The sequence below is a fragment of the Microcaecilia unicolor genome, chromosome 1 (assembly GCF_901765095.1).
Source record: "Microcaecilia unicolor chromosome 1, aMicUni1.1, whole genome shotgun sequence".
Classification (NCBI taxonomy): domain Eukaryota; kingdom Metazoa; phylum Chordata; class Amphibia; order Gymnophiona; family Siphonopidae; genus Microcaecilia; species Microcaecilia unicolor.
Window position 1 is genome coordinate 15,770,120 of NC_044031.1, and position 144,179 is coordinate 15,914,298.

The window sequence follows — 144,179 nt, forward strand, 5'->3', positions numbered from 1 at the left end:
GCAGATTGATCTTGGACCAACTTTAAAACACTCTCATCAGATGAAATCTCTTACTGGCTCGGAAAATACGCCAAATCGCAATGCAAACTAGACATTTGCCCTACTAGTCTGATAAGATTCGCACCCAAACAATTCAAAACAGACCTCACGAACCACATAAACCACAGGCTTCAAAATGGGCTCTTTCCCACGGATAAAGGAAACATCCTACTTACACCGCTGCCAAAAGATCCCAAGAAAAGCACATTGGACCTAACCAATTATTGCCCAGTAGCATCCATTCCACTCATAACCAAACTCATGGAAGGCATAATGACGAAACAACTTACTGAATAATTAAACAAATACTCAATTCTTCATGATTCTCAATCAGGATTTCGGTCAAATCACAGTACTGAAACCGTTCTAGTGTCCGCAATGAACTCATTCACACAAGCAATTGCAACAGGGGACAACATACTCCTCCTACAATTCGACATGTCCAGTGCCTTTGACATGGTGAATCATAGAATACTATTACATATACTAGAATACTTCAGAGTAGGAGGCACAGTTCTCAAATGGTTCAAAGGATTCATGACCACAAGATCATACCAAGTAACAACACATGCAGACAGATCACCCCCATGGACACCCGAATGTGGAGTACCCCAAGGATCCCCCCTCTCACCAACCTTATTCAACCTAATGATCATACCGGTAGCCAAATTTCTAGCCAATCAAAACCTCAATCCCTACATATATGCAGACAATGTCACAATCTACATCCCGTTCAAACATGATCTAAATGAAATCACCAACGAGATCAACCAAAGCCTCCAAATCATGCACACCTGGGCGGATGCATTCCAACTAAAACTTAACACAGAAAAAACACAATGTTTTGTACTCACCTCCCAACATAACACAAAAAACTCCTCTACCATAATCACACCATACTGTTCTCTTCCTGTCTCACAAAACCTGAAAATTCTCGGAGTTACTATTGATCGAAACCTCACTCTCGATACCCACGTGAAGAACACAACGAAAAAGATGTTCCACACCATGTGGAAACTCAAAAGAGTAAAACCATTCTTCCGCACCCTGGTACAGTCAATGGTAATAAGCCATTTGGATTACTGCAACGCACTATATGCGGGCTGCAAAGAACAGACTATCAAAAAACTCCAAACAGCCCAGAATACTGCCGCCAGACTCATATTTGGAAAAACTAAATATGAAAGTGCAAACCCCCTAAGAGAGCAACTGCACTGGCTCTCACTTAAGGAACGCATTGCGTTCAAGATATGCACGATTGTACACAAAATCATTCACGCAGACGCCCCTATCTACATGCTGAACCTAGTGGACCTACCTCCCAGAAACGCCACAAGAACATCCCGCAAATTTCTCAATTTGCACTTCCCCAGCTGTAAAGGACTAAAATACAAGCTGATGCATGCCACCACCTTCTCCTACACGAGCACGCAGATATGGAATGCTCTACCCACATACCTGAAATCAGTTGTCGAAACAAATAACTTTCGCAAATATCTGAAGACACACTTCTTCAACAAGGCCTACAATGAGAACCAACAGCTTCACTGATCCACTTTACCAACCCAACCAGTTATGAAAATCCACTTCTACAATTACCCGCCTAATCACGTCCTCTTTCTTCCCTTACTTAATCTCTGCACACTACTAACTGTATCTGATATTCTGGAATGACAATGTCATAACAAAACTATGTAAGCCACATGGAGCCTGCAAATAGGTGGGATAATGTGGGATACAAATGCAGTAATAAATAAGTAAAAATAAATAAATTGTAAGGTTAGAAATGCTTTGTAATGGTCAGACCAGGGTGTGGGAGACCAGTCAGTATCGGACATAATTAAATTTCGATCAGTAGAGAATTTATACGAAGTAACATCAAGCGAGTGACCCTTGATGTGAGTGGGTTGTGGGGGAGGTAGAATAAGGTCACACATGTCAAAAAGGTCCAAACAATCTTGGGTATGCACTGACTTGGAGTCCTCCAAATGTAGGTTTAAGTCACCTAGTAATATTAGGGTTATTAATGCACGAGTTGGATATGAAGTCCATGAAGGTGGATTGGCTATGGGTCCAGTAACAAGGGGGCCTGTAGAATAAAATACAGGTTATATGATCACAGAATGTTGGGTTGAGGAGTTTTATTGAGGCAATTTCAAGTTGCGGAGTAAGGCTTTCTGAGATGGGTTCAAGAATGAAGTTGGATCTGAAGATTAATGCTGTACCTCCTCCAGATTTTTCCTTTCTAGGCCAGTGTAATATCTTGTATTTAGGAGGGCAAAGGTCAAGTATGATGGGATCTTTAGAATCACGGATCCAAGTTTCTGTGATGAGTAGGTCTAAATTGGCCGACTTGATCCAGTCAGTGATAATTTCAGCTTTATTAACTGCTAACCTGGCATTGATGTATCTGTTGTATGAGAGGATGGCTGGATATTTATGATTTGTCTAGTATTTTGAAGTTTAATTTTGGTTACATTATGCGTTTTTGATGCTGTGGTGTTTGTAAAGTTGTCTTCTGCTTTAGATGAAACTGAAGTTGTTTTTTTTGATGATTGGTTGGGAATTGAAGGATTTTGCTGATTGTGGGCAATTCTTGAAGGAATGATTTATTTTATTTATTTTTATTTGTTGCATTTGTATCCCACATTTTCCCACCTATTTGCAGGCTCAATGTGGCTTACAATGTTCCGTCATAGCATTCGCCATTCCAGAGTAAAAGATACAATTGGTGTTCCATAGAGAGCATGTTGACATAATGGAATTAAGCAAGCAGATATAGTAAGAGAACAACAAACGTCCTCAACAAACGTCCAAGAATGCGATGAGTTCCTTCAATTATGGGATTTCCACAGGCCAGATACACGGCAAACCCCTATTAAAGGACATCCACTAGATATCATTACACACAAATTCGCTCCTGACTCAAATTTAGCACTAATGGATATAAAATGGTCACCCACACCATGGACAGACCACTACTATATAGCAAACTTCTCCCTCATATGGCGATTGAAAGAATCAACTCACAAACAAGAACGAACCACCTACACCACGAGAGGAAAAATAGATCCTATAATATTCTGGCAACAGTTCTATGATAACGGATGGTCAACAAAGACAGACACAAGCCAATTCCTTGAAAAATGGGACAATAGATGTAGAAGCATATTAGATAACATAGCACCAATTCAAACCAGAACCTCACGCAGAAAGAACTCAATACCATGGTTCAACGAAGAACTGAAAAAGTTAAAAACGCAAGTTAGAAGACTAGAACGAGCATGGAAGAAAATAAGAGACGATTCCACATTCACCACCTGGAAGCAATTACAAAGAAAATACAAATACACCATAAGACAAACTAAAAGACTATATTATAAAACTATAATTGGACCAGAATTCAAGGACGCACACAAACTCTTCCAGCTTGTGAACAAATTAGTAGACACCACGCCGGTAACTTCTAACAACACAGACAAACCAGCAGCAAACAATCTGGCAAAATACTTCAGTGAGAAAATCACAAAACTACGCCTCCAAATACCTGTCAATACCACTAACTACACAGAGCTTCTTGAATGCCTAGACCCAAACCCTGGTGAATACCCAGCGGACAGATACTGGACCAATTTTGAAACACTATCAGAGGACATCGTATCCCAAAAACTCAAAAGATTTGCCAAATCCTACTGCAAACTAGACATCTGCCCAAACAACCTGACAAAGTTAGCCCCCCAGCAATTCATAAAAGATCTCACAGAGCACCTAAACTACATGCTACAAAGCGGACTCTTTCCAAAAGACCAAGGAAATATTTTACTCACCCCTATACCCAAAGATGCAAAAAAAAAAAAAGCACAAGCGACTTAACCAACTACCGCCCAGTAGCATCTATCCCACTGACAACCAAATTAATGGAAGGATTGGTAACCAATCAACTCACTGACTACCTAAATAAATTCTCCATACTACACAAATCCCAATCAGGATTCCGAGCTAACCACAGCACAGAAACAGTGCTAGTCACTCTTATGGCTCAATTTAAACAATTGATCGCAACTTGTTATAACATTCTTCTACTACAATTCGATATGTCCAGCGCTTTCGATACGGTTGACCACGGAATATTACTACACATCCTTGAATACTTTGGAATTGGATATCACTTGGTAAGATCGTGTGGTTAAGAAGCCTTTGAACCACTTGAGGACGTTGCCTCCAACTCTACCACCTCAGACACATGAACACCTGAATGTGGAGTCCCACAAGGATCCCCCCTCTCGCCGACTCTCTTCAACCTAATGATGACACCCTTGGCCAAACTACTATCCAATCAAAACCTCAATCCATACATATATGCAGATGACGTAACGATCTACATACCGTTTAAACAAGACTTACTGGAAATTACAAACATCAACCAAGGTTTCCATATCATGCACTCATGGGCGGATGCATTTCAGCTGAAACTAAATGCAGATAAAACGCAATGCTTCATACTCACCTCACAACACAATAAGAACAAATTCACCACCATAAACACACCAAAACTATCCCTTCCTGTATTGGACACACTGAAAATTCTTGGAGTGACCCTCGATCAACATCTTACACTTGATAATCATGTGAAAAACACAACTAAAATGTTCTATTCCATGTGGAAACTAAAAAGGATAAGACCATTCTTCCTAAGGACCATTTTTCGCAACCTGGTACAATCACTAGTGCTCAGTCACTTAGACTACTGCAATGCACTCTATGCAGGATGTAAAGAGCAAATCATCAAGAAACTGCAAACCGCCCAGAATACCGCAGCCAGACTCATATACGGAAAAACAAAATACGAAAGTGCAAGGCCCCTAAGGGAGAAGCTACACTGGCTCCCACTTAAAGAACGCATCACGTTCAAGATATGCTCTCTAGTTCATAAAATCATTCACGGAAATGCCCCAACCTACATGACAGATCTTGTAGACCTGCCGCCCAGAAATGCTAAAAGGTCATCTCAAACATTCCTTAATCTGCACTTCCCCAGTTGTAAAGGCCTAAAATACAAACTAATGCATGCGTCAAATTTCTCCTACCTGAGTACACAGATGTGGAACACACTGCCGCGCAGCTTAAAAGCTACTTACGAACAAGCTAACTTTCGGAAATCCCTGAAGACTCACCTATTCAACAAGGCATACCAACAAGATCAACAACTAAAATGTAACACAAAGCAACCTTGCCTGTCACCAACAATGCCCCTGCTCATTCCTACTTGCTTGAATCGATCTAGACCTATTAACAATATGTTTTCTACTTATTCTCATTTGCTTAATCTTCAATGATACTACTTTCCATTTAACACTAACCGTTATCTCCTATTCTACTATCTACTAACAATAACACATTGTAAGCCACATTGAGCCTGCAAAGAGGTGGGAAAATGTGGGATACAAATGCAATAAATAATAATAAATAATAACATACAGAATATAAGATGGAGTGGTGATGTGTTACAGTTTCAGTTATTGGTCATTGTGGTATGCCTTGTTGAAGAGATAGGTCTTCAAGGATTTACGAAAGTTAGTCCATTCGTAAATTGTTTTTAAGTTGAGTGGCAGTGCATTCCACAACTGCGTGCTCATGTAGGAAAAGCTGGATGCATGTGTTAGTTTGTACTTTAGTCCTCTACAGTTGGGGAAGTGAAGATTAAGGAATGTGCGCGCTGATCTTTTAGCATTCCTGGGTGGCAGGTCGATAAGGTCTGACATATAGGCCAGGGCATCTCTGTGAATGATTTTATGAACTAGAGTGCAGACCTTGAATGTGGTGCATTCTTTGAGCGGCAGCCAGTGTAATTTTTCTCTTCGGGGTTTTGCACTCTCGTATTTTGTTTTTCCGAATATGAGTCTGGCTGCAGTGTTCTGGGCTGTTTGAAGTTTCTTGATGATTTGCTCTTTACAGCCAGTATAGATTGCATTGCAGTAGTCTAACTGACTCAGCACCATTGACTGTACCAGGTTGCGAAAAATGCTCCTTGGGAAGAAGGGTTTTACTCTTTTGAGTTTCCACATTGAATGGAACATCTTCTTAGTTGTATTTTTCACATGACTTTCAAGTGTAAGATTTCAATCGATGGTAACTCCAAGAATTTTCGCTCCTTGGGAAGAAGGGTTTTACTCTTTTGAGTTTCCACATTGAATGGAACATCTTCTTAGTTGTATTTTTCACATGACTTTCAAGTATAAGATTTCGATCGATGGTAACTCCAAGAATTTTCAGGGTGTCAGAAACGTGAAGGGAAAAGTTTGGTGTGGTTATAGTAGTGAATTTACTTGTGTTATATTGTGAAGTAAGTATAAGACACTGTGTTTTTTCTGCATTGAGTTTCAGTTGCAATGCATCCGCCCATGAATGCATGATTTGGAAGCTTTGGTTGATGTTGTCAGTGATTTCCTTTAGGTCATGCTTGAATGGGATGTAAATTGTGACGTCATCTGCGTATATGTATGGATTGAGGTCCTGATTGGCTAGTAACCTGGCTAAGGGTGTCATCATTAGGTTGAAGAGGGTTGGCGAGAGGGGGGATCCTTGAGGGACTCCACATTCAGGTGTCCATGGAGCTGACGTATTCGAGTTGGATATCACTTGTTAGGATCTTGTGGTCAGGAAGCCTCTGAACCAACTAAGAACGTTACCTCTGACTCCGAAGTATTCTAGGATATGTAGTAATATTCCATGGTTAACCATGTCGAAAGCACTGGACATGTCAAATTGTAAGAGAAGTATGTTGTTGCCATTTGCAATTGCTTGTTTATTTATTTATTTATTTATTGCATTTGTATCCCACATTTCCCCACCTATTTGCGGGTTCAGTGTGGCTTACAATACATTGTGAATGGTGGAAATGCAGTTTGTTACAAATTGGTTATGGATTACATTGTGAGGAGTTATGCGAAAACAAAGTCAACGTATCGTTAAGGCAATAGAACAATGGAGAAGAACAATGGAACAATGGAAAGAAATAACGGGAAACTGATAGGGCAGCTAAACAATAGTAGGAGAACATTCGGTATAACATTTTTCTGTGATTAGAGGTATAATTTCGGTGCTGTGGTTAGATCTAAATCCTGTTTGAGAGCCATGGAGAATTGAGAATTTATTTAAGTAGTTGGTAAGCTGTTTGGTCACCATGCCTTCCATTAGTTTGGTTATCAGAGGGATAGATGCTACTGGGTGATAGTTGGTTAAGTCACTTGTACTTTTCTTTGGGTCTTTAGGTATAGGGGTAAGTAGAATATTTCCTTTGTCCTTTGGGAAGAGTCCATTTTGTAGCATATAATTCAAATGCATCGTGAGGTCTGATATGAGTTGTTGAGGGGCGAATTTTATAAGGTTATTAGGGCATATGTCAAGTTTGCAGTTGGTCTTGGCGAATCTTTTGAGCGCTTGGGAGATGGTATCTTCTGAGAGTGTGTCGAATTTAGTCCAGGTTCGGTCAGCTGGATAGTCGCCTGGGATTGGGTATAGACAATCGAGGAGTTTTACGTATTCGTTGGTATTGACAGGTAACAAGTCGTAATTTTTCAATTTTCTCTTTGAAGTATTTCGCAAGATTGTCTGCTGATGGGGTGTTTGTGCTGTTAGAAGTGGCCGGTGTAGTATTTAGTAATGTGTTCACGAGTTGGAAAAGTTTATGTGTATCCTTGTAGTCTGGACCAATTTTAGTTTTGTAATATAATCTTTTGGTTTGTCTAGTGGTGTACTTGTATTTTCTTTGTAGTTGTTTCCAAGCGTTGAGTGTGGAGTCGTCTTTCTTTTTATTCCATGCTCGTTCTAACCTTCTAACTTGTGTTTTTAGTTTTTTCTGTTCTTCATTAAACCATGGTATTGAGTTCTTTCTGCGTGAGGTTCTCGCTTGAAGTGGTGCTATGTTGTCTAATATGCTTTTGCATCTGTTGTCCCATTCTTGAAGAAATTGGTCTGATTCAGTTAGTGCAGTCCATTCATTATTATAGAATTGTTGCCAGAATATTATCGGATCTATTTTGCCTCTCGTGGTATAGGTTACTCGTTCTTGTTTGTGGTGTAAATCTTTTATTCACCATTGGCTTGTTTGGTCTTCTATGGTAATGAAGAACTGGTGTTAATTTCCGATGGTAGGGCTTTAGAGGTAGCATGAATAAGAGCTAGGGAATGAATAAGTAGCTTAAGGAAAATCATTTTGATTGGTTAGTGAGGTAGGATTTTGTGGTTAACTGTAGAAGGGGTAACTGGAGAGTAGTTAATAAATAGAGTGAATCAGCAGTTTGCTGCAGAAGGAACAATTGTAGAGGAAGTTGTATATAATGAATAGTAGACAATAGATTTGAGTAATTTGAGTGTAAGAAGAGTCATAGTAACATAGTAGATGACGGCAGAAAAAGACCTGCACAGTCCATCCAGTCTGCCCAAGAAGATACATTCATATGTGCTACTTTTTAATTTGTACTGTCCTCTTCAGGGCACAGACCGTATAAGTCTGCCCAGCACTATCCCCGCCTCCCAACCACCAGTCCCGCCTCCCACCACCGGCTCTGGCACAGACCGTATAAGTCTGCCCAGCACTATCCCCGCCTCCCAACCACCAGTCCCGCCTCCCACCACCGGCTCTGGCACAGACCGTATAAGTCTGCCCAGCACTATCCCCGCCGCCCAACCACCAGGAAAATGGCTGAGGAGTGTATGGAAAAGAGATGGTGTCTAAGGAAGGGGAGGATAGTTTTAAATTGGAGGGTAAATCAGTTGTCACCAGAGCAGGCAATTCAGTTATCAGCACATCAGGCAAAGCAGTAATTAACAATATAGAGCAGATTAGTTGTCAGCAGTGCAGGCAAAACAGTCATCAGCTGTACAGGGCAAAACTTTAAGTTACGTATGCGATTATGTAATCTGCCGAGAACCTTGGAGCTGTTTTTTTAAATTAATAAAGACGTAAACGTCTTCCTTTTCTTCTCTGGCAGTAACAGAAGTGAGTGTGAGGTGCATCATCTTATTCCTGAGGAAATTCTGCACAGGGTGAAGCCGGTGCTGAAACCGTCAATGTCGATTCCCCCAGAACTCACAAACTGAATCCTTCTCGCTCCCCCCCACCACCACCAAGTAACACACCTGCCCTCCTGTGGCACTGTCCTTCTTGTTCCACTTAATTTCTTGCCCTCTACCTCCCTGACACTCACCACAAACAGAGGAGAAGGAAGAGAACATTTGCACGTTGGGTTATGTCGTGCTCCTCTGCTGCCCTGGCTCTGACGGCTGAATTTGAACCATGGGGGCCACCGTAGAGGCTCACGGTTCAAATTTAGCAGTCAAAGTCAGCTGACAAGCAGGATCTGGCATGCAGCACTTGTGTAGGGCATCGGGGAAGGAGGGAAATAAGAGGTAATGAATGGGTCAAGTCAAGCAGTACTACTGGAGGGTGAAGGGAGAGCTTGGGGAGTGAGAGAGGGGATGAAAAGGGCAAGCTGAGGAGGGGTGTAAACACTGAAAGTGTGGATAGGGAGAAGGAGGGCATGCCGGGGGGGTGCCATGGGTGAAACATGTGAGTTCAGTACCGTGGCTGAATTTTGGTGATTCCATAGGTAGGGGGGAGTAGATGGGTGTAGGCGGATGTATGTACCGAGGGAGGGAGACAGAGAGCAGAGATGTATTATCGGCATTCAGAAAGAGCTGCGGGGAGACTGTGTGATGCTGTGAGTGCTGGGGAGGTTGAGAGAATTGTGGAGGGCTGTGAGCAGGGGGCTTTGTGGAGTGGGGGGTATTCTGAGATAACTGTGGAACTATGTTTGCTGGGGACAAGAGGGATTTCAGAAGGAGAACTAGTGTATATATGCAATGGGGAAGATATGAGAGAGAGCTCTGGACATTTTTACTGGGGGGGGGGGGGGGGGGGACAGATTGACAGAGAGTCATGGGATGTGTGCGCACTGGGCGGAATGGCGAAAGACCTGGCAGAGGAGGTGGGGATGCTGGAATGAGGGAAAAGAGAAATAAAGCTGGGGGGCTTATCCTTCTTAGGGAGGGGTTCATACTAGTTGGAGACTGAGAATGCTGGGGGGGGGGGGGGGGGGCGGGATTCAAGCCTCAGCTGGGAGACAGCTTAGGTGGAATCAGTCCCAGAGCATAGAAGAGCTGAGTGTTTATGCCGGAAGAATTCTACACAAAACATATTATAGATAAAGCAATTCTTTTAAATATGTGCAGCTACAACCCCAAAACAAAGGCAAGAGGGAGGTAACATGTCAGGAGCTGAAATCTAATGCATTCTGAGCACCTCCCTGTGTCCCTGACTGTGTTTCTGGTTTGTGTTTCAGATGCAGGTGACGTTTGAGGACATCACTGTCTCTTTCTCCCAGGAGGAGTGGGAGTATTTAGATGAAGGGCAGAAGGAACTTTACAGGGAGGTGATGAAGGAGAATTATGAGACTCTGATGTCTCTAGGTAAGGATTTCCTCTTATTCCCCCTGTTAAAATCCCTTCTCAATGTCACGTCTCTCGCGGAACCTCGGGGTTAGTGAGCCCATGGGCTGCGGCAGGAGAATCACTCAAACACAGACAAGGCAAAACAGACGTACCAGCAATCCAGGACTGGAACTACCAGGGGGAGACTGCAGCTGAGGCAACTCAAGCTGGAGCAAGCAGGGCAGGAATTCAGCCCAAACTTCACCTGTGCTTAGTCACCGTTCCTCAGGAGTTGAGCCCCTGAGTGCAGGCGGCCGACAGGACTTACCAGACAGGGCTGAAAGGCAGAACTGCAGGAAACAGCAGCTGGCTGGCGAACAGTAGGAAACTTCCAGAAAACACACCGGGGTTCCAGGCAGGCAGCAAGCAGCAAAATAAATCAGAAAACAAGCCGGGTCAGGGCGGGCAGCAGACAGAAGAATAAACCAGGGGACATGCAGGGTCAAAGCCAGAATCATGAAATATCACAGCAGCACTGCAACAAACTCTCACCAAAGGAAACTCCTCTGAGGACCTCTGTTGCAAGGCAAACTAGAGACCTTCCCAGGTGGTTAATAAAGGCAGCATACAAGAGAGTTCCAAAAAACTCCCAAAACAATCTGGAAGGCTGAAAGATCCGGACCGGACCAGCATATCTTCTGGAACATGGGAAACGGTAAACCATCAGTTCACAGCAGCTACCAGGTCTGACCACCGGGAGCCAAGGTGACTAAGAGCCAGGAACCTGGGCACCACGGTAACACTCAATCACATTAAGGAGTGACTGGCAGTGGGTGAGTCTCAGTGCAAGATGCCTTGGGTGACATAGAGGGGCATAATCGAACGCGAACACCCATCTCCATGGGCGTCTATCTCTGAGAACGGGTATGTGAAGGGGCGGGACAGACCGTATTTTCGAAAAAGATGGGCGTCCATCTTTTTTTTTCGATAATACGGTTTGTGCCGGGCAAATGCACCGGATTTGTGTGGATTTGAGCTGGGCAGTATCATTTTTCAGCGATAATGGAAACCAAAGGCGCCCAGCTCAAAAACGACCAAATCCAAGGCATTGGGTTGTGGGAGGGGCCAGGATTCGTAGTGCACTGGTCCCCCCTGACATGCCAGGACACCAACCGGGCACCCTAGGGGGCACTTGTAACAATTAAAAAAACAAAGCAAACTACCTCAGACGTCCATAGCTCCCTTCCCTTGGGTGCTGAGCCCCCCAAATCCCCCCCAAAGCCCACTCCCCACAACTCTACACCATTACCATAGCACTTATAGCTGAAGGGGGGCACCTAGATGTGGGTACAGTGGGTTTGGGGGGCAGTTTGGAGGGCTCCCATTTACCACCACAAGTGTAACAGGTAGGGGGGGATGGGCCTGGGTCCATCTGCCTGAAGTGCACTGCACCCACTAACAACTGCTCCAGGGACCTGCATACTGCTGTGATGGAGCTGGGTATGACATTTGAGGCTGGCATACAGGCTGGGAAAAAAAAGTTGTTAAAGTTCTTTTTTTTTTTGTGGGAGGGGGTTAGTGACCACTGGGGGAGTCAGGGGTGGTCATCCCCGATTCCCTCTGGTGGTCATCTGGTCATTTAGGGCACTTTTTTGGGACTTGTTCGTGAAAAAAAAGGGTCCAAAAAAAGTGACCCAAATTCACGCTAAAAACGCCTTTCTTTTTTCGATTATCGGCCGAGGACGCCCATCTCTCCTCGGCCGATAAGCACGCCCCAGTCCCGCCTTCACCACGCCTCCGACACGCCCCTGCCAACTTTGGCCGTTTCCACGACAGATTGCAGTTGAAGACACCCAAAATCAGCTTTCGATTATACCGATTTGGACGCCCACGGGAGGAAAACGCCCATCTCCCGATTTGGGTCGAAATATGGGCGTCTTTCGAAAATAAGCTGGATAATGAGCGATGGCGAGGTGACCCACTCTATATACAATGCAAGCGAGCAAGAGGGAGTCAGCAACAGAAACCAAACAACACAACAGAAGTCAAATGGACCATGGATGGACCTGACAGGCAAAGCCTTAGGTAGAAGGAAGCAAAGTTTATTGAAGGACCTGGCACGGCCTGTGTTTCAGCAAAGTGTCTGTGTCTGGGGTCTATACATACAAATAAAGCATTAACATTATTAGTACAGCCACCCAACTTAAAACACAAGCTAATCAGAAGTAAACTTCCATCACAGACTGAAAAGGAACAGAAGGGCACACTTCCCTGTAATTTATCCAGTTGCAAACTATGCCAAAATATTTCACAGGACCCCAAAGTCATCCACAAAGGAAAGATATTCAACATAAAGGGATCTTTCACTTGCTCATCTTCCAATGTGGTATATATCATTCAGTGCAAAAAATGTAACGAAGGATGCTATATTGGAGAAACAGGCCAGATGCTTAAGACAAGATTCAATTTACATAGACATCACATGAACAATGCTGGTGCCAGTAGGGTTCCCACACCTGTTGGTCAACATTTTACAGGACCAGGACACTGTACCAGTGATTTCACAGTGAGAATCCTCAAAGGTAACTTTAAAACCATACAAGAACGTAAGACCTTTGAAGTCAGAATGATTGAATATTTTAACACCCAACAGAAAGGACTTAACAAGGATCTGGGGTTCCTAGCCCATTATAAACCATAAAGCTGTATGTCTCTGTTGATCACGCCATCCCTCACCTATCCACACCCATCCTGTTAGAATATCAATGATATGCTTTGATGTCCCCATGCATACCTCCGACCCACCCCCATCCTCCCACCCTGTCAGACTGTCATAGTAATGCTTGAATGTTTTCACTTATATACACTGTCAGCTAGCACATTTGCTTATTTCCGATCTGAGGAAGAAGGGCAACCTTCGAAAGCTAATCAAGAAATGTATTAAGTTATGTCCAATAAAAAAGGTATCATCTTATTTTCTTTTCCATGTTTTATTTTGTTTTATTTCTATTGATAAATGATGTAGTAAAAACTTACATATTAATTGTAAAAAATAAAAACATAAAAATAAAAAGCCACAGTACAATAAATGAAACGTCGATTACATTTATTCAAACACGGCAAGACCCGAACAACCACAACATGACGCCCGCCACGGAAGACTAAGAGAACGTAAAAAGGTTGTTTTACCTACAGCGCATAATTAAGCTTTGGACTGTACCAGAGGATGTGGTCAAAGGAACTGTGATAGAGGGGTTCAGAAGAGGAGGAGTGGCCTAGTGGTTAAGGTGGTGGACTCTTGGCCTGGGGAACTGAGGAACTGAGTTCAATTCCCCCTTCAGGTACAGCTCCTTGTGACACTGCGCAGGTCACTTAACCCTCCATTGCCCCAGGTACAAATAAGTACCTGCATATGTAAGCCACATTGAGCCTGCCATGATTGGAAAGCACGGGGTACAAACGTAACTAAAAAAAAAAAAACATTTTTAGTCAGGTAGACTTGGCAGAGCCATTGCTCGTCTGTGGAAAATGAACCATGAGAAATAGATCCACTTTTTGGGATCTGCCAGGCACTTGTGACCAGACTGGCCACCGTTGGAGACAGGATCAGGACTCGATGGCTATTCTTACGCCTATGTGGAAAGACCAAAAGGAGCTTTTAAATATCAACTTGAGTGAGATAATGTATTCTATCTGCATTTCTGGTGATATGTTGTATTTTCTGCATCGAGGGAATGTAAAGGGGTTTGTGTATTACTAAGGGGGCATTTTACAAATGTAAGTAGCGCTCGGTAGTGTGGGCGTGTAAATGTAGTAAAAACAGTTAGTTTAGCGGGGTTTAAGAAAGGTTTGCACAGCTTCCGAAAGAAAAGGTCCGTAGACCATTATTAAAATGGACTTGGGGAAAACCCGCGGCTTATTTCTAGGATAAGCAGCAAAAAATGTTTTCTTACAGGGTAGAGTTTTTTCCTTTATCTGGAGAAAGAGACCACCGAGGGTGAGGAGGGATACAATGTATCAACCCCGAGATAAAGGAGGGATGGGAGTTCCGTCATTTTATGAATACTACTGCGCGGCACACCTTAGACTACTAGCTAATTGGTACCAGAGTACAGAGAAATTATGGGTTAGCATAGAACAACATTGGTTGAGAGCATATCCACTTAAAGCGATTCTATGGTTGCCTAAAAGTACACTTAGGGAGGTGATTAAAAGAAGCCCCTCTCTCATACGGTGGCCTTTGACTGTCTGGAGCAAGATCAGGGAACAGTTCTTTCCAGAACGCATCTATTTTCAACACACTTACCTTAGATTTGCTCCTCAATTTGGTTGGGGCAGATATGATAGAATATATAAAGATTGGGAGGAATTGGGATTATGTGAATTGGGACAAATGTGTAATGAGGAGACGATCCCCACATATCAGGAGTTGTGTCAGGATTATGGGCTCTCCCCGCTACAGGCCTTTCATTACCATAGAGTGCAAACTTTTCTCAAACGAACCGCGGGGGAGGAACTGGAGTTAACAGAAACACAGCTGGAGAAGGGAATGACGGGTGGGGGTGGTCGAGGGAGTATTACTAGACTCCATGGAGCTCTGTTGGCAAAGGAGAATCCAGTGGAGCATTATACAAGAAAATGGGAATTAGAAATAGGAACAACATATGACCCCCCACAATGGACACAGATGTTTAAATCCTTACTTCGGGTATCGGTGTCCAGCAAGATGGTGGAAAATGGACATAAAATATTATATAGCTGGTACTATACACCCGCCCGTTTGGCTAAAATGTTTAGATTAAATTCGGCAAGTTGTTGGCGAGAATGTGGAGAGGATGGGGATATGTTTCATGTTTGGTGGTCATGTACATATGCACAAAGATACTGGGCAAGTATTATAGACTTTATCAGTTCAGTGACTGCCATACCATATCAACAGAAAATGGAGTACTGTCTGCTACATCTTCGACCGCCCAAGGTACCACGGCATATACATCAATTTGCTACCCAGACATTTGTGGCGGGCAAACTAGTACTAGCAGCAGCATGGAGGAAGTTGAGACTGCCGGATATATCTACTGTATTGGAAAAATTGGACTATATTCATTTAATGTCTAAACTCACAGCTATAAGGACAGGATGTATGGCGAAGTACCTAAAGACTTGGGATTCTTACACAGCCTGGAAAGAAAGATCTGTGAAATCCTAATGCCACATGCTTAGCAAGAGGGGGAGGGGGGAGGGTGGGGAGGGGGGGGGGATGGGGGGGCGAAAAGCTAGAGAACAGTTGATAGGTAACACAGTGGAAAAGGAGATTATATATGTGTATTAGAATGTTATATTTTGGAGAAAAGTGATGTTTTAAACTGGTTTTGTAAGATTTTGCAAAATATATAAATAAATTTATTGAAAAACCAAAAAAAAAAAAAAAAAAAAATGTTTTCTACTTTTTTGGGATCTTGCCAGGTATCTGTGACCTGGATTGGCCACTGTTGGAAACAGGATGCGGGGCTTGGTCTGTCCCAGTATGGCAATACTTATGTACTTATAATACCTTTCAAGTATGACGAGGCAGTAATTGTTTCTTAAAATCCTTTAAGAAATGCAAACAACCTTATAAGTAGTGGAAACTCTAAGTCCAAAGTACTTTTTCTATTAGTTCGTCAGCCCAACATGTTTTGACATTCAGGAGTAAAATTATAAATTGTAAAATGGACAAACAATCCCCTTAAAGATAAACACAAATAAAGGGATATAAGAATCTTCTTACAATACCCTATGCACATAACTAAAAACAAAAAACACATAACCTCTCCCCCACCACCACCACCCCCCCAAAAAATATATACAGTGCAATCCGCTTAAGTGCAAGGGTCTGGGACCAAAGAAATGCATGCAGTTAACCGGAGCGTGCACTTAACCATTGTTACCCAAAGAAGCTTGACATCTGATAAACATATGTACGGTACTGACGTTCTACAGTCTCCGTTAACTGACGTAAGGCTTACTTGAAGTAATCAGTTATAGTCCTCTGTACGCTATTGGGTCTGTAAGTTCCGTAGACTGCATCTGCCTGACGGTGAAAACTGTCATAGCACTGACATCCAGTGGCCTCCAGATAGGCCCGCACGGTGTTGAGACTCTTCAGCTCTCTTGCAAAAGTGACAGGAGGAGGTTGTTGAATTTCGTCAGCATGTGCCTCGCTGCTCATGTCATCTGTTTCTTCATCAGCCGTTGTTGCCTGCGTGTAGGCGCATATCTCGACACCAGTGCTGTCTTCAGCTGTTTGTAGATCGTAATCAACAGCTACGTAGTGATGAAACTCCTCTTCAGTAACACCGGCTGGGATGTCAATAACCTCTTCATCTGACGCATTTGCAACAGCTGCACCTCTCCACATCATTAACAAAGCTTGCCCGCTTGTAGCAGTTCACAATGGTTGCCTGTGTTACATGATTCCAGGCTTCTGTCTGCATATGTAGGGAATCCAACAGTGATAGATTACGAGCCAGTTCAACAGCACGTTTATCCTTGCCAGTCTGGTCATCCATAACACTCAGCAGACGACGTAATGTTGTTTGAAATTGGCTATTATGCCCTGATCCATAGGTTGGATCAGAGAGGTAGTGTTTGGTGGCAGGAAGACCACCTTGACATTAGACAGCCTGACATCATCCCTGTGTGCGGCACAATTATCACAAAGCAACAAAATCTGACGCTTTTGTGCCCGCATTCTAGTGTATAACTTCTTTGGCCACTGCTTCCAAATTTTCCCAGTCATCCATGAATATGCGTTAGCCTCGTATGACACAGGAAGTCGCTTAACTTTCTTGAAGCAACGGGGGTGTTTGCTCTTTCCAATGACGAGGGGTTCCAACTTCTCACTCCCATCCATATTGCAGCAAAGGAGGATTGTCAGTCAGTCATTCGACGTTTTTCCTCCAGTAGTTTTGGCATGTTTGAATGCAAGTGTTCCATCAGGAATCGCTCACCAGTAGAGACCGTTTTCGTCAGCATTGAAAATGTGACGAGGTGCAAACTCGTTCAAGATGGTAGGAAGAGAAACAACCCAATTTTCAGCACCAAAGTCATCAGTGTCTTGTTTCTCACCATGCTGTTTCTTGAATTTTATGTTGTTCCTCTCCTGCCATCTTTCCAACCATCCAACAGTGGCTTTGAATTCAGTTAGTCCAAGACTTTCAGCTAGCTGGTTAGCTTTCTCCATAAGCAGTGGACCACTGACAGGAAACTGTCTGCTCCTGACTCGAGAAAACCACCGAAGAAGAGCATCTTTTACCTACTCAGCTTTTCCCGCCCGTTTACGTTTCCTGTGTGGATTTGTATTGTTTTGCCAGTCTTCCAGAAGCTGATCTTTCTGCTTCAAGACACGTGAAATTTGACTGGGATTGACACCATATTCTTTAGCAATAGATGCTTGACTTTGTTTGTTTTCTAATTTTTTAAGAACTTCTATTCGTTCAGCCAGTGTTAAAGTCTTACAGTTCTGCCGCGGCGACGACGACGGCTCCAGTGTACACTCTAACAACATTCTTTTGCTTATTCTGCCTGTCGCAGTTGAAGAGGCGATAAATTTGAAATCTCGTTGGTTGTCAGGCACCAATCGGCCTCCATATTCCTTGCGCGCGCTTATGCGGAGTCTTTCCTGCAGAGGAGCGGTCTTGAACCATGCATATAAGTGAATCTTGCACTTATCAGTGGTGCGCTAAACCGAAGTTTGTCCCCATAGAAATTGATGGCGCCAAAAACGGGACCAAAGTACGGCATGCAGTTAAACAGAGCATGCGCTTATCCGACGTGCTCTTAAATAATGTGCACTGTATATATAAAATATGTACCTAGATGGCTTTAGGTGGATTGTTTGTCCATTTACTGACTCATTATTGCTGCTTTTATGCCTATGATACGTTTGGATTGTAGCTTTGTTTTTTATGTCTTTTAATGCTGTTTTTTTCTTTAGAAAAAGAGGAGCCTGAAAATAGTAATACAGAGAAGGTCAGTGAGAAGCCTGAAGGGGAAAAGATGTTATCAGAAAGAGAGAACGAGCAGACTTATTCCTGTTCTGACTGGGGAGAAAAGGGAAACAATCAAAATAAACAAAAACCTTCACCAGGAGGCTCAGCTCTGTGTGAAAACAGTACCAGTAATCTCAAACAGACAGGGGAAGAGGAGAGAAACCAGAAGAGAGATCAAAGCTGTACCTGTGATCTTTGTGAAATATTCCTCAGCAATCATGTCGATCTAAAATCACATCACAGATCTGATACTGAAGAGAGACCGTCTACATGTACAGACAGTGGGAAAAATGTCAGTCAAAAGAGAGAACTAAAGGGACAACAGAAAACAGTCATAAAAGAGAAACATTTTACAGGTTCTGAATGTGGGAAAGGTTTCAGTAGGAAGAAACAGCTAATGCAACCCAAGAAAACTAATAAAGAAACTAGAATGTGTACAAGTACAGAGCATGGGAAAAGCTTTACAAACAAAGCAGACATTTTAAAATATAAGAAAAACATCACTGATGAGAGAACATCTTCATGTCCTGGAAGTGAGAAAAACTCCAAGAAGGAAGAATATTTTACAAAAAATGCAAAATTCCACCAAGGACAGAGATCAGTTTCAAGTGCTGAATGTCAGAAACGCTTTAGTCAAGAGGAAGCAGCCACAGATCATCAAAAAACTCAAACGGGTGAGGAATCAGACACTTATACAGCTTGTTGGGAAGGAAACCTCACAAATTGCAAGAGACTTCGTTCAGCAGTGAAACCATTTACATCTACTGAGCTTGGTAAAAGCTTCACTACAGACAGTCTCAGAGACCACCCGAAAACTGACACTGAAATGAAACAATTTACCTGTACAGACTGTAATAAAAGCTTCAGTCAGAAAGAACACCTCACAACACACAAGAGAATCCACAGCATTGAGCTATTTCCATGTAGTGAGTGTGGTAAAAGCTTTAGTAAAAAGGTAAGACTGATCACACATCAGAAAATCCATACAGGAGAGAAGCCATTTAAATGTAGTGAGTGTGGTAAAATCTTTAGTAGAAAGGGATATTTGACCGTACACCACAGAATCCACACAGGAGAAAAGCCATTTAAATGTAGTGAGTGTGGTAAAATCTTTACTAGAAAGGAAAAATTGACCACACACCAGAGACGCCACACAGGAGAGAAACCATTTACATGTAGTGAGTGTGGTAAAAGCTTTATTGAGAAGGGAGCACTGACCATACACCAGAGACTCCACACAGGAGAGAAACCATTTACATGTAGTGAGTGTGGTAAAAGCTTTATTGTGAAGGGAGCATTGACCAAACACCAGAGATTCCACACAGGAGAGAAACTATTTACATGTAGTGACTGTGGTAAAAGCTTTATTAAGGAGGGAGCACTGACCATACACCAGAGACTCCACACAGGAGAGAAACCATTTAAATGTAGTGAGTGTGGTAAAAGCTTTATTGAGAAGGGAGCACTGACCAAACACCAGAGACTCCACACAGGAGAGAAACTATTTACATGTAGTGAGTGTGGTAAAAGCTTTATTGAGAAGGGAACACTGAACAGACACCAGAGACAACACACAGGAGAGAAACCATTTACATGTAGTGAGTGTGGTAAAAGCTTTATTGAGAAGGGAACACTGACCAAACACCAGAGATGCCACACAGGGGAGAAACCATTTACATGTAGTGAGTGTGGTAAAAGCTTTACTGAGAAGGGAACACTGACCAAACACCAGAGATGCCACACAGGGGAGAAACCATTTACATGTAGTGAGTGTGGTAAAAGTTTCATTCAGAAAGCAAAACTTAGAAGACACCAAAACAACCATTTAGGAGTGAAACCATTTTCATGCATTGAGTGTGGTAAAAGTTTTAATGAGAAGGGAGCACTGACCAAACACCAGAGAATCCACACAGGAGAGAAGTGATTTCTATGTTATTCATGGCAAAAGCTTTTAGTAGGAAGCAAACACTGACCACACACTTCAGAAAACCCACACAAGACTGAAACAACTTACAGGTACTGAGTGTTAGCAGTAAACTTACATATAGTTTCACTCATGGCAATTTCTCCAGATGAGTTAATTTTCCACATACTATGACAGGAATGAACCTCACTCTTAGGCCAGGGTACTGCGAATGTTAGCAGTAAACTTGAGATCCTACTCCACATACCCTGGCCTAGGAGTGAGGTTTATTCTTGTCATAGTATGTGGAAAACTAACTCATCTGGAGAAATTGCCATGAGTGAAACTATATGTATGTACTGAGTGTGGTAAAAACTTTAGCTAGAAGTGCACTAATTTAGAGCGTGTTAAATGCTCATGCACATTATATTCCTAGGGGCATTTTAGCATGCGCTTAAATCCAGTAGTGCACCTTAGTAAAGGAACCCCTATATGTATTAACCCCCCCCCTCATAAACAAAGCTGCCTGGCAATATAGATCCAGCCCATTCAAAGTGAATGGGCTGTGTCAGTATTACTACACCGAGAGTCAGTAGCTTGGCTTTGTAAACGGGGGTAAGTGTGGTAAAGGCTTCAGCTAGAAAGTATACTTCACAGTGCAGTGTAAACTGCCTAGAAGCATCACTGTGCAATGGACGATTAAATTCTTATAAATATATAAAAATAGAAGATAAGTGTACCAGAAAAGAATCGGAATCATGATCCTGAAAAAAATTGAGGAAAACAGAGGTTATGATAACCTGGAATATCCCCATCCTGACCAATAAAAAACATTAACATTGATTATAGAGGTGTCAGTCCTGAGCGATTACTTTATGAATTGCATGGAGAGAGAGATCCTCCAGTATCAAGAAAGGCAGAGAGAAACCATGAAAATGTGGCAATAAGCTATAGAAATATTTCCCATCGCTTGACTGAAAGAAATGTTCAAACACAGCTTGATAAGTTGCCCGTACATGCCCCCTTTTATCAAGCCATTCCAGAGACTGTGTGTAATCCTGTCCCTTACCCCTGAGGAGGGGAAAACACTTTAGCCCTAGAGGCTGGAATAAGAGAGATAATCAGACTTAGATATAGGCGCAACCAGTAAAAATCAATATTGGTATCTCACTAAGCCAATACAAAATAATTGTTCTCTCTGGAGCAGGTTGTCACCCAGTAGCCAGACGCACAGACTGAATAACAAAACTGCTCAGCAAAAACCTTCCTAGCCATCACATATATACTGTTGTAAGTTTCGTTTCTCCTAAATCATGTGATTTCTCCTAAACTAACTTGGGATCATATATGGATTTTCCTGTAATATTCTGTTATTTTTTATATATATTCATAAATGGCAATTTACTACATTGTATCATCCTCTCCTCTTGTGTTCATATGCACACTTTGTGGCAATTGGCTAATTCCTTATCAGGAAAGCGTGATCACAGCGTGGATAACCAGCTAACAAATAAGTAGTATGAAACACCTGGTGTCCTTCCTCTCTGAACACATATTTCCATTAGAACATCTTGGATTCTGCAGGGTCCTCAGTCTCTCATCACCACCAAGGTTATATCCATGTGTATCTGCCATATATGGGCCGCATAGCCTCAGTTCCTCCTAAGAGTCACCTTGACATGTAACATGTACTTTGCATTTACTGAGAAAGCACTGTAGCTTACATGGAGCTGCAGGAAGGAACTAAAAATATGCTGACGACAGCAAAGCAAGGAATACTGAGGGCCAGCAGACCCACATTACAGGCCTAGTATAGTAAGGAATATACAGCTGCCTCATAGTGAATGAGCTTTGTCGGCATTACCACGGCTTGATCAAAGGGGGCCTTAGTGAATCAGCTTTTAAAGGAAGGAACATGCTTGTTCCATTGGGTTATATTGTGTTAACCCCTTTATTGAAGGGACCAACATTAGATTCTAAACAATTCTTAAATTATAGACCTGAGGCAGTACTTGGGATACAATTACAGGATTATTTACACCAGCATCATCTATTAGACAGTTGGGTCTCCGCCTTGACTTTAGCACAGAAACAGTGCTATTAGCATTATTGACAGACCTAAGATGTAATTTAGACAAAGGCAGTTAGATCTGTCAGTGGCCTTTGACTTAGTAAATCATGACACTCTTTTGATTTGATTATCTTGTTTGGGAGTGTCAGATACTTTCTATAAGTGGTTTGCAGGGTTTTTGCAACACCGTAATCTACAGGTAGCTTGGAATGGATCTCTTTCTTACTCATGGAATATTGACCAGGGTGTCCCTCAGGTTCCCCATCGTCCCCTAGCCTAGTTAATGTCTACTTGAGTGAGTTCCATCAGTTATTGTCCTCGGCTGAGATAAATTACTTTTCTTATGCTGTTGATGTTGGTATTTCCTGTGATAATATACTTTTCAAGAGACTGTGTAATGGAAGTGAATTTTAAAGATTGTTTTTCAACTCTGTCTTTGACTGAAAGTAACTTTTCTTGTAAATACAAAAATAAGTTGGAATGCAGAAGATAAGACACAGCTCTAAATAATTTGGTATGTGAAGGGGAGGATGGCACTTATTTCCCAGGCCCAGCTTGGCCACCTGGACTTGGGAAAGGATGTGACCATGCTCCCACAGACCTAAGCAGAGAAGCATTCTGTAATTTTCCTTAGAAGCATTATGTAACTTTTCTTAGCTCTGGACATGAGCTAAGAGCCTAATAAAAAGGGAGGGCTTGTCACAGCAGAGTCAGGGTTCATCTGTGAGCAGATGTGCTGTGCAGAGGGTTTGTTCATGGTTGTAAGGAGACTTTGAGCCTTCGCTGTAACGGACCTCCCAGCTGATGAGATAAGAGCCTGAGCTTCCTGACCAGTGATGTTTTATGTATAGTGTATGTATTGTTTCTTTCCTGGTCTAAGAACTATTGGCATTGCTTAAATGTAGAGACCAGTGATGTAATGATTGTTTATACAGCTAATCATTTTATATGTCTTAACCATTGTATATATCCTAATCATTGTAGAATTTAGCTCCTCTAATAAAGGTTTTCATTTACTTATTACGAATCCAAAAGAATCCACGGTAATTATTGAGCAGTCTGTGTTAGTGAGACAGGCTGTAAATCCATAGCAGTTCAGACTGCCGCATTGATGACATCTTTCGTCATATCTCTCGATGGATGCTAGTGAACGATTTAAAGATTTATCCCGGTAAAATTAATATTTTGTGGGTTGGGGCAAAGATGTGGTGATACCAGGCATGACAGTAAAATTGTCAGATGCTGAGATTTCACTTCAGACCGTTATGAAAATCTTGGGGGTAACAGTGGACTCTACTTTGAGCATGAAAGCCCATATTAATGAAATTGTTCAGAAATCTTTTTTAAAACTCAAACATCTCCATAGAATTAAGCCTTTTCTGGAACAGTCACATTGAAGAACGGTATTGCAGGCTACAATAACCCATCGAGTAGACTACTGTAATATAGTCTTGCTTGGATTACCTGATTCTTCTATTCAGCGCTTAACAGCACGTGCAAAATGCAGCTGCCAAGTTGATTTGTGGAGGCAAATTCATTGACCACGTCATACTTTATTTGATTTAAATTGCACTGGCCTCCAGTTCAAGCTAGAATTCATTTTAAGCTGTTATTATATGTTCACAAATTTTTACATGAGTTGGACCCCGAGTCCCTTTCTAATGGGGTTTCATTCTGCTCCATTTCTAGTAATCTAAGTTCAGTGCAAGAAACGAGGTTGAAGATTCCACGTTTGTTTATTTGTCGTAAGATAATTATCAGATATAGAACAATAATTGGTAGAGGAGCAGAGTTACAGAACAAATTACCTAGAGATATTAGAAATATTACTTGCTGTACTACATTTAGAAAGGCTTTGAAAACGATTCTGTTTACTCAGTATCTGAAGGATTTTGTAGTCTGATGTAGGTCTGTTGACTAAATGGATTCATTGTTTATTCAATGGAATTTGTCCCATTGCTTACAATCTGTAATCTGTCTTGAGCCTTTTCAGGTAAAGCAGAAAGAAATGCCTACATTAGATTAGATGTGCAAAGTTGCCCCATAACTGAAACTATTTACATGTAGTAAATGTGGTATAGCTTTGATGAGAGGAGCAGCTTAATGGTTAGTTCAGCAGTCTTTGATCCTCCATTGTCCCTGGTACACAAACTTAGATTCCGAGCCCTTTAAGGACAAAGAAACTACCTGCATATGATATGTACAGCACTGCCTACATCCAGTTGCACTATAGAAATGACTAATTAGTAGTAAACCTCACATTGCATCAGAGAATCCTTTCAAAAGTAAAACCAAATGGTGAAACACATTTGGTAGACTAGTCCCTACATTTTTGGAAACAAGTCATCACAATCGAACTACAGATTACTAATACACCTATAATTACTTCTGCATTTGGAATGCTCTTGGGAGAAGATCCTGATTGGATTGTAAAATATGGGGCGTTGTGAATATGTAGCAAATGACATATGAACTCCGGGATCGTAGGCATGTTTTGGATGTGGACTGGTCCCCCTTTCTTCTGCTCTATGGGAAAACTAAATTTTAATAAGACTCATGTTAATGGTAGTGTTTCTCTCTTTGACCACCTGGGACACCACCACCCAAGTTGGAGGACCCACCGGTTCTTGTCTTCCATCCCCAGGAGAGGTCTAGAGAATAAAACACACACAAATTGAGTATTAATGCAAGCAAAGGCCAGTGCGGAGCAGCTCCTGTACCCACTTAGCAGTAGGATTTCTCAGGAATGGCTCAAATTAGGCTTCAGCCTTCTTCCTTTCATTGGTTGGTAATCAATTGACACATCATCATTACTCTTCAGAAATCATGACTCATTGGAAAATTAACTTGTTGATGAAAGTTACAGCACAGCCATGTAAGACATTTCAAGGTACGAGATATGTCAGCAGTTGACCATCTGTTCTATTCAGAAGCGTAGCCAGGTGGGGTGCAGGGGCCCAAACAGCTGTTTCGAAAAAATGGCGCCTATGCGCCCTGTGCCAATAATTTTTTTTCTGCTCCCTCCGTCTTGAGTCCTATCGCTGCTTTCTGCCCGTCTTCTCCCTCTTGCGCAGCACCGGTGTACTGCCTACTCTATTGCAACTTCCTGTTTTCCGCCGAGGCGGGACACGCCTGAGAAGAGGCGCCGACGCTGGCAGAAGGCTGCTGAATCGCCGGTGCTGCGCAGGAGGGAGAAGACGGGCAGAAGAGAAGGTAAAAGATGCAATGCTCGGGGGGGTGTGCTCAAGAAGGGAGAAAGCGGGCGGGGAAGGAACAACCCTCTGAGTCATCCCACTCCCTTACGCAGAGACACACAAAAACAAACAGCATAACCTCCATCAAAAAGGAATCCCTCCAGCCTAGAATCCCCCTCCCCTTAATCCGCCTTTAACATGAAAGAATATGCATTCTAAAAGTGCCTCCCCACCAAACTCCTCCCGATTCCCCTCCCCCATTCCCTACCCCTCAAACCATTCCTATCTACTCTTTGCTGTCCCATTCTGCTTTGTAGCGCTATAGAAATGCTAAATAGTAATAGTAGTAGTAGTAGAGTGGAAGTGAGTCTATCTAGTCCACTTTAACAAGGGATCCAAACTTCCTTTCCTTGTGCCATCACTATCCAGCAGGATAGGCAACGTCTTGAAATGTGGAGGAGAAAGGATTTTTTTATATATATATATTTATATCACACATCCCAAGCAAAGTTGGATCCAGTGTGGCTTACATTTTAAAATACAGTGAGACAGAATCATAGAATTTAGTTATATCATGGGAATAAATAGATGGATGTGTCTGAAACATTTAAAAAAAGTTGAGATTAGCATATATACCCAACTGGGCATTTAAAAGTTTGTATTTATTTATTTATTGCATTTGTATCCCACATTTTCCCACCTCTTTGCAGGCTCAATGTGGCTTATAATACATCATGGATAGTGGAAATATAATAGACAAATAGGCATTTAGTATTACAGAAAATTTTTGGTAACATGATAATGATAAGACTTGATAGTAGTATGACAAGCAGATATTATAAGACATTTCTAACTACGTGTGGAGATTTATGTATATTCACATTGGTTGATCTTTGTAGTAAGACTTGCTGAATAGATGGGTCTTCAGTAGTTTGCGGAAGTTCGTTAGTTCGTAAATCGTTTTTAAGTTGCGTGGCAGTGCATTCCATAACTGTGTGCTTAAGTAGGTGAAGTTTGACGCGTGCATTAATTTGTATTTTAGACCTTTGCAGTTAGGGAAGTGCAGATCAAGGAATGTGCGGGATGATCTTTTGGCATTCCTGGGTGGTATGCCTAACAGGTCTGACATGTAGGCTGGTGCATCTCCATGAATGATTTTGTGAATTAGGGAGCAAATTTTGAACGTGATACGTTCTTTGAGTGGGAGCCAGTGTAGTTTTTCTCGTAGGGGCTTGGCACTCATATTTTGTTTTGCCGAATATGAGTCTAGCTGCAGTGTTCTGGGCTGTCTGAAGTTTCTTGATTATTTGCTCTTTACAGCCGGCAAAGAGTGCGTTGCAGTAATCTAGATGACTGAGCAACATTGAATCGAACTCAGGTCCTCAGTTCCCCAGGACCAAAGTCCACCACCCTAACCACTAGGCCACTCCTCCTTGGGAAGAAAGGTCTTACTCTTTTTAATTTCCACATTGAGTGGAACATCTTTTTGGTTGTGTTTTTCGCATGGCTTTCGAGTGTTAGGTGTCGATCGATGGTAACTCCAAGAATTTTTAGGGTGTCCGAAATGGGAAGGTTCAGATTTGGTGTGTTTAAACGGTTGGTCAAAAAAAAACCCATAACGATGGGCTCAAAAGGTTGGGCATTCAAGGTAATTGGTGAAAAAAGGGTGCTCTTTCCAAGGGAGGAGAAGGGCAGAGGAAGAGACTGAAAGAAGGTTCGCCAACTCTAGCAGGGGGGGAACGAAGGCTGACGCCGGACAGACATCTACGGTCTGAATCTCACAAATGGCAAAAGACAGATGAAGCTTCGGCAACTTCAGGGTTGTAAATCACTTTACTGACACGGGCTGGGAATGAGGGTGCTGTGCAGCTAAGGGGGGAAAGGAAGACATCTTGACTGGTAAGTTGAATACTGTCAGCAATACTTGGGGATGATTTGTGGTTATAACCAAGACTCTTTTATAGGGCCACCGAGAGACGCTGCCAGGCCAGGCAAAAAATGTGCCACCCCACCGCTACCGCCGCTGACTCCCCTGCCGCCTGCCCACTGCACCTCCACATGGTTCAATATTTCTCTTCTTTCCCTCCTCCCCTCGGCAGTGTACCAGCTGAGGTAAGCATCAACAAAGAAGCAACTTACCTTTGGCTGGCCTCCGAAGTGTTTCTCTATTGTGTGTCCCCGCCTGTGTGGACACAGGAAGTTTGTGTCAGAGGAGGCGGGACAAAGCAGAGGGAATACGTCAGAGGTCAGCTGGAGGCAGGTTGCTTTCTTTTTTGATGCTGCCATTAGCTTGCAAGAACACTGCTGAGGGGAGGACGCTTATGGCCAGGCCCCCCCTCTTGGAGGTCAGGCACAGGGGAATTTTGCCCCCTCCCTCTCGGTGGCCCTGCTCCTTCGTGTTTGGCTGCCTATATGGTTGGCATGGTGGAGACTTGACAACCAGTGTTTAAGCATGGATGCTGGGACCCGCACAGAGTAGTGGGTGCAGCCAGAGGCGTAGCAAGGGCGGGGTGGTGGGGGCGGTCCGCCCCGGGTGCATGCCGCTGGGGGGGGGGGTGTCGGCTCCGTGGCGTGCACATGGCAGGCAAGAATGCACTCGGGGGGGGGGCGGCTTGGGTGATACGCCGAGGGGGGGTTGATGCCCCGGGGGGGGGCTTGGGTGATGCGCTGAGGGGGGTGTCATGCTGCACCCGGGGGGGGTGTCATGCTGCACCCGGGGGGGGGGGGGGTGCACAGCGGTGAACCGCCCCGGGTGGCAGCCGCCCTTGCTACGCCACTGGGTGCAGCTCTGGCCACCTTGTTAAGCAGACTGAATGGACCATGCAGGTCTTTATCTGCCGTCATTTACTGTTTTACAGTACTGCATGCTCTGAGCCAAGAACAAAACCCACAAGGCTAGAGGGCAAGGAAGAAAAGGATCCACTAGGAACCAATGCCTGAGACTAAGACGCAGTGCATGCCACTAAGAGTCTGCCAGGACTTCAGTGATTGGAGGGAGAGGGTCACATGGAGAGGCAGACCTATCAGAGTGCAGAATGCAAGGACAATCAGGCAGTGACACTGAGTACATGTTTGAACTACATTATGAAAAAGCAAATGCAGAGCATGTACCGTGTGGGGGCAGAACAGCGTTTCCTTCTGGAGTTCATATAATATACATACAGACAACATAGCAGGCTGTACTTAGAAGTTTTCTTTAATAAACTGAGACTACTTATATATTGTTTTTACATATTTTCTTGGTTTTGGTACTTGAATTTTTTTTTTTTGCTCACACCTTTTTCAGTAGTATTCTCAAGGTGAGTTACATTCAGATACACTGGATATTTCTCTGTCCCAGGAGGACTCACAATCTAAGTTTGTACCTGAGGCAATGGAGGGTTAAGTGACTCGCCCAAGATCACAAGGAGCAGCAGTGGGATTTGAACTGGCCACCTCTGGATTGCAAGACCAGTGCTCTAACCACTAGGCCACTCCTCCACTAGCAACATTCCATCTAGAATCTCAAATAGTAGCAACATTCCAGAATCTCAAAAAGTGGCAGCATTCCATCTAGAATTTTCAATAGTAGCAACATTCCATATATTTATTTATTTAGATTTTGCTCACACCTTTTTCAGTAGTAGCTCAAGGTGAGTTACATTCAAGTACACTGGATAATTCTCTGTCCCAGGAGGGCTCACAATCTAGGTTTGTACCTGAGGCAATGGAGGATTAAGTGACTTGGCCAAGATCACAAGGAGCAGCAGTGGGATTTGAACTGACCACCTCTGGATTGCAAGACTGGTGCTCTAACCACTAGGCCACTCCTCCACTAGCAACATTCTGTGTAGAATCTCAGATAGTAGCAACATTCCATGTTCCACTGGGCTACTCCGCGCAGGCGGACGTCAGACTCACAGAAGAAGAAGCCTGTGGCCATGTTGCTGATCTGCAAGGGCAGGCTTCTACATGGAATGTTGCTAGTGGAATAGCAACATTCCATGTAGAATCGAATCTCAAATAGTAGCAACATTCCATTTATTTATTTATTTTAGATTTTGCTCATACCTTTTTCAGTAGTAGCTCAGGGTGAGTTACATTCAGGTACACTGGATAGTTCTCTGTCCCAGGAGGACTCACAATCTCAGTTTGTACCTGAGGCAATGTAGGGTTAAGTGACTCGCCCAAGATCACAAGGAGCAGCAGCGGGATTTGAACCGGCCACCTCTAGATTGCAAGACTGGTGCTCTAACCATTAGGCCACTCCTCCACTCCACTGAGTATTGTCTGTGTCTCCATAGTACAGAATTCTGACATTTCTATTAACAAATCCAGTCCTATGTTTTTCTCCTTTACCAGTTGTCTAGCATCAAGCCTTTTATCACTTGGAATGGGAATGTCCCAGAAAATCACAATGCAGTGAGTATTTTTGGGAGGGGGGGGGGGGGGGTTTCTGAGGTTTGACATCTGAAAAAAAAAAAACCTTTTACTGCACCCAGTGCATGTAAACAGTTTGCCGCTTACTTGCATTTTTCTGGAGTTGTGACAGGTCCGCCTTCCTAATTGGCGTTTATCACATGTAGTACAAGAGAACGGTCTTCCTCCTGTGTGCATTTTCGGGTGAAATATTAGCAAATCCCAATGAATGACGCTTTTCTTGCATTCAGAACATGAGAAAGGTCTTTCATGAGCAATGTCTCCAAATACGTTCATTGTGCACATACCATGACAGTAATGAGCCCGATTCACGTGGGCTGTACCGGCATGGTCTGAATCTTTCCTTTTGCGTAGGCGTCAAGAAATTCAGATTGGAGACCATTTTTCAATGCCAGAAAGCCGATTGCCGGTTTTCCTCAGGGATCGAATCTTTCGGTAAGTTTGGTTTAATATCTGCTTGCTTCCTCTTTGCTACAACTTGAAGTCAATCAGGGCTAGATCCGGTAAGGACTTACACCTGTTGGGCATGCATTTGTGGTATTCTATAATACTGCACACAATTTTCCAAGATGCCCCCGACCTGCCCATGTCCCTTACATTGTGCTGTTCAGAGCCTAACCTGAAAGTTAACCTAACTGAAGATTCAGGGTCTACCCAAGGAGTTTACTAAAGGCCTCTGGGAGATACTGCAAGCAGCCCTGACCTCTCTCCTGGTCTGATCCCTGGTGATGTCGCTGTAGGTAGACAGGATGTCTCTCTACCTGATAGGATTAATTGTCCTGATGAGATTAGTGGGTCTGAAGGGATTAGTTGAGAACTGGGACTTCAAAGGAATACACACCTCCTTGGTAATCAGCAGGACGTCAGACTCACAGAAACAGAAGCCTGCGCGGCCACATTGGTGATCTGCAAGGGCAGGCTTCTACATGGAATGTTGCTAGTGGAGTAGCCTAGTGGTTAGGGCAGTGGAGTTTGATCCTGGGGAGCTGGGTTCAATTCCCACTGCAGCTCCTTGTGACTCTGGCCAAGTCACTTAACCCTCCATTGTCCCTGGTACAAAATAAGTACCTGAATATACTATGTCACTTCACTGGCTTCCTATCTGTTTCCGCATACAGTTCAAACTCCTCTTATTGACCTATAAGTGCATTCACTCTGCAGCTCCTCAGTACCTCTCCACCCTCATCTCTCCCTACATTCCTCCCCGGGAACTCTATTCACTGGGTAAATCTCTCTTATCTGCACCCTTCTCCTCCACTGCTAACTCCAGACTCCGTTCCTTTTATCTTGCTGCACCATATGCCTGGAATAGACTTCCTGAGCCGGTACGTCAAGCTCCATCTCTGACCGTCTTCAAATCTAAGCTAAAAGCCCACCTTTTTGATGCAGCTTTTAACTCCTAACCCTTATTCACTTGTTCAGAACTCTTATTTTGTCATCCTGACTTTAATATTCCCTTATTTCTTGTTTGTCTGTCCTAATTAGATTGTAAGCTCTGTCGAGCAGGGACTGTCTCTTCATGTTCAAGTGTACAGTGCTGCGTACGTCTAGTAGCGCTATAGAAATGATAAGTAGTAGTAGTTTGAATGTAGTTGCAGAAAACCACAGAAAGGTGGTATATCAGGTTCCATTTCCCTTCCCTTATATGAGAGAACTAATCATCTTACCAATGAGAAACTACCTAAACTTACACTACCCAAAAAGAACAGAAAATAAGATATAAGTCCATCTACTCAGAAGGGTTTTCCTACCAGTGCACAAGCATGTGGAATGTACTTCCCAAGAACGTAAGAAGCACAAACCAATACCTTAGTTTCCGTAAACATATTAAAGTCTTTTTCTTCAGAAAATTCTATGATGAGGACAACTGAAACCAAATTAACTTAGAATAATCACAGTCCAGTCATCATCTCTAATAGGACCAGCTCAAACTGTCTTTTTACTCCTTCATCTTTTTTCTGGCAACTTCTTTGTTAACCCAATTGTTTCATCCGGTAGAACTAGTCCATCCAGATGGTATGGCACTCCCTTTTCTCTCCTGCAGCTTCCTTGTAACGTACCGTTAACCTCCTTGTTTTGGTTGACCTGTAAGCCACATTGAATCCAATGTACGTTAGAAAAATGTGAGGTATAAATGCTATTATAAATAAATACACTTAGGTGCTATCCTATAACTGGACGTGAAAGTGTATTTCCGCACCGATCTGTCGTTTGAGTCCCGTTTCGGTCCCTCTAACTTTAGGCACCATTCATAGAATCCTCTTGTAAAGGTCCATTATCGGATATATGCTGATGACGTTCAGTTTTTCATTGCTTTTGATGACGTCGTTGATCAGGTGGTTTGTAAGTTGCAAAATATTTTTATTTCTGTTGCTAACTGGATGCAGATCATTTAAAAAAAAAATTTTTGTTACATTTGTATCCCACATTTTCCCACTTATTTGCAGGCTCAATGTGGCTTACATGGTACCGTAAAGGTGTTCGCCTAGTCCGGTAGATAACAAATACAAGGTGATGTTTTGGTCGAATGAAGTTCAAGAGTTTCGGCCGCAATGGGGATAGAAGAGAGGAAGGGTTATGAGGTGTCCATAACGAGCTATGGTGTTGCTGTGTTGCAGAGTTCAGGCACTTAGGTTGGGTCTGGTTCTCAACGTGGACAAAACAGAAATACGTTTCATAAGGCGTTTGCATGGGCTTTTCTTCCACCTAGAATGGATTGACGTGGCAGCTCTATTTTGATCTCTCAGCATGCTCGGAGTTTAGGGGTAACTGAATTTTAGGGAACACATACGACAGCTGATGGGAAACTCTTTCTTTAAATCGTGCATGTTGAGTAGGTTAAAATTTGATCTTAGTAACTTCAAGATAGTTGTGGCCTGGACTATTGCAGCTCTGCATTTAGGGTGATCTACCCCTGAAGTTCTGTCTTTACAGGTTGATCAGAATGCCGCAGAGCATCTTATTTCAGGTTGTTCCTGTTTTTTTGTCATATTTCCCTTGGTTATCAGTTAAGGAGCGAATTATCTTTGACGTGTTTATTTCTCATTGATAAAGCTTTGAAAAAGGAGTCTGCTTTTTACTTGACTTCAACGCTTCAGGTACAGTCTTCTGCTCAGCAACTAAGATCTGAAGGTGTGTGTCGTTTTCGTTATCCCGTGGTTGAACAAGATTTGTTATGAGGCAACACGTAAGGGATCATTTCGATTGCCGTTATGAAATCAGCTTCCTATTAACATTAAGACTACTTCTGACACCGGCATATTCAGAAAGTTGGTGAAAAGTGTCTTGTTTAATGAAACATTTGCAAGCGTTGCATGATGGTCTGTAATGATTTACAGTAATGTTCTGTGATGACTTTGATGGTTGCTGTACATGTATGTAGTCTTAAAATTGTTTTTGTTTTGTGTAATGTTTTTATATACTTGTATTGTGTTTTTTTATAACTGTGATCCTCTTAGGTTTTAGGCGGAATACAAATTCAATAAATCTGTAAACCTTAATCACATGCAAGGGTATGTGGAGTATGATCGCAGTCTCTCAAATTTACTGTTAATGCTCGTCTGCCCCCCTTTAATGATGGAACTGGATTCTAGATGCTTGGCCTCATACTTCAGCACTTTTCGCGCATTTGGATTCACTGATGCTGTTAAATAGATCTGGAGGCCTACGATGACAGCTCTATAAGTACAATCTATTTCTATAAGGCCCATTCCATTCCTCCTTCAGCTCTAGGAATATACAATCTCAGCATCAACCGAGTCTTATAGATTACCTCATGAGCATATTTGTACATTCAATTTTTCAAGGTATTTAAGAAGCCAGTCCAGAATTCAAAAGTGATATGATAGGACAGGAATCAGAAGCTGGTTGATGGCTTGAATTTCATTCTTTGATGTTAAAGCATCATGGCTTGTTCTGAGAAAATCAACCGTTTACAGATTCTTTGATGTTAAAGCTTAGCTGAGATTGGGTGGCAGAGCCGGTGGTGGGAGGCGGGGCTAGTGCTGAGCAGACTTCTACAGTCTGTGCCCTGAAAATGGCAGAAACAAATCAAGGTCAGGTATACACAAAAAGTAGCACATATGAGTTTATCTTGTTGGGCAGACTGGATGGACCGTGCAGGTCTTTTTCTGACATCATCTACTATGTTACTATGAACTTACTGTACTCTATCAATTTAGAGTTTATTTTGCACATTTCAGGGCAACTTATTAGCCAGGAATGTTGGATACTACCAAAGTCTTTCTTGTAATCCATCCATGCTACATACACTGAGATTTCTGATTTTCTTAGAATAAGCCATGATGGCTTTATTTAGCAAGGGCTGGTCTTTTGTTCCATTGGCTCACCGGTGTGTCTTTTTTGATGTCTTGTAAAGTTTATCTTCTTCATAAATGTTTTATTACATTTAGAACATGAGAATAGTCCCTCTCCTGTATGGATTTTCTGATGAAATATTAACATATCCTTAGTAATGAAGCATCTCTCACATTCAGAACATGAAAACGGTTTCTCACCCGTGTGTATTTTTTCATGTCTTGTAAGATGTGTCTTCTGAACGAATCGTTTACCACACTCAGAACAGGAAAAAGGTCTTTCACCAGTGTGTATTTTTTGGTGTTTTCTAAGATTTGTCTTCTCAAAGAAGCTTTTATTACATATACTACACGAAAAAGGTCTCTTTCCTGTATGGATATTCTGGTGGAATATTAACCTCTCCTTACTAATGAAGCATTTCCCACATTCAGAACATGAAAATGGTCTCTCTCCGGTGTGTATCTTTTGGTGTCTGGTGAGGTGCATCTTCTGAGTGAATCTTTTACCACACTCAGAACATGAAAACGGTCGCTCACCGGCATGTATTTTCTTGTGGTTTCTGAGATTTGTCTTCTCAAAAAAGTATTTACTGCATTCACTACCTTGAAAAGGCCTCTCTCCAGTGGGATTTTTCTGGCCAAATATTAGCATATGCTTATTGATGAGGCTTTTCTCAAATTCAGAACATGGAAGAGGAGTCTCATCCTGGGCCATTTCTCCAAATGGGTTGGTTTGGTACATATCGTAGCAGGAATGACTCTCATTCATAAGCCAGGGCATGTCAGATATGTGGATATTCTGATGGTGTGAGAGGTGTGGCTTCCTAGCGATGTATTTTTCAAATTGAGTACATGAGAATGGCTTCTCTCCTGTGTGCATTTTCTGGTGGATTATTAACCCATCCCTACGAATAAAGCTTTTCTTGCATTCCGTACATGAAAATGGTTTCTCACCAATATGCCTTTTTTGGTGCCTTGTTAGATGTATCTTCTGGATGAACCTTTTACCGCACTGAAAGCACGAAAATGGTCTCTCACCAGTGTGCAGTTTCTGGTGCCTTGTCAGGTGTATTTTCTGAACAAAATTTCGACCACAGTCAGAACATGAAAATGGTCTCTCACCCGTGTGTCTCTTTTCATGTTTTCTGAGAGTTGTCTTCTCAAAGAAGCTTTCGTGGCATTTGCTGCATGAGAACAGTCTCTCTCTTGTGTGGATTTTCTGATGTTTTCTTAGGTATTCTTTGTGACTGAAACTTTTGCTGCATTTGCCACATGGAAATGATTTTGCAACTGTGTGGGCATTCTGGCGCAATGTTAAACATGATTTTCTATCAAAGCTTCTATCATAAGGGTCACCGAGAAGTGATTTCTTTCCTCCCCCCTCTCTCTGATGAAGGTCAGATGTTAGTTGATCACTGTTATTATTTTGGAAGGGTCTGTCTGCTTTCAGGTGTCTCTGCGGTTCAGGGCTGTTTGTCAGCTCCCTGTCACTGGTCTCACACTCGGTGAATCCAAAGAGTGAGTCTCCTGCAAGGTCTATCTGCTCCTTCTCTGATCCTTGCTGAGGATTTGTTAGGTTTCTCCTCTCACTTCCTTGGAAAATATTCTCACACCCATGTTTTGATTCTATCGGAATCAGTACCAATTCCATAGTGCATTCTTCATTTTCCTCATTCTCCTTTTCCCACAGGACCTCATCACCTGCTGGATACAAAAGGCAAAAAAAAAAAAAATCTCTGTAATTTCAGGACAAAATCAAATATATACAACGCAACCTGAATATTTACATGCTACAAAATATTATTGTGAAAAAGGAAGAGACAATCATATATTGCTCTGTGTCACACACAGCCCAAAATAAAAGCCGTGTATGAAGCTTAAGCTGATGTATACATCCTAGAAACTCTCCTGGCCCTGATGGTCAAAAGTAAATGTGGGTGCTAGAGGTCATTAGTGCTGTACAAGCACCCACATTTACCAGCACAGAATAAGAACATAAGAACAGCCATACTGGGTCAGACCAATGGTCCATCTAGCTCAGTATCCTGTTTCCAACAATGGCCAATCCAGGTCACAAGTACCTGGCAGAAACCCAAATAGTAGCAGCATTCCATGTTACCAATCCCAGAGACAAGCAGTGGCTTCCCCCATGTCCATCTCAATAACCACCTTTCTCCATTGAGAAAACTGGCCTACTCTATTTCCTATATTTTTAACCAGTTCCAAACCCAAAATAAGGTATTGCCTCTTATCCTGTGACATTTTAATTTCCTGAAGAATCTCTAGTGAGGGACTTTGTTAGGATAAATGCTTTCTCAAAATCCAGTAATAATAATGAACCTGTCTGAGCCTTCCATGAACCAAAGTCCTGAATCTAAAAAGCTGTCAGCTAAAAATCCTTACCTCTGTGTGACCCAGAGAGAGCTTGTGACAAGCTGAGCTGACCGGCTTGCAGAAAAAGGACATTAGGCAAGTTTCCAAGGTGTACTAATGAATGTAGTTAGGGGCTGTCTGCAGCCTACACCCTGGTAGCATAAGATAAGGGGCTGCAGGCGATGGAAACATGAGATAGCAAGTTGCTGGTGAAATGAACTGTGAAGCAAGCTAATAAACATTCTAATCGGTATGATGTTTCTGTGGACCACCCTAACAAATCTTGATCAGCTTTAGAAGAAAACAGGAACAAGAAAAAGGCAGGCTTAGTGACGTGCCTCCCATAGACTCAATGTTAAGTTTTCCATATATAAGTGATTGTATTTCCTACTTCTGTGGAGATGTACTTTGCACTTTGCATCCTGGGTGCGCTCCCATGAGAAAAGCTTTGTAGACATTACCATTTCTGGCGGTCTGTTTTTCTGACTTGGTAAGTGAATAAAAATGGACATTTTCTCATATCCATGTGGCATGCACTTTGTTTCTCCCTAACTACTGGAGTGTGTGGAGTATTCCTCTGGGTTAGGAAGAGAGAGACAAATAAAACATCAAATACACTATAGTAACCTGATTACCACTATCCAATGTTAACACTTTCAAAATAATCTGTTTCATAAGGCAATCCTTTCTTTATTTTATTTTTATTTGTTACATTTGTATCCCACATTTTCCCACCTATTTGTAGGCTCAATGTGGCTTACATAGTACCGGAGAGGCCTTTGGTTAAATCCATGTTAGTTTGTCCAAATTAAACCATATTTATTCATATGGAAAGAACTTTTGTTTTTCAAAATAGCTTCTAACGTCCTGTGGGGTAACACCATCAGGCTTTCTGTAATTGTTCTACAGTTTTCCAGATCAGCCCTTGAGCCCTTTTTAAAAATTGGCATTATATTGGCATCTTCCAGTTCTCAGGTACGACGAGCGTGCCAGGCCTTAGCGCAGATAACATGCAGATATAGCAAAGCTCCCATTTTGTATTCCTCCTCAATGATCAGAAAAGAACACCCGAAACAAAAGTGCCTTACTGCTGTAAACAAATAGCACCAGGTCAAAGCAGGCATTAGGGCGTTAGAAGAGAGGATTTACTATGATTCTCATGCTTCTCTCATAAAGATGTAAAAAGACTGGAAGTGGTGTAAAGAAAAGCTACAAAAATGGTATGGGATTTGCGTTGCAAACCGTACGAGGAGAGACTCGCTGACCTGAACGTGTATACTTTGGAGGAAAGGGGAAACATGGGTGACATGATACAGACGTTCAAATATTTGAAATGTATTAATCCGCAGACAAACCTTTTCTGGAGACAGGAAGGTGGTAGAACTAGAGGACATGAATTGAGGTTGAATGGTGGTCAGATTCAGGAGTAATGTCAAGAAGTAATTTTTCACGGAGAAGGTGGTGGATACGTGGAATGCTCTCCTGCGGGAGGTGGTGGAGATGAAAACGGTAATGGAATTCAAACATGCATGGGATAAACACAAAGGAATCCTGTTTAGAAGGAATGGATCCACAGAATCTTAACGGAGATTGGGTGGCAACACCGGTAATTGGGAAGCAAAACCGGTACTGGGCAGACTTCTACGGTCTGTGCCCTGATCATGACTGAATAGATATGGATGGGCTGGAGTGTAAATTTTAAGGGGCTTCGACGTTAGCTTCAGAACTTTTAGTACAAGAAGAGTGCTGGGCAGACTTATATGGTCTGTGCCCTGAGAGAGGCAGGGACAAATCAAACTCAGGTATCTTGTTGGGCAGACTGGATGGACCATACAGGTCTTTATCTGCTGCCATTTTTATTATTATTATTATTATGATTTATTTACTGCCTTTTAGAAGGAATTCCCAAACACGTAGGATCCAACTAGTACAAAATACTACCATTAAACTTATTTGCAATCGAGAGAAATATGATCGTGTTACTTCTTTTTTCATAAGTCACTTTCAGAATTCCCTATGAATTTGTTACCTTATGTCATTGGATTCAGTCAACTGGATGCCATTACTCTTAGCCTTCCTTCTTACCCTTTACTCTTCAGCTATGACCCTCTGCTCGTCCCAATAATGCTTATCTGTCTCTTCTTTTGTCTAAGTATATTTAGACACTAATAGATCGTCATGCTTCAGAATCGTAGCCTCCACCCTTTGGAATAGTCTCTCTCTCTATCTTAGGCTTGAATCCTCTTTTGACCGATGTAAGTCCCAACTCTCGCTTTTGCAAATACTTCCAATTATCAAACAGTGTTACTTAAAACAAAGTTCCTGAGGTTACCTATTTAATTCTAAGTCTACCTTTCCCCAAGTTTAAAAACAATTTCCCAGCAATTCTCACCAGTGAAGATCTCTCCCCCTCTGGAAGTTCTCTCAAGCACCTTTTCTGGACTGAGGGGAACTTTGCCTTACCTTACTTATGTGCTTGTGCTTCCTTGATGATTCACACTGCAATCAGTGTGCCAGTAGGACCCTTTGAAAACTTTTTTCTTTAATCAGTCACTGTGGTTTGACTGACAGACAGTGCATTTTTTTCTAGTGAAAGAGGTGCAGGTACTGAAATGCTGGGCCACCCTTCAGGGGTGGGGTGATCACTGAGGGACCCACCCCAAAATAGCCAGGCCCCCTGCAACCAGTCACGGAATCTACGACAAGGCAGAATTGTTCTGTAGAACCTGAGCCCTTTCATTAAAATGCGGGCACCATGGGTCAATTTTAGCAGACAATGGAAAAGGTGCCGGTACTCAGTACCCCCAAGTACCCCCTCAAAAAAAAGCCCTGTTGATAGATATCTGACCAGAGTGTTTTAGCTTGCTGCCTAAAAGGAAAACTCTTGCAAAAGGTTCTCTGTAAAAGGTTAATTTCTCTAGCAAATAATTTTAACTATTCACAGGTATGATCCTACCTTTCTTTCTGTTTGTATCGATAGAGATGTCTTTGAACACATATCCCTAGGCTGTGTAAAAAGGGCCCTTTAGTTCGTGAACATGAGTATAAACTAGAGCTGTACCGGATAGCATATTTTATTATTCGGCCGAATACGAACAATGAAAAATATTATTTGGCTAATTACAAATATTTTAAAGGTATTAATCCGCAAACGAACCTTTTCCGGAGATTCGAAGGCGGTAGAACGAGAGGACATGATATGAGATTGAAGGGGGGCAGACTCAAGAAAAATGTCAGGAAGTACTTTTTCACAGAGAGAGTGGTGGATGCTTGGAATGCCCTCCCGTGGGAGGTGGTGGAGATGAAAACGGTAACGGAATTCAAACATGCGTGGGATAAACATAAAGGAATCCTGTTCAGAAGGAATGGATCCTCAGAAGCCTAGTCGAGATCGGGTGGCAGAGCCGGTGGTGGGAGGCGGGGCTGGTGGTTGGGAGGCGGGGATAGTGCTGGGCAGACTTATACGGTCTGTGCCAGAGCCGGTGGTGGGAGGCAGGACAGAGTTATACGGTCTGTGCCCGGAAAAGGACAGGTACAAATCAAGGTAAGGTATACACAAAAAATGGCACATGTGAGTTTATCGTGTTGGGCAGACTGGATGGACTGTGCAGGTCTTTTTCTGCCGTCATCTACTATGTTACTATGAATACCGAATACAAATAATGGACACTGAGCTTTAACATAACAAATAATAAAATGAGCAATATGAAATCAGAGATCCAGGGGCCCTTTTACTAAGCTGCGTAAGGCTCTATACGTGCCTAACATGCGCCAAAATGGAGTTACAGCCCGGCTACCGCGTGGCTTTTGTGGTAATTTCATTTTTGGCGCACATCCAAAAAAAGAAGTTTTATTTTTGGCCACACGTATCGGATGCGTGCCAAGTGGCATTTGGCGCGTGTAGGTCACTATCGCCCGGTTACCGCAGTAAGGTCGCAGACCCCAAAATGGACGCGCGGCAATTTTGATTTTGCCGCACGTCCATTTTCGGCAGCATTTTTAAAAAAGGGCTTTTTTACAGGCGCACTGAAAAATTTACGGGAGCGGTCCTCGAGACAGCTCTTACTGGTGAAACACGGTCATGTCGGACGTTATGTCCCCCGTCTGACAATGCTCTGCTGTAAGATGAGCATAAATCTACAGATAATTCAAGAAATTTGATAATATTAAAAGAGACAGTTGTATATACAGTGGGGAAAAGCTTGGGAAGTTTATATAAATTAAAAAACAAACAAACTTGAGAACCGATGATGAGGTTGGTGCAACCAACTCTTGCAACAGTGTAAAGTCACTGGCAAGGCGCACCGCTGAAGTTTTCAGTGTTCGGCTAGTAGAGAGGTGTGGTAGCCGTGTTAGTCCACTCTTAAAGGTTATCAATAGAAATCAAACAAAATAAAACATGGAGAAGAAAATAAGATGATACCTTTTTTATTGGACATAACTTAATACATTTCTTGATTAGCTTTCGAAGGTTGCCCTTCTTCCTCAGATCGGAAATAAGCAAATGTGCTAGCTGACAGTGTATATAAGTGAAAACATTCAAGCATTACTAAGACAGTAAAATAGATACCATTGGAGATTCTACATGGAATGTTGCTACTATTGGAGATTCTACATGGAATGTTGCTATTCCATTAGCAACATTCCATGTAGAAGGCAGTGCAGGCTTCTGTTTCTGTGAGTCTGACGTCCTGCACGTATGTGCAGGACGTCAGACTCACAGAAGCAGAAGCCTGCGCGGCCACGTTGGTGATCTGCAAGGGCCGACTTCTAAATGGAATAGCAACATTCCATGTAGAATCTCAAATAGTAGCAACAGTGGAGGAGTGGCCTAGTGGTTAGGGTGGTGGACTTTGGTCCTGGAGAACTGAGGAACTGAGTTCGATTCCCACTTCAGGCACAGGCAGCTCCTTGTGACTCTGGGCAAGTCACTTAACCCTCCATTGCCCCATGTAAGCCGCATTGAGCCTGCCATGAGTGGGTAAGCGCAGGGTACAAATGTAACAAAAATAAAATAGATACTATTGGAGATTCTACATGGAATGTTGCTACTGTTGGAGATTCTACATGGAATGTTGCTATTCCACTAGCAACATTCCATGTAGAAGGCTGCGCAGGCTTCTGTTTCTGTGAGTCTGACGTCCTGCACGTACGTGCAGGACATCAGACTCACAGAAGCAGAAGCCTGCGCAGCCACGTTGGTGATCTACAAGGGCCGACTTCTACATGGAATGTTGCTAGTGGAATAGCAACATTCCATGTAGAATCTATAGAAATCAAACAAAATAAAACATGGAAAAGAAAATAAGATGATACCTTTTCTATTGGACATAACTTAATACATTTCTTGATTAGCTTTCGAAGGTTGCCCTTCTTCGTCAGATCGGAAATAAGCAAATGTGCTAGCTGACAGTGTATATAAGTGAAAACATTCAAGCATTACTAAGACAGTAAAATAGATACCATTGGAGATTCTACATGGAATGTTGCTACTATTGGAGATTCTACATGGAATGTTGCTATTCCATTAGCAACATTCCATGTAGAAGGCAGCGCAGGCTTCTGTTTCTGTGAGTCTGACGTCCTGCACTTACGTGCAGGACGTCAGACTCGCAGAAGCCTGCGCGGCCACGTTGGTGATCTACAAGGGCCGACTTCTACATGGAATGTTGCTAGTGGAATAGCAACATTCCATGTAGAATCTATAGAAATCAAACAAAATAAAACATGGAAAAGAAAATAAGATGATACCTTTTCTATTGGACATAACTTAATACATTTCTTGATTAGCTTTCGAAGGTTGCCCTTCTTCCTCAGATCGGAAATAAGCAAATGTGGTAGCAGATAGTATGTATAAGAGAAACATCAAAGCATTACTTTGACAGTCCGACAGAGTGGGAGGGTGGGGGTATGCATGGGGACATCAAAGCATTTCATTGATATTCTAACAGGATGGGTGTTGGTAGGTTAGAGGAGGGTAATAAACAGAGATGCCCAGTGCACCGCTGGTGATCTAGAGGCCTCAGCGGGGCGGGAGGAGGGAAACATGTTCTTTCTCGCCTGGCCCGCTGGACTGCCGCTACTCCCCCCTGCCTGGCACCACCATATTTTAAAAATGGCAGCTGAGACTGCCTGCGGAAGTCTTGCGAGACAGTTAGGGCCCGCGAGACTGCCGCGAGAAGTCTCGGCCGCCATTTTGAAAACAAGGTGGCACCAGCAGGCGGGGGGAATAGCAGCAGTGCAGCAGACAGGAGAGAACATGCCCTCCCCTGCAGAGGCCACCAGACTACCAGGACCCCTCAGGTAGGACCGGGGCAGCAAGGGCATCGGCGTCAGTGGCGTGGAGGGTGTCGGGCAGCGGCCAGGCAAGGGGGGGGGGGGCCCAGAACCCTCTGTTGTTCATATTAATGTAGATAACTAAACTACTCATGATCATGCAAACCTGTGTGGAGGAGTAGCCTAGTGGTTAGGGCAAGTCACTTAACCCTTCATTGCCCAGGTACAAATAAGTACCTCTATATACTATGTAAACCGCTTTGAATGTAGTTGCAAAAACCTCAGAAAGGCGGTATATCAAGTCCCAGTTCCCTTATGACATCACAATATCAGAAGTGAGCCAAGTATCAGGCAATCAAGCCATTGTGACATCACTGATGAGGTTGGCTCTTATTGGTGGAATAAGCGGAGGAGTAGCCTAGTGGTTAGTGCAGTGGACTTTGACCCTGGGGAACTGAGTTCGATTCCCACTGCAGCTCCTTGTGACTCTGGGCAAGTCACTTAACTCTCTATTGCCCAGGTACAAATAAGTACCTCTATATACTATGTAAACCACTTTGAATGTAGTTGCAAAAAAAACCACAGAAAGGCTGTATATCAAGTCCCATTAACAAGATTCTGGAATGTTGCTACTATCTGAGATTCTACATGGAATGCTGCTAGTGGAGGAGTAGCCTAGTGGTCAGTGCAGTGGACTTTGATCCTGGGGAACTTAGTTCAATTTCCACTGCAGCTCCTTGTGACTCTGGGCGAATCACTTAACCCTCCATTGCCCCTGGTACAAAAATAAGTACCTGAATATATGTAAACCGCTTTGAATGTAGTTGCAAAAACCTCAGAAAGGCGGTCTATCAAGTCCCTTTCCCTTATGACATCACAATATCAGAAGTGAGCCAAGTATCGGGCAATCAAGCCATTGTGAAATCACTGATGAGGTTGGCTCTTATTGGTGGAATGAGTGGAGGAGTAGCCTAATGGTTAGTGCAGTGGACTTTGACCCTGGGGAACTGAGTTCGATTCTGGGCAAGTCACTTAACCCTCCATGGCCCAGGTACAAATAAGTACCTCTATATACTATGTAAACCACTTTCAATGTAGTTGCAAAAAAACCACAGAAAGGCAGTATATCAAGTCCCATTTCCCTTTCCCCTTTATGGGTAGTTTGCGAGGTAATAGCAGTTTGCTTTGACTATGACCAAAGGAAAAGTACCCGCAGAAATTTCTGCCTACTGTTTGAACAGGTACTTAAAAATCACATCAAATCGATTCTTGTATACTGCTAATATCCCCTTTCCAGGGTTGAGTGTACATTCTAGGTGAGACAAAAGCCGATAATGTTAGTGTGAGGTTTGAGAACAATTAGAGACCATCGAGGTAATGCACAAGACCAAAAACATTATAGGAAAGGATAGTGGATGACACTAGGAGGTAGAAGTCAATGGTACTGAGCCATGTAGACTACTGCCACGGAATTCATGCGGGATGCAAAGAACAAATTATAAAGAAACTTCAGACTGCTCAAAACACGGCAGCCAGGCTTATTTTCAGATTGTAAGCTCTACTGAGCAGGGACTGTCTCTCTGTATCAGGTGTTCAGCGCTGCATGCGTCTGGTAGCGCTATACAAATGTTAATAATAATAATATTTGGAAAAACGTAATTCGAAAGCGCCAAACCCCTCCGAGAAAAACTGCACTGGCTCCCACTCAAAGAACGTATTGCTTTCAAAATCTGCACCCTGGTTCATAAAATTATCTACGGCGAAGCCCCGGGATACATGACAGACCTCATAGACCTACCAACCAGAAACACAACAGGATCAACACGAACATACCTAAATCTCCAGTACCCAAGCTGCAAAGGACTCAAATACAAATCAACCTATGCATCCAGCTTTTCCTACATAAGCACACAACTATGGAACGCATTACCAAAAGCCGTGAAAACAACTTATAAGCCACCTAAACTTCCGGAAATCACTAAAACCTAACCTGTTCAAAAAGGCATACCCTACCGACCCAACTTAAATGCCTGTACCCTGCAACACAACGAAACCAAAGCTCGTAATGGACATATAATAACTCTTCCTCTCTACGATTCCCTAACGCGTCTGTCACACACGAACCTTATTCTACCACAACATTACTGTATTTGCTCATACCGGAATTGGCGAACGCCTTTACCGTACTATGTAAGGCACATTGAGCCTGCAAAAAGGTGGGACAATGTGGGATACAAATGTAACATTAAATAAATATTTGAGCATTTGCTGGAAGGCAGCGAAGTGCTCTCGGCAACGGCATGGGCCGATCAAATTTATGCTGCCTACAAATTTGACGGGCGGCTGCGTTCTAGTGTAACTGAGATTCCAAAGTATAACCCATTACAGTAGTCTAACTGAGATAATATCAGACCCCGCAACATCTCCATTCGTGCATGAATAAAACAGTTCTAAGGGCAACGTCTGTCACGAGCAACTTATCAAACATATAAACGGCAAGTGACCGTACTCACTTGCAAATGCGCAGTACAGACTTCCCTCTCTGTCCCGTCCTCGCGTCAAGACGTCATGACGTCAGAGGGCGGAACAGAGAGGGAAACGGAGTCGAATTGTCGGCCGCCGCTCCCGCCCCCCTCCGTATCGGGCCCCCTGCACTGACCTGGAGCGTCTCTCACCTCCGTGTGGAAGCGCTGCAGACAGCAGCAGAGCGATCTGCTGCTGCCTGTAGCGCTTTCACACGGAGGTGAGAGGCGCTGTCAGGTCAGTGCAGGGGGCCCGGCACAGAGGGGGGAGGGAGTGGCGGCGATGAGGGTAGCTGGACATGGGGGGAGGGCAGGGGGAAGAGCAGGGCACAGAGGAGGGTTGCTGGACATGGGGGGAGGGGGGGAAGCCAAGGGAAAGAGGTGGGTCGCTGGATATGGGATCGGTGGACGGGGTGAGGCCAGGGGAGAGAGGAGGGCTGCAATACTCGCCCGTTTTTACGGACTTAACGTCTAGTAGATCATAAATGACCTTTGTTAAATCAGCTCCTGGGTCTGCTAAAAAATGTAGTGACTGATAGTCAGCCGGCGGCGGTCAGCGTTTTCATGACTGCTGCTGGCGTTAAAACCTGGAAATTCGATGCTGGGCCACGTCCCTGCGTCAGCACTGGCTTTCCGGGTTTCTAGAGTCAGCTAACGTACAGCCAGTTAAGGGGGCCTTACACAAAAGCGTTATAAAGCCGTGCTGGCGTTTTTAGCTCGCGGTAAAAATCAGCTGGCAGAAAACACTGAGACGCCCACAGTAATAAGGTGGGTGTCTCCGCGTTTACTACCAGCTGATTTTTATCGCAACCTAAAAACGCCAGCACGGCTTTATAAAAGGCCCTCTAAATGTGGCGGACCTCATTTTGGGTTTGAATAAGTTCGATAGCTCAAAAGCAGCCTTAGCCACTCTACATTGGCTTCCGATCCGTTCCGGAGTTTTCTTTAAATTAGCATGCTTGATTTTTAAAATGTTTGCTGGTTCTTTAGGTGTAATTCCTTCTCCCTGTGCTCGTAGTGTACTGAAAGCCAGAGATCCATTTTGTCCTTTACTGCCTTCTTTCACCTGTATTAGATTTAAACAAATTACAGGCGGGGCTAGTGGTTGGGAGGCGGGGCTAGTGGTTGGGAGGCGGGGCTAGTGCTGGGCAGACTTCTACGGTCTGTGCCCTGAAAATGGCAGATACAAATCAAGGCCAGGTATACACAAAAAGTAGCACATATGAGTTTATCTTGTTGGGCAGACTGGAAAACTCTTTTTATTGGAAAAAACTAAAAACAAATAACATACAAATCAAAACCAAGCCCCTAGCTATACACGGTCCTCCTATCTATGTACACCCCCTCCCCCTCCTCAATAGTACAGTGGAAACTGTTTATTAGAAAGACCAAAGAAAAAAACCGGACATGCAAATCAAACCCCAGGCTCCTAGCTAGACATGGTCTGCCTATCTATGTACACCCCCTCCTCAATAATACAATGGATCAACCCCCCCCCCCGACCCCCCACAACCCCTTCAGACAACTAGCACACAATCCCCTGGGAAGCATGTCCCCTCATGGCGGCTTAAGCCTCACGTGTCTCCACCACCTCGAAGCCACCCCCACCCCTTTTTCCACCCTTTCCCACTTCGCCGCTTCCTGCACCGCCCTTACCACATCCCAGCTGACTACCTCCGCCGGCCGGACCTCCTGGTACAGGGACACCCTGCAGCGCGCCATCCAGAGGCAGTACCGCAATATCACCGAAATCAGAAAGCGTGTTACCGGATCCCCGCGTCCCTCTCCACCCTCTGGGCCATACACCCAGTCCGCATAGCTGTAGTTGCGGAAACTGGGGATCTGCAGCAACGAGGAAACCCGGTCAGAGACCTGGACTGTAAATGGGCACCTCACCAGGAAATGCTCCATCGTCTCTTCAGTTCCAGCACATTCCTCCCGTGGGCACCCTCTATCCCGCACATTGCGATATTTCAAATTTCCTCGGACGTACAGTCTACCGTGAAAGGACAGCCACGCCAGGTCTTTATACTTCACCGGGATGCGGTTCGAAGCAATCAACCGTAACCCCTGCTGCATCCGTGGGGCCGGCGCGTCCCTCAGCGCCAGAGGAGCTGAGAACACCTGCGCCCGTACTCTGTCCATCCAGACCCCCCGTTGTCCTGCCTTCACCTCCCCCACCGTCAGCCCCCACACCCTCACCAATTTCACTAGGGTCTTGCAATAACTCACCCCCCCCGGAGCCCCCCTTCGCAGTGCCACTACCCTCCCCCCCTCCCGCCATAGGTCCCAATATCTCGGCCACCACTGCAGGACACTCCTAGCCCACCCCGGTGGCTCCCGCCCTACCGCCCTCCCCAGATTGAACTGCAGGAACAAAGCGCTGAAAAACAGGACTGGGTTTATCATGCCCACCCCCCCCTCCCTCCTAGGCAGATAGGTAACATTCCGTTTTACCGGATTCGTCCTGTTGCCCCAGAGCAGCCGGAAGAACACCCCATACAAGGCCGTGTACCGGCTCTCCGGCAGCAGGCAGATGTAACTGACGAACAGAAACAAAGGAACTAAGTGTGCCTTGATGAGCTGTACCCGCTCCCCCATGGTCATTTTCCACCCCTTCCATCTATCCACCCTCCCCTTCACTTCTTGGAGACACCTATCCCAGTTGTAGAGCCTATAATCCCCCTTCTCGAAGTATATTCCCAAGACCCGTATACGTTCCACAGCTGTAGGAAACCTACCTCCCAACTCAAATTGCAGCCCCTGATCCCCAACCCACAGGCTATTGGACTTTTGAAAATTGACCTGCGACGCTGTTGCCTGCGAGTATTCCTGGATCAGGTTCTGCAATCTACCTCCCTCCCTCTGGTCCGCTACCCACACTGTAACGTCATCTGCATACGCCACGACCCTTAACTGGTTATTGTCCCCCACCTCCACCCCTTCCAGCCCCTCCGCCCCCCCCTTCTCCAGCCGTCTTATAAAAGGGTCGATGGCGTATGCATACAACAGCGGGCTGAGTGGGCACCCCTGTCGGACCCCTGCCCCTACCTCAAACCCCTGCCCTCTCCACCCGTTAACCAGGGGAAAACACCCCGCATGCCGATAGAGTAGCTGTAATTGCTCTATCCAACCCTTCGGAAACCCATAGCGCTCCAGAATGCTCCATAGGACACCCCACTGCACTCTATCAAACGCTTTTTCCTGGTCGAGTGTTACCAACAGCCTACCATGCCCTCCCACTCTACTGCGTTCTACCCCCTCCCGCACCCACGCTGCAGCTTCCAAGACCCCTCTCCCTTTAACCCCACATGCTTGCGAGGCTGCTAGCAAATCCCCAGACACCTGCCTCATTCTCTGGAATAGCATTCGCGCAAAGATTTTTCGATCCGTATTAAGCAGTGCTATAGGCCGCCAGTTGGCCAGCATCGCCGGGTCCTTCCCCTTACTTAGTAGGATAAGAGCCGCCTCTGTCAAGGAACTAGGCAAGGAACCCTCCAACTGGGCTGCCCCCCATACCCTCACCAGGATCGGCACCAGCTGCTCCTTAAAGGCCTGGTAGAACTCAGTTGTTAGCCCATCCGGCCCCGGCGAGGTCTTCCTGTGGAGCGCCCCGATGGCTTCCTCCACCTCCTGTTCTGTCCACGGGTTCAAGAGGGCCTGAAGCTGGGGTCCCCTGTGACCTATCCCCGGGGTTCCTTCCACATAACACTCCATCTGCTCCATATCAATCTGCTGGGCTGAAAGGAACGCCGCAAAGTGGTCCCTCACTGCCCCCAGAATCCCCTCCTTGGTGTCCTGCAGGACCCCCTGTGCATCCCGCACCCCCTCCATCACCCTGCGCGCCCTCCGCTCCCGGCAGCATGCGAAGGGGTCCGGGCTACACATTTTCCCGAAGTCCCGCTCATACACCAAGGAGGTGTAGCGGTTGTACTGTACCTGCTCCAGGAGTGCTTGGAGATCATGTATTTCTTCCTCCCTCCCCCCTTGTGAAATCAATGTGTCCCTCTTTTTCTTTATTGCCATGCCCAACTTTGTCCTTTCCCTCCCCTCCCTTCTCGCCTGTCTGAGAAAGAATCCCCGCGTTCGTCTTTTCACTGTATCCCACCACTCCCCCAATGACTGAAATGCCCCCTGCACTGACACCTGATCTTCCAAAAACCGGCGGTACTCCTCCCGCACCTGCTCGCTACCTAACCACTTTAAATTTAGTCGCCATAACCCCCTCCCTGGCCTCTGCGCTGCCGCCCCCCCCACCTGAAGGAGGACCATGTGGTGGTCTGAAAAGTCCACGTCCACGGTTCGTGGACCCCCCAGACAAACCCCCTTCTTTACCAGGAATCTATCGATTCTACTTTTACACTGCCCTCGAAAGAACGTGAACCCCTCCTGTTCCTCACAGAAGGCCACATGCGCGTCTACCAGCTCCGCCTCCCGCATGATCCCTGCCAGCCTCACCCCGTCATAGCCCACCTGTACCGATCGTCCCCCACTATCCTTTTTCCGCAATATGGTGTTAAAATCTCCCCCCCAGACTACTTGGCGCGAAGTGTATAGGTAGGGCTTGATCTTCCCAAAGAGGAGCACCCTTTCCTTCTTGCTTTGGGGCCCGTACACATTCACCACCCTCAGTGCTCTATCCTCCCAAATCGCATCCACAACAAGACATCTCCCCACCCCCAGCTCCACCACTCGCTGAATATTCACCCGGTGGGACTTAAATAAGATCCCCACCCCACCATACCTCTCCCCCCCCAACCCCCACACCGAGGGACCCCACTTCCAGGCCCGCCTTGCCCGCCTGATCACCTCAATGGACCGCAGCCGAGTCTCCTGGAGCAGGAAGCAATCTGCTTGGACCCTCGCGAACCAGTCATACGCTAAACCCTGCTTCTTCGGAGAGGCGATGCTGGCCACATTCAGCGTGGCAAATGTCAACACTAAGCCTGCCATCCTCATTGCGAGTCACGGGTCTGCTCACTCCCAACTTCTTTCCTTATCTCCTGGGATACCCCCTTCTTACCCTGAAGCAGGTCCTCTGCTATGCGGTCTACATCATCCCCTGCCAGATCCCCCTCCCCCCCCCCGCAGCCGTCCTGTCTGCACCTTACCCCCCCCTCCCCCTTTCTTCCTTCCTTTCTTCTTTGCTCTATCCGGACCCACCCCCTGATCCCTCCCTCTCCCCTCTTCACCCCCGCCCCCTACCTCCTCCTCCGAGTCCTCCACCTCCCCCAAGTCCTCCAAGTCCTCCAGATCCTCCTCTAGCTCCACTCTGTCCCCCCAAGCCTGCACTTGGGCCTTCACCACCTGCCCGGCCCCCTCAGCTTTCCTCTTACTCCCCTTTCCCCTCCCTCCCTCCCTTCCCTCTTCCTCCTCCCTCACCCCTCCCCCTCCCCCCAGAGCCTTCCCGCCCTTCTTCCTACCACCAGTACCCTCCTCCAGTGCTTCCTCATATTTCCGTTTGCCCTCTCCAATCCCCCCTGCCGCCCCCTCTTCCTCCATTAACTCCACCTCTTCTCCTTCCCCCTGTTCTTCCTCCTCCCTCCCAACCTCCCTATCCTCCTCCTCCTCCTCCAACACCTGAAATCTGTTCCTCCCCCTCTTCCCCTGCAGCGACCCCTCCCTGCCCACCCCTACTTTCCCCCCCCTCCGAAACTTCCCTTTCCTCTGTGGCACTTGTACCCACTCCCCCTCTCCCCCCTGCTCCACTCCTGACCCAGCCCCCTGCCGCCCCCCCTCCTGCATCCCCTCCTTCTCCCCCCCTTGCCCCTCCCTGCCTATCACCCCCTGCCCTATCCCCTCCTCCATTACCCCCCCTCCCCGTCCCTTCCCCCACATATCCCACTCGTTATGGGCCGCCCTAGGGCAGTTCCGATATGCATGGCCTAACCCGCCGCAGAGGTTGCACCTGATCGCGGTGCAGTCCTCTGTGGCATGCTGATCCCCGCATCTTCCACACTTTACCACTGGGCATGACATGCTGAAGTGCCTAAACGAACCACATCTGAAGCACTGCCGCGGCTGCCCCTTGTAAAAGCACAGTATCCTGTCACGACCGATAAAGGCAGCCGAAGGAATGTGCTGGACCACATGGCTCTCCTGTCTCAATTTGACCAGGGCTCCCCAACCTCCTGCCCAAACCCTGCTTGGATCCGGTAACTTTGTAAGTGGGGATCTCAGCTCCGCGTACCTCTGTAGCCAGTAGGCTAAATCTGCCCCAGAGATAGACTCATTTCTCACGAGCAGGGTGATCTGCACCAGGTCCGGCTTGCTGACTGGAATGGCCCTGAGGTCCCGCCACTCCCCCTTTCCCCTCACCCCCTCGTACCTTTCCCAGAATATTTCCATCCCCCTCTGGGTCATGAAGCTCAAGTCATATTCTGGGATGTTGATGGGGTGTATACACGCGTAAAAGTCCTCGGGTATAAACCCCATCCCCATCACCAGCCTCAAGACCCGATCCCTGGAGGGCATTGCCCCCTCCCCTATCCATTTGAGCTGTACCACATTTCGCCGCTTAGGCAGCTGTCCACCCCCTGTCCCCGCTCCCCCCCAACCCCTCCCTGGGCCCTCAAAACCACCCGATCTCCCCCCCTCCCTCCTTCCCCCTCCCTGGACTACTGCCGCAAAGGACTTGGACCCCAGCCCCCACCGCCCCCCCTCCACACTTGTTCCAGCCCTTCCCTCTGCCTCCCCCCCCTTCTGTCCCTCTGCCCCTCCCCTCATCCCTCTCCCTTCCTCAATATCCACCGCCCCCTCCCCCTCCCGTTGTCCCCCGTCCCCTTCCCTCTCAGACAAACATCCAGCAACGTCCATAGTCAGTTCTGCGGCTTGGGCTGCCTCCAACTGATTGTCCTGCCCATCACCACTTCCTGGAACGTCCCTGCTCGTCCCTGCCACTGCAGGCTCCAGCCTCTGGGCTAATCGCCTCCTCTCCTCTGTCTCCTGGCGATACTCTGGCACCTGCCCAGTCAGGTCTGCAGCTGGCGATACCAGACTCCCTGCTCGCTCTGCCCCCGAACTCCCTCCAACCTCCGGCACCAGGGGCGAAGCCTCCGGAACTCCGCCGCTCCCCTTGGCTCCTCGCTCCCAGCCGTCCTGCTGGCAGGTCTGCTCCACCACCCGCTGCACATCTGTTAGACTTGCCATGTCCACTTCTGTAGTCAACGAAAGTCTCTCAACAATCGGGTTACTTCCCTCTTGCTTCTGGTGCAGTCCCTCCTGCGTTCTCCCAATGGCTGGCGCTTCCCGGGGGCATGGCTTGTCTGTTCCTGATTCCGCCACAGGCTGGCTGTTAGCACCCCCCGATTTCACCTCTTGTAATGGACAGCTGGTCAAATGAGCTCCCAGCTGCTGCCCGCTCCTATTCCTCTCTCTCCGACCCCTCTCCTGTAAACCGCCAGCTACTCCATGCTCAGGGAAGACATCCCCTGCTCCCGGACTTCGTGGGCGGGGCTTCTCCAGATGCCATGCTGCTTCGGTTTCCACTTCAGTCATTGCAGACCCGGCCAAAAATACCGGAGTCTGCCTCTGCTGACCCTTTTCCAACAGGGCCTCCTTCACGGCAACTGTCTCTGCTGTTTGCACAACTGCAGGTAAGCCCTCTGAGACTTCGACCACCACCTCTGTAGAAAACAGGCTGCTACCTGCGTCTCCCTCTGCTGCCTCCATTATCTGGAGTTTTGAAAAGTTACTGAGTTCTGTCCTCCCCTCCACAGGTAGGATCTCTACTCCAGCCCCCACCTCAGAGCCATGTCCTGCCGCTGCCTCCTTATCCTCTGGCTGCTGGGTAAGTGCTCTAGACTGTGTTGCCAACTGTCTCATGTATTTTAAAGTGGGGTCACCTCTGAACCCAGACAACTCTTTTGAGTCTAATGCTGCTGAAGACACTGAAGCTTGCTGCAACTGTAGTGTTCCTGAACCCCCAGACTGTGGTATTGAAGCCATCCTTTCTCGGTTAACATAGAGCTCCCTCAAAGGATTCACAGAGCCCTTTTTTAAACAGTTCAACAAGTGTTCTTTTTTCCCCAACAACTTTGATATCCGGGCTTCCTCTTTAACATACATTTGTCTGTGCTCCGCTGGGGCAAATTTACACATAGTTCTTGCCATTTTCAGACGTTTTCCTAGCTCCACTACTTCTTTTTCCACCAGCTTAATTCGTCTTACAATATTTACCACACTACTTGCTGGATCATCAGGGTCATAGCTCACTTCAAGGAACTCCTCATCTGACGATCCACTCTCCTCACTCTCACTATCAGCTGCCTCCAGCAAAGGCTTCTGGCAAACTTCCATCGCCTCTTCCTTCTCCCTTCCTTGGAAGCGCCCTTCTGGGGCCTGTACTATCTTCCTCCCCCCTCCACTGTCTTCTCGCTTACCTTCCGCAAGCTGGGCCATGGAGGGGGAAATGCTCTGGTGGCCTCCACTGGGCTGCTTCTCCCTTCGGTCCACTGGACTCCTTTCCCTTCTCCCGGTAGTCAAACCAGGGAGAGAGCCACTCCTTTCGGCCTTCTGGTCCCGGGCCCCAGGAGGCCCCATAGCCTGGGACTTTCCTGAGGCCTTCTCCCCAGGGACCCTCCTCATCTTTGGGGAGGGAGCTAGGTCTCACTCCCTTTCCACTGGAAGTCAGCAGAGCTCTCTAAAACACCTCCTTCCTCCTCAGCAGACTGGATGGACCGTGCAGGTCTTTTTCTGCCGTCATCTACTATGTTACCATGTTACTCATGTCTTTTTGTTTTCAGGGACTTCAATTTTGGCTGTCGTTACCTCAGGCCCTACTTGCAGGGCCGCCGAGAGGGGGGGGGGCAGGGGGGCAAAATTCCCCGGGCCCGGGCCTCCAAGGGGGGCCCGGCGCCGAGGTCAGGCCGCCGGCGCTGCAGTCCGCGGTCTCGCCTGCCTCCACGGCTCCGGGCCCCCTGCATTCAAAAGCGGCAGTCGCAGATCGCATCTCTTCTGGCCTTCCCTCCCTGTGTCCCGCCCTCGCGGAAACCGGAAGTTACATCAGACAAGGGCGGGAAATGGAGGGAAGGCCAGAAGAGACGCAACTGCCGCTTTGAATGAAGGGGGCCCGGAGCTGTGGAGGCAGGCAGGTGAGACCACGGACTGCAGCGGCGAGAGGAGCGACGGGGGGCAGCGGGGGGGGCGGAGGCGGGGCGGCCTTGCCCCGGGCCCGGCCTAGTCTCTCGGGGGCCCTGCCTATGTGATTCTTTCAGCTATTTTTCCTTTAGGATACAGTTATAGACATATTTGTTTAAACAATATTTGTCATAAATCTTGGTTCTTAATTTCTTTTCCTTTTTTTTCCTTTTTGTTAGTACATAAGTATTGCCATACTGGGAAAGACCAAAGGTCCATCAAGCCCAGCATCCTGTTTCCAACAGTGGCCAATCCAGGTCACAAGTACCTGGGCAAGATCCCAAAATAGCACAAAACATTTTATACTGCTTGTCCCAGAAATAGTGGATTTTCCCCAAGTCCATTTAATAATGGTCTATGGACTTTTCCTTTAGGAAGCCGTCCAAATCTTTTTTAAACTCCGCTAAGCTAACCGCCTTTACCACTTTACCTTGTTAAACCGCTTTGAACCTCTATTTAGAAGGAATTAGAGGTATACAAGAAAATATATCATATCGCATCACATATTCAGCTAAGGGTGACTGTATAAAGATAGGACTGACTTTTCTGCGGTTTTATTTATGTGGTTCACCTGGCCGGTTAAGTGCTGAAAGCCAGCAATTAACCGGCTAAGTGCCGACCTCTCCCTCCCCTACCCCCCCCCCCCCCCGGAACACCTTCAAAATAGCTGGTCTTCTTCAGTTCAGTGCTAATGGGTTATCTTCAGCGGTATTAACCAATTAAGTGCTGTGGAAAATTAGAAGTTAGCCCCAAACAGGCGGTTAAACTGGCCAGGCGCTATTAAATATCGACTCTTACCCAGTGAGATCAGGGTCTCATAATTCTCCATCATCACCTCCCAATAAAGCTCCTTCTGCCCTTCGTCTAAATACTCCCACTCCTCCTGGGAGAAAGAGACAGCGATGTCCTCAAACGTCACCCGCATCTGAAAACACAAACCAGAAACACACTTAGGGACACACCTTTCAAAGTGAGCACTGTCTAAAATCTGCAGACACTTTTTTACACCAAGGCAGGTGTTACATCACTTTTCAAAGAGAAGCCAGCCAATATGTATTTAATTGGCTAGGAACGGCGTCTGGCTGGTTCAGTGGTGTTTAACCAGCTATCAGCCGGCATCGGCTATCTCCCGCTGAATATCACCGGTTAGAACTTAGCCGGTTATATCGCGCGATATAACTGGCTATCTGACAATATTCAGCACATCGCTGGCTTACGCTGAAATAACAGGTGTATATCTTTGACCAGTTTCAAGTTAACCAGCCAGCGCTGAACATCGACTTGGCCGGTTACATTGAAACAGGCCAAAAAACAGCCGGATATTCAATGTTGGTCACTAAAAACAGCCCGGCCTTGAATATCAGGGGCTCAGTGCAGACTGAGGGAGGCAGCCCAGCTACATCCCCCGGTCTGAAAGAATTTCTTCTTGAAAATGAACTCGTGCGAAGTGCACACCGAACTCTGCCCCTGCGATTTGATATGGGAACTTTTTTTCCCAGGAAACTTTTGGAAATCCACATGCATTCTCCACGTCAACCCTACCCACGCGTTTGTGTATATTTCATATATTTTATTGTATTTATTGGTTGCATTTGTATCCCACATTTTCCCACTTATTTGTAGGCTCAATGTGGCTTACATAGATCCGGAGAGATGGTTACAGACTCCGGTGTGAACAATACAGAGTGATTAGAACGGTTAATTAGAATTGGGATAGTTCGTCCCGTGCAGAATGTAGGGTGGGATCTACAGCAAAGGATTGGGTATTGTCCGTTTCCTACTTTGATGGTTGTGTTTCATTATTTGGTGTTTATGTCTGTTCTGTGGGGTATGCCTTTTTGAAAAGATGTGTCTTTAGGTTTTTTCGGAAGGTTAGATGGTTATTCGTGTGTGCGTGTGGGCCCCGATAATGCTGCATACGGACATAAACTGATAAAACTGGCATAACTACAGACACCTAAACATGACTGGAATACATAATGGAGTGGAGGAGAGGCCTAGTGGTTAGAGCACCAGTGTTGACATGCAGAGGTGCCCAGTTCAAATCCCACTGCTGCTCCTTGTGATCTTAGGCAAGCCACTTAACCCTCCATTGCCTCAGGTACAAACTTAGATTGTGAGCCCTCCAGGGACAAGGAAATATCCAGTGTACCTGAATGTAACTCACCTTGAGCTACTACTGAAAAAGGCGTGAGCAAAATCCAAATAAATAAATAAACATACAGTTTTCTTTCATTTACACAGCAAACTTGGGAATCCCACCCAGGTCGGGCCTATGCCCTGCCACATAGATCCTTCCCTGCAGCGACATGCTAAAGCTTGACCTTCAACGTGATTTAACCAGACAAAAATGGCTCTTAGCCGGTCAAATCATCTCTTCGAGGCTAATCAGTCATTTTGAGCGGCACTTACTATATACTACACTGTACTGTATGATTCTTATATTCTGCTAAGTTCAACATGATGGCAGATAAAGGCCATATGACCCGTCCAGTCTGCCCATCCTCTGTAACCCCTAATTCTTCCTGTTCCTAAGCGATCCCACATGCTTATCCATTGCCTTTTTAAACTCTGGAACAGTCCTCGACTCCACCACCTCCACCGGGAGGCCATTCCACGCCTCCACCACCCTTTCTGTGAAATAATACTTCCTTAGGTTACTCCTAAGCCTATTCCCTCTTAACTTTGTCTTATGCCCCCTCATTCCAGAGCTCTCCTTCATTTGGAAAAGGTTCTCTTCCTGTACATAAATGCCCTTGAGATATTTAAACGTTTCTATCATGTCTCCTCTCTCCCTCCTCTCTTCCAGCGTATACATGTTGAGGTTCATAAGCCTGCCCCTATAATTTTTGCATTCAAGACCGCTTACTAATTTCGTAGCCGCCCTCTGGACCGACTCCATCCTGTTTATATCTTTCCTTAGATGCGGTCTCCAGAACTACACGCAGTACTCCCAATGGGGCCTCACCAAAGACTTATACAACGGCACTATTACCTCCTTTTTCCTGCTGGCCATGCCTCTCTTTATGCACCCAAGCATCCTTCTGGCTTTGGCCATCGCTTTTTCTACCTGTTTGAAAGCTTTAAGGTCATCAGACACAATCACCCCCAAGTCCCGCTCTTCCTTCGCACACTGGAGCACTACACCCCCTATACTGTACCGTTCCCTCGGATTTTTGCGACCCAAGTGCATGACCCTGCATTTTTTGGGATTAAACTTAGAGAAGATTCTAAGCGGATTACAAACAAGATACACCTACCAGAATTCTGCACGACTGCGCAGCACTAAATTACTTTTTTTTCATGCAGAATCTTTACAGCGATCCCCGTTCCCACACTGCAGTGCAATACAGTACCATGGGAAAGGGGACTGCGGTAAAGGCTGCCTGGCTGCCCCATCCACTGAGCCTCGGTGGGCCCTCCCTGGGCCTACCTTAACATGGCCTGGCGGTCTAGTGGCCTCTTCGAGGACTCTTGCCAGTACCATCGTTTCTTCAAAATGGCCGCTGAGACTTCAAGCGGTAATCTCGTGAGTCTCGGCAGCCATTTTGAAGAAGAGGACAATAGCCAGAGCAGCAGCAGCAGGCAGGAAAAACTGGGCTTCTTTCCTGTCCTAAGAGGTACTCCCGATGCGCACCTCTGCAGCTCCTCCCGCGCTGGACCGGTGAGTGTGGGGCTGGAGAAAGCTGATCAGCATCTGTGTATAGGGAGGGAGGTGGGTGCAGTGTGGGTGTGGGCGGGTGGAGGGAGAAGGGAGACAGGACTGAAAAAATAAATACAGATGATATTTGTACAGGGAGGGGGGGCTGTAAGATGAGTGAATTGTGGGTGCGGGGGGGAAGAAGGGCTGGAAAAAATAAATATGGATTGTATCTGTATAGTGGGGGGCTGTAAGATGGATGATTGTGGGTGCAGGGAGGGGGGGGGGGACTGGGAACAAAGGTGTATGGCTGTGGGTGGAAAAATATTGTTTAAAGAATCTTGCAGAATTTCAAATTTTTTTTGGGGGGGGGGGCAGAGTTTCAGCAGGAGTAAAAAGAGCTCCTTCATTCAGGAGAATTACAATAAAAGCATCTAAAAATGTAAATATGTCCATCTTTTTCAACAAACAAAAATGGCTTTAGCACTCTTCGAAAAGCAAAGTACAGTGGTATTCTGGAAATTTCCACAGGCAAATGCTTCCAAAGCTTCACTCCCTGATATAAAAAGGACAGCTCTAACATGGATTTCTTTTGAATGCCCTTATCAATTTCAAATTATGTTCTGATCTAGGCGAGGAAAAAGATGTTGGAAAATCCAAATAATTAATCAAATTAACCGGTTAGTGCCAATAAAAATACCTGGGTAGTGCCTAACTCAAAACCGGCTATTTTGGAGCATTCCAGGAGGCATTTATGTGGTTAAGTTGCTGATATTTTGCACTTAATCGGCCAGGTTAACCACAGAAAGATCAGTCCTATCTTTACGTGGTAGCTGGTTAAGAACATAAGGACATAAGTGTTGCCATACTGGGACAGACTGAAGGTCCATCAAGCCCAGCATCCTTTTTACAACAGTGGCCAATTCAGGTCACAAGTACCTGGCAAGATCCCCCAAAAAGTACAAAACATTTTATGCTGCTTATCCTAGAAATAAGCAGTGGATTTTCCTGAAGTCCATCTCAATAACAACTTATGGACTTTTCTTTCAGGAAGCTAGGCAAACCTTTTTTAAACCCCGCTGAGCTAACTGCTTTTACCACATTCTCTGGCAACGAATTCCAGAGTTTAATTACACGTCAAGTGAAGAAATATTTTCTACGATTTGTTTTAAATTTACTACTCTATATCCTCATTGTGTGCCCCCTAGTCCTAGTATTTTTGGAAAGAGTAAACAAGCGATTCACGTCTACCTGTTCCACTCCACTCCACTCTGTTGAACATTGTACTTATGGGTTCCAAAAGAGTAGAAGATGATACACAACTTCACACAATCTTTATTCAAAGCACCAAACCTGACCCGCCACGGGTCCGTGTTTTGGTGGAAAACACCACCTGCTTCAAGGGTATGAAACAATTGCTCTGAATGACAAGGCACCTGTAAAGTCTGCTGTAATGCAGACAATGCGAATAAGCACAGTGTCACTTCTCCACAGTAACAAGCAAACATGCAGTCTAGGGCTAATCAGCTCCGCAAACCCAGAAATTCAATGCCAGCAGCCAGACACGACCCGGGTTTAGCACTCGCGGTGTCCAGTTGAATATCGACTTCTATGTGTGTAAGTGTTGGTTTTCTCAGCATTTATGCACCCAAGGGGCTTTCCCCCATGCGCACCCCTTAATCGACTCCAAAATGTGCAAGTCTGACTAGGAAAACATTCTCTAACACCAGCAACACGGAACATCAAATGTCACTGCCTGGATAGATCAGAGTATAACGAACCAGGAGCTGTCACAAGTTTTCATCCAGGACACCAGGAACATCTGGATCTCAATGTGCTAAATCCTGACAAAGTAGAAAAGAGTTTTCCATCCTAGACGGAAATGTATGTTCTCTTTTATATAGTTTCCTATTCAAATATCAGATACTTGCATTATTTTTACATTTAAGTTATATTCTAGTTTTTCACCCAGGACAAGGCATAAAAAAAAAAAGGAAGACAGGAAGGAGAATGTAAAGAGATGTCAGGAAGCAGAAAGTGAGAGTCTGGTAAAGCAGGAGGAGAATGAGGAAGAAGAGCCTTCTGTGTGTGTGGCATTGCCTGGCACTGCATCCCCTGCTGCCCACCTCCTGCCAGTCTCTTACCTGCTCAGCACAAACCCCAAGAGCCATCCTCCTGCCCTTCTCCACACCACCAGCTCCAGAAAGGAAGGGGAGAGGGAGAGAGAAGGTAAAGAGATGTCAGGAAGGAGAAAGTGACAGTCAGAGGGAGAAGGAGAGAGAGAGAGAGGAAGCAGAAGGTAAAGAGATGGCAGGAAGCAGAAAGTGACAGAGGGAGAGGGAGAATGTAAAGCAGAAAGTGAGAGTCTGGTAAAGCAGGAGGAGAATGAGGAAGAAGAACCTGAGGGGCTACAGCAGGGAATGGATTGAGCAGTGCCAGGCTCATTTCTTCTTGTGTGTGTGTGGCATTGCCTGGCACTGCATCCCCTGCTGCCCACCTCCTGTCAGTGAGGGGAGGAGAATGAGGAAGAAGAGCCTGAGTGGCTACAGCAGGGAATGGATTGCGCAGTGCCAGGCAATGCCACACACACAAGAAGAAATGAGCCTGGCACTGCATCCCCTGCTGCCCACCTCCTGCCAATCTCCTACCTGCTCAGCACAAACCCCGAGCCATTCTCCTGCCCTTCTCCGCACCTCCAGCTCCAGAAAAGAAGGGGAGAGGGAAAGAGGAAGGAGAATGTAAAGAGATGTCAGGAAGCAGAAAGTGACAGAGGGAGAGGGAGAGTGTAAAGCAGAAAGTGAGAGCCTGGTAAAGCAAGAGAAGCAGCTACTGTGTGAGGGGAGGAAAATGAGGAAGAAGAGCCTGAGGGGCTGCAGCAGGGAATGGATTGAGCAGTGCCAGGCTCATTTCTTCTTGTGTGTGTGTGGCATTGCCTGGCACTGCATCCCCTGCTGCCCACCTCCTGCCAGTGAGGGGAGGAGAATGAGGAAGAAGAGCCTTAGGGGCTAATGCAGGAAATGGATTGAGCAGTGCCAGGCTCATTTCTTCTTGTGTGTGTGTGGCATTGCCTGGCACTGCATCCCCTGCTGCCCACCTCCTGCCAGTGAGGGGAGGAGAATGAGGAAGAAGAGCCTTCTGTGTGTGTGGCATTGCCTGGCACTGCATCCCCTGCTGCCCACCTCCTGCCAGTCTCCTACCTGCTCAGCACAAACCCCAAGAGCCATCCTCCTGCCCTTCTCCGCACCACCAGCTCCAGTCCGGCTCCCTCTCTGCACTTCTTCCTTCCTGGGTGGGAGGTTTAGAGCCTTTGTTAGCCCCTGTACAAGAAGCCCCACCCCCTTCCAGAAGGAGGTGACGCCACTGGGGGAGGGGGGAGGTTGGGCAGTGCAGGAATGAATGCAGGGAAATGTAGTTCAGTGCTGGAAAACACTGCAAGTGGCAAACTGGCTCTGGCTGGGATCATTGTTTTGGGGTTTTTTTAAAACAAACTTTATTTAAAAATATTATTTGTACAAATCTGTCTTGATTTAGGTGGTCCCCAAGATGCTTTTCCATGGTTTGCTGAGCAGAGAAGTGTTTTCATCAGCAGACTTGCTAACCTACTGAAGAGGGCTTTAAACTAGAATCGTTGGGGCAGGGTGATCAAAGCCCCCAGATACAAGTACAAGCCTTCAGGGCAAGTGAAGCATTAAATACCTCTACACAAAAGAGAAAAAGGGGCAACATCTGGAAAGCAGTATAGTCTAATGCCCAAAGCATGGGAAATAAGGTTTTAGATCTTAAGGCAGTGATGGAAGAGGCTGATTTGGATTTAAAGGTGATCACAGAGAACCATGACTGGGATACAGTTATACCAGGCTATAATCTGTTCAGGAAAGACTGGGTAGGAAGAAAGGGAGGGGAAGTAGAATTATAGGTTAAAGATAATAGTAAAGCCACACAATTGCAAGACCTACAGGGTAAGGAAGAGCCCATGTGGATCAGTCTGGAAAGAGGGCATGGCAAATGTATTTATATTGATGTGAAATGGACAGAGATTTAATTGAAGACATTCAAAACATAGCTGTGAAAGGGGAAGTGCTACTAATAGGTGATTTTAATATGCCAGATGTTGATTGGGGTATCCCCAGGGGTGTGCTGGTAAATTTTTAACAACAGGCTCTTTCTCCGGACGTAGCCAGCTCTGCATTTGGAAGGGCCAGGGGTGGCCGGGGGGGGGGGGCAACACTTGCCTCTCTCTCCTCCCTCCCTTCGTGCGGGCACGCTAGGCATACCTTTGCTGGCAGCCACTAAATGGACTGCCACCACTCCCAACGTCTTGCTCTGAGCAGCATGCTGGAACTTCTCTCACATGCTCGAGAAGTCCCAGCCTGCTGCCCAGAGCTGGAAACAAGGAGCAGGGAGCAGCAGCAGTCTATTTACTTGGCTGGCAGGGCTCAGCATCCCCACCACCAGCAAAAATAAAAGATAATTCAGCAGGGGGCCCAAGCCCACATTTTGGGAGCCAGTTGTTAAAGTAGCCATGGAGGGCCCTACTTTAACAACCGGCTCTTGTGAGCTTGTGAGAGCCTGCTCCAGCACACCACTGGGTATCCCCATTGTGGGGTGTTTTAGAAGCAGGGAGATCCTGGATTCTCTACAGGCGAAAACTATTCCAGAAGTTAGTAATGGAGCCCATGCGAGATGGGGCCATAACGGCTTTGTGCTTACAAATGGGGAGAGGGTTTCCGATGTTATAGTGGGTGATCATCTGGCATCCAGTGATCACCAGATGATGTTTAATATTAAGATGTTTAATAGGTGTGGAGAGGCTTCGTTCAAAAGTGAAGGTTCTAGACTTTAAAAAAAAAAAAAAAAAAGAACTTTATTCAGATGGGGGATTACCTCAAAGAATTGTCTGGAGAAGTTGGAAAGCAGTGGGCAAAACTGAAAGGAGCTATTGTAGGGTCAACAAACCTTTTTGTAAGGAAAGTAAATAAAAGAGGAAAGGGAAATGGGACTTGATAGACCGCCTTTCTGAGGTTTTAGCACCTACATTCAAAGTGGTTTACATAGTATATACAGGTTCTTATTTGTACCAGGGGCAATGGAGGGTTAAGTGACTTGTCCAGAGGTGGGAATCCAACTCAGTTCCCCAGGATCAAAGTCCACTACACTAACCACTAGGCTACTCCTCCTGGGACAGACTTCTATGGTCTGCGTCCTGCAAACAGCAAAAGATGGAAAGAAGATTCACCAGATCCAGCATGGGGGAACCAAGGCCGATGCTGGACAGGGAACGGGAAATGGGACTTGATAGACCGCCTTTCTGAGGTTTTTGCAACTACATTCAAAGCGGTTCACATATATTCAGGTACTTATTTTGTACCAGGGGCAATGGAGGGTTAAGTGACTTGCCCAGAGTCACAAGGAGCTGCAGTGGGAATTGAACTCAGTTCCCCAGGATCAAAGTCCACTGCACTAACCACTAGGAGGCTGCACTGGTTCTCAAAAGTAGTGAGATCGCAAAAAGGGGAAGACAGGCAGCAATATCTGGAAAAGCGAAGAGAAGCTAGTACAGTAGTCAGCAAAACAAAGATGCAAATGGAAGAAAAAAATAGCAAATATGGTAAAATGGGGGGGGGGGGGGGGGACAAGATATTTTTTAGCTATGTCACTGGTAGGAGGAAGTGCTAAAGTAGCATTGTGAGACTCAAAAGTGAAGGGGAGGAATATGTAGACGCTGATAAAGTGGAATTACCTAACAAATATTTCTGTTCTGTGTTTACAGCTGAAGGGCTGGGAGCAGGACCGCAGAAATAGGAATAGAGGGGTGGTAGTCCTTGAATGATATTCAGAACACTGTGTTTGTGAGGAGCAGGGCTAAACTAAAGGTGGACAGAGGGATGGATGAGGCCAGATGGCATACATCCAAGAGTACTGAAGGAATTAAGGAACTTCTAGCAGCTTCGCTGACTGACCTTTTCAGTGCTTCTCTAGAGTCAGGTTTGGTCCCAGAGAACTGGAGAAGAGCAAATGTGGCCCTCCACACAGAGCCGCCGAGAGGGGGGGCAGCCGGGCCTCCAAGGGAGGCCCGGCGCCGGGGTCAGGCCGCTGGCGCTGCAGTCCCCGGTCTCACCTGCCTGCCTCCTCAGCTCCGAGCCCCCTTCATTCAAAGCGGCAGTCGCAGATCGCGTCTCTTCTGGCCTTCCCTCCCTGTGTCCCGCCCTCTCGGAAACCAGAAGCTACATCAGACGAGGGTGGGACACAGGGAGGGAAGGCCAGAAGAGACGCAATCTGCGACTGCCGCTTTGAATGAAGGGGGTCTGGAGATGTGGAGGCAGGCAGGTGAGACCGCTGACTGCAGCGGTGTGGGGCGGCAGTGATGGGAGCGGGGAAGCAGAGGCGGGACGGCCTTGCCCCAGCCTAGTCTCTCAGCGGCCCTGCCTCCACAAAAGAGGAAGTAAGGAAGAGGTTGGGAACTACAGGCCAGTAAGTCTGACTTCAGTGGTAAATCCAAATTTTAAAACAGAAAATAGTCAAGATTTTGGAATCCAATGGATTACTGGACCTGAGGCAACATGGCTCCACTAGAGGCAGGTGTTGTCAGACAAATCTGATTAATTTCTTTGACTGGGTGACCAGAGAGTTGGATCGAGGGAGAGCGCTAGATGTGATGAATTTAGATTTTAGCAAAGCCTTTGACACAGTTCTACATAGATGACTAATAAATAAACTGAGTGTCCTCAGTATAGGCCCTAAAAAGTGACTGACTGGGTTAGGAACTGATTGACTGGAAGGTGACAGAGGGTAGTGGTAAATGGAGCTCATTCTGAGGAAAAGGAGGTAACCAGTGGTGTGCCGCAAGGTTCGATTCTTGGGTTGATTCTTTTTAACATGTTTGAAAGTGATATTGCTGAAGGTCTCTCTGGTAAAGTTTGTCTTTTTGCGGATGACACCAAAATCCGCAATAGGGTAGACACCCCTGATGGTGTGGATAACATGAGGAAGGACCCAGCAAAGATGGAGGAATGGTCTGGAATCTGGCAGCTAAAATTTAATGCTAAAAATGCAGGGTCATGCATTTGAGCTGCAAAAACCCGAGAGAATGGTACAGTTTAGGGGGTGAAAAACCTTTGTGCATGAAAGAAGAGCGAGACTAGGGTGAGATTGTATGTGATGATCTTAAGGTGGCTAAACAGGTAGAAAAGGTGACGGCAAAGCTAGAAGGTTGTTTGGGTGCATACGGAGAGGAATGGCCAGTAGGAAAAAGGAGGTGATGATGCACCTGTATAAGACTCTGGTCAGACCTCATTTAGAATATTGTGTGCAGTTCTGGAGGCGCACCTTCAAAAAGATATAAACAGGATGGAGTTGGACCAGAAGATGGCTTTGTCATAAAGCATATGGGGACAGACTTAAAGATCTCAATATGTATACTTTGGAAGAAAGGAGGAGATCCATGATCTCTTTATCTCTCATACCCTTCATCTGCTTGCCCTAACTGAAACCTGGATTTACCCTGAAGACTCTGCTTCAGTTGCGGCCCTATGTCATGGAGGTTATCTCTTCTCCCATACTCTTTGCTCAGTTGCTTGCGGAGGCGGTGTCGGGCTACTACTCTCACCCTCCTGTAAATTTCAACCCATTCTTCCACCTCAGTCTCACTGCTTTTCTTCCTTCGAAGTCCACTCGATCCGTCTATTCGCTCCTCTACCTCTCCGGGTAGAAGTCATTTATCGACCCTCTGCTAAATCCCCCTCTTCCTTTCTCACTGACTTCGATGCCTGGCTCTCCTTCTTTCTTGAACCTTCATCTCCTTCCCTCATTCTTGGGGATTTTAACTTTCATGTTAATGACCCCGCTAACTCTTATACTTCTCAATTTCTTGCCTTAACATCCTCTTTCAATCTTCAACTGTGCTCTACTGCCCCTACTCACGAGAATGGCCACTGTCTTGATCTTGTATTCTTCTCCGAATGGCCACTGTCTTGATCTTGTATTCTTCTCCAACTGCTCACCCTCCAATTTCCTTGCCTCAATTCTTCCCCTATCTGACCATCATCTTTTAACTTTCATGCTTAGACACCCTACTCGTCAGTCCCGTCCTATTCTAACCAACACGTTTAGGAATCTACAGGCTATTAACCCTACTACCCTGTCCTCCAGTATCTCTAATCTTTTCTCTATTGCTATATCAACCAAGTCCGTCAATGAGGCTGTCTCTTCCTACAATACTATTCTGTCATCTACTCTGGACACTCTCGCTCCTCCCGTGTCTCGTCCTGTAAAACGTACCAAACCCCAGCCTTGGCTGACCCCTACTATCCACCACCTACGCTCTTGTGCCCGCTCTGCTGAATGCCTTTGGCTTAAATCTCGTGCCCATGCTGACTTCATACACTTCAAATTCTTGCTGACCTCCTTCCAATCTGCTCTCCAACTTGCCAAACAAGATTATTATATCCAATTGACTAACTCTATTGGTTCAAGTCCTCGACGTCTCTTTGCCACACTAAACTCGCTCCTCAAAGTGCCTTCTCCTCCAACTCCCCCTTCACTTTCTCCTCAGACTTTGGCTGATTACTTTCACGATAAGGTTCACAAGATAAAACTTGAATTCGCAACCAGCTCTCCTTCACCCCTTCTTCCCTCAGTCCACTCTCTCAACCTTCTTACCCCTGCCTTCTTTTCCGAAATCACTGAAGAAGAAACTTTACTTCTTCTTTCATCCTGAAAACTAAACACCTGCCCCACTGACCCTATCCCCACTCATCTACTCAACACTATCTCTCCTGCTGTCACCCCTTTCATCCGTCATATCCTCAATCTGTCACTTTCCACTGCGACTGTCCCTGATGCCTTCAAACATGCCGTAGTCACCCCACTCCTCAAAAAACCTTCTCTGGATCCTTCCAACTATCGCCCCATCTCCCTCCTCCCTTTCTTATCCAAGATACTAGAACATGCTGTCCACCGTCGCTGCCTCGATTTTCTTTCTTCTCAAGCTATTCTTGATCCACTCCAATCTGGCTTTCGCCCCCTTCATTCAACTGAAACAGCACTTGCTAAAGTCTCCAATGATCTATTCCTGGCTAAATCCAAAGGGCTCTACTCTATCCTCATCCTTCTCGATCTTTCTGCTGCTTTTGACACTGTTGATCACAGCCTACTCCTTGGCACGCTGTCCTCACTTGGATTTCAGAACTCTGCTCTTTCCTGGTTTTCTTCTTATCTCTCTCAGCGTTCTTTTAGTGTATACTCTAGTGGATCCTCCTCTTCCTCTATCCCGCTCTCAGTAGGTGTACCTCAAGGATCTGTCCTAGGACCTCTCCTTTTCTCCATCTATACTTCCTCCCTTGGTGCCCTGATCTCAGCCCACAGTTTTCAGAGTGGCCTAGTGGTTAGGGTGGTGGACTTTGGTCCTGGGGAACTGAGGAACTGAGTTCAATTCCCACTTCAGGCACAGGCAGCTCCTTGTGATTCTGGGCAAGTCACTTAACCCTCCATTGCCCCATGTAAGCCGCATTGAGCCTGCCATGAGTGGGAAAGTGCGGGGTACAAATGTAACAAAAAAAAATATATCACCTTTACGCTGATCCCAGATCTACCTCTCCACACCAGAAATCTTGGCAGAAATCACATGCTCAGGCACAATCCTTCCACAGAAGTACCCCCACGATGAAAACTAATAGTGCACATGAATTTACATGCTATTAGTTTTGATCATGAGGACTTTAATCCCCCGTGCTGTTCTGGGGATAGTTTTCCAGGGCTGTTCAGAACAGCACTGGGGATTTGATCATCTGGACCAGGGAGCATATCTCACTAGGTTTATGCAGTAGGACTCCTGCTTGGAGTTTGTGACCCTGCACCCCTTTAGGGTACTGTAGCCTCTTCTGAACCTCAGTGAGTGGTGGCTGAGGGTGTCTAAGGATCATTGAGGATATATAGAAAAATCCAGTCAGCAAGAGCAGCAAACCCTAGTGGGTGATGGAAAGACCTGTGGCTGACAGCATGGAACAGAACAAGGTCCTCCAGGCCTTGCGTAACCCTGCTTAGCCCCTTAATTTGCAAGGTCAGAGGAGACTTAGAGAGCTGGGGCTCCCTAGAAGTATCATGGTTTGGGAGAATAGCCACACTGAAAATGAACATTTTTGTCTTGCGTGATGTTTCTCTTCCAGGTCCTCCCAGTGCAGGTATCTGGCAGGGTAATATCGAGTGTTCAGAATAGTATAATTAAATTTATATGGCATAATATGGAGTGGAGGAGTGGCCTAGTGGTTAGGGCACCAGAGTTGGCCAGTTCAAATCCCGCTGCTGCTCCTTGTGATCTTGGGCAAGTCACTTAACCCTCCATTGCCTCAGGTACAAACTTAGATTGTGAGCCCTCATTGGACAGAGAAATATCCAGTGTACCTGAATGTAACTCACCTTGAGCTACTATTGAAAAAAGGTGTGAGCAAAATCCAAATAAATAAATAATGAGAGGGAGGATGAGAGGATCCCAATACTCCATTACCTTAGGGTTGCTTAGGCCAAGATGGCAGTTGAGTAGTTCCTTGGGTGCAAACTGAAATAGCTCATGGTTAGTCCAGACAAGCTGGGACACTTGATGGGACTTCCTGGATGCTTATGAGCGCTTCCTCTGAGATCAGCCAAACGTACTGCGTACTTTCTTTCAATGGAACAGAATGAGTAAAATACTCGACTTTCAGCTCTCTAGATACATCCCCATGGGACCTGGAATTCATGTTAAAATAAGTACCTGGCTTTGATTTTTGTAACATTTTGATATCGTGATGTGACAGCTCAAGATTGGGGTTTTTGGAGTTATTTCTCTATTCAAATGTGCAATGATTGACTGAGAATGAGACTAAACCATACATCTTTTGATCCATGCTGGTCTCTGATTTTCTGAGCACCTTTTTCACCACCTATTTAAGCTTTTACGGGCATGACACTGCAACGTGCTGTGGGTTATTTTTCAAGATTCTGGACACGCGATTAGGAAGGTGTTGTACACATAAGCAGCATATCAAGATAAGCTTGGAAATTCTTTTTAATCGGGCAACTGGCAACAAAATCATTTGGAACAATTTCTGTATCTTTCTGCAGGATTTTCTCTTTCTTCATACATAGTCCAGAACAGTCACGTCCTAACTGTTCCGTGAGTAACACTGTTCTTGTCCTTAACTCTTTTATCTCAGTGTCTGGTATTCTTGCATCGCTCTTTTTATCTGTGGGTACAGACATAGGCGCCCGGTATAAGAGGCTTGGACAGGCTAAGCCCTCCCCTGCTGTGCTCTGAGAGGTTTAAATTGTTGATTTACCTCCATCCTCACAGCAGGAGCTGCAGTGAAAGCCCTCTAGCCTCCTGTAACCAGTTGTAGAAATTGGTTTATGGTTTGTTTACCTTACTGCTGGGAGAGCAGGGGGAGGGGGGGAGTTGGCTGGGCTGCCAGGGAGATATTTTAAGGAGGATGACTTCCTGACCTGCACTGAGAACAGATAGCAGCAGATCGGACAACCAGACAACAAAGGTAGAAAAGATCATTTTATTTTCATTAGTGTTTGGAATATGTCCACTTTCAGAATCAGGTGCTCAACATTAAAAGTTTATTTTATTTACTTATTTATGGCATTTTATCCCACATTAAACATGAATTAGGGTGTTTTGTGCTCTACATGAGAATTGTGATGATTATGATCCCTTGTTTCAATATTGTTGACGGTCTGCATTTTCCGTATGGGTGGTATATTGGTGTATTAGGTTCTGCCCAGGGTAATATTTATGGTACAGTAAGGTTCTGAGTGTGTTTTTGCACAAATTTGTGCATAGTGTTTTGCAGTTGAGCGATTGTGGTTAGAATATGCTTTGAGCAACCACTTTATTCTTTGACATATGATACATATCTAATATCTAAATTTAATAATTAATTGCGACTTTTATTTTTATTTATTTATTTATTTCTGTGTGTTATCAGACAATTATGGATTTAAGCTCCACCCCTGGCCCCACCCCCTTTAGACTCCCCAAACAGTTGGCCACCGACTGCCTATGGTTACAGATATGGCCCAGGAAAGTACAGCTTCTCGATTCGCCACAATTCTATTACAGGGTCATACACCCCCGATATTTAAAACCATGTAACCAATCAAGAATGGCTCCTGGCTGCTTAAACGGCACTTAATCGTCTATCCAGCAAAATTTCCTCAGGAGATAGTCCCAGTTATTCAGGAATCGCCAGCTAAGTTTGTTGGCCTAAATAGTACAAATATCTTTGGTCGGTTTAAGCTTAACCAGTTAGCACTGAATATCGGCTTTGGTCAATTAAATGTAAACCGGCAAAAAAATTGCCAGTTTAGAGGCCCTTTTACTAAGCCGCATAGGGCCTATCCAGCTTATTTTCGAAAGAGAAAGACACCCATATTTCGACCCAAATCGGGAGATGGGCGTCTTTCTCCCCGTGGGCGCCCAAATCGGTATAATCGAAAGCCGATTTTGGGCGTCTCCAACTGCAATCTGTTGCGGGAACGGACAAAGTTGACGGGGCATGTCGGAGGCGTGGTGAAGGCGGGACTGGGGCGTGTTTATCGGCCGAGGAGAGATGGGCGCCCTCGGCCAATAATCGAACAAAGAAGGGCGCCAGAAGCGAGAATGTGGGTCACTTTTTTCTGGACCCTTTTTTCTCGTGAACAAGTCCCCAAAAAGTGCCCCAACTGCCCAGATGACCACCGGAGGGAATCGGGGATGACCTCCCCTGACTCCCCCAGTGGTCACTAACCCCCTCCACCCAAAAAAAAAAGAACTTTAAAAGCTTTTTTTTTCCCAGCCTGTATGCCAGCCTCAAATGTCATACCCAGCTCCATCACAGCAGTATGCAGGTCCCTGGAGCAGTTGTTAGTGGGTTGCAGTGGACTTCAGCCAGGAGCACCAGGCCTATCCCCCCCCTACCTGTTACACTTGTGCTGGTAAATGTGAGCCCTCCAAACCGCCCCCAAAACTCACTGTTCTCACATCTAGGTGCCCCTCTTCAGCCATAAGTGGTATGGTAATGGTGTAGAGTTGTGGACAGTGGGTTTTGCGGGGGGATTTGGGGGGCTCAGCACCCAAGGGAAGGGAGCTATGGACTTGGGAGGTATTTTAATTTGTTTGGTAATTGTTACAAGGGCCCCCTCTGGTGCCCGGTTGGTGTCCTGGCAGGTGAGGGGGACCAGTGCACTACGAATCCTGGCCCCTCCTACGACCAAATGCCTTTGATTTGTTCGTTTTTGAGCTGGGCGCCTTCGGTTTCCATTATTGCTGAAAAAACAAAACCGCCCAAATCCGATGCATTTACCCGGCACAACCGTATTATCGCAAAAAAGATGGACGCCCATTTTTTTCGAAATACGGTCTGGACCGCCCCTTCATGTACCCGTCCTCGGAGATAGACGCCCATGGAGATGGGTGTTCGCGTTCGATTTTGCCCTCTATGCGTGCCCAACACATACGAATTCGGAACTACTGCCCGGGCTACCTTGTGGCGTGCAGTGCTAACCGGACAGTAATTGCATTGTACGCGTGCTGACGATTACCGCCCGGTTAACGTGCGAGACCTTACCGCTAAGTCAATAGGCGGTGGTAAGGGCTCAGGCCCAAATGGATGCGCACCAATTTTCATTTTGCCGCGTGTCCAATTTCAGCCAAAAAAAAAGGCCATTTTTGCAGCCACGCTGAAAAATGGCTGGGTGTGTCCAATACACGTGTTTACAACAGCACAGGATATTTTGTCAGTGCACCTTAGTAAAAGGGACACCGAAGTTTGTCAAACCTAAATAGCAGAAGTATTCTTTGGTCGGTTTAAACTTGGGTGGGCCTAGGGAAGAAGTGGGTGGGCACCAATTGTTCTCCTCCCCCCCCCCCCCCAACCACCGCCCAAAAATATCTCAGCTGGTGGGAAAACGCTTCTTTCCACCTTGGCAGTCTGCAGCGGGCATGCGCTGAAAACTGAACATGCGCAGACGCCGGTACCATGGAGAGTAGCGTTTTCGTTACCATCTGGAGGAAGCCTTCAGCTGGCCGAGCTTGGGATCCCACAGCTACCACTAAACGTGTGCTACTGTTGGGTGGGCCCTGGCCCACCTGTGGCTACGCCACTGGTTTAAACCTGGGGCGTATCTGGACTCCGGCGGTAGGGGGGGCCAGAGCCAGAGGGAGGGGGCACATTTTAGCCCCCCCCCGCCACCACCAACCCCCCCCGCCATTGTCAGAGCCCCCACCGCCACCAATGACTCTCTCCACCCCCCTCCCGCCGCCAACCCTCCCCCGCTGCCGTTGCTTACCTTTGCTGGCGGGGGGCCACAACCCCCGCCAGCCGAGGTCCGCTTCCACCTGCCGCTGCCTTAAAAACTACTTCTTCAGCCGGCGGGGGACCCCAAACCCCCGCCAGCCGCCCCGAGGTGTTTAAAGTTCATCTTCGGCCTCCGTGGCCGTGCTGCTGTTGATAGGAGCTGTTGAATCCACTTCGGAGTCTGACGTCGTTGTACGTTGTACGTGCTGCGACGTCAGACTCCGAAGTGGATTCAACAGCTCCTATCAACAGCAGCACGGCCACGGAGGCCAAAGATGAACTTTAAACACCTCGGGGCGGCTGGCGGGGGTTTGGGGTCCCCAGCCAGCAAAAGTAAGCAACGGCAGCGGGGGAGGGTTGATGGCGGTAGGGGGGTCCAGGGCAAAATCTGCAGGGGCCCAGGCCCCTGAGGCCCCACGCGGATACGCCCTGGTTTAAACTTAACCAATCAGCACTGAATATCGGCTTGGCCGGTTAAATTTAAACCGGCAAAAAAAACCCACCTGAATATTCGATGCCAGTTACCAGAAACGGCCTAGAATTCAAGGTCCAGGCTGATCGCTGACCGCAAGAGTTAGCTGACCTTCCTCCCGTGGTCTAAATATCAGCGTCATCCTGTTTATGTAGCTTCCGGTGGCTGAGACATGCTTTTTTTTTTACCTCAGCGCTTCACACCCAGTGATATGTGACCGTTCCCAGTTCAGTGGTACAAAATCTGTTTTGGCAATTTTTTTTTTTAAATCTTGGCTTACTCTCTGTGTTTCCTACTGTATTCATACTTCACTCAGTTTTTTTTCTTTGACTGCTCTTCTAATTTTCTAAAGAGGTTTCTTCCTGTCTATTTTGCAAATTCTTTTGCTTCTTTTCCTCTGTGAGCTGATTAACTCTCACTCCTTCCCCTCCATTTCGTTTCTCTAAGTTTAAGGATGGAAATTGACTCTGGGCATTCGCTGTTGTATTTTCAGCACTTTTTTTTCAACAGTTGGATGTTTTGACCCTAAGCTTGCCTGAAGGCCCAAGATGATAGCTCTATTCTGTAATCTTTTTCTATAAGGCCCATATTCTTTTGGGATACAGAGAGGGGCATAATTGAACGGCGTCGGCCAAATAGCTGGCCGGCCATCTTCGAGGCCGGTGCTGTAAGTGGGCGGAGCCAACCGTGTTTTCGAAAAGATGGCCGGCCATCTTTTTTCTTCGCTAATACGATTGGGCCCGGCCAAATGTCAGAGTTCGTCGGGTTTGAGATGGCTGGCATCAGTTTTCGGCCATAATGGAAAATAACGCCAGCGATCTCAAACCCGGCGAAATGCAAGGCATTTGGCCGTGGGAGGAGCCAGCATTTGTAGTGCACTGGCCCCCCTCACATGCCAGGACACCAACCGGGCACCCTAGGGGGGGGCACTTCTAAAAATTAAAAAGAAAAATAGCTCCTAGGTGCATAGCTCCCTTCCCTTGGTTGTTTAGCACCCCAAATCCCCCCCCCCCAAAACCCACTCCCCACAACTCTACACCATTACCATAGCCCTAAGGGGTGAAGGGGGCACCTACATGTGGGCACAGTGGGTTTTGGAGGGCCCCCATTTACCACCACAAGTGTAACAGGTAGGGGGGATGGGCCTGGGTCCACCTGTCTGAAGTGCACTGCATCTACTAAAAACTGCTCCAGGGACTTGCATACTGCTATCAGGAAGCTGGGTATGACATTTGAGTCTGGCATAGAGGCTGGCAAAAAAGGTTTTTTTTTGTGGGTGGGAGGGGGTTGCTGACCACTGGGGGAGTAAGGGGAGGTCATCCCCGATTCCCTCCGGTGGTCATTTGGGGCTCCTTTATGAAGCTTGATCGTGAAAAAAAGGGACCAAGTAAAGCCGGTGAAATGCTCGTCAAGCCTGGCTTTTCCCCCCCCCCATTATCAGGCGAAACGGGCCATCTCGTGAGCACGCCCCCGTCCCGCCTTCACTACCCTACCGACACGCCCCCTTGATGTTTCGCCGGCTCCGCGACGGAAAACAGTTGAACCCGGCCAAAATCGGCTTTCGATTATACCGATTTGGCAGGGTTCAGGACATCGCCGGCCATCTCCCGATTTGTGTCGGAAGATGGCCGGCGATCACTTTTCGAAAATGAGCTGGAGAGTCACAGTTCTTATAATTTACCCGAGGATGGAACTTTCTCATTCTTCCATTCATTTTTTAAGGATCGTTATGGGGTTAGTCACAACATACAGAGTGCAAGTTGAACGATAACCTGCAGCTTAGCTCTGTTTTGTTAAAGCACTTTTCAATATCAGTTTCAGTCTTCTACAGGATTTCTTTGACCATCCTTTTGCTCAGTATTTTGTGCCTTCTTCCTCTCTTTGAATACGCTTTCCTGTTCAGCCTCTGCTATACTGCAGTCTTCAGTCTTATACTTTCATTTGTCCTTTTGTTTTCCATTAAGGTTGCCTTTTCACATCTGTCCAGCCCAAAATTCATTCTGATGTCATCTGAGAAACTCATCAATGCTTGCAGTTGTTCCATCGAATTGTGATTCAGGGACCATAAAGCTTCAGCTTACCCAAACATAGTAGGTGTGAGGTTATCTGGGTTACCTCACGAGTGTGCAACTTCTTATGAATAAACCTTTAACGACACTCAGAGCATGAAAATATATTTCACAATTGTAGACATCTCTTCGGAGAGGAGTATTACAGGTTCGTTTTGCCTTTTAATATATATTTTATATATGTTTTGAAGAGAGGAGACCTAAGAGGATTGTGTTTTGATATTTCCCTTGGAGTACACATTCCGAGTTACATCTTCCGAGGTTACAAAGACCCCTGAGGCAGGCCATTGGGCCGAAACACGGCCGTGTCGGGTCATTTTTATGTACATCATTTTTTAACTTTTATTTTTTAAGTCAATAAATATATCATTGTTGGTATCCTCATCCACTCTCCTCACTTTTTGTTTTATATTTTTTTCTCTCGCATGTAGAATGTGAAAATGGTCCGTCACCAGTGCGTGATCTTCGGTGGTTTCCGAGATATTTCTTTTTAAAGAAACTTTTACCACATTCAGAACATGAAAAAGGCTTTTGAACACTGTGTAATTTTTGGTATTGTGTAAGGTGTGTCTTGTGAATATTTTTTTTTCTCTCGCATGTAGAATGTGAAAATGGTCCGTCACCAGTGCGTGATCTTCGGTGTTTCCGAGATATTTCTTTTTAAAGAAACTTTTACCACATTCAGAACATGAAAAAGGCTTTTGAACAATGTGTAATTTTTGATATTGTGTAAGGTGTGTCTTGTGAATATTTTTTTTCTCTCGCATGTAGAATGTGAAAATGGTCCGTCACCAGTGCGTGATCTTCGGTGTTTCCGAGATATTTCTTTTTAAAGAAACTTTTACCACATTCAGAACATGAAAAAGGCTTTTGAACACTGTGTAATTTTTGGTATTGTGTAAGGTGTCTTGTGAATATTTTTTTTCTCTCACATGTAGAATGTGAAAATGGTTCGTCAGCAGTGTGTGATCTTCGGTGGTTTCCGAGATATTTCTTTTTAAAGAAACTTTTACCACATTCAGAACATGAAAAAGGCTTTTGAACAATGTGTAATTTTTGGTATTGTGTAAGGTGTGTCTTGTGAATATATTTTTTTCTCTCGCATGTAGAATGTGAAAATGGTTCGTCAGCAGTGTGTGATCTTCGGTGGTTTCCGAGATATTTCTTTTTAAAGAAACTTTTACCACATTCAGAACATGAAAAAGGCTTTTGAACACTATGTAATTTTTGGTATTGTGTAAGGTGTGTCTTGTGAATATTTTTTTTTCTCTCACATGTAGAATGTGAAAATGGTTCGTCAGCAGTGTGTGATCTTCGGTGGTTTCCGAGATATTTCTTTTTAAAGAAACGTTTACCACATTCAGAACATGAAAAAGGCTTTTGAACACTGTGTAATTTTTGGTATTGTGTAAGGTGTGTCTTGTGAATATTTTTTTTTCTCTCGCATGTAGAATGTGAAAATGGTCCGTCACCAGTGCGTGATCTTCGGTGGTTTCCGAGATATTTCTTTTTAAAGAAACTTTTACCACATTCAGAACAGTAAAAAGGCCCATCGTCAGCGTGTGCTGCATGGTGGGTTCTAAGGTTTCGTTTCTGAAAGTCTTCTTTCTTTTTTTTAATGTTTCAACGGTTTTTATTGATGATACAGCGCTAAACAGAATCATGAAATGTAACATTTTTTCCATCGAAATATCACATTGTAGTTATATACAGACATCTGAACTACCATCATCAACATTTTATCAATTTCTCCCGCCCCCCCCCATCATCCTCGCCTTATCAAACCCTATGCAGGAACTTAAAGAGCCCAGAATACACGTACAGTATCTTAGTCAAAAACATAACCGTACCAACAGCCACTACCCCTGTAGCACGTATCTAATAATTTTACACATTGTCCCCAAGCATCCCGTCACCCTCCTCCCCCACCTTCTAGCAACCCACTGACATTTTTTTAAATCAAACTCAGGACATATATATAATTTGTGGTCTGTGTAAATTTATTGATCAAGTATTAGTATATTCTTGCAAATATAAGTTTTTCTCACTAACAGGAACGTGAAAACAGTCTACCAGCAGGGTGTAATTTTGGTGTCTTATGAGATCTTTCTTATGAATGTATCTTTTATCACATTTAGCGCATGAAAGGAGTCTTTCAACATTGTGTAATTTCTGGTGTCTTGTGAGGTTCTTCTTAATGCTGAACCCTTTACCACATTCGGCACATAAAAATGGTCTGCCACCACGAGGAACACTTTGGTGGTTTCCAAGATCTGGTTTCAGAAAGTCACTTTTAATCACACTTAGCACGTGTAAAGGGCTGTGGTCTTGCACACGTATGTCATTTTTGGTGTCCTCTGAAGTTGTCCCTATAAATGAACGTTTTGTCACACTGAGAACATGAAAAGGGTCTCTCACCAGTGTGTAATTTTTGTTGTCTTACGAAGAGCCACTATAAAAGAAACCTTTACCACAGTCAGAACATGAAAATGGTCTCACATCAGCATGCATTTTTAGGTTTCTCTGTTCTCTTTTTTTAATATAATTTTTTATCATAGTCAGGACATAGAGCTCGTTTATCATCCAAGTGAATTTTCTGATGAGACATTAGCATATCTTTGCATACAAACATTTCCTCACATTCAGTACAAGAAAATACTTTGGCATTAATGTGAAGTTTCTGATGTGTTGTAAGTCTTTCTTTATCAATGTACCCATTACCGCATTCAGAACATGAAAATGGTCTCTCACCCGTGTAATTTTTGATGTCTTATGAAATACGTCTTCCAAAAAAAACCTTTACCACAAACAGAACATGAAAATGGTCTTGGGTTGATTTTTCGCTGGTTTCTGAGTTCTCTTTTCCAAAAGTATTTATCATACTCGGTAGATGTAACTGGTTGACCATCTGTGTGAACTTTCTGATGAGACATTAACATAGCCTTGCAAATGAATTTTTTTTCACATTCAGTACATGAAAACAGTTTGGCAGGAGTGTGTTGTTTCTGATGTCTCATAAGGTTTTTCTTATGAATGTATGTTCTACCACAGTCAGTACATGAAAAGGGTCTCTCACCAGCATGTAATTTTTGATGTTGTAGGATGTGGGTCTTCTGAAAGAACCCTTTACCACAGTCAGAACATAAAAACGGTCTCACCCCAGGGAGACTGTTTTGGTGATTTCTAAGTTTTCTTTTCCAAAAGGAGCTTTTATCATACTCGGACCATGCCACTGGTTCAGGACCTGTCTGAATTTTCTGATCAGACAGTTGCATATCCTTGCAAATTATTTTTTCCTTACGTTCAGAACATGAAAATGGCTTCTCACTGTATAATTTTTGGTGCCTTCTGAGGTTTTGCTTCCGACTGAAGCTTTTACCACATTCAAAACACAAAACTGGTTTCTTTTCGTGGAATTGGTGGTATCTTCTGAGGTGATACTTATGAATGAACCTTTTTTCACATTCAGTACATGAAAACAGTTTGGCAGGAGTGTGTTGTTTCTGATGTCTCATAAGGTTTTTCTTATGAATGTATGTTCTACCACAGTCAGTACATGAAAAGGGTCTCTCACCAGCATGTAATTTTGATGTTGTAGGATGTGGGTCTTCTGAAAGAACCCTTTACCACAGTCAGAACATAAAAACGGTCTCACCCCAGGGAGACTGTTTGGTGATTTCTAAGTTTTCTTTTCCAAAAGGAGCTTTTATCATACTCGGACCATGCCACTGGTTCAGGACCTGTCTGAATTTTCTGATCAGACAGTTGCATATCCTTGCAAATTATTTTTTCCTTACGTTCAGAACATGAAAATGGCTTCTCACTGTATAATTTTTGGTGCCTTCTGAGGTTTTGCTTCCGACTGAAGCTTTTACCACATTCAAAACACAAAACTGGTTTCTTTTCGTGGAATTGGTGGTATCTTCTGAGGTGATACTTATGAATGAACCTTTTATCACATTCAGAACATGGACATGGTGTTTTAACTGTGTGAGAATTTGGATGCACTATTAAGTATGATTTACTATCAAAGCTTATTCCAAACATGTCGCTGAGAAATGATTTTTTCCCTTTCTTCTCTCGCTGGTGGAGGTTAGAAGGAATTTGCTCATTGTAAACTGGGACGGTTGTGTCTCCTTTACGAATTGCTTTGTGAAATAACAAGCAAGATTTCCCATCAGAGCATCTTCCACCGGTCTCGCACACAAAGGGTTTCTTCCCTTTCCGATCGAGATTAGAAGCCATTTGCTCACCGTTAATGTTTTGGAAGGATCTTTTTGCTTGAAGGTGTCTCTGGTAAGTTTCAGAAATCATTTGATCGCTGTTAGTTTGGAAAGCTTTCTCTCCTCTGTGAATTCTGTTGTGAGATACCAAACATGATTTCCTATCAAACCTTCTTCCACAGATGTTGCATACAAAGGATTTCTTCCCTACCCCGTCTCTCCGATGCAGGTTAGACGTCATTTGATCATCGTTAATGTGGAAGGATCTCTCTCTTCTGTGAATTCTTTTGTGAGTAGCCAGACTTTTTTTCCTATCAAATTTTCTTCCACAGGTCATACAGATAAAGGGCTTCTTTATTTTCCCATCTTTCTGGTGGTCGGTGGAGTTTGTGAGCTCCCTATCACTTCTCTCACACTCGGTGACTCCATCAGACGATTCCCTCGCAAGATCTCTCTGCTCCTTCTCCAATTCCTTATCGTTCCTTGTATTTCTCTTCTCAGTCTCCAGCAAAACAATATTACTGATAAATCCAGATTGTCTTGACATTGGTTCCACTTCTGTACGACCTTTTTCTCGATCTCCTCTCTCTCCCTTTCCTGTGTGACCTCTACACCTGCTGAACACAAGAATGCATCAGTCATGTAGTAGTGAATAAGAAAATTATTCTATTTGTGACATTTATATCACACTTATCCCAAACAAGTGAGTTCAATGAGGCTTACAAAAACAGTATAGGATACATAACAAAGAATAATGCATGAGAAAGTAATTTGTTGTAAGAATCCAATTTTACAATACAGTATCATAAGCTTACTGGGATAGCTATGAATGTTTAACATTTAGAAAATCTGTTATGAATGAGAAATTGTACATGAAGCACAGAGAAAGTTAATGGTAAATAGAGCAATAACCAATTCATGTAATAATTAATTGTTTGAGATATGGTCGTTCTTTGTGAGGGTTTGTTTGAATAGAAATGATTTGAGGATTTTGCGGATTCTAGTATATTCCTACATATTTCTTTATTTTGGGTGCTAAGGAGTTCCATCATTTGGTTCCTAGGTAAGTGAAGTCTGCAGAGTGGACAGTTTTGGAGATAATTTTTTTGCAATTTGGGAGGTGTAGTCTGAGATAGTTTCTTGCCTCATATTTAGTGTTTCTTTGAGGTAAGTTTATTAATGGTACCATATAGTCTGGAGCTGTGCCATTTAGTATTTGAAAGATAAAGGTACATAATTTGAAAGTGATTCTCGCTTTGATGGGAAGCCAGTGTAATTTGATTTGTAAAGAGGAGGCACTTTCAAAACGAGAGATTTTGTATATTTATTTATTTATTTATTGCATTTGTACCCCACATTTTCCCACCTATTTGCAGGCTCAATGTGGCTTACAGAGTAAGGTTATGATAAAGTCAATACATGATTTAAATACAGTTGATCATAAGCTGAGGTATAAGAGGATTTAGATGGACAGGTGTTAGTTAAGGTCGTGTGAGAGGTGTTTTTGGTGTACTTGGGTGGTTTAAGGAATGATTTGTTTCATTGAGGATGACTTTTGTAGGCTTTGTTGAAGAGGTGTGTTTTCAAAGCTTTGCGGAAGCTGGTTAGATTGTCCATGGTTTTCAGGGCCTTGGGTAACGCATTCCAAAACTGTGTGCTTTTGTACGCAAAGGTCGTAGCATAAGCCTGTTTGTATTTCACTCCTTTACAGCTGGAGAAGTTCAGATTGAGGAATTTGCAGGCCGATCTTTTGGCGTTTCTGGGCGGTAGGTCCACTAGGTTTAACATATAGAGTGGGGCATCTGCGTGAATGATTTTGTGTACGGTCGTGCAGATCTTGAACTCAATTCGTTCCTTGAGCAGAAGCCAGTGCAGTTTCTCTCTTAGGGGCTTCGCACTTTCATATTTAGGTTTTCCAAAGATGAGTCTGGCTGCGGTGTTCTGGGCTGTTTGGAGTTTTTTAATGGTCTGCTCTTTACAGCCTGCGTACAGAGCGTTACAGTAGTCCAAGTGGCTTACTAATGACTGTACTAGGGTGCAGAAGATGTTTCTTGGGAAAAAAGGTTTTATTCTTTTGAGTTTCCACATCGATTGGAACATTTTTTTTCGTTGTATTCTTCATGTGGGTATCGAGTGTGAGGTTTCGATCAATGGTGACTCCAAGAATTTTCAGATTTTCTGAGTTAGGAAGTGTGCAGTGGGGTGTGGTTATAGTGGGGTAGTTGTTTGTGTTGTATTGGGAAGTGAGAACTAGACATTGGGTTTTTTCTGCATTATGTTTTAACCGGAATGAGTCCGCCCATGAGTGCATGATCTGGAAGCTCTGGTTAATCTCGTTGGTTATTTCGTTTAAGTCACTCTTGAACGGGATGTAGATTGTAACATCATCGGCATATATGTAGGGGTTAAGGTTTTGATTGGCCAAGAGTTTGGCTAGTGGTATCATCATTAGGTTGAAGATTGTTGGTGAAAGGGGGGATCCTTGAGGAACTCCACATTCCGGTGTCCAAGGTGGTGATCTATCAGTATTCGTTGTAACTTGGTAGGATCTGGTGGTAAGGAATCCTTCAAACCATTTGAGAACTGGGCCTCCGATTCCGAAGTATTCTAGTAGGTGTAATAGTATTCCATGATCCACCATGTCGAAGGCACTAGACATGTCGAATTGTAATACGAGTATGTTCTTGCCGGTTGCAATTGTTTTTTTGAATGAGTTCATTGCAGACACTAGTACAGTTTCAGTGCTATGATTTGATCGGAATCCTGACTGGGACTTGTGTAGAATTGAGTGTTTGGTCAGGTATTCCATGAGCTGTTTCGTCACTATGCCTTCCATCAATTTTGTAGTGAGTGGGATAGAAGCGACTGGTCGGTAGTTGGTTAGGTCCATTGTGCTTTTCTTGGCATCTTTTGGTAACGGAGTGAGTAGGATGTTTCCATTTTCCGTGGGGAAGAGACCGTTTAGGAGTCTATAGTTTACTTGGTTCGTGAGGTCTTTTTTAAATTGTTTGGGTGCGGCGCTTATTAGGCTGGTAGGGCAAATGTCAAGTTTGCATTGAGATCTGGCATATTTTCTGAGCCAGTGTGTGAGTTCATCTACTGAAATTAAGTCAAAGTTGGTCCATGATCGATCAGCTGGGTATTCCCCGGGTATTGGGTCTAGGCATTCAAGGATGCTTGAATACTCAATAGTGTTACTTGGTATCATGCGTCGGAGCTTTGTGATTTTTTCATTGAAATAATTTGCTAGGTTGGTTGCCGATGGGGTGTCTCTGCTGTTCAGGAGATTGTTTACAAGTGAAAAGAGTTTGTGCGTGTCCTTGTAGTTTGGTCCTATTATAGTTTTGTAAACGCCTTCAGAAAATGGAAGAAGGAACCGTCTGAAAATAACAAGAAGCAGCATAAGGAGTGTCAAAGCAAATGCAAGGCACAGATAAAGAAGGCCAAGAGGGATTACGAAAAAAAGATAGCATTAGAGGCAAAAAAACATAGTAAAATTTTTTTCGGTATATTAAAAGCAGGAAGCCGGCAAAAGAATCGGTTGGGCTGCTGGATGACCGAGGGGTAAAAGGGGCGATCAAGGAAGACAAAGATGTAGCGGAGAGACTGAATGAATTCTTTGCTTCGGTCTTCACTGAGGAAGATTTGGGTGGGATACCGGTGTCGGAAATGGTATTTCAAGCGGACGAGTCGGAGAAACTTACTGACTTCACGGTAAACCTGGAGGACGTAATGGGGCAGTTTGGCAAACTGAAGAGTAGCAAATCTCCTGGACCGGATGGTATTCATCCTAGAGTACTGATAGAACTGAAAAATGAGCTTGCGGAGCTACTGCTAGTGATATGCAACTTATCCTTAAAATCGAGCGTGGTACCGGAAGATTGGAGGGTGGCCAATGTAACGCCCATTTTTTAAAAAGGCTCCAGGGGAGATCCGGGAAATTATAGACCGGTGAGTCTGACATCGGTGCCGGGGAAAATGGTAGAGGCTATTATTAAAAACAAAATTACAGAGCACATCCGAGGACATGGATTACTGAGACCGAGTCAGCACTGCTTTTGTGTGGGGAAATCTTGCCTGACCAATTTACTTCAATTCTTTGAAGGAGTAAACAAACATGTGGACAAAGGAGAGCCGGTTGATATTGTGTATCTGGATTTTCAAAAGGCGTTTGACAAGGTACCTCATGAAAGGCTACAGAGGAAATTGGAGGGTCATGGGATAGGAGGAAATGTCCTATTGTGGATTAAAAACTGGTTGAAGGATAGGAAACAGAGAGAGTGGGATTAAATGGGCAGTATTCACAATGGAGAAGGGTAGTTAGTGGGGTTCCTCAGGGGTCTGTGCTAGGACCGCTGCTTTTTAATATATTATAAATGATTTAGAGATGGGAGTAACTAGTGAGGTAATTAAATTTGCTGATGACACAAAGTTATTCAAAGTCATTAACTCGCGACAGGATTGTGAAAAATTACAAGAGGACCTTACGAAACTGGGAGACTGGGCGGCTAAATGGCAGATGACGTTTAATGTGAGCAAGTGCAAGGTGATGCATGTGGGAAAAAAGAACCCGAATTATAGCTACGTCATGCAAGGTTCCATGTTAGGAGTTACGGACCAAGAAAGGGATCTGGGTGTCGTCGTCGATAACACGCTGAAACCTTCTGCTCAGTGTGCTGCTGCGGCTAAGAAAGCGAATAGAATGTTGGGTATTATTAGGAAAGGTATGGAAAACAGGTGTGAGGATGTTATAATGCCGTTGTATCGCTCCATGGTGCGACCGCACCTTGAGTATTGTGTTCAATTCTGGTCGCCGCATCTCAAGAAAGATATAGTACAATTGGAAAAGGTGCAGCGAAGGGCGACTAAAATGATAGCGGGGATGGGACGACTTCCCTATGAAGAAAGACTAAGGAGGCTAGGGCTATTCAGCTTGGAGAAGAGACGGCTGGGGAGACATGATAGAGGTATATAATAATGAGTGGAGTGGAACAGGTGGATGTGAAGCGTCTGGTCACGCTTTCCAAAAATACTAGGACTAGGGGGCATGTGATTAAACTACAGTGTAGTAAATTTAAAACAAATTGGAGAAAATTTTTCTTCACCCAACGTGTAATTAAACTCTGGAATTCATTGCCGGAAAATGTGGTGAAGGCGGTTAGCTTAGCAGAGTTTAAAAGGGGTTGGACGGTTTCCTAAAGGACAAGTCCATAAACCGCTACTAAACGGACTTGGAAAAATCCAAAATCCCAGGAATAACATGTATAGAATGTTTGTACGTTTGGGAAGCTTGCCAGGTGCCCTTGGCCTGGATTGGCCGCTGTCGTGGACAAGATGCTGGGCTCGATGGACCCTTGGTCTTTTCCCAGTATGGCATTACTTATGTACTTATGTACGTTCTTTTGGTATGTCTGATGTTGTATTTTCTTTGTAACTGTTTCCACTCTTTGAGTGTGTGTTTGTCTTTTTTTTGCTCCATACTCTTTCTAGTCTTCTGACCTGTGTTTTTAGTTCTTTCAGTTCTTCGTTAAACCATGGGATTGAGCTATTCCTATGCGAGGTTCTAGTTTGGAGCGGTGCTATATGTCTAGAACTGTTGGCATCTGTTGTCCCATTCTTGGAAATTGAGGTGATTCTGTGGTTGTTGTCCATTCGGCGGTATATTTGTTGCCAGAATGTTAGAGGGTCTATTTTGCCTCTTGTAGTGTAGGTTCTTTTTTCTCGTTTTTGTTGTTTCTCTTTTGTTTTCCAGAGGAGGGAAGTATTTGCCTTGTAGTGATCGGACCATGGTGTGGCTGTCCATTTTGTGTCCTTGATTGTGAGGTTCGCGTCTGATGAGAATTTGTGAGTTACGATATCCAGCGTGTATCCATGTTTGTGGGTTGGCTGCATGTTAGGCCAGTGGATCTCCCAAAGTTGGAGGAATTCCTTGCATTCGTGTACATTATTTGAATTGGTGTCTTCAAGATGGAGGTTAATGTCTCCTGCTATGAGGATATTCTGGGAAGATAGACAAGTATTTGATATGAAGTCCATAAAGTGTATCTGTGCATCTTGCCACTTAGCCGGGGGTCTGTAGAATAGGATTATATTTAGTTGATCATGCAGGTTAGGGTGTGTAACTCTGACTGAGGCTATTTCGAGTTGGGGGAGGATCGATTCAGCTGTTGTTGTAACTTTGAATTGGGATTTATAGATTATAGCTATACCTCCGCCTCTTTTTCCTTCTCTCGTCCAATGAGTGATTTTGTATCCTGGTGGACAAAGCTCTAGGATTATTGGGTCTTTAGAGTCATGTATCCAAGTTTCATTGATGAGAAGGAGGTCAAGGTGATCTGCCGTTATCCAGTCGGTTATCGTTGTGGTTTTTTTATTATAAATCTGGCGTTAGTGTATCCTATTTGTATTAATTGGTGTTGCTTCCTTGGGTTCGGGTTTGTGGTGATTTTTATCAATTGTCTGTTGTCTTGGTGTGCGGGTTTGGTGTCTTCTTTTGATATTCTTTGTTGGTGTCCATGGGCATTAGGTTTATCGTGGTTTTTGTTGTTTATTTGGGCGGGCATTATGTGTGTGTGAGTGATGTATGACTTGTGAGTTGTGAGGTTGTTGTTATCTGTATCGTGGGTTGTATATATGTGTAAGAGTAGGGTAAGACAGTAGATGATTAAAAGTATTTGCTGGGGTTCATATCAGCATTTAAGGCACTGCAGCGATTTCTAAAGCAGGAGTGTATAGAATATGCAGTACAATATGTGCAGTGCATCCGCGGCACTGTATCTATAACTGGGTCTAAAAGACAGTGCGCTTAAGAATATGGCGGCAGAGTTTAGTTCAAGTTGCTAGTGCATCAAGGCAAAGCGGCATAGTAACATAGTAACATAGTAGATGACGGCAGAAAAAGACCTGCACGGTCCATCCAGTCTGCCCAACAAGACAACTCATGTGTGCTACTTTTGTGTATACCCTACTTTGATTTGTACCTGTGCTCTTCAGGGCACAGACCGTATAAGTCTGCCCAGCACTATCCCCGCTTCCCAACCCCCCCGCCTCCCAACCACCGGCTCTGGCACAGACCGTATAAGTCTGCCCAGCACTATCCCTGCCTCCACCACAGGCTCTGGCACAGACTGTATAAGTCTGCCCAGCACTGTCCCTGCCTCCCAACCACAAGTCCTGCCCCCCACCACCGGCTCTGGCACAGACCGTATAAGTCTGCCCAGCACTATCCCCGCCCCCCAACCACCAGCCCCGCCTCCACCACCGGCTCTGGCACAGACCGTATAAGTGTGCCCAGCACTATCCTTGCCTCCCAACCACAAGTCCCGCCTCCCACAACCGGCTCTGGCACAGACCGTATAAGTCTGCCCAGCACTAGCCCCGCCTCCCAACCACCGGCTCTGGCATAGACCGTATAAGTCTGCCCAGCACTATCCCCGCCTCCCACCACCGGCTCTGGCACAGACCGTATAAGTCTGCCCAGCGCTATCCCTGCCTCCCAACCTCCAGTCCCGCCTCCCACCACCGGCTCTGGCACAGACCGTATAAGTCTGCCCCGCACTATCCCCGCCCTCCCACCCCAGCCCCGCCTCCCACTACCGGCTCTGCTATCCAATCTCGGTTAAGCTCCTAGTTCAGTAAAGCAGTGCGTTTAGAGGCAGATCTCATTCGTATTGAAATGAGGTGACGCAGATCTCAATTGCATTGAACACTGTGTTCAGTCCAAATCTGCGGTGCTCAGATCAGAACTATGAGCGGTGCTATCAGCACGAAGCAGTTCGATCTGGGCCGTGTAGTCAGCAATAGTTCATTCAGATTTCACTTGCCTTGAGCTTGGCAGCAGTTCCTGCAGATCTTACTTGGCTTACAATCATTGCTGTGCACGATACTATTAGTGTAAAGCAGCTATCACCCTTGGCATTACAATCCAGAACAAAGCAAGGCATCTACAATTAAATCAATTGCTGTGATCGCTCATTTGCCTTAAATTCAAAGAAGCAAAACAGAGCAATCATTGCTGTGAGCTGTGCGTGCAACTATTTCCCTCTACCTTGTAACTAGGACGGAGCAGCTCATTTGCCTTATAATTAAAACAGAGCAAAGCAAAGCCAGCATTTACATTTAAATCATTGCTGTGAGCGGCAAAGCAAAGCAACTACATATAAATCATTGCTACATATGAACCTGGCTGCAGTGTTTTGAGCCATTTGGAGTTTTTTCAACAGGTACTCCCTTACAGCTAGCATATATGCCATTTTACAATAATCGAATTGGGATCATGTTAATAATTGTACCAATAGTCTGAATGTTTCTGATGAGAAATAGGGTCTGGTCCATTTTAGTTTCTAAAGAGACCTGAAACATTTTGTGATTACTGTTGATTCTAGGTTTCTAATCCTACGACGACTGCTCTAGAATTACCACACACCTGCAGGAAACGTAGGTGGGCTCAGGAGTGGGGTTAGGTTCAGAGCAGGTAACGTCATCAATGATTTTGCTGGGGAAAATTATAGCAGAAAACAGTTACAAATCTCTGAGTACTTCCCCTTTTGAGAAATCTGCACCTGAAAGCAGTATGTGCCCACAGACATCTGAAAACTGTCCTCTGAAATGTAGCACTTGTAATAAAACGATAAGGCTCTTCTACTTGCAGCTCTTCACCCTGTCATGTCGGATCTTTCACAAACTTCAAACCTGTCTTAATATACTCTCTTAGGCTTCCATGGCTGGCATCATGATTGTTGCGGTTGTCTAGGTCTTGTATATATATGGATGCGTAAGGATGCACAGAATACAACTGGGAGTGATGTTCTTCAGACTGATTCTCTGGATAACGTTTTGAGTGATAGTTCATCTTCCGATAGTGATAGAGGAGATTTTTTAGACACACGCCAACACAGAGGGCGAGGAAGAGGACGCAGAAGACGGGGCGGCAGTGCCGGTCTAACCCGTCCACAGACCAGGTCACAACGTCGTTACCAACAACTCCCTCAGTGGTAACAAATTTATCTTCTCGTCCATTATCTATGACTGAACTTAGTCTGTTAAGTAAAGGCTTGTCTTTGGTACCGATGAAAGCGTGAGGGCCTCACAGCCGAACAGGAACCAAGTCATACACTGGGAAGGGAGAAAGAATAACGAGGGGTCCCCAAAGGAACTGGAGCACAAGGGAAGGGCGACAGACAGAAGCTTCTATATGAATATACAAGGCTGTGCCACAGGGCAGTCAAGGATAAAGGAAGCCACTCAAGGGAACATTCTAGGCTGTACCATACAGCACACAAAGGTAAAGTATAACCACCTATAAGAATACACAAGGCTGTGTCACACAGCACACAAGGGTAAAGGGAATCCACACACAAGGATAAAGGGAACTGCTTATAGGGATATACAAGGCTGTGTCACACAGCACACAAGGGTAAAGGGAATCCACACACAAGGATAAAGGGAACTGCTTATAGGGATATACAAGGCTTTGTCACACAGCACACAAGGGTAAAGGGAATCCACACACAAGGATAAAGGGAACTGCTTATAGGGATATACATAGCTGTGCCACACAGCACTCAAGGTAAAGGGAAGTGTAAGCAAACTATCATGGCGCTGTGCCCCGACGAGCATGCGCAAAGGTGCAGCTGGGTGCGAGCTGGGAGCTATGGCGAATCTCTGCCGCCGCAAGCAGCACTCCGCTGAGGTGGGTGGGGAGACAAAAGGGGTTTATAACCCCGGGGCGGAGCCCAGACGTCCTCTTCGGGCGTCTGGGCATCAGCCTGCACAGCGATTCCTGGCAGTGATCGGCCCCGTCCGTGCACTCTTCTTGTCAAAGCGGCCCAGACCGTCCCCAACGAGCACACCGCAAACGCGGACTTGTGCCCAAATATCCTCGACCCCACGGGAGTCTGAGACAGGCTGGGCGCTTCTTCGGATCTGGTCCAGAGCGGTTGGAGCGGCGGAGACATCGTCGCACGGTCCAGGGGGGTCCCCTCACAGTGACTAAATCAGGCGTCCGTTGTGCGGGGGACATTGGAACGGGATCCTCTTAAAAAAACTTGCGGATCCCTGATCTCCACCACACTGGGTCAAGATGGGGTATGCCACACGGTCAGTGGATCGGGGTCGGGTTACAGCGAGGCCTGACGGCGGCGAGGAGTGCGAGCCCTCCCCATTGCCTCGCCTTTACACTGTTTCCCTATAAAAAAAATAAAAATAAAAATGGCATAGATTGCAGGTTGCAGGCTTGTATCTCGGAACGTTACAAGTTCGATTCCAGGAGGCTGACACAAAAAATATATTTCTCGAATTTTGAGAAGTGGTCCTTATCTCCCAGGCACCACAGCGATCCTGTTCTAGCACTATGTATAGGCTAAGCGGGCAGTCCCACAGTAGCCATATTAGTAGGGGCAACAGGTAGTGGCCATCTTGGATAGTTGAAGAAGATGTACACATGGCAGCCATATTGGTAGGAACAAATAGGTGGCGGCCATCTTGGGTGGTTTAGACAAGGAGTGATGGGATGTACTCGGGGCAGCCATATTGGAGAGGGCAGAAGTCGGTATGGCCGCCACAACGGGGGTCATCAGTACCAGCAAGTGAACTCTAAAAACAAATAAATAAATAAAAAATACATAAAATAAAAACAAAACAAAACATGTAATTGAAGTATTGCGGGGATATCGTTTTAACATTTTTTTTGTTTCAGTCTATCTAGATCCCTTTACCTTTGACCTTGTTACACCCACCCCCCCTCAAGCAGAATGGAAGCGGCCAGGGCCACAGACAACGCAGGAGTGGGCAAACACATAATCGAGGAAGAACAGAGCACAACTCAACAGCAGCGAGACGCAGCAGCGACGAACACAGAGAACACAAGTGTCATCACGCCAGTGCCGGCACGACCGGTAGTCCCAAGCAAAGGAAAAGGCCCACCCAAAAATTGACTTCTGCCTACGCCACTGTCGCTGCGTCTCAAAAAAGATATCGTGGAATTAGAAAAAGTTCAAAGAAGTGACCAAAATGATAAAGAGAAAGGGTAAAGGGAAATGGGACTTGATATACCGCCTTTCTGAGGTTTTTGCAACTACATTCAGGGCTGTGCCAACACGGTAAGCGAGGTAAGCATGGCAGGAGGGCGCCATCCTCTGGGGGGCGCCCGCCGCACCATGCTTACCTCGCCCTCTTCTCCCAGATCCTTTTCCTTTTTTTTTTGTTTAAATTTACCTCTGTCCGGCGGCAGCGTAGCGTTAGTGAGGAGGCGGTGCTCCCCCGCCCCGACGTCAGTCTTCCCTTCGCTCAGTTCCGCCTTCTTCTGACATCAGAAATGACGTCAGAAGAAGGCGGGACACTGAGCGAAGGGAAGACTGACACGTCGGGGCGGGGGAGCGCCGTCCCTAGGCACGGCCCTGACTACATTCAAAGCGGTTTACATATATTCAGGTACTTATTTTTGTACCAGGGGCAATGGAGGGTTAAGTGACTTGCCCAGAGTCACAAGGAGCTGTAGTGGGAATTGAACTCAGTTCCCCAGGATCAAAGTCCACTGCACTAACCACTAGGCTACTCCTCCACTAGCAACATTCCATGTAGAAGCCTGCCCTTGCAGATCAGCAATGCGGCCGCGCAGGCTTCTGTTTCTGTGAGTCTGCAGAGGACGTCAGACTCACAGAAGCCTGCGCGTTCGCGTTGCTGATCTGCAAGGGCAGGCTTCTACATGGAATGTTGCTAGTGGAATAGCAACATTCCATGTAGAATCTCAAAAAGGAAAAGTGAAATGGGACTTGATATACCGCCTTTTTTGCAACTACATTCAAAGCGGTTTACATATATTCAGGTACTTATTTTGTACCAGGGGCAATGGAGGGTTAAGTGACTTGCCCAGAGTCACAAGGAGCTGCAGTGGGAATCGAACTCAGTTCCCCAGGATCAAAGTCCACTGCACTAACCACTGATGGAACTGCTCTCAAATGAGGAAAGGCTTAAGAGGTTATGGCTCTTCAGACTGGAAGAGAGATGGCTGAGGGGAAATACGATTGAGGTCTATAAAATCCTGAATGGTGTAGAATGGGTAAAAGTGAATCGATTTTTCACTCTTTCAAAAAGTACAGAGATCAGGGAGATCAATGAAATTACATGGAAATACTTTTAAAACAAATAGGAAGAAATATTTTTTCACTCAAGGAATAGTTAAGCTCTGGAACTCATTGCTGGAGGATGTGGTAACAGCAGGTAGCGTACCTGGGTTTTAAAAAAAAGTATTGACAAGTTCCTGGAGGAAAAGTCTATATGTTATTGAGATAGACATTGAGGAAGCCACTGCTTGCCCTGGGTTTAGTATCATGGAATATTGTTGCTATTTGTGATTCTGCCAGGTACTTGGGACCTGGATTGGCCACTGTTGGAAGTAGGATACTGGGCTAGATGGACCATTGATCTGACCCAATATGGCTATTTTTATGTTCCTTTGTAAAGCACACCCATGTCCCATCAACCACTGCAATTGCAACGCATCAAGCAAGCATAACACCACAGTGTGGCACTCTCCACCCTGCATATGCAAGAACTGTCTCTAAACTAAGGGAAAGAGCACACCATTTCATGAGCCCCGTACTTTAGTCTTTTGACGGCGGGCCTCAGAACAATATGACCCGATTAAAGGAAAGAAAATGATCAGGTAAGACAATTTCATCTTCCTTGTCATCTAGGGGCCATACCATTCTGAATGAGTAGGTGGCACCCAAACAGAACTACTGGACAGGGAAAGACAAAGACCCCCTAATGACGGCTCTGCCAAAGTCCAAGCGGGCACTGGATAGCATATCCAACCTGTAATGCTCATAAAGGCATGTACTGAACAACCACTTTGCTGCCTTACAAATTTCCTCCAGGGTGACTGCTCAGGCCTCCGCCCAGGAGGTCATCTGAGCCCAAGTTGAGTGAGCTCTCAACTCCAGAGGCACCTGATGATTCCTACAAATGTAGGCAGACTCAATAGCTGCCTTGATCCACCGTGCAATAGTGACCTTCTTATTGGCCATTCCAAGAGCCATGAAAAAGCACAAAGAGATCTCTAATCATCTATTTGTGCTTTTTCATGGCCCCATGAACACCCATGTTACATGGTTGTTACATGGAGAAGACAAATGATTTTCACTTCTCTAATCATTTGTCTTCTCCATGTACCCCAACAACATCCTCCGGATGTCTAGCTTGTGCAGCCTTCAAGCCCAAGGGTCAGAACCCTCCTCCTCAAAAGAGTGCAAACAGACTCCTGGTTCAGATGGAATGGATAAATCACCTTGAACAAAATGGAAGAAACCGTGCAATCGTGAAAAAGAGAAGTACTGGTCCCGACAACACCCGCAATTCTGAGACTCTCCAAGCAACAAGGAAAAATCAATTTGATCATAAAGTCCTTAATACAGGCAGCCTGTGAAGACTCAAAAGACACCTCGGAGACCACCGAGAACCAAATTCAGGGACAGGCCCTTCACCTTGTGGACCTTAGCTCAGTGCCAAACTCTGATCCAGACCCTGATGTGAAAAGCCCAGAAAATCTGGGACTGTGCCTTTCAAGGGGAAAATGTCCATACAGCACATCAACCCTCAAAAACCTTCCAGACTCACACGTACGCTGAAGACTTGGAGGACTTCTCGGACTTAAGAAAGGTAGAGACAAATCGCAGGCGAGAAACTATGCCTCGCTAAACGCCTCCTTCCAAGGGCCATACCGTAAGCTAGACGTTATCTGGATCCTCCATTTCTACCTAACCTTTACGAAGCAGGCTGCATACCCTGGGGGAGCAGCTCAGCCACCAACAGATGCACCAGATCTGCACAACATGGCTGACAAGGCCATCCTGGAGCGACAAAAAGGACAAGATGAGGATGCCGTGCAATCCTGAACAAGAGCTGGCCTTTCAGAGGCCATGGTGGAAAGACATACAAGAGCTTTTCTGGGCGGCGACGGCTCACACAGTCAGCATTTCTGGGCCTGCAGCTTAGCTGCCCCGTCCACTGGATCATCATCCTCCAAGCTGTGTCGAAATGGACTCCCAGATACTCCATGACCTGGGAAGGGAGCAGGTGACTCTTGACACGATTCACTACCCAGCCCAGATACCAGGAGGACAGTGGCCTGATATGTGGGCAGCTTGTCCTCTGCCTCCCAGTGGCCCGAATCAACCAATTGTCCAGGTAGGGCTGAACTCGAATGCCCTTATGCCACAGATACACTGATGCCACCACCACCACCACCATCACCTTGGAAAAAGTGTGGGGCGCTGTGGCAAACCCAAAAGGCAAGGCTCAGAACTGAAGATGGCACCCAAGCACGAAAAAAATGGAGGACCTATCTGCTTGTGATGATCCACAATGGGGATATGCAGATAGACCTTGGTAATGTCCAAGGTCAAGAACTCGCCTGGACGAACCGAGGCGATCATAGACCAAAGGGTCTCCATATGAAAGTGCTGGATGCAGAGGCAAGCATACACCCCTTTTAGATCCAGGATGGGCCGAAAGGAGCCTCCCTTGTTTGGGACCATGAAGTATATGGAATAACGTCCTAGGCCCTGTTCCACCTCTGGCATGGACTCCACCACCCCCAGCTTGAGAAGATGCTGAAGAGTAAAGCCTGATGCTTTAGGGCTGAGCCACAGGGAGACACCAAGAAGGCATCAGGTACAGAGTGGGTGAGCTCCAGGGAGTATCAACCACCTACAGAACCCACTGATCTGAGGTAATGTGGGCCCACTCGTGGTGGAGGGGGGCAACCTGCCCCCTACCAGAGCTAGCAAGGGGCTGGCATGTCCTCCATTAGACAGGCTTGGTAGCTCCAGCCCCACCGGAAGAACCTGAGGCTCTGGATATTTTGGGATCACAAAATGGACCCTGCTTGAAGGGCCTTCCTGCACCCAAAGTCTGGGCTGTTGAGTGCTAAGCTGGCCAAAAATCACACCCTTGGAATGACCTTGACCCGCTGAGGACTGTGGGGAACCTGTCTGCTGCAGCTCAGGAAGATGGAGAGGCCAAGCTTCTCCCACGTCCTTCATTAACTTTCCAGGTCTTCCTGAGGAGTTCCTAGAAGCTGCATCTGCAGCCCAATGGCACAACCAAAGAGGTGGCCTCTGACCGGAAGGAAAGACACACCAAATCATAAAGGTCAGTCCGCCAGAACGGCTGCCCAAGATTCCAAGCAGGAGACCTCTGGGGACTATGGCCGATACTGCAGCCCCCACAGATGGTGGCTTAGACACCAGACACCCCAAAAGTGAAGGCTAGCCAAAACTGTAGCTCTACAAACTTGTCATGGAGCTCCAAGAGGGCCAAGTCCCCTTGTACAGGAACGGCAGTCTTCTTTGTGACTGCTGTGACCAGAGCATCCACTCTGGGGTATGACCAGTACCTGTCCACCTCCTCAGAGGCAAAGGCATACAGCCGGTTCAAAACCCTGGCCCCTCTGAGAGCCCACCCGGAGACTCCCACTCCACTAACATCATACATGTGAGGACCTTATGAAGCGGGAAATACTTTAGGCACCCCGCCAATCCCTCCAACAGAGGGTCCCCCTGAGAGGGGTCAGCGGAAGGAGTCTTGAGCTGCCCAGAGGCCTTAGTCACTGTGAATGCTCAAAGTGCCCACCCCCAGCTTTAATACAGGCCTTCAGTCGTTTGAGAAAGTTCTTAACAGCCTTGTTGATCGGCCCCTATGGGAGGACGTCCCAGATCATCTGCAGCACTTCCTCGAGTTTGGCAACTGTTTGCGGCTTTGGGTGAACCTTGTGATAAGCCTCCAACATTGCTCCCCAGACAAAAGTCTACGTCACTGTGATGTCATTAATAGTAAGTTGGTACCCTGGGGCTTTTTATTTTTTTCAATAACAGTAGTTTCCCAGTGCAAACATTTTTGAACATGCATTATTGTTGGGTGGTCATGCTAAAAAGTCCCTTCACCATCTTTACAGCTAATCTCATTCCATTCGGCACATAGACGTAGATAGTACAACCAAGTAAAGCTGTAACATTTCATGTAGAAATTCCATGTGGTTACTGAGAAAACGCAAAAAAACTCTAGGGGGGTTACTTTCTTTTGCCTCACCCTGTACTGGAACAGCCACCAAACCACACAGGCCAGAGGAGCCCGGGGAAAAGAACATCAAAGCAAGGCAATGAGGGAAGGGGATGGGAACCCGCACCCCTCTGAGCCCTCCCAGTGGATGCTAAAAAATGTGGCTGGCAGTGGAGCTAACTTTTGCACTCTTACCAGGCCCAGTCCAAGAACCAGGAACCTGGGAGCAGGCTCAACCTCAATGTGCAGCCATGGGGAGCTAGGCCAAGACCAGGCACCCCTGCCTGAATGACCTACCATCTGCCAGAGTTAGAGAAAAATACTGGAACTTTCCACTGAGCACCAACAGGTTAAAACAGTCTCCTCTACCTCCATCTGCTGGTAGGAGGGCTTAACACCCACCTGCTCAGAATGGTACGGCCCCAGACGACAAGGAGACAGTGAGCCCACTAGCAGAGCTGCCAAGGGTTTCAACCTCCTATGTGGGAGATTTAGGACTCGCCCACAACTCCACCCATAGCTACAGCCTCTCCTTCCAACAGCAGCAAAAGAGACCTTCATAAAACGTCATTTCCTGTTGCCACAGGACTAGTGGCAGCAGGAAATGACGTTTTAGGAAGGCTTCTCCTGCTGCCGCTGGAAGGGGAGGCAGTTCTGCGGAGATCCCGGCTCCTCGGCGGGAGTATGGGAGATGACCCGAAAATGCAGGAGTCTCCCATTGGGTTTGCATTAGGGACAGAGAAAGTACCTACATATAAGTAAACCACTTTGGTTGTACCACAGAAAGGTGGTATATCAATCCATGACCCTTTGATCTCTGGGTTTTTTTAGTTAGCTTTATTCCCCTGAGCAGGAATTGAACATTTTCTTTTATAGACTGCCTGGAGTTGCAAGGACCTCAGTTCACTGGGTAAATCTCTCTTATCTGCACCCTTCTCCTCCACCGCTAACTCCAGACTCTGTTCCTTTTATCTTGCTGCACCATATGCCTGGAATAGACTTCCTGAGCCGGTACGTCAAGCTCCATCTCTGACCGTCTTCAAATCTAAGCTAAAAGCCCACCTTTTTGATGCTGCTTTTAACTCCTAACCCTTGTTCGCTTGTTCAGAACCCTTATTTTATCAACCTCACTTTAATATTCCCTTATCTCTTGTTTGTCTGTCCTAATTAGATTGTAAGCTCTGTCTACTACTACTACTACTACTTAACATTTCTAAAGCGCTACTAGGGTTGCGCAGCGCTGTACAATTTAACATGGAAGGACAGTCCCTGCTCAAGGAGCTTACAATCTAAAAGACAGGTGTACAATCTAGAGACAAGTGTACAATCTAAAAGACAGGTGTACAATCTAGAGACAAGTGTACAATCTAAAAGACAAGAGTAGAGTCAATCTGGTAGGGCATACTATATTTCTCGAAAGGTTAGGTGCCGAAAGCAGCATTGAAGAGGTGAGTTTTAAGCAGAGATTTGAAGATGGGTAGGGAGGGGGCTTGGCGTAGGGGTTGAGGAAGATTGTTCCAGGCATAGGGTGAGGCAAGGCAGAATGAGCGGAGCCTGGAGTTGGCAGTGGTGGAGAAGGGTACTGAAGGGAGGGATTTGTCCTGAGAGCTGAGGTTACGGGATGAGGGTAGAGAGGTAGTGAGGAGCCGCAGACTGGGTGCATTTGTAGGTAAGGAGGAGAAGCTTGAATTGTATGCAGTATCTGATCGGAAGCCAGTGAAGTGACTTGAGGAGAGGGGTGATATGAGTATATCGGTTCTGGCGGAATATAAGACGTGCGGCAGCGTTCTGAACGGATTGAAGGGGGGATAGATGGCTAAGTGGGAGGCCGGTGAGGAGTAAGTTGCAGTAGTCAAGGCGAGAGGTAATGAGAGCGTGGACGAGAGTACGTGTGGTGTGCTCAGAGAGGAAAGGGCGAATTTTGCTGATGTTAAGAGGAAGAAGCGACAGGTCTTGGAAGTCTGTTGGATATGCGCAGAGAAGGAGAGGGAGGAGTCGAAGATGACTCCGAGGTTGCGGGCAGATGGACGGGGAGGATGAGGGTGTTATCAACTGAGATAGAGAATGGAGAAAGAGGAGACGTGGGTTTAGGTGGAAAGACGAGGAGCTCGGTTTTGGACATGTTCAGTTTCAGGTGGCGGTTGGACATCCAGGCAGCAATGTCGGATAAGCAGGCCGATACCTTGGCCTGGGTCTCTGTGGTGATATCTGGTGTGGAGAGATATAGCTGGGTGTCATCAGCATAAAGATGATACTGAAAACCATGAGATGAGATCAGTGAGCCTAGATTGAGAAGAGAAGGGGTCCAAGGACAGATCCCTGGGGAACTCCAACAGATAGTGGGATGGGAGTGGAGGAAGATCCATGAGAGTGTACCCTGAAGGTGCGGTGGGAGAGATAAGAGAGACCAGGAGAGGACAGAGCCTTGGAACCCAAAAGAGGACAGTGTGGCAAGAAGTAAATCATGATTGACAGTGTCAAACGCAGCGGATAGATCGAGGAGGATGAGGATGGAATAGTGGCCTCTGGATTTGGCAAGGAGCAGGTCGTTGCAGACTTTAGAGAGTGCTGTTTCTGTCGAGTGTAGACGGCGAAAAACCGGATTGAAGTGGATCGAGGATGGCATGAGAGGAGAGAAAATCAAGGCAGCGACTGTGAACGGCGCACTCAAGTATTTTGGAGAGGAAGGGTAGGAGAGAGATGGGGCGGTAGTTGGAGGGGCAGGTAGGGTCAAGTGATGGGTTTTTTAGGAGAGGTGTGACTACGGCGTGCTTGAAGGTGTCAGGGACAGTTGCAGTGGAGAGAGAAAGGTTAAGGATGTGACAGATGGAGGGGGTGACAGTATGGGAGATGGTGTTAAGTAGGTTGGTGGGGATGGGATCGGAGGAACAAGTGGTGCATTTCGAGGAGGAAAGAAGGCGGGAGGTTTCATCCTCGGTGATCTCAGGAAAGGAGGAGAAAGAGGCCATGGTTGGTTGGTTGTTGGATGGGGCTACAGGCTGAAGAGGAGGTGGTGGCTTGGTAGTGAACTCAAGGTTGATCTTTTGCACCTTGTCGCGGAAGTAGTCAGCCAGTAATTGAGGAGAGAGTGAAGGGGGAGTGGGAGCAGGGGGCACTTTGAAAAGGGAGTTAAGGGTGGTGAAGAGACGACGAGGGTTGGAGCTGAGAGAATTGGTCAATTGGGTGTAATAGTCCTGTTTTGCAAGGAATAGGGAGGAATGGAAGGAGGATAGCATGAATTTGTAGTGAAGGAAGTCTGAATGGGTATGAGATTTCCTCCAGAGGCGTTCAGTGGATCGGGTGCAGGAGCGAAGGGAACGGATGCAAGGGGTCAGCCAAGGCTGGGGATTAGTACGCTTTGTGGGACAGGAGGTGGATGGAGCAAGGGTGTCCAAAGCAGAGGAGAGAGTGGCATTGTAAGCGGAGACCGCTTTGTCTACAGTCTCGGAGGACATGATGGCGGGAGGAGATTAGAGATACTAGAGGATAAAGTGGGGGGGGGGGGGGGGTCAATAGCCTGGAGATTCCTGGAGGTGGTGGTTAAAGTTAGACGGGGCAGAGGGGGGGGGGGTGAAGAAGTGTGAATGTGATCAGGTGATGATCGGAGAGAGGGAGAGCAGAAGCGTGGAAATTGGAGGGTGAGCCAGAGGAGGAGAGGACGAGGTCAAGACAATGGCCGTCACGGTGAGTAGGGGTGGTGGAGCACAGCTGGAGGTTGAAGGAGGATGTTAGGGTGAGGAACTTAGAAGCGTTAGGGTCGGATGGGTCATCAGCGTGTATGTTAAAGTCTCCGAGAATGAGGGACGGAGATGAGGGTTCAAGAAAGACGGAAAGCCAAGCATCAAAGTCGGTGAGGAAGGAAGAGAAGGATTTATCGGGGGGGGGGGGGGGGGGCGTAGATGACTGTGACTCTGAGTGGCAGCGGGTAGAATAGCTGGATGGAGTGGGCTTCAAAGGATGAGAAGCAGTGAGACTGTGGTAGGGGGAGGGGTTGGAAACTACAGGAGGGCGAGAGTAGTAGCTCAACGCCTCCACCACGGCCAACTGGGCGGGGAGTGTGGGAGAAGAGATAACCTCCATGGCAGAGGGCCGTGACTGAGGCCGAGTCTTCCGGGGAGATCCAGGTTTCGGTTAGGGCGAGCAGTTGAAGGGAGCGAGAAATGAAGAGATCGTGGGTGAAGGGCAGTTTGTTACAGACTGAGTGGGCATTCCACAAGGTGCATGAGAAGGGGAGGGAAGAGGGGGAGGAGGGGAATAGAGACGAGATTGGAGACATCCCGGAATCGTTTGCATGGATAGGATGGGGACAGGTGAGGGGGACCTGGATTAGGGTTAATGTCTCCCGCGGATAGCAGGAGGAGGAGCAAGAGAATGCGGAGGAGGGGGGGAGGTCGGTTGGCGAAGGCGACGAAGACGAGTGTACTTAGGAGGAATGGGGATGGGTTAATGGCAGGAAGAAAGTATTGAAGGTTAAGAGCTAGGAAGGAGGCGGGGGACAAGAGGGATGGTGAGGTGGTGGGGGATGAAGGTGAATAGGGTATTGCCGTGGCGGGCAGGGCAGGAGGGCAGAGTTCTAGTGGTAGACAGTGGGAGTGGGGGGGAAAGAAGATTAGGAAGGGACAGGGCAAGGAAGAGACGTGGACAGGGGCCATAAGTAGTGACTGAGGTGTTAACAGGTGACTATGTAGTGACTGAGGTGACTGAGGTGTTAAGCAGATAGAGCTGGAAAGCTGGGTTTTGGACTGGCGAGTAGGTAAGTCAATGGCTGACAAGCTAGCAGGCAGGTAGGTAAGTCAATGGCTGAGAGGCTCGCAAGGCAGGCAGGTAGCAGCTGGAACAAGCGGTCAGGAACAAGCTGGGATAGATGGACAGGAGCAAGCTGGAACAAGCCGGAACAAGCTGGAATAAGCCGGAACAAGCCGGAACAAGCAGGAACAGATTGACTGTGTCAGGATGAGCAGACGGACAGGCTGGAACAAGCCGGGGCAGGCAGGAACAGATGGACTGTGACGAGCTGGACCAGAAGACGACAGAGTAACAGGACACGCTGAGATGGATGGATTGGAACACGCTGGAACAGACGGACTGGCACGAGAAGGAACTGTCTCTTCATGTTCAAGTGTACAGTGCTGCATACGTCTAGTAGCGCTTTAAAATGATAAGTAGTAGTAGTAATCTACCTCTCTACCCCCGAAATCTCAACCAGCATCCAGACCAATGTTTCAGCCTGTCTATCTGATATCGCTGCCTGGATGTCTCAACATCATCTGAAACTTAACATGGCCAAAACCGAGCTTCTCATCTTTCCCCCTAAACCTACCTCTCTTCTCCCCCTTTCTCTATTTCTATGGATGGCACTATCATTCTCCCTGTCTCATCAGCTCGTAACCTTGGGGTCATCTTTGACTCCTCTCTCTCCTTCTCTGCTCATTCAGCAGATTGTCAAAACCTGTTGTTTCTTTCTCTATAACATCAGCAAAATCTGTCCCTTCATCTCTGAGCACTCTACCGGAACCCTTATCCACACTCTTATCACCTCTCGTCTTGATTATTGCAACCTGCTTCTCACCGGCCTCCCTCTTAGCCATCTCTCTCCTCTTCAATCAGTCCAAAACTCTGCTGCGCGACTCATTTTCCGCCAAAGTCGCTATGCTCACATTAGCCCTCTCCTTAAGTCACTTCACTGGCTCCCTATCCATTTCCGCATTCAATTCAAACGTCTCTTATTGACCTATAAGTGCATTCGCTCTGCCTTTCCCCAGTACCTCTCCACTCGTCTCTCCCTACGCCCCCTGTCGGGTACTCCGTTCTGTAGCTAAATCTCTTTTATCTGTCCCCTTCTCCTCTACTGCTAATTCCAGGCTCCGTTCCTTTTATCTTGCTGCTGCCCTCACACCTGGAATAGACTACCCGAGCCTGTACATCTAGCCCCGTCTTTGGCCGTTTCAAGTCCAAACTTAAAGCCCACCTCTTTACCACTGCTTTTGACTCCTAACCACCACTCACTTACCCTGTCCTTTGTCATCACCTCTTTATTCCCTTACCCTTATTGTTCTGTTTACCTGTCTTATCTAGATTGTAAGCTCTTTGAGCAGGGACTGTCTTTTGTGTATGGTGTACAGCGCTGCGGATGCCTTGTAGCACTATAGAAATGATAAGCAGTAGTAGTAGGAGGGGGGGGGGGGTGAACGTGGGAGGCAGAAATGGGGGGAGGAGGAAATGGGACCTATACCCCCTTGGCATGGGCCCTGCGAGGACCGAGCTGCAAGCTTCACCTAGTTATTGCCCGCTGGCGATGACTGAGGGCTGCAGAGTCACGCTCTGAGCTCAACCATATCCAGTCTGTGAACTAGGAATCTGGGAGCAAGGCTGTTAGCTCCCTGCTGTGCAGGCTAATGCCACATGGCTTTGTTGAGCCTAAGGCCAGGGACCAGTACCCCCAGCTTGAATACCCTACTATCTGCTGGAGATAGAGAAAAATACTGGAGCTTTCCACAGAGCACCAGCCCCTTATACAGGGGATGTAACTAGGAAAAGTTAGTTTGTCTATCTCTGCTGGTAGGAGGGGGTGATGCAGCGTGGAGCCTGGTCTGAAGCCAAAGAACCAACCTGAGATACCCGACAACAGACACAGAGCAATGCAGGAGCTGGAAAAGTCACAAATGATCTTCAGTAAATCAACCCCAGTGTCTGGTTAAAGTGCAGATAATGCAATCCTTACCTAGGGACATCATGGTCTCGTGATTCTCCTTCGTCACCTCCCAGTAAAGCTCCTTCTGCCCCTCATCTAAATACCTCCACCATCATCCTGGGAGAAAGAGACAGCGATGTCCCTCAAACGTCACCCGCATCTGAAACACAAAACCAGAAACTCACTCGGGGACACGGGGGGAGGTGCTCAGAATGCATTCGATTCCAGCTGGATTTATTCTATCATGGAGGAGGGGATATTAGGACCCCTCTCCCCCAGTGTACCAGTACGTCGGTTTCTAGAATTGCAAGTCTGACTGAAAATATTTCTTACACCAGAGACACAGAACATCAAATGCTGATGCCTGGAAATATCAATGTATAATAACCAGGAAATGTTAACAGGACGTTGTCCAGGACACCAGGAACATCCAGATCTCAATGGACTAAATCTTAAGGCAGGAAGATAAAGACCAATTTGACCCCTCAGTCAGATCAGGCAAGAGTAGAGGCTGAGCAAAGGACAAATCCAACACCGGAGATGGTGCTAAGCAGATGCTTTATTTGTTGTTATTGAAAAAAAAGGGGACCCGACACATAGAGGGGCATAATCGAACAGAAATGCCTATCTCCATGGGCGTTTATCTCCGAGAACGGGTCTGTGAAGGGGCGGAGTGAACCGTATTTCAAAAAAAAATAGACGCCCATGTTTTATTCGCCAAGGTGTGAGCTGGGCGTTTTGCTTTTCAGCGATAATGGAAAAGGAAATCGCCCAGCTCAAAAAACGAATAATCCAGGCATTTGTTCGTGGGAGGGGCCAGGATTCATAGTGCACTGGTCCCCCTCACATGCCAGGACACCCAACCGGGCACCCTAGGGGGCACTTTTACAAAAACAAAAAAAAGGTAAAAGAGCTCCCAGGTGCATAGCACCCTTCCCCTTGGGTGTTGAGCCCCCCAAATCCCCTCAAACCCACTGCCCACAAGTCTACAACATTACTATAGCCCTAGAGGTGAAGGGGGACACCTACATGTGGGTACAGTGGGTTTGGGGGGTTGGACGACTAAGCATTAAGCAGCACAATTGTAAACAGGTACGGGGGGGATGGGCCTGGGTCCACCTGCCTGACGTCCACTGCACCCCCTAACAACTGCTCCAGGGAACTGCATACTGCTGCTTGGGAGAGGGGTATGACATTTGAGGGTGAAAGTAAAAAGTTGTGAAACATCATTTTTTGTGGTGGGAGGGGGTTAGTGACCACTGGGGGAGTCAGGGGAGGTCATCCCCGACTCCCTCTGGGGGTCATCCTGGTCATGTTAGGGCACTTTTTGGGGCCTTATTTCGTGAAAAAAACAGGGTCCAGGAAAGTGCCCTAAATTCTAGCTACAAACGCATCCATTATCGGCGAAAGGCGCCCATCTCTGTTCGGGTGATAACCACGCCCCAGTTCCGCCTTCACCACGCCTCCGACACGCCCCCGTCACTTTGGTCCGCATCCGCGACGGAGTGCAGTTGAAAGCGTCCAAAGTTCGGCTTTCGATTATAACCGCTTTATTTGGTTTTTGTGAGAAAAAACGCCCATCTCCCGATTTAGGTCGGAACTTGGGCGTTTTTTCTCGTTCGATTATAAGCGGAGAGTAACATAGTAGATGACGGCAGAAAAGAGACCTGCACGGTCCATCCAGTCTGCCCAACAAGATAAACTCATGTGTTCTACTTTTGTGTATACCTTACCTTGATTTGTACCTGTCTTTTCAGGGCACAGACCGTATAAGTCTGCCCAGCACTATCCCCGCCTCCCAACCACTAGCCCCGCCTCCCACCACCGGTTTCTGGCACAGACCGTATAAGTCTGCCCAGCACTATCCCCGACTCCCAACCACCAGTCCCGCCTCCCCCACCGGCTCTGGCACAGACCATATAAGTCTGCCCAGCACTATTCCCCGACTCCCACCACCGGCTCTGCCACCCAATCTCGGCTAAGCTTCTGAGGATCCATTCCTCGGCACAGGATCCTTTATGTTTATCCCAGGCCATGTTTGAATTCCATGTTGTTTTCGGCACCACAAGACACCTGCCCTCAGGGGTCACAATGGAAATCGAAGAAGTATTGTGAACCAATCCCAGCATTGGATTTGTCCTTTGGTCAGCCTCTACTCTGCCCGATTGGACAATTTGACATAGAGGTTTCTCCTGTTTGCTGTTCCTGACCCCTCCGTCTGTCCAGTAAGGTGGTTAAAGCTGTAGATCCTGCCGGAATTCTGCGCCAAAAAACTCAAAATTCTGTGCAGAAAATGTTGCAAATTCTGCAAGTTTCTTAAACATTACTTTTGCACACACAGCCACCCCTCTTCCTGCACCCAAACTTCATCCACTTACAGCCCCCCCCCCCCACCACTTGTACAGATACCATCTATATTTATTTTTTTCCCGCCCTCCCTCCCTGCACACACACTTCACCCCTTACAGCCCCCTTTTTCCTCCTCCCTCTCTGTACACAGATACCATGCATCTTTTTCCAGTCCTCCCAACCCCGTACTCACTGGTCCAGAACAGTAGGAGCTGCAGAAGCGCACATCGACAGATCTCTTAACCTAGGAAAATCCCCCCCCCCCCACACTCTTAACTGCCCGCTGCTCTGGTCGGTGTCCGCTTCTTCAAAATGGCCACCAAGACTTTTTGCGGCAGGCCCTAATGAGATTGCCACTTGAAATCTTGGTGGCCATGTTGAAGAACAGCGTTACTGGCAAGAGGTGGCGGCAGGGGGCAAGAAAGAGTAGGGTTCTTTCTTGCCCTGAAGAGGCCACCCAAACCACTAGTGCGAGTTAAAGTAGGCCCAGGGAGAGCCCACCGAGGCTCGGGGGAGGGGATGGGGCGACCAGCAGGCCTTTAACCGTTGAAATCTAGGCGGCCATTTTGAAGAAACAGCGGTACGAGCAAGAGTGGTGGCAGTGGGCAAGAAAGAGTAGGGTTCTTTCTTGCCCCTGAAGAGGCCACCAGACCACTAGTGCGGGGTAAAGTAGGCCCAGGGAGAGCCCACCGAGGCTCGGGGGGAGGGGATGGGGCGACTAGCAGGCCTTTACTGTTGAAATCTAGGCGACATTTTGAAGAGACAGCGGTATTACCGGCAAGAGTGGTGGCTGGCAATAATGAGTAGGGTTCTTTCTGCCCCTAAAGAGGCCACCAGACCACTAGTGCGGGTTAAGTAGGCCCAGGAAGAGGCCACCGAGCTCGGGGGGAGGGGATGGGGCGACAAGCAGGCCTTTACCGTTGTAATCTAGGTGGCCATTTTGAAGAAACAGCGGGTACCGGCAAGAGTGGTGGCAGTGGGCAAGAATGAGTAGGGTTCTTTCTTGCCCCTGTAGAGGCCACCAGACCACTAGTGCAGGTTAATAGTAGGCCCAGGAAGAGGCCACCGAGGCTCCGGGTATGGGGCGACCACAGGCCTTTACCGCGGTCCCTGTTCCACCACGGTATAGATTCTGCAGGAAAAAAAACTGAATTCTGCGTGAATGGGAAATTCTACGTCAATTTTTGCGCTGCGCAGTCACGCAGAATTCTGGCGGAAGTGAAGTTGTATTTGTCACTGTGTTTCAGCGTAATGCTCCCTCATGCTCATTTTTGTTAGCGACAGGACATCTCTTCCACTTCTTGCTATTTTTCTGGATTTTTTTTATTGGTTTAGCTGTGTGTTATTTATCTAATAGAGATCTAGAACCGCGGCAGTGACCGAGGGAATGCTTGCACCTGGAAGGCATGGGGCACGGCGATGGGCTGGCTGCCACTGCGGAGAAGAGCCAGTACTTGCTTCTCACGTCTCCCACTTAGCTATCTCTCTCCCTTCAATCTGTTCAAAATTCTGCTGCACGACTAATATTCCGCCAGTGTCCGTTATGCCAAATATTACCCTCTCCTCAAGTCACTTCACTGGCTTCCAATCCGTTTCCGCACACAGTTTCAAACTCCTCTTATTGACCTATAAGTGCATTCATTCTGCAGCTCCTCAGTACCTCTCCACTCTCATCTCTCCATACATTCCTCCCCGGGAACTCCGTTCACTGGGTAAATCTCTCTTATCTGCACCCTTCTCCCTCTACTGCTAACTCTAGACTCCGTTCCCTTTTATCTTGCCTGCACCATATGCCTGGAATAGACCTTCCTGAGCCGGTACCGTCAAGCTCCATCTCTGGCCATCTTCAAATCTAAGCTCAAAAGCCCACCTTTTTGATGCTGCTTTTAACTCCTAACCCTACTCACTTGTTTCAGAACCCTCATTTTATCATCCTCACTTTAATATTCCCTTATCTCTTGTTTGTCCTGTTGTCTGTCCTAATTAGACTGTAAGCGCTGTCGAGCAGGGACTGTCTCTTCATGTTCAAGTGTACAGCGCTGCGTAAGTCTAGTAGCGCTTTAGAAATGACTAGTAAAAAAGGCCCGTTTCTGTTTTAAAGGAACAGGCGCTAGCAAGGTTTTCCTCGGAGTGTGTATGTTTGAGAGAGTGTGACTGTGCGAGTGTATGTGTGACAGAGAGAGAGTGAGGACTGGGTGCAAGTGTGTGTGGTGAGAATGAGAGTATGTGTCAGGGTCCCCCCTCTCTCCCAGTTTCCAGGGTCATCCCCCCCCTGGTATGTCTCTCCCATTTGCAGGGGTGTCCCCCCTCCCTCCCTTCCTTCTTTCCTCCCAGTTGCAGGGTCCCCCCTCCTCCCTTTTTCCCAGTTGCAGGGTTCTCCCCCTCCATCCCTTCCTTTTTCTCAGTTGCAGGCCCCCCCCCCCCCCCACCAGTTGCAGGGTCTGTGTGTCTCCCCCCTCCTTTTGTCCAGTGGAAACAGCTGTAAAACGGCAATGAGAAGCCGCTCCGAGTCCCAGGTTTCCTGTTTTTTTTTTTTTTTTGAGTGTATAGGAATGACAGCTGCTTTGGGGAGTGGAATCAGAGATTACCAATTGGGCTTCCTTGCTTACCATCAGACTGCTTTGTTCACTTCCACTCCTGTCTATTGAACGTTGTCTCCAGCAGTGGCGTACCAAGGGGGGGGGGGGGGGCGGTGGGGGGCAGTCCACCCCGGGTGCACGCCACTGAGGGGGTGCAGCGGCGCGCGCCTGCTTGGAGAGTTCGCTAACTTCTCTCATTCGCTGCAGCTCCCCTCTGCCCCGGAACAGGTTACTGCCTGTTCCGGGGAGGAGGGAGCTGCAGCGAACGAGCAAAATTAGTAAACTCGCAGCAGGGCACCGCTGCGGCACCCCCCCCCCCCCCAGCGGCATGCACCCGGGGGGGGGGGGGGCGCTGCACCCCGGGAGGCGGGGCGCCCACCCCGGGTGTCCCCCCCCTAGGAACGCCACTGTTCTGCAGCATGTCATACCCAGCCAATCAGTGGCACTTCAGGGAGGACATCACTTTTAGTTATTCCATTTTCCTTTTCCAACGGTTCCAGGCAGCCTCAGAACGCTGGAGGTGAGAATTATTATATAGGATAATAGTAGTAGTACTGGGTATGTTTGTGAGCCCTTGGCCCAGAGGTGGCCCGCGTGAGTAATCACCCAACCACCTCTGGGTAGACCGGTCCTCTCAGAACTAAGAGTACCCCAAGGAACTGGACTGGGAGAGGAGCAGGCAGAAACCTGTTCAGTGTCAGAGGGAGTAGCTCTGAGAGGGAAGAGGATGGTCCAGGAAAGGTCTGGTCCCGAGGAGTTCCAGTGGCTGAGGAAAAAGGCCCAGCGGGATGCTTACCTGCAGAAGAAGCAGGTGTAGGGCTAAAAACACTGCATAAGGCACTACATTTCACTACTAGCCTGCATCGTGAACCTAACTTTTACAGACTTGACCATTTTCAGACCTAATGCAGAGGCCTGGTACTGTTTAAGGCCTTGAGGTACATGAGGAGTCCATCCAGCTTGCTAAAAGCAAAATAACTTGGACAAAAACAACTTTTGTGTAAGTACATAAGAACATAAGTATTACCGCACTGGGACAGACTAAAGGTCCATCAAGCCCAGCATCCTGTTTCCAACGGGGCCCAATCCAGGAAAACAGGATGCTGGGCTTGATGGATCTTTGGTCTGTCCCAGTATGGCAATACTTATGTACTTATGATGGAGAGTTTCTTTGGATGTTCTTTTGCTCAGAGAACTACAAAAGGAAAATGGTAAAGAGAGTGGCTTAAAACTCTATGGCCTACTGGGATCAAGCCTGGCCCCGGCCTGAGCCCAGCTCATAAGAACAGAGCTTTGGATTGTGGCCTGGGTCTAGGGTGCCTGATCCAAAGAGCTAGTAGGGGCCCATGACTGTGTGAAGGAGAGTTGGGTTTACACAAACATAAGATTTTATATTCTGGAAGCCCAGACAAATGTGGGCAAAGGAAGGAGAATGTAAAGAGATGTCAGGAAGCAGAAAGTGACAGAGGGAGAGAGGAAGGTAAGTAACGGAAGGTATAGTAACCAAACAGCTCACTAACTACTTAAACAAATTTTCAATACTCCACGACTCTCAATCAGGATTCCAATCCAACCACAGCACCGAACAGTTCTAGTTACCCTCATGTCAAAATTTAAACAAGCGATTGCAACCGGCAAAAACATTCTTCTTCTACAATTCGATATGTCCAGCGCCTTCGATATGGTTGATCATGGAATACTACTACATATCCTTGAATACTTTGGAATTGGAGGTAACGTTCTCAATTGGTTCAAAGGCATCCTAACCACACGATCGTACCAAGTGGTATCTAACTCGAATACCTCAGCCATATGGACAACCTGAATGTGGAGTCCCCCCAGGGATCTCCTCTCTCGCCGACCCTCTTCAACCTAATGATGACACCTTTGGCAAACTACTATCCAAACCAAAATCTCAACCCATATATATGCAGATGACGTAACGATCTACCTCCCGTTCAAAAATGATTAAAGGAAATTTCTAACGACCATAAACCAAAGCTTCCATATTATGCATTCATGGGCAGATGCATTCCAGCTGAAACTCAATGCAGAAAAAACACAATGCCTTATAATCACCTCACAACATAAACACAAACAATTCACCATATAAACACAACCAAGAGATGTTCCACTCAATGTGGAAACTAAAAAGAATAAGACCTGTCTTCCCAAGGACCATCTTTCGCAACCTAGTACAATCATTAGTGCTTAGTCACCTAGACTACTGCAATGCACTATACGTCGGGTGTAAAGAACAAATCATAAAGAAACTCCAAAACCGCCCAGAACACCGCAGCCAGACTCATATTCGGTAAAACAAAATATGAAAATGCTACACCCTTAAGGGAAAAACTACATTGGCTTCCACTCAAAGAACGTATCGCGTTCAAAGTATGCTCTCTAACTCATAAAATCATTCACGGAGAGGCCCCCAGCCTACGTGTCAGACCTGATAGACTTGCCACCCAGAAACGCTAAAAGATCTTCTCGAACATTCCTCAACCTCCACTCCCCAGCTGTAAAGGTCTCAAATACAACTAATGCACACGTCAACGTTTCTTACCTGAGCACACGAATATGGAACGCACTACCGAGCAAAGTAAAAAACCATCTGGGAACAAACAAACTTTCGCAAAATCCTTAAAGACTCACCTCTTCAACAAGGCACACCACAAAGATCAGCAGATATAATTACGACTCATCGCCACCATACCTATATCAGAAATGTCTTCTTATAAATGCTTGTTTTATATTCTGTACTATGTTATTCACACCTTACCTACATCAGAAATGTACAATCTGTCTCCAAATGCTTGACTATATTCTTGATCATGTTATTTACAGCCTGTATGCAACAATAACTGCTATCTCAATCTTTATTTACCAATAACGACTTACTGTAAGCCACATTGAGGCTGCAAATAGGTGGGAAAATGTGGGATACAAATGCAATAAATAAATAAATGTAAAGCAAAAATGAGAGTCTGGTAAAGCAGGAGGAGCAGTTGCTGTGTGAGGGGAGGAGAATCAGGAAGAAGAGCCTGAGCGGCTGCAGGGAATATATTGAGCAATGCCAGGCTCATTCTTCTTGTGTGTGTGTGGCATTGCCTGGCACTGCATCCCCTGCTGCCCACCTCCTGCCAGTCTCCTACCTGCGCAGCACAAACCCCAAGGGCCATTCTCCTGCCCTTCTCCAGAGCTCCAGTTCCTCCTGTGCAGGATGGGAAGTATGAGTTTAGTTTCTTTCTCATGCCCTCCGACTCCTCCCCAAGAAGGTTCAAGAAAAGAGGAGATGGGGCCAGAAAGGGAGGGGGAGAAAGGAGAATGTAAAGAGATAGCAGGAAGCAGAAAGTGACAGAGGGAGAAAGTAAAGCAGAAAGTGAGAGTCTGGTAAAGCAGGAGGAGCTGCTGCTGTGTGAGGGGAGGAGAATGAGGAAGAAGAGCCTGAGGGGCTACAGCAGGAATGGACTGAGCAGTGCCAGGCTCTTGTGTATGTGTGGCATTGCTTGGCACTGCATCCCCTGCTGCCCACCTCCTGCCAGTGAGGGGAGGAGAATGAGGAAGAAGAGCCTGAGGGGCTACAGCAGGGAATGGATTGAGCAGTGCCAGGCTCATTTCTTCTTGTGTGTGTGTGGCATTGCCTGGCACTGCATCCCCTGCTGCCCACCTCCTGCCAGTGAGGGGAGGAGAATGAGGAAGAAGAGCCTGAGGGGCTACTGGAGGGAATGGATTGAGCAGTGCCAGGCTCATTTCTTCGTGTGTGTGTGTGTGGGCATTGCCTGGCACTGCATCCCCTGCTGCCCTACCTCCTGCCAGTGTGAGGGGAGGAGAATCAGGAAGAAGAGCAGCAGCTGCTGTGTGAGGGGAGGAGAATGGGGAAGAAGAGCCTGAGGGGCTACAGCAGGGAATGGATTGAGCAGTGCCAGGCTCATTTCTCCTTCTGTGTGTGTGGCATTGCCTGGCACTGCATCCCCTGCTGTGCTGTGGCATTGCCTGGCACTGCATCCCCTGCTGCCCACCTCCTGCCAGTGAGGGGAGGAGAATGAGGAAGAAGAGCCTGAGGGGCTACAGCAGGGAATGGATTGAGCAGTGCCAGGCTCATTTCTTCTTCTGTGTGTGTGGCATTGCCTGGCACTGCATCCCCTGCTGCCCAGCTCCTGCCAGTCTCCTACCTGCTCAGCACAAACTCTTGCAGCCATTCTCCAATCTCCAGCAGCAGCCTTGCCTCCCTGGCTGCAGCGACCCCTAGGAGTCAGGAAGGGAGCAGCTGCAGTAACTCTATTTTCTTCTATTGGCAGGGAAGGGAATGAGAGAGCGCAAGGGCACGTTCTTCTCCTCTTATTTCCCCGCCCCCAGGAGGATTCTGACTAATCAGTGGCAGGCGGTGGGATACGCTTCCCGTTCTTTCCCCGCCCCAGCGGATTCTGACCAATCAGTTGGAGGAGATAAAACACGAGCGACAGTGACCACACAATGGTAGACTGGGCAGGGGAGGAGCTGGTATTTTGTTTTCAAAGTTCGATTCACACCGACTTAACTTTATTGGCAAGACAATTTCACAAAGTCAAGTCATGCATTTAGCAGTTAAGGTAAACGGACAAAAGAGAGCAAAAGCAGGAGCTCAGGATGCAGCGGGGAAAATAACAAGATCAGCTGAGCTGCCTTACTGTTTGGCCTCTTTGACTCTATGCTGCATAATTGCAATCTGTGTCCCACAATGCAACAGGATGAGGTTGGGAGAAATCCAGGACTGGCCAGAGAGTCTCCCTCCTGGAACGGGTATCTTGGCAGATTTTTAGATGCAGTGACCTGAATTGAACACAATATTCGAGGTGCGGTTGCACAATGCATGGAGCAATACCAAGGCATAATCATAATAGCAATTAAAAAAAGCAAGTGCATTTTTATAATATACCATTGAATTCCACAAAACAAAAAGGAACAACTTTCCACATGCTATTTTTTTTTTGGATGTAGGCACAGGAACAAAGTTTCAACTTAATTAATGATTTTTAAAATTGTACTTATAAATAGTAAGTCTGATCGTTAAGTACTTGATTCTCATAACATGATGTCTGCTTTGGTGGCCCTTTACTAGGTGAAAAATACAGGAGGAAGTCCCTAGCCAGCCCCTCCCAAATGACAAAATGATTTCAAATGTAGAGCCAACTGAGCCAGTCTGGGTTTTACTTCCATTGCGTTCAATGGAAGCAAAACCCGGAGTGGATCAATGGTAACCCTATGCAAATTAGTACTCTAAACGAGGAAACCAATACTTCCTCTGTATACATCCGTATGCTGCAGTAGCCAGCATGTTTGCAAACATAAAGGAGACTCAATAAAAATGCTACTAACAATAAAGAACGACAACGAAATTGCAGCAGCTCATTCTGGAAGTTTGCTTGCTTTGTTTTGAGTGTACTAGATGACGGCTGCGAGGGGAAGGGGAAACAAAGACTAACCCCAGGGGCTTCAATTTGGGAACGTCATCCCGGGTCCTTCATCCTCCTTGGTCAGAATGTTCCCAAAGGTGGGGTGAGGGGGACGAATTTTAGCTTCCTCTGGCACTGATTGGTCAGAAGGTTCCTGGGGGTGGAGTGAAGAGGGAGAATTTTTTTTAACCATTATCTTCCATTTCTGTGCACTTTGATCTCTTCCTGGGTTTAGGAGACCCTGATTCCCATACTGACCCAGCAAAGCCCAGAGGTGCCCCCTGGGGGCCGGTGCAGGGAGAGAGGGAGCCGTGGAGAAGGGCAGGAGGATGGCTCTTGGGGTTTGTGCTGAGCAGGTAGGAGACTGGCAGGAGGTGGGCAGCAGGGGATGCAGTGCCAGGCAATGCCACACATACACCTGGCACTGCTCAATCCATTCCCTGCTGTAGCCCCTCAGGCTCTTCTTCCTGATTCTCCTCCCCTCACTGGTAGGAGGTGGGCAGCAGGGGATGCAGTGCCAGGGAATGCCACAGCAGGAGGTGGGCAGCAGGGGATGCAGTGCCAGGCAATGCCACACACACACAAGAAGAAATGAGCCTGGCACTGCTCAATCCATTCCCTGCTGTAGCCCCTCAGGCTCTTCTTCCTCATTCTCCTCCCCTCACGCAGGAGGTGGGCAGCAAGGGATGCAGTGCCAGGCAATGCCACACACACACAAGAAGAAATGAGCCTGGCACTGCTCAATCCATTCCCTGCTGTAGCCCCTCAGGCTCTTCTTCCTGATTCTCCTCCCCTCACTGGTAGGAGGTGGGCAGCAGGGGATGCAGTGCCAGGCAATGCCACACACACAGAAGGCTCTTCTTCCTGATTCTCCTCCCCTCACTGGCAGGAGGTGGGCAGCAGGGGATGCAGTGCCAGGCAATGCCACACACACAGAAGACTCTTCTTCCTGATTCTCCTCCCCTCACACAGCAGCTGCTCCTCCAGACTCTCACTTTCTCCTTCCTGGGATCTCTTTACATTCTCCTTCCTCTTTCCCTCTCTCTCTCTCTGTCACTTTCTGCTTCTTGAAATGTCTTTTACATTGTTCTTCCTCAGTTCCTCTCCCTCTGACTGACACTTTCTTCCTTCTGACATCTGTTTACATTCTCCTGCCTCTCTCCCCTCTGACTCTCACTTTCTGCTTCCTGACATCTCTTTACATTTTCCTTCTTCTCTGTCTTTTTCCCTCTGATTGTCACTTTCTGCTTCCTGCCATCTCTTTACCTTCTCCTTCCCCCTCCTCCTGCTTTGTAAAATGTGTTTGCTTGTGGAACTGGTAGAAGTGAAATAGCTTGTTTAGTCTTTCCAAAAATACAAGGACTAGGGGACATGCAATTAAGCTACTAAGTAGTAAATGTAAAACAAAGAGAAAATGTTTTCTTCACGCAAAATGTAATTAAACTTTGGAATTCACTGCAGAGAATGTGCTAAAAGCAGTTAGCTTAGCAGGATTTAAAAAAGATTTGGAAAAGTTCTTAATACAAAAGTTCATAAAGCCATTGTTAAGATGAATTTGGGAAAATCCACTGCTTATATTTAGGATAAGCAGCATAAAATCTGTTTTTCTATTCTATGATCTTGCAGGACAGAGGGTGCATGCTAGGGTTGGAGGGAGAACTTGAGGAGTGACAGAGGGGATGACAAGGGCAGGCTGAGGAGTGTAGATACTGAAAGTATGGATGAGGGAGAATGAAGACAAGCTGTGGGTGCCAAGCTACAGGTGAAATACGTGAGTGCAGTACCGAGGCTGAATTCTGGGGATTGCACAGGGGGGGAGAAGGTGAGTGTGGGTGTATTAATGTGCCGAGGGAGGGAAACAGAGAGTAGGGGAGATGTATTGGTGGTGTTCACATAGAGCTGCGGTGAGACTGTGTTTGCGTTAGGGTGGGTTTAGGTCAGCTGTGATGCTGTGAGTGCTGGACAGAACATTGGAGGGGTGTGAGCTTGGGGGCTGTTCAGAGTCGGGGGGGGGGGTATTCTCAGATAACTGGGAGTATGTGTGCTGGTGACAAAAGGGATTTCAGAAAGAGAACTGGTGTATGAATGCAATAAGGTAAATGAGAGAGAGATCTGTGTGTCTTTACGGGGGGAGGTCAGGGGTTAGATTGACAGAGGTATGGGATGTGTGTGCACTGGGAAGAATGGAGAAAGAACTGGTGGGTGAGATGGGGTTGCTGGAGGGAAAGAGAAATAACGTTTTGGGGTGGAGGCAGAGAAATCTGCCAGGGGAGGACAGTCATCCTTCTTAGGAAGGGGTTCAGAGTTAGAGACTGAGATTGCTCGGGGGAGGTGGGGGAGAAGAAATCAAGCCTAAGCTGGGAGACAGCTTAAGTGGATTCAGTCCTGGAGCACAGAAGAGCCAGATGTTTGTGCTAGGGGGATTCTACACAAAACATATTATAGATAAAGCAGAATTTTTTTAAATGTGCGCAGTTACAACCCCAAAACAAAGGCAGGAGCTGAAATCCTAATGCATTCTCAGCCCCTCTCCCTGTCCCTGAGTGTGTTTCTGGTTTGTGTTTCAGATGCAGGTGACGTTGGAGGACATCACTGTCTCTTTCTCCCAGGAGGAGTGGGAGTATTTAGATGAAGGGCAGAAGGAACTTTACAGGGAGGTGATGAAGGAGAATTACGAGACCCTGATGTCTCTAGGTAAGGATTTCCTGTTATTCTTAAAATCTCTTCTCAGGCAGATTAAGGACTGACTGGCAGCAGGTGAGTCTCAGTCCAGGAAACCCGAGTGACTGATAATGAGTGATGGTGAGATGACCCACTCTATATACAACGCAAGCAAGCAAGAGGGAATCAGCAACACAAACCAAGCAACACAACAGAAGACATGATAAGCACGCAACTATGGAATCCACTACCAAACGTCACAAAAACAACGCATGGCCTAACCAACTTCCAGAAATCATTAAAGACCAACTTGTTCAAAAAGGCATACCAAAACGATCCGACTTAAACACCAGAAACATGCAACACAACAAAACCTAATTTACTTAATTTACTATACCACCCTTGAACTCTAATGCAATACCACTCTGTATTTCTCCTACCGGAATTGGCGATCGCCATCACGGCACTATGTAAGCCACATTGAGCCTGCAAATAGGTGGGAAAATGCGGGATACAAATGCAACAAATAAAGAAATAAGTGGACCATGGATGGACCAGGAGGCGAAGCCTTAGGCTGAAGGAAGTAAAGCTTATTGAAGGACCCGACATGGTCCGTGTTTCGGCAAAGTGCCTGTGTCAGGGGTCAAAAGAAATATATGTATTAGTATATAGTAAAAACATCAAATCAATTATAAAAAAAACAGTACACAGATACCATAGGATGTTCTCATAAAAAGATTGCTTCCTGTATGATTCAGCCACAAAGATATTCCAAAACAGATAAGCTGCCATAGTGAAAATAACCTCTAAAAATGTGGAATAAATAAGCATCTGAAACAAAACATCATATATGGGGGCCCTTAAACTAAAGCTTAGAGAACCCCATTTTATATCTATGGACCCTTCTTAGCAGCACGAGCTAAGCTTTAGTAAAATGGTCCCATGGTGAGGAATTGCTCAGCACCTCTAAAATATTTATACAGTGTCCATGTGTATGATAAAGCTAAAAGCCAGGGAAATCTTGCCTCCACAATTTTTTTGAACACCTGAATAAACACGTATGTGTAGTGTATCTAGATTTTCGGAACGCTTTTGACAACGTCCCTCATGAGAGACTCCTGAGAAAATTAAAAAGCCATGAGATAAAAGAGGCAACATTCTGGTGTGGGTCAGGAGCTGATTAAAAGGTAGATAACAGAGGGGAGTGGAATTAGAAAAGGTACAGAGAAGGGCGATCAAAGTGATCTCACATTAGGAAAAAAAACAGTTTTGGGCTCTTCAGCTTGGAGAAGGGATAGCTTAGCGAGGTTTAAAAAAAAAAGGTTTGGATAGCTTCCTAAAAGAAAAGTCCATAAGCCATTATTAAAATGGACTTGGGGAAAATCCACTTCTTATTTCTAGGATAAGCAGCATAAAATGTACTGTTTTGGGATCTTGCCAGGTACTTGTGACCTGGATTGGCCACTGTTGGAAGTAGGATGCTGGTCTTCGTGGTTCTTTGGTCTGTCCCAGTATGGCAATACTTATGTTCTTATGAGGGATAAGACAGAGATGTACAAAATCCTGAATGGGATAAGAACATAAGCATCGTCATACTGGGAAAGACTGAAGGTCCATCAAGCCCAGTATCCTGTTTTCCAGTAGTGGCCAATCCATGTCACAAGTAAGGTGAGAGTCTGATAGGTACTGAGGGGGAGAGGGATCTTGGGGTGATAGAATCCGAGGATCTGAAGGCGACGAAACAGAGTGACAAGGCGGTGGCTGTAGCGAGAAGGTTGCTAGGCTGTATAGAGAGAGGTGTGATCAGCAGAAGAAAGGAAGTGTTGATGCCCCTGTACAAGTTGTTGGTGAGGCCCCACCTGGAGTATTGTGTTCAGTTTTGGAGGCCGTACCTTGCGAAGGATGTTAAAAAAATGGAAGCGGTGCAAAGAAAAGCTACAAGAATGGTATGGGATTTGCGTTCCAAGACGTATGACCAAAGACTTGCTGACCTGAACATGTATACCCTGGAGGAAAGGAGAAACAGGGGTGATATGATACAGACGTTCAAATATTTGAAAGGTATTAATCCGCAAACAAATCTTTTCCGGAGATTGGAAGGCGGTAGAACGAGAGGACATAAAATGAGATTGAAGGGGGGCAGACACAAGAAAAATGTCAGGAAGTATTTTTTCACAGAGAAAGTGGTGGATGCTTGGAATGCCCTCCCATGGGAGGTGGTGGAGAAGAAAACGGTAACGGAATTCAAACATGCGTGGGATATGCATAAAGGAATCCTGTGCAGTAGGAATGGATCCTCAGAAGCTTAGCCAAAATTGGGTGGCGGAGCAGGTGGGAGAAGAGAGGTTGGTGGTTGGGAGGTGAGGATAGTGGAGGGCAGACTTATACGGTCTGTGCCGGAGCCAGTGATGGGAGGCGGGAAATACTGCTGGGCAGACTTGTACGGTCTGTGCCCTGAAAAAGGCAGGTACAAATCAAGGTAACGTATACACATATGAGTTTATCTTGTTGGGCAGACTGGATGGACCATGCAGGTCTTCTTCTGCCGTCATCTACTATGTTACTATGTTACCCGGCAAGATCCCAAAAGAGTAAAACAGATTTTATGCTGTTTATCTCAGGAGTAAGCAGTGAATTTTCCCAAGTTCATCTTAATATTCCACTGCTCTCTGTTTTCGCTCAGCTGAATGAAAGTGGCACCCCTACTGCTCAGTCACTAATCTTGCTATTTTCCGCACCCTCTACCGGGAATATTGCCATTTCCTCCTCTCTTATCTGGCCACAGGCCCTTTTCCGTCTCTTCAACTCTATTGCTCCCTCATCCACTATCTTCCCTGACTACGATCCTTCCTTTCTCTCGCTCAGCACACTTGATTCCTGATAGTAGTCCAAGACCGACTCACTCTGTCCCGTGAAATGGAAAGATTTTGAAGATTGGTTTTCAGCTCTGTCTTGACCGATAGTGCACTTTGTTTTTGACCAAAGATGACTTTTTCTTGTTCATGTGAAAACAATTTGGAATGTGCAAGGAAGAGGTGGGGCATGTCTTGAATTCGGGAGATAAGACGTCTGGCCAATGTTTTATTTACCTCAACAGAGAACATGTAAACGCATTTCAAGCACATTCTGTAATTTTCTTTAGCTCTGAAAATGAGTTCTAAGCCTAATAAAAAGGGAAACCTCTTACAGCGAAATTGGAAGCTCACCTGTGGGTAGACGTGGACGTATTTCCTGGTCAGGAGACTCCTAGCTTTGCTGAAAAGGGCTCCCTCAGCTGATGAAAAAGCTTGGATGTAGTGATGCATGACCAGTGATGTGATGTGTGTATATTGTATTATATGTTTCTCTTCAACTACATAGATATGTATATGTCTTAATCATTGTGTATCTTAGACAATAATGACTTATACACTCTCCATTTGAAGTGAACCTCTAGTAAAAGTCTCATTTACCTAATACGAATCCAAAAGAATCTGCAGTAATTTCTCAAACAGTCTGTGTTAGTGATTGTGCAGGCTGTACTGGTAAAGCAAAAACAGTCCCGTTACTCCCCTCTTCCCTGCTCCCCTCCTTCTCCTTCCTCGACCTTGTCCTCCTTCAATCTGCCCTCCTCTTACATTTAGTAACATAATAGTAGATGACGGCAGAAAAAGACCTGCACGGTCCATCCAGTCTGCCCAACAAGATAAACTCATATGTGCTACTTTTTGTGTATACCTTACCTTGATTTGTATCTGCCATTTTCAGGGCACAGACCGTAGAAGTCTGCCCAGCACTAGCCCCGCCTCCCAACCACTAGCCCTGCCTCCCACCATCGGCTCTGCCACCCAATCTCGGCTAAGCTTCTGAGGATCCATTCCTTCTGAACAGGATTCCTTTATGTGTATCCCACGCATGTTTGAATTACTACTACTACTTATCATTTCTATAGCACTACTAGACGTACGCAGCACTGTACACTTGAACATGAAGAGACAGTCCCTGCTCGACAGAGCTTACAATCTAATTAGGACAAACAACAGATAAGGGAACATTAAGGTGAGGATGATAAAATAAGGGTTCTGAACAAGTGAATAAGGGTTAGGAGTTAAAAGCAGCATCAAAAAGGTGGGCTTTTAGCTTAGATTTGAAGACGGCCAGAGATGGAGCTTGACGTACCGGCTCAGGAAGTCTATTCCAGGCATATGGTGCAGCAAGATAAAAGGAACGGAGTCTGGAGTTAGCGGTGAAGGAGAAGGGTGCAGATAAGAGAGATTTACCCAGTGAACGGAGTTCCCGGGGAGGAATGTAGGGAGAGACGAGAGTGGAGAGGTACTCCCACAAGAGGGCATTCCAAGTATCCACCACTCTCTCTGTGAAAAAATACTTCCTGACATTTTTCTTGAGTCTGCCCCCCTTCAATCTCATTTCATGTCCTCTCGTTCTACCGCCTTCGTATCTTCGGAAAAGGTTCGTTTGCGGATTAATACCTTTCAAATATTTGAACGTCTGTATCATATCACCCCTGTTTCTCCTTTCCCCCAGGGTATACATGTTACTCCCTTTAGAAGATCGTTGCCTCTCTCAATTCCTCTTCTTCTAAGGCTGACCCTTGGCCCACTTTTCTCTTACAACGCACCGTTCACGGAAGAGAGTGTGTATCAACAACTTGGAAAGCTAAAGGTGGACAAAGCCATGGGACCGGACGGGATCCACCCCAGAATATTGAGGGAGCTCAGAGAGGTCCTGGCGGGTCCTCTTAAAGATTTGTTTAATAAATCCTTGGAGACTGGAGAGGTTCCGAGGGACTGGAGAACGGCGGAGGTGGTACCTCTTCACAAAAGTGGTGATAGGGAAGAAGCTGGAAAATACAGGCCGGTAAGCCTCACTTCGGTTATTGGAAAAGTAATGGAAGCCATGCTGAAGGAAAGGATAGTGAATTTCCTAGAAGCCAACAAGCTGCAAGATCCGAGACAACACGGTTTTACCAGAGGGAAATCGTGCCAAACGAATCTCATTGAATTCTTTGATTGGGTAACTGGAGAATTGAATCATCGACGTGCTATAGACGTAATCTACTTAGATTTTAGCAAAGCTTTTGACACGGTTCCTCACAGGAGGCTCTTAAATAAACTAGATGGGCTGAAGATAGCTCCCGGAGTGGTGAACTGGATTAGGAACTGGTTGACGGACAGACGACAGAGGGTGGTGGTAAATGGAGTTCGCTCGGAGGAGGGAAAGGTGAGTAGTAGCGGAGTGCCTCAGGGATCGATGCTGGGGCCGATTCTGTTCAATATATTTGTGAGTGACATTGCCGAAGGGTTAGAAGGTAAAGTTTGCCTATTTGCGGATGATACTAAGCTTTGCAACAGAGTGGACGCCCGGGAGGGAGTGGAAAGCATGAAAAGGGATCTGAGGAAGCTAGAAGAATGGTCTGAGGTTTGGCAATTAAAATTCAATGTGAAGAAATGCAAAGTGATGCATTTAGGGAGTAGAAACCCACGAGAGACGTATGTGTTAGGCGGGGAGAGTCTGATAGGTACTGAGGGGGAGAGGGATCTTGGGGTGATAGTATACGAGGATCTGAAGGCGACGAAACAGTGTGACAAGGCGGTGGCCGTAGCGAGAAGGTTGCTAGGCTGTATAGAGAGAGGTGTGATCAGCAGAAGAAAGGAAGTGTTGATGCTCCTGTACAAGTCGTTGGTGAGGCCCCACCTGGAGTATTGTGTTCAGTTTTGGAGGCCGTACCTTGTGAAGGATGTTAAAAAAATGGAAGCGGTGCAAAGAAAAGCTACGAGAATGGTATGGGATTTGCGTTCCAAGACGTATGACCAAAGACTTGCTGACCTGAACATGTATACCCTGGAGGAAAGGAGGAACAGGGGTGATATGATACAGACGTTCAAATACTTGAAAGGTATTAATCCGCAAAAAAATCTTTTCCGGAGATGGGAAGGCAGTAGAACGAGAGGACATGAAATGAGATTGAAGGGGGGCAGACTCAAAAAAGATGTCAGGAAGTATTTTTTCACGGAGAGGGTGGTGGATGCTTGGAATGCCCTCCCGCGGGAGGTGGTGGAGATGAAAACGGTAACGGAATTCAAACATGCGTGGGATATGCATAAAGGAATCCTGTGCAGCAGGAATGGATCCTCAGAAGCTTAGCTGAAATTGGGTGGCAGAGCAGGTGGGGGGAAGAGGGGTTGGTAGTTGGGAGGCGAGGATAGGGGAGGGCAGACTTATACGGTCTGTACCAGAGCCGGTGATGGGAGACGGGACTGGTGGTTGGGAGGCGGGAAATACTGCTGGGCAGACTTATATGGTCTGTGCCCTGAAAAAGACAGGTACAATTTCAAGATATGAGTTTATCTTGGGCAGACTAGATGGACCATGCAGGTCTTTTTCTGCCGTCATCTACTATGTTACTATGTTACTCAGGATATCATCCCTCATCTCCTGCCTCTTCTTTAGTCTTCCCTCTCAGGTGGCGTTGTTCCTCTACCTCGGAAACACGCATTGGTCCGCTTCCTACTTAAAAAGCCCCATCTCAACTTCTGTCTTTACTCCAACTTCTGCCCTATCTCCAGCCTTCCTTCCTTCTCCAAAGTGCTGGAGACACTCATTCATTTTCAACTCATCCATCATATTGACCACAGTGACATTCTTCACCCTTTATCAGTCGGGCTTTCGAGCAAATCATAGTACCGAGACACTACTTCTGGCACTCCGTGATCTCACAAAGAAGTAAGTAACTTTCGCAAATCTCTGAAGACACATCTTTTCAACAAAGCCTACAAAGAGAACCCATAACCTTACAAAACTACCTCACCAACCCACTCAACTATTAATGTTCACCTTCTATACTATCCTGCCTACAACCTTCTTCTTCTCTCTTCCCATACTTAATCTTTGTATATTACTAATCGTATCTGATATCCTGTAATGACTATGACATAACAAAACTCTGTAAGCCACATTGAGCCTGCAAATAGGTGGGAAAATGTGGGATACAAATGCAATAAATAAATATTAGTTTAGAAACTTCCCTTCTTAAATATATAAACTTTTAGATCATGTTCCTTATAAAGTGGTGTCTAATAGTGAATAGTTGTGCTCAGATTGCCGTGCATGTAGCTCAGCCATGAAATAGCTTATAACATGCCAATGGGACCCACCATCATAGCACAGTCCTTCCTCCCTACCAATGAGGGAACGTGAAAAACTGTTAATCACTTTTATATGAGCCCGGGCACCAGCAATATTGAAAAAAGGAAAAGAAGAAATTGATGGTGCGAGCAGACTAGCAGCCTATCCATCCACAGGGACGCACCAGACACATAAGCTGAGTACCACTATTATACTCTCAGATTATATATTTTTCTGATTGGTTCTCACTCATACATAGTAATATAGTAACATAGTAACATAGTAGATGACGGCAGAAAAAGACCTGCCTGGTCCATCCAGTCTACCCAAGACAAACTCATATGTGTATACCTTACCTCGAATTTGTACCTGTCCTTTTCAGGGCAGAGACCATATAAGTCTGCCCAGCAGTATTTCCCGCCTCCCAACCATCAGTCCCGCCTCCCATCACCGGCTCTGGTACAGACCGTATAAGTCTGCCCTCCCCTATCCTCGCCTCCCAACCACCACCCCCTCTTCCCCCCAACTGCTCCGCCACCCAATTTCAGCTAAGCTTCTGAGGATCCATTCCTTCTGCACAGGATTCCTCTATGCATATCCCACGCATGTTTGAACTCCGTTACCGTTTTCATCTCCACCACCTCCCGCGGGAGGGCATTCCAAGCGTCCACCACCCTCTCCGTGAAGAAATACTTCCTGACATCTTTCCTGAGTCTGCCCCCCTTCAATCTCATTTCATGTCCTCTCGTTCTACCGCCTTCCCATCTCCGGAAAAGATTCGTTTGCGGATTAATACCTTTCAAATATTTGAACGTCTGTATCATATCACCCCTGTTCCTCCTTTCCTCCAGGGTGTACATGTTCAGGTCAGCAAGCCTCTCTTCATAGTAGATGACGGCAGAAAAAGACCTGCATGGTCCATCTAGTCTGCCCAAGATAAACTCATATGTGTATACCTTACCTTGAATTTGTACCTGTCTTTTTCAGGGCACAGACCGTATAAGTCTGCCCAGCAGTATTTCCCGCCTCCCAACCACCAGTCCCGCCTCCCATCACCGGCTCTGGTACAGACCGTATAAGTCTGCCCTCCCCTATCCTAGCCTCCCAACCACCAACCCCTCTTCCCCCCACCTGCTCCGCCACCCAATTTCAGCTAAGCTTCTGAGGATCCATTCCTGCTGCACAGGATTCCTTTATGCCTATCCCACGCATGTTTGAATTCTGTTACCGTTTTCATCTCCACCATTTTAGATTGTAAGCTCCTTTGAGCAGGGACTGTCCTTCTATGTTAAATTGTACAGCGCTGCGTAACCCTAGTAGCGCTTTAGAAATGTCAAGTAGTAGTAGTAGTAGGGAGGAAGGATTGTGCTATGATGGTGGGTCCCATTGGCATGTTATAAGCTATTTTATGGCTGAGCTACATGCATGGCAATCTGAGCACAACTATTCACTATTAGACACCACTTTATAAGGAACATGATCTAAAAGTTTATATATTTAAGAAGGGAAGTTTCTAAACTGATATACTTAGTAAGACAGTAAGAAACTGGTCGATTCTATCCCCAGATTATCTGAACTACTCCATGATCTCACCCACGCTCCTCTTGGTCAGCACTCCTCTGTCATTCTGGTCTCTCTCTTGACCTTTCCTCTGCTTTTCGTCTTGTAGATCGCATGCTTCTTCTGCTTCATCTCTGCTCAGTTGGAATCCCTGGTCCAGTCCTTGCAAGGCACTCTGGGCCCCTGGTTGGCTGGCGGAGGTCCCCTAACCCCCGCCAGCTGAAGACTTCATCCAGCGCTGGTCTCCGGCGCTGCCCTGTTCTGTCTTCCCCTCACGTCCAGTACGCTCCGTTTCACTAAAAGGAGTGTGCTGGACGTGAGGGGAAGAGAGAGCAGGGCAGGCAATGCGGTGGCACCGACACAGACCAGTGCTGGACACAGTCTTTAGCTGACTGGGGTTGAGGACCTCCGCCAGCCAACCAGGGGCCCAGAGTGAATTTGGGGGGCCCGGGCCCCCATGGCCCCATGTTGCTACGCCACTGCCTAGAGGGCTCATAATCTTAAGTTTTTGTACCTGGGGCAGTGGAGGGTTAAAGTGACTTGCCCAAGGTCACAAGGAGCTGCAGTGGGAGAAACTCCAATCCGATCTCTCTTAAGTGTAAAAACTGTTTGTTTTATCATAGACTAGGAAAAAAGGCCTGTTTCTGACACAAATGAAATGGGTGCTAGCAAGGTTTTCCTCGGAGTGTGTGAGAATGAGTGTGTGATAGAGAGAGAGTGAGTGTCTGTGACAGAGAGAGAGTGAATGTGTGAGTGTGTGTGACAGAGAAAGTGAGACTGTGTGCGAGAGTGTTTGTGTGTGTGTGTGAGAATGAGAGTGTGTGCCAGGGGCCCCCTCCCTCCCTCCCAGTTTCAGGGTCCGCCCGCCCCCCATCCAAGTTCCAGGGTCCGCCCTCCCTCTCACCCACCCAGTTCCATGGTCATTGCCCCCCCTCTCCCTCCCAGTTTCCGTGTACCCCCCCTCCCTCCTTCCCTCCCTCCCAGTTTCAGGGTCCGCCTGGCCCCCCTCCAAGTTCCAGGGTCCGCCCTCGCTCCCAGTTCCAGGGCAGTTGCCCCCCTTCTTCCCTCCCCCTCCAGCCACCCTGCAATGTTTAAGTGAAAAATTAGGGAGCTGTGAGTGTGTGTGTGTGTGAGAATGAGAGTCTGTGCCAGGGGCCCCCTCTCTCCCTCCCAGTTCCAGGGTTGTTGCCCCCCTCTCCCCCCCTCCCTCCCTCCCTCCCAGTTTCAGGGTCCGCCTGGCCCCCCTCCAAGTTCCAGGGTCCAGCCCTCCCTTTAAGTTACAGGGTTCGGGCCCCCTCCAAGGTCCTCACACCCATCCAGTTCCAGGGTTGTTGCCCCCCTCTTCCCCCCCCCCCTCCAGCCACCCTGCGATGTTTAAGTGAAAAATTAGGGAGCTGTGTAGTGTAACAAAACGCAACTGCAACGTTGTGAAGCTGACTCCGTGGCTTCATTGAAGTGAAGGGTTGGTAAGGTTCGTCAGATTCGTGAGTCTAACCATCTCGGCCCCGCCCTCACGCCTCTGATAGGTCCGCCGCCCTCGACGTCAAAACGTGATGACGTCGCGGACGTCAAAACGTGATGATGTCAAGGACGGTGGACCTATCAGAGGCGCGAGGGCGGGGCCGAAAGAGATGGGAGATATGGAAGGCTTTCAAATAGTGTGAGCGATACGATTCGGTGAGTGTCAGTGCTCCGCCCTCGACGTCATCACGTTGTGACGCGAGGGCGGGGCAGACACTCATGGGCAAACAGCGATCTACACAACTACAAACTTAGAACTTGGAGACTTCCGGCTTCATTAGAACGTTGGAGGTGCGTTTTATATAGAGAGATTTCACAGCAGAGAGCAGCCTCCACATTGAGAGAATAAAAGAGAAAAAAAAAATCAAGGCTCTTACCTCTCGATGTAAAAATGTAAGACGTTCCCTCCCAGCAGGAAAGATAATGATCATGTCGGGTTCACAAAATTGTGGATTCTAGCTGCTTAATTAACACAATAAAGCAAAGAAGTCAGTTTCCTTTATTCAGAGGTTATCAATAGAAATCAAACAAAATAAAACATGGAAAAGAAAATAAGATGATACCTTTTTTATTGGACATAACTTAATACATTTCTTGATTAGCTTTCGAAGGTTGCCCTTCTTCCTCAGATCGGAGGATAAAAAAGGTATCATCTTATTTTCTTTTCCATGTTTTATTTTGTTTGATTTCTATTGATAACCTTAAGAGTGGACTACCACGGCTACCACACTCCTCTACTTTATTCAGAGGGATATTTGCTGCACAGAAGAAGTTATGTAAGATCAAACACTGACAATTAAAAGTCAGGTTTGTCCCATGAGCTTCTTACCTGGCATAGGGAGCACACAGGATTATATAGGCATAAAAAAACAACGTATATTAGGGAGTCGGCTGACATTCAGTTCAATAGGTCAGCAAAATATAAAAAGAAAAAGAGACCAAACATTAGCCAAAACAGGTGGGTTTCAGTACAGAAAAACATCTTAGATAATGCTTTTTTTTCTCAACCATTGATAACAGAAAGAGAACAATTACTGATTTATCTATCTATATCATTCTTTAGGCAGCATGTGGTTTGGAAAAGAAAACAACTGTCAGGAACATATTTGCCTTGTGAGAAGTTTACTTTTGTTTGTTTTGTTACATTTGTACCCTGCGCTTTCCCACTCATGGCAGGCTCAATGCGGCTTACATGGGGCAATGGAGGGGTAAGTGACTTGCCCAGAGTCACAAGGAGCTGCCTGTGCCGGGAATTGAACTCAGTTCCTCAGGCCCAAAGTCCACCACCCTAACCACTAGGCCACTCCTCCACTGTTGCTGCTATTTGAGATTCTACATGGAACGTTGCTATTCCACTAGCAACATTCCATGTAGAAGTCGGCCCTTGCAGATCACCAATGTGGCCGCGCAGGCTTCTGCTTCTGTGAGTCTGACGTCCTGCACGTACGTGCAGGACGTCAGACTCACAGAAACAGAAGCCTGCGCAGCCTTCTACATGGAATGTTGCTAGTGGAATAGCAACATTCCATGTAGAATCTCAAATAGCAGCAACAGTGGAGGAGTGGCCTAGTGGTTAGGGTGGTGGACTTTGGTCCTGGGGAACTGATTCCCACTTCAGGCACAGGCAGTTCCTTGTGACTCTGGGCAAGTCACTTAACCCTCCATTGCCCCATGTAAGCCGCATTGAGCCTGCCATGAGTGGGAAAGCGCGGGGTACAAATGTAACAAAAATAAAATAGATACTATTGGAGATTCTACATGGAATGTTGCTATTCCACTAGCAACATTCCATGTAGAAGCCTGCGCGGCCACATTGGTGATCTGCAAGGGCCGACTTCTACATAGAATGTTGCTAGTGGAATAGCAACATTCCATGTAGAATCTCCAATAGTATCTATTTTATTTTTGTTACATTTGTACCCTGCGCTTTCCCACTCATGGCAGGCTCAATGTGGCTTACATGGGGCAATGGAGGGTTAAGTGACTTGCCCAGAGTCACAAGGAGCTGCCTGTGCCGGGAATTGAACTCAGTTCCTCAGGCCCAAAGTCCACCACCCTAACCACTAGGCCACTCCTCCACTCATTAGGGCCCCTTAACTACAGGTGAACAGCTCGGTTCACATTAATTTGACCTTCTGCTAAAGTTAGTGGCAAAAGCTGAGAGCTGCAAGTTGGTCTCAGGTAACCTAGAAACAATTTCTACTATTTTTCAGACTGAAATAGCAATTTCTGGCTGGCGGAGTGGAGGAGTAGCCTAGTGGTTAGTGCAGCGGACTTTGATCCTAGGGAACTGGGTTCGATTCCCACTGCAGCTCTTTGTGACTCTGGGCAAGTCACTTAACCCTCCATTGCCCTTGGTACAAAATAAGTACCTCTATATACTATGTAAACCACTTTGAATGTAGTTGCAAAATACCACAAAAAAGCAGTATATCAAGGCCCATTTCCCTTCCCCTTAACCCTAAGTATTCCAGTTCCACACCTTCTACAATCAGTGTTGCCAGGTGGGCGGTTTTACCGCCCAATTGGGCGGTTTTCCGCAACCCGCCGCGGGAAATTTTTGCCCGCGGCGGGTTGCGGTTTTTTGGGCTTCTTTTTTGTCTTTTGGGCGGTTTTTTTGGTCGCAGGGGCGGGGTTAGTGACGTTTTGGGCGGGGTTAGTGATGTTCTGGGCGGGGTTAGTGACGTTCTGGGCGGGGCCAATGACGGGGAGGCGGGGCCGATGACGGCGGGGGCGGGGTTGATGACGCGGGGGTGGGGGTGTCAGGGGTGGGGTTTGAGTTTGGGCGGGTTTTGGCCTGGATTTAGGCTGCTTTGGGTGGGAAAAAAATTTTCCACCTGGCAACCCTGTCTACAATGTCATAGGGCCTCAGTATTGTCTTCACCCAGCTGCCAAAAGTTCCTTTGAGCCTCTTGATACCTGTCATCTGAAGCACCTGCCCTGGAAGGTTTTGTGGTTGGTGGCAGTTACTTAATCTCACAGGGCAAGTGAGCCTCAGGCTTTAGTCACTGGTCCACCTTATACAAAGTTTTTCATGTTCACATATCCTAAGTTCCTGCCTAAGATCATGTCAGAGTTTAGTCTTAACCAGTCAGTAGGTTCATCCAGTACCTCCTAAGTGAGTGTTGCAGAAATCGTGTTATATCGTTTGATGAATGTGTATTCTGTGAGTGTTGGGGTAGACTGTAAAATAATACCAGGAAATGTCTAAATTTATAAATTGTGAGGGGGCAGATGGTAGGGGATCAAGGAGGTCACGGGAACAGAGGTCGCAAAGAGCAGGGCAACCCCGACAGGGAAGGTTTCGATGCCAAGGCCCCAGTATTCCGAAAGCTAGGCTCCTTGGGACGGAAAGGCCAACGGGAATAATGAAGAAGGGTAGGAACTACCATTCCCAGAATCCCCCCTTTTCCCCACCAAACTATGCAGAAGCTAGGAGAGGGAATAGAGGATTGGAAGATGGTTTTTGAGGAAGGTAATGAGGAACAGCTGGGGAGAGTGGGGGGGGGGGGTGGGGAGGAGGAAGCCGGTGATGAGGATAAAATGGAGATAGCTGAGGGACTGGAGGAGGAGAGGATGGAAATTGCTGCTCAGGCTCAAACAGGAAAAGATACTGTAGGTGAGTGGCTGGCAGCTCCTTTGAGACGGTGGTGGAAGGCTGGAGGAGAAAGGCTGAGGCATTGGGGAAGGTCTCTGTTAAAGAGGGGACAGGTGCTGGCCTCAGGAAAGAGACAGGAATGCGGCACGGTTTAAACCCCAGGACAGGGAAGGTGAAAAGAAACGGTTTCTTTGTGCTGTAAGATTAAGGAAGGAAAGCTGTATGAACTGTTTGAACCTGGAAAGGGCTTTGACTGTGGAGGAGTGGCCTAGTGGTTAGGGTGGTGGACTTTGGTCCTGGGGAACTGAGTTCAATTCCCACTTCAGGCACAGGCAGCTCCTTGTGACTCTGGGCAAGTCACTTAACCCTCCATTGCCCCATGTAAGCCGCATTGAGCCTGCCATGAGTGGGAAAGCGCAGGGTACAAATGTAACAAAAAAAAAACCACAGAACTACTGTGTCTTCCTTTGGTTGTGTTCTGATTAGAAGAGGAATTATTTTGGTGTTAAAAGAAGGAAAGTTATATGAACTGTTTGAGCCTGGAAAGTGCTTTGACTGCAAACACCAAACTAACATGTTACGTTCGGATTAAAAGAGGACTAAGCAAGAAGCATTATTTTGTGTTAACCAAGGAAAGCTGTATGGACTGTTTGGGCCTGGAAAGGGCTTTGCCTGCAAGACACAGAACTAATGTGTTTTCCCTTTTTGGTTACGCTGAGTTAAAGCAAGAAAATAAAACCTTTTTACTTATAACCAGTTTGCCTTTGTTGAGCCTCTGTGAAAAGAACCGAAGGAGGAGGGAGTCCTAACAGCTCTCAGGGGTCTGAGACCAAATCCAATAGCTGTGCCGAGAAGGAAACCAAACAGGGTCAGGCTGGGCCGGGTCCTGGAAGGGCAACCCGGCTACAAAATGTAAAGAAATTTCTATTGCATTGGCAGACCCACAGATAGTTAGCACTTAGATGTAATCCGTGAAAGGATGAGAGCGGGAATGCGATAGAATTTTATAAAATGATGAGTGGGGATCGACTAGCTATTTAACATTTCAAACGATACAGAAACAAGAGGACGCTCCTTGCAATTAACGACCAGCAGATTGAAAATAAATCGTGGAAAAGCTGAGTATTGCGGTTGTTCAGATCTTCACAAAGCAGGGAGTAGGAAAAGTTGGCTCTTCCAAGAAACCAGAGAAGACGTACGTTGAAATTCAAATCTTTATTTCAAGTGATACATTGGAGCGACTCGCACACCACGGAGATCATCCTTGGTAGAGACTTCGGACAACAGCTACATCTGATATAATGTACAGCTGATTGCGTATATTCAATTCTCTGTTACATGATGATGTTATAAGACTCCTGATGAAGGCGCATTTTAGCGCCGAAACACAGCTGTGTCGAGTCAGAGTCAAGTGTGTCAGTGTTTTTCTTGGAATAAAGATTTGATTTTCAACATACGTCTTCTCCGGTTTCTTGGAAGAGCCTACCTTTCCTACTCCCTGCTTTGTGCATTTCCTTACGTAGGAACTTAGCGTACCTCCACCTTCGTGGTGGTTTTTCCCTTTTTGTTGTTCGGATCTTGCCGCATACTAACTCAGACCGGCGTTTCAGCCCTCATGAAGAAAGCCACAGCGCAGTGCCTGAAACATCGATTCCACTTACGGCAAGACGCGGACAACCACAACGTGACGCCAGCCACAGAAGCCTAAGAGAACGTAGAAAGGTTGTTTTACCTGCGGCGCATAATTAAGCTGTGCATTGTACCAGAGGATGTGGTCAAAGCAACTAATCTAGAGGGGTTCAAAAGAGGTTTGAACACGTTTCTGGAGGAAAAGTTCATAAAAAAAATATTTTTATTCAAGTAAACTTGAGCGAGCTATTGCATGCCACTGGAAAATGAACCATGAGAAGTAGATCTACGTTTTGGGATTCGCCAGGCACTTGTGAACAGACTGGCTATTGTTGGAGACAGGATTAGGACTCGATGGCTATTCTTACGCCTATGTGGAAAGACCAAAAGGAGCTTTTAAATATCAACCTGACTGTGATCATGTATTTTATTTTCATCTCTTAGATATGTTGTATTTCCAGCAGCAACGGGGTGGTAAATTTGTAAAGGTGTATTGTGTTACTAAACTTGTTAAATTGTTCTTCTCTTGCAGTAATACACAATGCTCTTTTTTTTTATTATTTAGAAAAAGGGAACCCTAAAAATATCAATACAGAGTCACATAAGTGGAAGCTCAAAGAGAAGCCTGAAGTGGAAAAGATGTTCTCAGAAAGAGAGAACGAGGAGACTCCTTCCTGTTCTGACTGGAGAGAAAAGGGAAACAATCAAAATAAACAAAAAAATTCAACAAGAGGCTCAGCTCCATGTGAACACGCTACCAGTAATATCGTACAGTTAGGGGAAGAGCAGAGACACCAGATGAGAGATCAAAGCTGCTCATGTGATATTTGTGAGGTTTTCCTCAGCTGTCAAGTAGGTTTAAAATCACATTATAAATCTGATACTGAAGCGAGACCGTCTAAATGTACAGACAGTGAGAAAAACGTCAGTCAAAAGAGAGAACTACAGGGACAACAGGAAACATGCATAAAAGAGAAACATTTTACAGGTTCTGAATGTGGTAAGGGTTTCAATACGAAGAAAGGTCTAATGCAACACAAGAAAATAATAAAGAAACTAGAACGTGTACAAGTACAGAATATGGGAAGACCTTTATCAATAAAGTAGACATTACAAATTATCAGAAAAACACCACCGCTGAGAGACTACCTTCGTATTCTGAATGTGACAAAAGCTTCAATCATGAAGAAAATTTCACCAAAAATGCAAACTTCCGTCAAAGAAAGAGATCAGTGTCAAGTGCTGAATGTCAGAAAAGCTTTAGTCAAGAGGAAGCAGTCACAGATCATCAAAAAACTCAAACTGGTGAGGAATCGGAGACTTGTACTAAATCTGAACAAATTGAGAAAAACAAAAGGTTATCTACTTGTGCTGACAATGATGAAGGTGCATCTTGGAAAAGAAACCTCACAGTGCGCAAGAGATTTCATTCAGTATTGAAACCGTTTACCTCTGCCTATGGTAAAAGCTTCAGTTCGAAGGGAGCACTCGCTAGACGCTGGAGAATCTACCCAGGAGTGAAACCATTTACCTGCACTGAGTGTAATAAAAGTTTTCGTCAAAAGGAACACTTCATAAACCACAAGAGAGTCCACACACTTAAGCCGTTTCCGTGTACCGAGTGTGACAAAGTCTTTATTAAGAAAGGAACGCTGACTTTACACCAGAGAATTCACAGAGGAGAGAAGCCATTTGTATGCTCTGAATGTGGCAAAAGCTTTCGTCAAATGGGAAAACTCAAAATACACCAGAAAATCCACACACGAGAGAAACCATTTCAATGCAGTGAGTGTGGTAAAAGCTTTCGTGAGAAGGGAATACTGATCAAACACCAGACAGTCCACATAGGAGTTAAGTTATTTCCATGTGATGAGTGTGGAAAAAGCTTTAGTCGGAAGGCGACACTGACCACACACCAGAAAAGTCACCTAGGAGTGAAGCCCTTTACATGTACTGACTGTGGTAAAAGCTTCATTCTCAAAGGAACTCTTACAAAACACCAGGCCATCCATTCAGGAGTGAAACCATTTACCTGCACTCAGTGTAATAAAAGCTTCAATCAGAAGGCACACCTCGCAAGACACAAGAGACTCCACACAATTAAGCCATTTCGGTGCAGCAAGTGTAACAAAAACTTCAGGCAGAAGGTACATCTCACAGACCACCAGAGAAAGCACACAGGAGTGAAGCCATTTCCATGTACTGAATGTGGTAAAAACTTTAGTATGAAGGGAATACTGACCAGACACCAGAAAATCCACTCAGGAGTGAAGCCATTTACGTGTCAGGAGTGTGGTAAAAGCTTTCTTGAGAGGGGACGACTTATAAGACACCAGAAAATCCATTTGGGAATGAAACCATTTACATGCAATGAGTGTGGTAACAGCTTTAGTGAGAAGCAAGCACTGACCATACACCAGAGTAACCACACTGGAGTGAAGTCGTTTCCATGTAATGAGTGTGGAAAAAGCTTCAGTGGGAAAGGAAGACTGACCACACACCAGAAAACCCACACAGGACTGAAACCATTTACGTGCAGTGAGTGTGGTAAAAGATTTACCATGAAGGGAACACTGACCGTACACCAGAGAAGCCACACGGGAGAGAAGCCATTTACATGTACTGAGTGTGGTAAAAGCTTCATTGAGAGGAGACAACTTCTAAGACACCTGAAAATCCGTTCAGGACTGAAACCATTTACGTGCAGTGAGTGTGGTAAAAACTTTAGTGAGAAGGGAACACTGACCATACACCAGAGAATCCACACAGGAGTGAAGTCATTTTCATGTCATGAATGTGGAAAAAGCTTTAGTGACAAGGGAAGACTGACCACACACCAGAAAATCCACACAGGAGTGAAGCCATTTACATGTACTGAGTGTGGTAAAAGTTTTAGTAGGAAGGAAGCACTGACTGTACACCAGAGAATCCACACAGGAGAGAAGCCATTTACATGTACTGAGTGTGGTAAAAGCTTTAGTATGAAGGGAGCTCTGACCAGACACCACAAAATTCACACAGGAGAGAAGCCATTTACATGTACTGAGTGTGGAAAAAGCTTTATTCAGAAAGCAAATCTCATAAAACACCAGAAAATCCATTCAGGAGTTAAACCATTTCTGTGTGGTTTAAGCTTTAATAGCAAGGGAATACAGAACAAACACCAGAGAATCCACACAGGAGTTAAGTCATTTCCATGTAATGAGTGTGGAAAAAGCTTTAGTCGGAAGGCAACACTGACCTCGCACCAGAAAATTCACATAGGAGTGAAGCCATTTACATGTACTGACTGCGGTAAAAGCTTCATTCACAAGGGAACTCTCACACAACACCAGACGATCCATTCAGGAGTGAAACCATTTACCTGCACGCAGTGTAATAAAAGCTTCAATCAGAAGACACACCTCACACAACACAAGCGAATCCACACAATTAAGTCATTTCGATGTAGTGAGTGCAATAAAAGCTTCAGGCAGAAGGTACATCTTACAGACCACCAGAAAATCCACACAGGCGAAAAGCCATTTACATGTACTGAGTGTGGCAAAAGTTTCAGTGTGAAGTCAAGCCTTACAAGTCACCAGAAAATTCATTCTGGAATAAAACCATTTACATGCAGTGAGTGTGGTAAAAGCTTTTATCGGAAGGTACATCTCACAGACCACCAGAAAATCCACACAGGAGAGAAGCCATTTAAATGTACTGAATGTGGTAAAAGCTTTAGTAAGAAAGAAAGCCTGACTATACACCAGACAATTCACTCTGGCCTGAAGCCATTTACATGCACTGAGTGTGGTAAAACCTTTAGTCAGAAGGGAGCTCTGACCCTCCACCAGAGAATCCACACAGGAGTGAAGCAATTTCCATGTAGTGAGTGTGGTAAAAGATTTAGTGAGAAGGGAACACTGACCAGACACCAGAGAATCCACACAGGTGAAAAGCCGTTTACATGTACTGAGTGTGGCAAAAGCTTCAGTGTGAAGTCAGGCCTCACACGTCACCAGAGCATTCATTCTGGAATAAAACCATTTCCATGCAGTGAGTGTGGTAAAAGCTTCTGTCGGAAGGTAACTCACTGTCCACCAGAGAATCCACACAGGAGTGAAGCCATTTAAATGTACTGAATGTGGTAAAAGCTTAAGTAATAAAGAGCCTGATTATACACCAGAGAATTCACACTGGAGTGAGCCATTTACATGCAGTGAGTGTGGTAAAAGCTTTAGTATGAAGGGAATAGTGACTATACACCAGAGAATCCACACAGGTCGAAGCCATTTAAATGTACTGAATGTGGTAAAAGCTTAAGTAATAAAGACAGCCTGGTTATACACCAGAGAATCCACACAGGAGATAAGCCATTTATGTGTACTGAATGTGGTAAAAGCTTCAATTACAAAGGAAAACTCATAAACACACAAAAAAATCCATTCATGAGTGAATCAATTTACCTGTACTCTGTGTAATAAAAGCTATAAGGTCTGTCATGTAGACTGGGGCCTCGCCATGAATTATATATATATATATATATATATATATATATATATATATATATATATATATATATATATATATATATAGAGTGTGTGTGTGTAATGTGCTCAGATCCCCCAACCTTCCAAAGCAGAGGAAGTTAGACCCAACATCATTGCACATAGTTGTTAAATCTTCAATTGATCTTAAGAGAGAGAAAAAAAGCAATACTTACCTGCCCCAACAAGGCACTCAATTTATGGTGGGTCTCAAAGTTACTTATTCCAACTCCAACTGATGATAAGAAAGAATTCCAAAATTCAAAAATTGTCCATGTTCTCTCAGCTACTACCAGGAAAGACTCCCCCTTGATTCAATAGTGTGCACTTCTAATAATAAATTATTGAACAGAATTTCTTTACAAAATTGCTTCTCAAAAGTTTATAACCCAAAGGACTATTTCTCAGTAAGCAATAGAATCCTCCAACCGATGAAACTTTACTCATTGAACCAACTAAATCAGCTCAACACAGTGCTGTGTTTCGTAAGATGGCTTCTTCAGGAACTGAATGTATGCACACAAAAATCAAGATTTACCATCTAAATATACACGCTAATCGGAACGGAATGGAAGTGCTCTGGTACGAAACCGCCATATAGCGAATATACCCACTGGTGCTCAGGGTTGGCGATTGCGGCAACTCGCTGTCCTCACGCAAGCAGAACCACAAGAAGGAGGTCCTAAAACTCCAGAACTTCTACCGTGCCCCTCGAGGAAGCAGAGAACTAAGTAGGACACCCTACTACCGGGATTGCCTGCAGGACAAGACCAAATGTTCAGTTCGCCGAGCAGGCACACGGGCCATGGCGGTAATAGGACACCCTACCCACCGGGACTGCCTGCAAGACAAGACCAGCTGGTGAGCCCTCTGATCATCCAGGCACACATTGTGCCACGATGGAATCTCATCCTCGCAAACAATGACACAGCACACCGGGTCTTCTAAACAAACTCCCCTGCAGCCTTTGGCACTGCATTGCCACCACACAAGCATATCTACTAGCAACTGAGAATTTCCTAGGGCTTCCACTGGGCCCCTTGAGGAAGTGGAGGATCGAACAGGACAGCCTGCCACCAACATTACTAGCAGGTAAAGATCAACCGTGCAGTCCTCCAAAAGATGACCATGAGATGCTGTCATCCAAAGAAGAGCAAACCAATGAGCTATACCGGAGGCGCCAAGCTACCTCCAGAGTATGAGCCGGGCAACACTTCCCTAAGCCAGCATAAATCGTCCTCCCATCACCCCCACCTCCCAAAACGTATGAAGCGACCCACCGACCTGTCCATCACCGAGACCCCTAACAAGGAAAGACCAGCCAAACCCATCAAGCAATCCACCAAGAGGCGACCACGAGACCACTTAGAGTGTGGACCAATCTAATAATAATCTAGCAAAGGTCCAAACCCCCCCCCCCCCTCAAAAATAAATTCCAGCTTCCGACAAAAGAACACACAGTTGGCTGACTTCTGTGAACCAATAGAAATTTACACCATCTTCAAACAGTCTGAACAAAGAACAGGATACACCTCAGTAAAATCAGTCCTGCTGCCGGAGCGACTGACAGCACAATTGATAAACCACTTCAATCACATGGTCAGAGGGACTACCATCTATCTCGTGCAAACCAATACAAACAACCCTAAAAGATCACAGAGCCTCAGCCTCCACAACACTGCTAACTGAAATTGGTCCAACCCCTAGAACTACCACCCACTTACACAAAAGGAAGTCAATATGCACATCATAAATCTGCTCCTAGGACTCTAACTTTGCTCAATACCATCCAAGCCTTACCACATGAAGACTACAACATCATACCCATATGGTACAACCCACCAGACAACCAAATATGGCACCTTCCACCAAGAAAAAACCCGATCCAATAACAGAATAGACTCACCCAGGAGCCAAACACACCAGTCAACAACAAAAGGACCAAACCAATCCCACAAGCCCCACAAACAACAAATTCTCCTAATCCCCATACTCCCAACAACAGAAGAAACCCATCAATCCAAGTGGGCTACATTAATGCCAGATCAGCAGTAAACAAAGCAGATACCACAGAGGATAACCTAGAGCTGCTATTCATCAGCGAAACCTGGATCCACAACAACGACGACCCCATAGACCTCGACCGCTGCCCCCCAGGTTACAAAATTCTTCACCGGACCAGAAATGGAAAAAAGGGAGGAGGTAGCGCAATAATTCACAGAGATCACTTCGAAACAAGAGACGATTGCCAAATCCATAACACCACAACTCCCTGGGTGACTGTGACGTGCTGATGACAGAAAATGTTTATACAGAAAGGCTTAGAGAGGTGGCACATCTCATTCGTTGGCAACTCTGTAAACTCTTGAGCTTTCTTTTCTTTCCTTTTCTGTGCTTATTTTGTATTTTTGTTTGTATTTTATGTAAACTTCCTAGAAGCATCGCTATGCAATGGGACATTATATCAAATTCTTACGATAACCTTTAAGAGTGGACTAACACGGCTACCACACCTCTTTACAAATATATAAAATTACGAGATCAGTGTACTGGAAAGGTATCGGGATAATGAGCCTCAAAAAAAGCTGAGGAACACAAAGATGTCATGATATTCTGGAATATCCCCACCCTGACCAATAAAAACATTAACATTGATTATAGAGTTGTTAGTCCTTTATGAATTGTGTGGAGAGCGAGAGAAGATCCTCCAGTATCAAAAAATGCAGAGACCAAGAAAACGTGGCAATAAGCTATGGAAATATTTCCCATCACTTTGGGTGCCACAGGCTTGATTGAAAGAAATGTTCAAACACATCTTGGTAAGTTGCCTGTACGTGTCTGGCACAATGGAAGTAGTAACATAGTAAATGATGGCAGATAAAGACCTGAATGGTCCATCCAGTCTGCCCAACAAGATAAACTCATTTTCCATATCATCAAGCTGATCAATCCATAGACTGGTGGGTTGTGTCCATCTACCAGCAGGTGGAGATAGAGAGCAAACTTTTGCCTCCCTATATGTGGTCATGTGCTGCCGGAAACTCCTCAGTATGTTCTCTATCTCAGCAGGTGGTGGTCACACACAGCAGCAGCTCTGGCTAGGCCTCCAAGCCTAATCCTTAGGTTTTGTTGAGGCCTGGGGTTGAGGGCTCTTTTGAGCAAGTGCAAACCTGGTGGTGCCAGGTCCCTCCTTTTCTCCCCCCTCCCGCTGGCTCCGTTAAAAAAAAAAAAAAAAAAAAAAATTTAAACGTCTTTAAAGGCGTTTATTTCGACGTTTATTTAAACGTTCATTGCAGCTACTCACTGGGACACCAGTTCGTTACAGCTCGGAGCGGCAAGCAGGTAATTTTACCTTTTTATAGCGGGCAGGGGGTTCCCCGATTCTTCTCCTCATGGCATATGGCGTCGGAGGGTGAGGGCGCAAAGGGTCGCTCCCCGGATCGCTGGAGCGCTTCTAGAGGGGATGCGGGGGTATTAAAGCCTGATTCGCCCTTGTTGGGTGACAGTTTCGTGACCGATGAATGTCCCGGTCCTTCCTCCGGCGCGGCGGTTTTTTCCCGCCATAAACGCCCATCCCCCGCTCCTCGCCTCCGCCATCTTGGCCGGCCACGCGGCTCGGACGGCTTCTTCGTGGGCCGCCCTTGAGGTTGGAGACATTAATGCCATGAACGCCCTTAATTTGGGCGACGGCACAAAAGCGGCTAAAGTTAAGCGCCATTCTTCCCGCGCGGCTCCTTCGTGGAGTGTCGCGCCGGACGCCATTTTGGATGCGCAGCATGTCTCTCCCCCGCTCTTGCGAGCGCCGGTTGAGAGTGCGTCTAGGGCTGTTGCCCAGGCTGCGGAAGTGCACAGTCTGGGGGGTTTCTCCCCCGAGTTTGTTTTGCTGCTGCATCAGGCTTTCCTCAGGCAAAACGCTGCCCCTGCTCCCTCTTCTGGTAAAGAGGTTGAGGTTCCCAGAGGTAAACGCCCTCGGGTTGCTTTCAGGCCTTGGAGGACTTGTCTCCTCCGATGTAGATGAGGGCAGCGTGTCTGAGGTCTCCCAACGGTCCTTTGCGGATTCCTTGGAGGAGACGGATCCCCGCTCGGATGGAGCGGATGACCCCTCTGCAGCGCGGCTTTTTAGCCCAGAGGATTTGCCCAACCTGTTGTTACAGGCCATGGACACTTTGAAGTTTCCTCTCCGGAGGACGTCTCTCCCTCAGCCCCTGTTGGCTCTGCCATTATGCTGGGGACGAAGCGCCCGCCTAGAACCTTCCACGTGCATGATGCCATGCACACCTTAATTTCGGCTCAATGGGATGTCCCGGAAACGAGCCTTAAAGTGGCTAGGGCTATGTCCCGCCTCTATCCTGTGGCTGTGAGTGAACGTGAGGCCTATCTGTGGCCTACCGTGGATTCTTTAATCACTGCGGTGACTAAGAAAACGGCGTTGCCGGTGGAAGGTGGCACGGCCCTAAAGGACGCCCAAGACAGAAGATTGGAGGCGGCCTTAAGGTCGTCCTTTGAGGCAGCTGCTTTAAGTTTGCAGGCCTCAGTTTGCGGCTCCTATGTGGCCAGGGCGTGCCTGACTATGGTGCAGCGGGCTTTCCCCTCGGATCTTTCCTTGAGGGCTGATTGGCCGGCCCTGGAATCGGGCTTAGCCTATTTGGCAGACTTGCTGTATGATGTCTTGAGAGCCTCAGCTAAAGGCATGGCTCAGACAGTCTCTGCGCGGCGGTGGCTTTGGCTGAAACATTGGTCTGCTGACCACGCCTCTAAATCCCGCCTGGCTAGATTGCCTTTTAAAGGCAAGCTGCTCTTTGGGGTCGAGCTGGACAAAATCGTGACCGATCTCGGCACGTCTAAGGGCAAGAAATTACCAGAGGTCAGGGCTCGGGCTAGTACTCGTCCCGGTACCTCCAGAGGACGGTTGCAGGAAGCCCGTCGGTACCGCCCGGGCAAGTCGGGTTCCTCTGCCCCCTCTTCCTTCAAGAGGAATTTCTCCCCCAAGCAGCATTCCTTTCGCAGAGACCGCCGTCCCGGAGGTGCTCCCTCCGGTCCTTCCCCAGGGTCTCGTACCCAATGACGGGGCCTTGGTCCACGCCCCAGTGCAGATTGGAGTACGGCTGGCCTCGTTTCTGGGCGAGTGGACCACAATAACTTCAGACGCTTGGGTGCTGGAAGTCATCAGAGACGGCTACAAGCTAGAGTTCTGCTGACCCTTAAGAGACGGGTTTGTACTCTCTCCCTGCAAGTCTCCGGTCAAAGCTGTGGCAGTGCAGCAGACCTTGGACAACCTGATCCGCCGGGGTGCGGTCGTTCCGGTGCCAGAAAATCAGATTGGCAAGGGACGTTACTCCATTTACTTTGTGGTACCAAAGAAAGGAGGTTTTGTCCGGCCTTTCCTCGACCTCAAAGGGGTCAATCGGGCCTTGAAAGTGCGGCACTTTTGCATGGAGACTCTCCGCTCTGTTATAGCGGCAGTGAAGGCAGGAGAGTTCTTGGCTTCCTTGGACATCAAGGAAGCGTACCTGCATATTCCCATCTGGCCTCATCCTGCGTTTTGCAGTCCTGGGACGACACTTCCAGTTCAGAGCCCTCCCTTTTGGGTTGGCTACTGCTCCGCGGACCTTTTCCAAAGTAATGGTGGTCATAGCGGCCTTCCTGCGAAAGGCAGGAGTACAGTCCATCCTTATCTGGACGACTGGTTGATCCGAGCCCCTCTTATGCAGAGTGCGGCAAAGCTGTGGACCAGGTAGTTGCTCTTTTGAGCTCCCTGGGATGGATCATCAACTGGAAGAAGAAGAGCCAGCTGCGCCCGACTCAGTCCCTGGAGTATCTGGGAGTTCGATTCGACACCCAAGTGGGCAGAGTGTTCCTGCCAGACAATCAGGCTCAGGTGGACTAGTTCCTAGTAGCCTCTCCTCTTCGGGCTTGGGACTATGTGCAGCTGTTGGGCTCTATGCCGGCCACGATGGAAGTAGTGCCCTGGGCCAGGGCTCATATGAGACCACTATACTCTCTCTGCTGCAGCGCTGGACTCCGTTGTCGGAGGATTATGCTGTGCGCCTTCCCTTGGACCCAGCAGTGCGCAAGGCGCTGAGCTGGTGGCTGCAGACAGTCAAGTTGTCTGCAGGAATGCCTCTGGTGACCCCAGAGTGGATTGTCGTCACGACGGTCGCCTCTTTGTCGGGCTGGGGAGCCCACTGTTTGGGAAGGACAGCGCAGGGGCTCTGGTCTCCTGTAGAGGCAAAGTGGTCTATCAACCTCCTGGAACTCAGAGCCATTCGGTTGGCGCTTTTGGAGTTCATCCCGGTACTGGTCTTGAAGCCAGTACGGGTCCTGTCGGACAATGCCACGGCTGTGGCCTATGTCTACCGTCAGGGAGGTACCAAGAGCGCCCCTCTAGCCAAGGAGGCCATGAATCTATGCCAGTGGGCGGAAGCGAACCTGGAGCAGCTTTCAGCGGCCCACATTGCCGGGGTCACGAATGTCAAGGCGGTCTTTCTCAGTCGCCATACCTTGGAGCCCGGAGAGTGGCAACTATCTGCTCAGGCGTTCTTGGACATCACGAAGCGCTGGGGCCAGCCGAGCCTAGATCTGATGGCGTCATCGGCCAGTTACCAAGTGCCGCGCTTTTTCAGCAGAGGACGGGACCCTCGATCCCTGGGAGTAGATGCTCTTCTCCAACAGTGGCCGACACAAGAGCTCCTCTATGTGTTCCCGCCCTGGCCCATGTTGGGCAGGGTGCTAGACCGGGTGGCAAGCATCCCGGCAGGGTAATCCTGGTGGGTCCGGATTGGCCCAGACGTCCCTGGTATGCGGACTTGATCAGGCTCTCAGTCGACGATCCTCTGCGGCTGTCAGTGGAGCAGGGCCTGTTACATCAGGGTCCCGTGGTGATGGAGGATCCCTCCCCCTTTGGTCTTAAGGCCTGGCTATTGAGCGACAGCGTCTGAGGAAGAAGGGCTTCTCAGACAAGGTCATCGCCACTATGCTAAGAGCGAGGAAGCGCTCTACTTCTACTGCTTACGCCAGGGTTTGGCGTATCTTTGCAGCGTGGTGTGAAGCAGGCTCACTTTCTCCCTTCACTGCTCCAATTTCTTCAGTGTTGGCGTTCCTGCAAGAAGGTCTGGAGAAAGGCCTGTCGCTCAGTTCCCTTAAAGTCCAGGTGGCGGCTCTGGCTTGCTTCAGGGGCCGCCTGAAGGGTGCTTCCCTGGCTTCGCAGCCAGATGTGGTGCGCTTTCTCAGGGAGTTAATCACCTGCGCCCTCCTCTGCACTCAGTGGTGCCTGCGTGGAATATCAACCTGGTGCTAAGAGTATTGCAGAAGCCGCCTTTTGAACCCTTGTCAAGGGCATCTCTGAAAGACCTGACGTGGAAGCAGTCTTTTTGGTGGCTATCCCTTCAGCCAGAAGAGTTTCCGAGCTCCAGGCGCTCTCTTGTCGGGAGCCTTTTCTGCAGTTCACTGAGGCAGGAGTGACTATTCGCACAGTGCCTTCCTTTCTGCCCAAGATTGTTTCTCGCTTCCATGTGAATCAGCAGCTCTGTCTCCCTTCCTTTCGTAGGGAGGACTACCCAGAGGAGTACTCTGCTCTTAAATATCTGGATGTGAGGCGAGTCATCATCAGATACTTGGCAGTGACCAATGATTTCCGGAAATCGGATCATCTGTTTGTCCTGTTTGCAGGTCCTCGTAGGGGTCTGCAGGCTGCTAAGCCTACAGTGGCAAGATGGGTCAAGGAAACCATTGCAGCGGCTTATGTGGCCGCAAGGAAGGTGCCGCCTATCCAGCTGAAGGCTCACTCCATGAGAGCTCAGGCGGCCTCGATGGCAGAGGCCGGATCCGTCTCCTTGGAAGAGATATGCAAGGCGGCAACTTGGGCTTCGGCTCATACATTCTCCAAGCATTACCGTTTGACGGTGGCTGCACGGGCGGAGGCCCGGTTTGGAGCTTCAGTGTTGAGGTCAGGGATTTCAATGTCCCGCCCTGGGTGAGTACTGCTTCGGTACATCCCACCAGTCTATGGATTGATCAGCTTGATGATATGGAAGGTAAAATTATGTATAATCATACCTGATAATTTTCTTTCCATTAATCATAGCTGATCAATCCATAGCCCCTCCCAGATATCTGTACTGTTTTTATTCTGGTTGCATTTCAGGTTCAAGTTTAGTCTTCAGTTACTTCAGAAAGACTTCGTGTTCAAGTTTTTTCACTTGGATTCTTCAAGAGTTGAGACGAGTTTGTGTTACAGTGAGCTGCTGCATTCCTCTCCCCCCCGTTTTACGGGGCTGGATTGAGACATAAATTCTGCCGGCACTCCCTCCCGCTTCGTGCGGCTGTAGGGCAGCTTTGTACCCCTCCCGCTTCGGCGGTGTTAGGGTCAGTCAGCTCCTCCCGCGGTTGCGGTTGCAGGATAAGCCAGATCCCCCCGCATCGGCGGGTGTGGTGTCCCTCCCCCGCTCCGCGGGGATGAGCTGGACGGATTCCCCTCCCCCACTTGTGTGGGGATGAGCTGGGTTAATTCCCCTCCCCCGTTTCGGCGGTGGTGAGCTGGGCAGAGTGTCCCTTCGTGGGTGTAATTCTCTAAGTGCTGAGTCCTGCGGATGGAGCTTTGATATCGACATACTGAGGAGTTTCCGGCAGCACATGACCACATATAGGGAGGCAAAAGTTTGCTCTCTATCTCCACCTGCTGGTAGATGGACACAACCCACCAGTCTATGGATTGATCAGCTATGATTAATGGAAAGAAAATTATCAGGTATGATTATACATAATTTTACCTTCCATGGTATAAGGTGGGTGTTCAGAGTAAATTCAAGAGACTGAGATTGCAGTCCATACACTGTAGCTTAGGAGTCAGTTTCATTACTGTTATGTGCAAAATTGACTAAGTTGGACACATTATTACCTCACAAGTGAAACTATTTACATGTAGTGAGTGTGGTATAGCTTTGATAAGAGAGGAAAAAAACACTATGCACCAGAGAATCCACATATGTATGTTTTGTGTGTGGTAAAAGC

The 144,179-nt window shown here is 46.4% G+C and overlaps 4 protein-coding genes across 5 annotated transcripts; 2 read left to right on the top strand and 2 right to left on the bottom strand.

Annotated features, from left to right (window-relative positions):
- The first annotated feature begins 10,473 nt into the window (after positions 1 to 10,473).
- LOC115463139 (oocyte zinc finger protein XlCOF6-like) lies at positions 10,474 to 21,577 on the top strand. The gene is made up of 2 exons (XM_030193382.1): positions 10,474 to 10,509; positions 18,449 to 21,577. The coding sequence occupies exons 1-2, from the start codon at positions 10,476 to 10,478 to the stop codon at positions 20,425 to 20,427; spliced, it is 2,013 nt and encodes a 670-aa protein (XP_030049242.1). The 5' UTR covers positions 10,474 to 10,475; the 3' UTR covers positions 20,428 to 21,577.
- Positions 21,578 to 34,198: 12,621 nt separating this feature from the next.
- LOC115463149 (gastrula zinc finger protein XlCGF57.1-like) lies at positions 34,199 to 61,631 on the bottom strand. The gene is made up of 3 exons (XM_030193390.1): positions 61,553 to 61,631; positions 55,514 to 55,640; positions 34,199 to 36,107 (listed from the first exon to the last, which is right to left on the bottom strand). The coding sequence occupies exons 1-3, from the start codon at positions 61,577 to 61,579 to the stop codon at positions 34,405 to 34,407; spliced, it is 1,857 nt and encodes a 618-aa protein (XP_030049250.1). The 5' UTR covers positions 61,580 to 61,631; the 3' UTR covers positions 34,199 to 34,404.
- Positions 61,632 to 76,936: 15,305 nt separating this feature from the next.
- Positions 76,937 to 111,378, bottom strand: LOC115463175 (gastrula zinc finger protein XlCGF26.1-like). 2 transcript variants are annotated; one of them, XM_030193439.1, is made up of 4 exons: positions 111,288 to 111,378; positions 102,215 to 102,344; positions 79,161 to 80,048; positions 76,937 to 78,664 (listed from the first exon to the last, which is right to left on the bottom strand). In XM_030193439.1, the coding sequence occupies exons 3-4, from the start codon at positions 79,979 to 79,981 to the stop codon at positions 77,959 to 77,961; spliced, it is 1,527 nt and encodes a 508-aa protein (XP_030049299.1). In that variant the 5' UTR covers positions 79,982 to 80,048; positions 102,215 to 102,344; positions 111,288 to 111,378; the 3' UTR covers positions 76,937 to 77,958. The 2 variants fall into 2 exon arrangements, with proteins under 2 accessions (XP_030049299.1, XP_030049310.1); XM_030193450.1 differs by having other exon boundaries at positions 79,161 to 80,051.
- Positions 111,379 to 132,048: 20,670 nt separating this feature from the next.
- LOC115463122 (oocyte zinc finger protein XlCOF6-like) lies at positions 132,049 to 134,886 on the top strand. The gene has a single exon (XM_030193359.1). It carries the CDS (start codon positions 132,369 to 132,371, stop codon positions 134,754 to 134,756), a length of 2,388 nt encoding a protein of 795 aa, XP_030049219.1. The 5' UTR covers positions 132,049 to 132,368; the 3' UTR covers positions 134,757 to 134,886.
- Positions 134,887 to 144,179: the final 9,293 nt, after the last annotated feature.

Bases quoted from the DNA above. Each gene is read 5' to 3' on its own strand.
- LOC115463139 (XM_030193382.1), top strand. From the start codon at position 10,476: ATGAAGGAGAATTATGAGACTCTGATGTCTCTAG. The intron at 10,510-18,448 runs GTAAGGATTTCC...TTTTTTCTTTAG, and splicing joins TGAGACTCTGATGTCTCTAG to AAAAAGAGGAGCCTGAAAAT.
- LOC115463149 (XM_030193390.1), bottom strand. From the start codon at position 61,579: ATGGCTCTTGGGGTTTGTGCTGAGCAG. The intron at 55,641-61,552 runs GTAGGAGACTGG...TTGTGTTTTCAG, and splicing joins TTGGGGTTTGTGCTGAGCAG to ATGCGGGTGACGTTTGAGGA. The intron at 36,108-55,513 runs GTAAGAGTCGAT...TGTATCCAGCAG, and splicing joins TGAGACCCTGATCTCACTGG to GTGATGAGGTCCTGTGGGAA.
- LOC115463175 (XM_030193439.1), bottom strand. From the start codon at position 79,981: ATGTCAAGACAATCTGGATTTATCAGTAATATTGTTTTGCTGGAGACT. The intron at 78,665-79,160 runs GTTCATTCATAA...ATGTGAAAAAAG, and splicing joins TGTTCTGAATGTGATAAAAG to GTTCATTCATAAGTATCACC.
- LOC115463122 (XM_030193359.1), top strand. From the start codon at position 132,369: ATGGGAAAACTCAAAATACACCAGAAAATCCACACACGAGAGAAACCA.